General features: G+C 43.1%; 1 protein-coding gene across 3 annotated transcripts; it reads right to left on the bottom strand.

Moving 5' to 3' along the window:
• Nucleotides 1-11,589: 11,589 nt before the first annotated feature.
• On the bottom strand, nt 11,590-97,743 carry LOC147901849 (uncharacterized). Of its 3 annotated transcripts, none has more exons than XM_087374887.1 (4): nt 97,477-97,743; nt 40,683-41,171; nt 18,903-18,989; nt 11,590-12,066 (listed from the first exon to the last, which is right to left on the bottom strand). In XM_087374887.1, exons 1-3 carry the CDS (start codon nt 97,735-97,737, stop codon nt 18,903-18,905), a joined length of 837 nt encoding a protein of 278 aa, XP_087231013.1. In that variant the 5' UTR covers nt 97,738-97,743; the 3' UTR covers nt 11,590-12,066. The 3 variants fall into 3 exon arrangements, with proteins under 3 accessions (XP_087231013.1, XP_087231015.1, XP_087231014.1); XM_087374889.1 differs by lacking the exon at nt 97,477-97,743 and adding an exon at nt 41,193-41,440 and having other exon boundaries at nt 40,683-41,150; XM_087374888.1 differs by lacking the exon at nt 97,477-97,743 and having other exon boundaries at nt 40,683-41,440.
• Nucleotides 97,744-123,687: the final 25,944 nt, after the last annotated feature.

Raw genomic sequence — 123,687 nt, 5'->3', positions numbered from 1 at the left:
CTTTGAATTCAAGATAGAGCTGGGACTCCACCCTCGACCTCCTATTCTATAGGCCATTGGTCCCTCCAACTCACAAAGCACGCCCTCTAACACAATATGCATGTCCTTCGAATTCCCAATCGAGGATTTGTAAGGGGAGGAGGAAGTGTCTACGTGAGGTCCGACAACAACAGGCACGCCCCCCTCAAAAACATCAAGAATGTAAGAAAATAATACGTCTGTGCTCAACAGATAACAGGATCTTGTACGCAAGAGAGAAAAATAGATAGTATGGAGAATCAAAAATTTGATTACTGTAAAACTGATATAATAGATGGTGCTGCCTTCCAACCGTGAGCTCCTGTGTGAGAAGCTTCGATGGCGTGCTGGACACAATAGAGGATGGAGGCTGGATGCTAAGGAATCAGGGTTGCTATAGCCAGTGATGAAATGGGCTTCATGGGCTTGCTCTTATATAGCCACCAGTCGTAGTCGGTTAGACCCAATTGGGTGACCGACCCAGTCTGCCCAAAATGGCCGACTGGGGTCGGTCCCGAAATAGGCCACCGACCACACGATAGAACCGGTGCGCAAAATAGAGCAACTAACCTATGGGCTCCATTCGGCCCAGAGTCATCTGGGATCATCTGGGGCTCCAAACGGGCCCCGCAACCCAAGAGTGGGCTACCTCAAGAAATGCTCCGTCTACCCTCTATGCGGTTAGTCATGGGATGCCTTCCCGCACTTGCATGTAGCCTAGTTGGCAGTGTGCCAACTCCGTCTAGCCATCACGCCACACATGGCCCCCATCTGGTGTCCAAACCAGGACCTACTGGATAACCGAGCTACTCAAATGCCTTCTCCTCATATGGGGGGCTTACAAGTAGAGTTATCTGGTTCCCGTGTAGTTACACAGTAGTTACACACGAGAGTGGAGCATTGATATCTAACAAAGAAAACACACCCCGACTCCCATAGAAGGAGAGTACAAAGTCATGCGCTCACAAATGCACTCATCGCTTGAGGAGGCCTGGCTCCAAGAATTAGATGCACGTGCCATTCACTCTCGCTTCACCTATGAGGGTCATGATTACACCCTCCACTACCACACAGCAGTAGCTTATGCGGCACTAAGGGAGCCAAGAGTGCAAGAAGAACTATCAGTTGCAGCTCTAAGCGCAGTGGCAAATCACCTTCTGTGCCACTTGGACATGAGGCTCTTGGGAGAGTTCCTCCAAGCCTACAACTCCAATATGAATGTGGGTGTCCTTCAAGATGCAACGGGCACCCCCCACTACTACCACCTTAATCAGGATGTAGTACGAGCTGCCCTAGGCCTGTCAATCATCAGGAGACGACAAGTATGCAATGAAGAAGAAGATGGAGGCCCTCAGCAAAGTCTGCCACTACGACTGCAAGAAAAGCAAAGGGTGTTGGAATACTGAAAGGAAAGAGTAGAGTGGACACAAAATCAGAATACTTGCTTATAGAATGAAGAAAAGAGAGGTCCTTAAGTAGGCACCTCATACAAGGTCACTGACATCACTGATGACCTCAAAGCTCCACAATCATCTCCTCAATCTGCTCCTAGATTCACTCAATCATCCTATGTGGCTTTTCCACCACCTAACTGTGCTTGTGGGCACCTAACTGTGCCTCTAGCACTCACACATAGAAACATAAGGTGTGCCTGAGGCATACACCTTGAGATATCCCAACAAACCCCCCTCGAGGAAATGCCTCAGGCTATGTCAAGGATACATCTAGTCTCATAGTTTCTCATGCCATCTCATGGTGGTCAAGGATAAATCTATGGCTAGGTTCTCATGCTAGCAAGGGTTCCCTTGGGTGTAAGGTAAACAGAAAGGGATACAAACAGACCTTCCAATGGTTATCTCCCCTACATGTACATGCACACAATGTCTGTAGAAGGTACCATGGAACAAAACATACACATGGCCTACATCATAAGGTGACCAGAGGTGTTTACAAAACACACAACACACAATAGTTTATTTTCATTCATTTTGGAGGACTATCCAGGCTGAGTACCTTGACATAAAAAGAGAGATCTGGAGCATACATAGAGATGATTTATAATGCATAATCTTCAAAGGATGCCTCATCTTGTGGAGGCTCAACTGTAAGTAGATTTGCATTTTCTTTCTTTGAAGTTGCTTCCTTTTTGGCAACCATTGTTTTGGCAATCTTCAACAAGGAAGTCAGATTGGCATTTTCATTCTTTGTAGCATAACAAGACATTGCTTTATGTTTTGGCTTTTCACATATTTTGCAGAAGCAAGCCATGAGAGGCTCTAACCCAGGTATTGGGTAGTGTCTTCTCTCTTACAGGGCTAAAAGAACTGAAATACTTCCAAAGTATAGGCACTTGATGTAGCAAATAGTAGTGACTAGTTTTCAAACAATGATGCTACTTTTTGCATGCTTCATAGGAGTGAATGAAATAACCACTTTCCAATCACAACCAGGTCTAGCAAGTCCAAACAAAACTGAAGCAACACTTGTAGTGAAGTTATTGAAAACTTCAAAAGACCAGAAATGCTAGAGTAGCATTTTATGTAGCATCATTTTCAAAAGTATGTCAAAACTGTCAAAACTAGAGAGCTGAACTTGGAGGGCTCATATCACACTCTTCAAAGCAAAAGAAAGGGGGCTTTCTGAGGCAAAAGAAAGCTGGTATACCACAGTAGATCCTCTGGGAAGAAGAGGCAAAAAAACGCGTCAGGTCGCCTTCACCTTCTTGAACAAAGTCGACTGGTTTTTCTCTGTTTTCTCCTTCAATATGCAGCCATTACTGCTCAGATTTCAGCACAAGGTAGCTCTAGGTATGGAGAAGCTTGCCCTGAAAGGAATTAGACAAAGACAGAGCAGGCGCAGAGAACTTGCAGGAAGAAGGATCGACGATTTTCGTGCAATGGCGACCAGCAGCGCGGGTTATTCTCCAATTGCTTGCAGCCCGAAATTCACCCTATCAAGAGGGATCTCTAGCTGGAAGGGCGTGGGAAATGGGTGAGAATTGGAGGAGAACAAGCTCAAGCAAATTTTTGGAAGAAGAGGGAGAGATGGTGAAGAAGAAGAAGATGATGTGGCAGAAATGGGCTCAAGGGGGATGAAATGGCTCTGATACCATGTTGGAATACTGAAAGGAAAGAGTAGAGTGGACACAAAATCAGAATACTTGCTTATAGAATGAAGAAAAGAGAGGTCCTTAAGTAGGCACCTCATACAAGGTCACTGACATCACTGATGACCTCAAAGCTCCACAATCATCTCCTCAATCTGCTCCTAGATTCACTCAATCATCCTATGTGGCTTTTCCACCACCTAACTGTGCTTGTGGGCACCTAACTGTGCCTCTAGCACTCACACATAGAAACATAAGGTGTGCCTGAGGCATACACCTTGAGATATCCCAACAAAGGGTGCATCCACTTCATAGAAATTATCAAGCCAAAGGTGGAAAGAGGCTCTGCAGTGGTTGACACAAGTAAGGCACACCGACCACCACCAGTCAATCGTGCCGAATATCTTGTTGCGGCTGGTAGACCCCCACGTCATAAATTGAGCAGATTATTTTTGCAATCAAATGAGGGATGACCTCAAAACACACGAGGAGGTCATCGGCAACCCAATTCTCTACATGCCAATTCTCTACCACATGCTGCAGCAGCAGCATCTGCCTATCGGCTACTACGGGTTGGTCGAAAAGTTTGCCAACGGGACCGGCACAGACCAAGTAGGAAGAAGCAAAGGTCAATCCCAAGCGAGCGAGAATAGAGCCCAGTGCCACTCCGGTCGGCCTTCTTGCGCAACTAGACCCAAGTCAATTGCTCGCACAATACGAGGATCGACAGATGCAGGAATTCCTAAGCAACTATGACTTAAGTGAGCGGATCCTTAAGACAAGGGAAAAAATGTTCAACAAGAGCCCATCTTCTCCTAGATGATAAATCGGTCACAATTGGCCTCCACCCAGGAGCCCAAGCCACACGAGCAACTCCCATTGCACCCTGGTCCCGGCCTCAGCAATGGCCGATCCTCAAGAGACCGCTTCCTTCATCACCGGCACCTCCTCCTATCTATGGGCAAGCCTCACATAGGCTCTACAATTTTGCAGCATGCCCCACTATATTGAGCACCAAGTGGCTACAGCCACATGTCATCCGAGTAGCTCTCTCGGGCCGACCAGATGGAGCAAAACTTATTCAAAGCAATGGCGCGGCTCCCACAAGTGGCACAAATAATTCTACAAAGGCGGCAAGAACAGGCCTCACAACTGTCAGCAACACTCCTCCAGGCACAACTCTCTGTGCACGACAGCCACACAATGATGGTTGCCACCCAAGCCATAGGGCTAATGACCATAAACAGAGTAAAGGAGTACCAAACAAAGGCTGAAGAGCCAGACGACCGATGATACAACACCAATAGGCACAGCGGAGGCGGAACCCATGCCCATTGAAGATGACGAATCTGCAAGCTCCTCCCTCCTCCCCACCCAAAAATGTCCAGTGGCGCCCCAACTTGCAGTCATTCCATAAACTTCCAGATAGTGCATTTATGCACCATTGGAAGCGCCAACTCGAGGGCTCCCACCTCCACCTCTACAAAATCTTAGAGGTGTGCCCCCTCACACAATTCATCACCCAGTCTTTCGATGACTAGCGATGCGTGCATCCAAAGCGCACAAGAGGATACCACCTCGCCCCCCTGATGCTCCAATCCCATGAACCGATGCCGATGTCGGTCTATAGCCTCACTGGCACATTTTGTTCCTCAAAAGGGAGTAGTTTTGGCAGTACTACCACAGTGCCCATGTCAATTGCCGAATCAACCCCCTGTACATGCCAATGGAACGATGATGGACTTGGGCGGAACTCCAAGAGCTCCAGCAAAAAAACCCTAATATGTTGTACAATTTTTCGAAGTACAACTTCCCCAAAGAAATGACTCAAGGTGGATTTTACTTCCGCCTCAGTTCATTCAACAACAAGTATGGCTCGGTACCCGATCTCGCCATCGTGGCAGCGGTCCACTTCAACCGCCTCCTCCTCTTACTCCTCCATGACCTCTCTGCCCATAGTCGTCCCATCGATGGACCACCTCCACAATCTGACAAATTAGATTGTCTGCAACCCTGACATCGGTCCTACGTGATTTCAAGACCTCTGCCTCTACCTCTGCGTTCGCAATCTCCATGGACACCACATCCGTATGTACAAGGATATGCATGCCACCCACTTTTCGAAGTATCACTCATATCTCACTCGGCTAACTCCACGCCAGCTAGACTACTATGTAGTCCTACAAACAGTCCTCACCACACACCTCCTCCAGCACGGCTGATTCGAGGGCGGCTCAGTAGAGCGAGAAGGGGCGCATGTTAACATCCACGGAGTACAGTCTCCGAATGCAGGGTAATCAGTGAGGATTAGAGGTGATTAGGATTCATGATTTACTTCAACGGTTGCAGCCATGGAAGCTGTATAGTACAAGTTCAAGGAGTTTCAGCCCCAAATACCCCAAGGTCAAAGATTGCAGGCAACGGGCACAGATTGCAGGTTCCAGCTCACAAGTTGTAGGTTCCAGCTGCAAGTTGTGGTTAAGTGGTGTCTCACGAGAGTCAAGCCTAGCCACTCTAGGTTTTGAGCCTCGTACAAATAGTTTAGGGCTTGGAGGCATGAGTCTAACACAAGCGCTATTTGGGAGCCGGTTATGAACACCTCCTAATTCCAAGCTTGTCCCAAGTGCTCTTATATGGTGAACATAAGTGCTATTTCTGCTATTAAGGAGAGATGGAAAGAACAGCAATATGCCTTGGCACCCTACGGATCCAAGAGCCTTTTAATGATGTAAAGAGAGGGCGAGTGCTAAAAGGAAAAGGGTTGGCCCTCCCTTCAAAAGGTGACATGTATAAAAGGCCAAATGGTTGACTTTGGTCTTCATTGTTGTTTGCACAAGTTGGAATACAAGCTCCCTCTTCTCTTCCAAGAGTGTTTTGGGTGTTCACTTGTTTCTCTTGTAGTGCCCTTATGTTTGCCACTCCATCCCCCTTCACTCTCCTCTTCCCTTCTCCTTCTCCCTCCCTTCTCCCCTCTCTTCTCCCCTCTCCCCCTTCCCTCTATCTCTTGTGGAAACACATTGCAACAATTCGGGAGCCTCTTGAGTGACACATGCAGACGGCTCATGCCTTGCATTGCTCTCACAATGAGTAGCTTGGAGTGGAGGCTCCATTGGCATTCCTTCAAGATCCCCATGACACGCGAGTCATCGTCGAGACTACACACGTTCCTTATGAGCTTTCACTTGGGTTCACTTTATCTTTAACCAGAGCCTTATTTGGCAAGGAGACAATTCTTTCTCCGTTGACAACATCCCAACTTGACTCAACCTATACCAACTATATCAGTGAACTACAAGAGACTACAAGCCACAAGGAAGCAAGCAGTGAGCAGACACTACCAACGAACGATGCAAGCTAGTAAAGTTCAAAATAGCAATGCTACAGAGAAAAACACAACTTGACCACAACAATTATAAAAAGAAGAACCAATGAAGCAACAATGAGCATCAACACTCATTCAACTGCAAGCAATGCATCACTAGACACCAAAGCACAAAACATCAATGATGCAAAAGCAACTTCAATGGCAAGGTTTCCAAGAAAGAGGGGCGCCAACTCACTTTAGTAAGAATACCTACCAAAATCTTGATTATGAGATGAATGTAACAATATGCCATGAGTAGAAATTAGTTAAATTAGCATGGTTGTGTTCTACACTAAAAGAGCTTCAAATATGTCTTTACACCTTGAAATTTAGGTAACACATGAAAATTTTCATTAATTTGAAAGGACATGGGTTTTCATATTTTAGTGTATTTTTTTTTTTACCCCCCCCTCATCCAAAAGACCCCCCCTTGGGCCTCACATACTATGAAAAATATGTACAAATCTTAAAATCTTATATATTTTTCAAGGTATATACCTTATATTTTGTGGGAGGGGGGACATGAGATTTTCATATTTTTCCCTTGCATATTTGATTTTTTTTAAAGGAAAATCATGCATATTCTATATGGACCTTTTGCCCCCATACCCTAGATTTTGGACCAAGGTAGTAACATAATACATATTGAGTTAGCGCCCCAGGGAGAAATCCTAGAAGAAAGCAAAATTCAGTTATTGTCATAAGCTTAGTCATTACATTAATGAGCGTAGAAAGAGGCTTGAGAAGGAGAAGAAGGTCTACCACCCATTTAAGCACTCATTTGGATGCTTCAATAGTTGTTATTGTGACAATTCCTCTATAATGGCCTCATGCCAAAAAAAAAAAAAAAAAACCTCAAGCATAAGCTAATTTGTGGGTAAAATAGCAGGTTGTGTATAAGGAAAAATAGGGTGATTTGTTGCTATTATGGGCCATAAATTATCACCTTGATGAACACAAAAAGTCTCCACACTAGTAGATGCATATTGTACAAATGAAGCATGCAATCAATATCACATCCTAGGGGCATAAAATATTCTTTTTTTCGATAAGATACCAAAGGATAAGCTGAGTTCCCATCAACAATAGCATCTCTACTAATCAAAATCTCCCTAGTGGCTGGATGGTAGAGCCTAACCCTTGGTTTTTGAGCTACATCCCATAGCTTAGTCCTTTGTTGCTCAAGCAAGAGCATATGAAAGGCATTCAGACACTTGGAAACAAGCTATTGAAGACCTCTTATGAGTCCAAAATTCATAAGGAGCAATCACTTGCAAACCTTTATTAGGGCATCTTGTTGAGCACATAGGTCATACACATAATTACATCCAACCAGAACTTGTTAAACATGCTTTGATCCTTCACCATGCTCTTGCCATCTCCATGATAGATCTATTTTCCTCTTAGCCACACCATTTTGCTAAGGTGCATAGGACACTATAAATTGATGAATGATGCCTCTATCTACCATGTATACATGAAACTCATTCGATATATACCCCCCCCCCCCATATGTACAAAGGACCCCCCCCCTTTCCCCCCCTGTATGTACAAAGGATACCAACTTTGTATCTTGACACATTTTCAATCATGGAAACAAAGTATCAAACATGCATAAAAGCCTCAAATTTCTCTCTCATTGCGTATACCTAAGTAAATCTAGAGTAATAGTCAATTAAGGTCATAAAAGAGAGGTATATCAATCGAGGCCACAAAATAGCAGTATCCCCCAATAGATGGTGTCCTCATAGGATGGCATAGATCACTATGTAATAGCTATAATTTTTTGATAGCCCTTGTTGATTCATCCTTTGGGAATGATGCCCATTGCATTTTCCCAAAATGCAACCCCTAGTGGGGGCCTCAAGCTGTGGCAAATTTAGATGCAACAAACTACCAAAATTCAAGTGATCGTGCAAGCATGCCATAGTTGCGCATCTATCATAACATATATGGTCATAACTGAGCATGTATCATGTGCTTGCCAATGTCTCATATCATGTAGCCTATAAAGGCTATGCTATATTGTGCATGAGGCAATCATGGCATCACCATAACTCTTCACGTGAACCATGCATTTGTTATCTACGAATTTCACAAGTTGGCATGTCCTAGCAATGGCTAGAATTAACAATAAGTTCTTATTGAATTCAGGCACAAATAGAACATCTAACACTGTAACTTTCGCACCATTTCCATCAATGAGACCAACCTTTCCAACTCCTTTTGTTAGACAAGAGGAGTTGTTTGCACATGTAACTATACCTCCTTGAGGGGCAGCAGACCCAAGAGAAGGAAACAAATCTCGCTATGAATTCATGTGCTTCCTAGCACTACTAATAAAATACCAAAAATGTGCATCTAACAATGAAATCATACATCATGAATAGAAGTGTTATAGCTATATTGTGCAATGAATGCCCAATCATCTTGTGTATCATTAGCTGACTCCTTTCCTCCACTAAATCTATTGCATTTGTCACTACTATGCTAGCCCTTTGGATCAAATTTGTACTTGGTTTGAATGTGTAAAAACCCTAAATTGGGGGATTTCATGCATTCAGGAAAAAGTAAGTTGTAAAAATCCTAACTAGGGTTTTGATTCGGCTTAGTATAACTTGTGTACTTTACGATTCCAGGATGTCCTATAAATTGATGAATTTTGCTTGCATTGAGCTCAGGGGAGATGATTTGATGGGACAATTATGTCCTCACTCTGACAATACATCAGGATTCTTTTGTTAGATGTCATAGTATTTCATTGATAGATGTCTCTTAATAGAAAATTAGAGATCATGAAGTTGAGCAGGTAGTTGACTATAGATTAATCTCGTGAAGTGAAGTCCTGTCTTGTATCTTTTGTCAAAGACCTCGCTAGACCCTCCATTCAATATTGGCTATTGTAGATCTTGGTGGTGTTTAAAACCCAATGTTTATTAAAAGGGACATTAGTGACCCTCAAATTCTTATGCTAGCAAAAGAAGCTAGAGGACCGACTCACAACAAGCATAGGCTAAAGCTGAGTGATGTGACATCACTTGGGATTCTCTTCTTATAAGTAAATTTGGCCTATTGATAAATAAAACATACTTTTCACATGTTTTGTACCCATATCTATTGCCTTCCTATGTTGAGATTAATTTGATGTGAGATGGATGCGTCGCAGCAAGTTTTTGGCAATCTCTGCCCTTATGGCTTGGGATCGAATGAGGACCTTGTCTTCCTTGAAGACCACAATACTTTCTCTTGCAACTTCGGCTATCTCCCACCATGTTGCCACTAGGACCCTATTCGGGGGCAATTAGAACCATTCCTAGGTCTTTGACATATGCTTTGATGCACCACTGCATGTGTATCAATCTTCACCCTCACGAGTGCCACGAGTACCGAACATATTTCGATCACCAAAGCAACAAACAAATCCCTGATGATGACATTTGTTGCTTCTATCTTTGATGGATTTGGCTTGGTTGCTTCAACAATCTTTGTCAATATGTCCTTGTTGAGCTCTCATCCGTCTTGCTTTGCCAATTTTCCTTTGCCATTCCCTTTTGTTACAAAGACATTGTCTCCAAAATCGCCATCTCTTTCTCTTAGGCTAGCAAAGGTACCAATTCTTTGAAAGCAGCTGATGCCGACCTTTGTTCTACAAAGTCACTCATTGACACTATCATCATTTGCAATGAGGGGGTGATGTAGGGAACTCAACTTTATAAAACACCATCGATTGGTACACAACCAATGTTGAAGCTAATGCTGTTGGGAATAACATAGTCATTAGTAAGGCCAGTGAAAATTGTTGCTTTGAAACAACATAAACCTAAGTGTTCCTGTGAACTGTTTGTGAAGGACGTTCAACTTCATGGCATAAGGTAGTCACAAGTTCACTGTCTAACAAAGAATGAAGCTTAGCATCATAACATAGTTGCAAGCTAAGGTCCATAACCAAGACAAAATTGTGGCATAACATAGCGACAAGCAAAGGTCCACAATTGAAGGTGCAAAGCTGGACTTGTGCATGCACAGTTGAGTCAATGCAACTCAAGGAGTCACAAAGTTGAGCAAGCATGCAATATCCTATTGCCTTTTGAGGATCTACGTCACTCCATTGGTGCAACCGAAGTGGTGTTGTAATGAAGATATTGATGGCTGTGTATCCATTACAGTGTTTCGCACACAGGAAGAAGCTTGAATATTATAAAAAAGAGATAGAAGAGGCTGATCAAAAGTAAAATGGAAAGTGGTTTAGACAATGCACTTCATAATGCAAATATTGATAAGAAGAAACCTTCCTTTTTTACAATTAACAACAATCAAAGTTGAGGCATCAATAAATGGGTTTTAACATTTCCCTATGATTCAATGTTTATGGGCAATCCATCATATTGTGAATCTGTGTGATCGCAAAAAATACACAATGTGAAAGCATTATGCACCTCATTGACATGCGGTCATCGCAAATGGCTGCTATTAAAGAAAGAATCTAGCCTCACCAGGTGTAGAAAGCTCTTAAGTAAGATAATTTTTCAAAAACATAGAACCCTAAAAATATTGAGCACCTTCTTTTTCAATTGTAAATCATACCAATGTTTTCTGCACCCATACTTGATTGTCCAAGTTTAACACAAATAATAAGAAGATTTGTAAGAAACATCACAGTGCACCTGTAGATTTTATTTACATGGGATAATTAGCAAGAGCTTCGTGAATTTGCAGATACCACTTCCAGCATTTCTTGGCAAGATATCCTCATGTTGCTCTCCTGACATTATCTAAAAGGGATGTTACCACTAACCTTCCTTTTTGAAGAAAGGATCAACCCAATGTTCAGTTTCACAGATTACAATGGGATCATTAACTAGAGAGGGCACCCATATGCAAATGAATCCTGACTTTTAAAGGCATACGAAGCTTCTTTTTTATTATGATTTTTTCCATTGAATCATGTTTTATCATTGTAGAACGATGCAAATATATATTGCATGAGCATAGTCACAAAGAGCACAGCTTTCATTTTTCCCTTGTTTTACGCTACCAGCTATCTCAAACTTCTCTCATGCAACAGATGGGTCTGCAGCACCTGGGATACCTGTGCCTATGTTAAGATAGTACAAAAATTTTATTTTCATTTGTTGTATGAAGAGAAAGCTACATGAATTGTTATACCATGATATATCCATAAAACATAGTTTCAAATCATTCCCTAGACTAGATGGAGGAAGAGTGAATGACAGGATCTTCTTACAAATCCACATGGTAATTGAAATCAGACCGCAAAGAGAAACTACCACTCTCCAATAGGTTATATTGGGGTACCTACATACATGCTTTTTGAAATTGGAATTTCTAAATTAGGCATAAATAGGACCTGGAAAAGGCCCTCCAGAAGCAACAAACCTCATTAACTTAACAAGCTTGACCAAAATTTCACACAACCCTATGTGCAGATGAACAAACCCCACCAATGCCTTCCACCACTTAAACTTGTACAGGTAATCCACAGCATGGTACTATTTAGATCTTTTGAGATGCTCAGGTGGGCTCCCCATGCACACGACATTAGAACCAAGAGAATGACCTGCATGCAGATAAGATTACGAGAAATGACTGAGAATACTATACCAGTTGCTTGGTCTCTGAAAAGCAAAAGAATAGACAGCTGCATAATTACACGATCCCACAAACCACGAAGGATTCTTAAAGGCCTTTCAAGCAGGACAGGCAAAGAGAGCAGCGAACTTTGAGTGTCTGATCTTTTCTTTGAAAGTAAAACGAAGTCGAAAACTCCAGGCGTCTTAAGTTTCTTTAAAGAAAAAAAGAAAACAGGCCTTCACCCCATGAACTAATTTCATCAAAACACCAAGATATTGTCTTAGCTTTTCCACATGGTGAAGGCCAAGGGGAGCAGAACATAAGTTCCGCTAAAGAGGGTACAAAGCTTTCGTTTACCTAAATATTTGCAGTTTGACAGTTGCATGCACTCACCACAATTACAAATGACAGAGTGCGCTCAAAACAAATATATTCAGCGGTATTTCAATTCCTCGTTTCTGAATCCTCAGTCGCAAGATAACCAATATCTTCACATCCAAGAGTTTTGATACCCATCTTTCCATCCCGGAGTAGCAAGAAACATCTTATACTCGTGCTAGTTGAACAGACCACAATACAATTGCTTATAATTTATACAGAATATGTTCATATTTGTGTCTTCTTATACTATAATATCTAAAGAGGACTAGAATATGAATCTGATAAATTGAGAATTTCTGAAGAATAAAGGTCGAATGATAAGATACATAGACAAGAGGAAACATCTGTGTCTTAAAGGTGGACAATCTCCCCCAATCCTATGAGTACCCCAATATAGTTCAAGCATTACAACATAAAATATCTTTAAACATCCTGTAGATTAAAAGCAAGGTCTTCAAACAGCTTAAATCATATGATACACAATAACAGAAAACACGTCAACATCTAAAAGGGGCAAGCCCATGAAATATGTATTTCGGATTGACAGATTAAACGAAGCTAAGGGTTAGCTATAACAAGAGACTATAATAGAGCTGCTTGGTTCAAGAGAGAGTTCTACAGTCTCTGCCTTTGAAACCTAACATCGCACACAATTGTCAATGCCACAGCTAGTGCTACCCCGGAACACTGCCTCTATCAAGGAAATGATGATGATAGGGAGCATAGTTACCTGGCAGTTGCAAAACTTTCACAACACCTCAGTTGTGAACACCTGTAAAATATGCCATCATGACACACAGTACACAAGGAAATAATGTGATGTTTCCGATTCACTAACAATTGAAACAGATTCTCTTTGGTTAACTGATCTTCTGGACATGACACATTTGACATCTTTGGATGAGACAGGTTAAGAAAGTTCAGTACCGAAATAGGGGTGGACATCAATCTTTCGGGTTAATAGGACAGCTGATGTATTAGAAGGTTCTGAAATAAAGGCCTTACTTATGGATGAACATTTGAATCAGATATCCGAACCATTGCGATCCACGTTGGACTGCCATACCCATGCCTAGCTTTATAGAGTCTGGGAAAGACGCACGTTTTTAGTTGAAAGCACAGTTTGACTTGGGCTTCAACTTGGTGCTTTGGCAATGAGAAACCTCTCTCTCTCTCTCTCAAGTAGCACTCCTAACCCACAGGTGGGAAATTAGCCAAACTGTTGAACAAACGTTTCTGGATTACCACATCATACCTATTCACAAGGCAGGTGATCCAATGGATGCAAGTAACTACCTGCAGCCATATGGACAGCAGCAAGGCTGTCATGTGGGCAGCACATCTAGAGGAAAAACAGGCTAGAACAGAGGTGCTGACCTGGTGATGATGTCAGCAAGCGTACAGACTGCAGGCAGGGACTGTAGAGTCTTGTATGGATCTTTGGCACAGGCTATGGGCCTGGAAGAGGCGCTGCAGGACAAGGAAAAAGGCAGGGGTAGTGGCCATGGCAAGCCAGCCACACTGGCCTTAGATCTACCCAAGGGAAGGGGCCCATATGGGCTGCCCTTTCGGGCCTGGCATTGGCCCTTACATAGGATAGGAGGAGGCCTGCACAAAGTCGTCCCATTAGGGGCCAGTAAAAGTCAGCTAACGGGGGGGGGCAGAAATTCAACCACTTTCCCCCTTGCAGTCGGTTGGTTTTGGGGGGGCTCAGCCCCTATAAAAGGAGAGGCCTTGGGCCTCATATTGCATCACCTGGAGCAGCCTTCCAAGGAGCAGCAAGGAACAGCAGACCAGCATCTTCTGGGCCTCATCAAGGAAAAGAGAAGAGCCCTTGAGAGCTGCAGACTAAGCTTGAAGGAGGTGCCCACCTAGGCTGAGGCTCCAGACAGCGAGGTGGAGGGATCCTTTGGACAAAGAGTCTACATATGCTCAGTGGGGCACGTGGGCTCAGAGATCTAGAGGTGCTACCCATTTAGGAGGAGAACCTTTTAGTAGTGTATCTTGTCCAATTTGTAGACCGACGGAAATATAAAGTGTTGCTTCTATATTTGTCTCTGAGCACAGTCTATTTGCTAGTCTGCACATACACATGAATGTTGTGAAGTACACACACTTGATGAAGCATTAATTCCATAGTGAAGCACTTCCGCGTGTAATTCCTGGGCTAACTATCAGTCTTCCGCTCTGGGATACCCTCTCTGTGAGAGATCAATTTTCTAACATGGTATCAGAGCCCTGACGTAAGTTTTCAGGAATTGGACTTGAAGGCAGTGTTTCTAGAAACGTGTTTCTAGAAATGTTTCTAGAATTTAACAGGGGTTTCGTCTAGAAACGCCTATAAATATGTATTTTATATAAAGTATATTATTATATATACATATATTACATAATAAGCATAGTGCACACATACCTCAGATACACACATACACAGTGGGCACTCTGAAAATTCAAGAGATAACAGGTTCGCAGCCAGGTGACAAGTCGAGCATACAGCCTACAGGTGACAAGTCCGTGGTCACAAGCCTACAGCCTTCACAAGTAGTGGTCACAAGTAGGAGCTGCGAGCATACAGCCTACAGGTGACAAGTCAGTGGTCACAAGCCTACACCCTACATAAGTAGTAACTTGTAAGTACAGCCTTCAAATTTTATCATCATTCATTCAACTTAAAAGTTCAAGTTTAAAGTAGAGGCAAGTAGACACACATTACACAAGGAAATAATGTGATGTTTCCGATTCACTAACAATTGAAACAGATTCTCTTTGGTTGACTGATCTTCTGGACATGACACATTTGACATCTTTGGATGAGACAGGTTAAGAAAGTTCAGTACCGAAATAGGGGTGGACATCAATCTTTCGGGTTAATAGGACAGCTGATGTATTAGAAGGTTCTGAAATAAAGGCCTTACTTATGGATGAACATTTGAATCAGATATCCGAACCATTGCGATCCACGTTGGACTGCCATACCCATGCCTAGCTTTATAGGCAGGATTCTGAGAAAGACGCACATTTTTAGTTGAAAGCACAGTTTGACTTGGGCTTCAACTTGGTGCTTTGGCAATGAAAAACCTCTCTCTCTCTCTCTCAAGTGGCACTCCTAACCCACAGGTGGGAAATTAGCCAAACTGTTGAACAAAGGTTTCTGGATTACCACATCATACCTATTCACAAGGCAGGTGATCCAATGGATGCAAGTAACTACCTGCAGCCATATGGACAGCAGCAAGGCTGTCATGTGGGCAGCACATCTAGAGGGAAAACAGGCTAGAACAGAGGCGCTGACCTGGTGATGATGTCAGCAAGCGTACAGACTGCAGGCAGGGACTGTACAGTCTTGTATGGATCTTTGGCACAGGCTATGGGCCTGGAAGAGGCGCTGCAGGACAAGGAAAAAGGCAGGGGTGGTGGCCATGGCAAGCCAGCCACACTGGCCTTAGATCTACCCAAGGGAAGGGGCCCATATGGGCTGCCCTTTGGGGCCTGGCATTGGCCCTTACATAGCATAGGAGGAGGCCTGCACAAAGTCGTCTCATTAGGGGCCAGTAAAAGTCAGCTAAGGGGGGGGGGCAGAAAGTCAACCACTTTCCCCCTTGCAGTCGGTTGGTTTTGGGGGGGCTCAGCCCCTATAAAAGGAGAGGCCTTGGGCCTCATATTGCATCACCTGGAGCAGCCTTCCAAGGAGCAGCAAGGAACAGCAGACCAGCATCTTCTGGGCCTCATCAAGGAAAAGAGAAGAGCCCTTGAGAGCTGCAGACTAAGCTTGAAGGAGATGCCCACCTAGGCTGAGGCTCCAGACAGCGAGGTGGAGGGATCCTTTGGACAAAGAGTCTACATATGCTCAGTGGGGCACGTGGGCTCAGAGATCCAGAGGTACTAACCATTTAGGAGGAGAACCTTTTAGTAGTGTATCTTGTCCAATTTGTAGACCGACGGAAATATAAAGTGTTGCTTCTATATTTGTCTCTGAGCACAGTCTATTTGCTAGTCTGCACATACACATGAATGTTGTGAAGTACACACACTTGATGAAGCATTAATTCCATAGTGAAGCACTTCCGCGTGTAATTCCTGGGCTAACTATCAGTCTTCCGCTCTGGGATACCCTCTCTGTGAGAAATCAATTTTCTAACATGGTATCAGAGCCCTGACGGAAGTTTTCAGGAATTGGACTTGAAGGCAGTGTTTCTAGAAATGTTTCTAAAATTTAACAGGCGTTTCGTCTAGAAATGCCTATAGATATGTATTTTATATAAAGTATATTATTATATATACATATATTACATAATAAGCATAGTGCACATATACCTCAGATACACACATACACAGTGGGCACTCTGAAAATTCAAGAGATAACAGGTTCGCAGCCAGGTGACAAGTCGAGCATACAGCCTATAGGTGACAAGTCACAAGCCTATAGGTGACAAGTCAGTGGTCACAAGCCTACAGCCTACACAAGTAGTGGTCACAAGTAGGAGCTGCGAGCATACAGCCTACAGGTGACAAGTCAGTGGTCACAAGCCTACACCCTACATAAGTAGTAACTTGTAAGTACAGCCTTCAAATTTTATCATCATTCATTCAACTTAAAAGTTCAAGTTTAAAGTAGAGGCAAGTAGACACACATTACACAAGGAAATAATGTGATGTTTCCGATTCACTAACAATTGAAACAGATTCTCTTTGGTTGACTGATCTTCTGGACATGACACATTTGACATCTTTCGATGAGACAGGTTAAGAAAGTTCAGAACCGAAATAGGGGTGGACATCAATCTTTCGGGTTAATAGGATAGCTGATGTATTAGAAGATTCTGAAATAAAGGCCTTACTTATGGATGAACATTTGAATCAGATATCCGAACCATTGCGATCCACGTTGGACTGCCATACCCATGCCTAGCTTTATAGGCAGGAGTCTGGGAAAGACACACGTTTTTAGTTGAAAGCACAGTTTGACTTGGGCTTCAACTTGGTGCTTTGGCAATGAGAAACCTCTCTCTCTCTCTCTCAAGTAGCACTCCTAACCCACAGGTGGGAAATTAGCCAAACTGTTGAACAAAGGTTTCTGCATTACCACATCATACCTATTCACAAGGCAGGTGATCCAATGGATGCAAGTAACTACCTGCAGCCATAAGGACAGCAGCAAGGCTGTCATGTGGACAGCACATCTAGAGGGAAAACAGGCTAGAACGGAGGCGCTGTCCTGGTGATGATGTCAGCAAGCGTACAGACTGCAGGCAGGGACTGTACAGTCTTGTATGGATCTTTGGCACAGGCTATGGGCCTGGAAGAGGCGCTGCAGGACAAGGAAAAAGGCAGGGGTGGTGGCCATGGCACACACTGGCCTTAGATCTACCCAAGGGAAGGGGCCCATATGGGCTGCCCTTTGGGGCCTGGCATTGGCCCTTATATAGGATAGGAGGCGGCCTGCACAAAGTCGTCCCATTAGGGGCCAGTAAAAGTCAGCTAAGGGGGGGGGGGGGGGGCAGAAAGTCAACCACTTTCCCCCTTGCAGTCGGTTGGTTTTGGGGGGGCTCAGCCCCTATAAAAGGAGAGGCCTTGGGCCTCATATTGCATCACCTAGAGCAGCCTTCCAAGGAGCAGCAAGGAACAGCAGACCAGCATCTTCTGGGCCTCACCAAGGAAAAGAGAAGAGCCCTTGATAGCTGCAGACTATGCTTGAAGGAGGTGCCCACCTAGGCTGAGGCTCCAGACAGCAAGGTGGAGGGATCCTTTGGACAAAGAGTCTACATATGCTCAGTGGGGCACTGTTGGTAAACTGAAAGGAAAGGAAAGAGTGGACACAAACTCAGAATACTTGCATTACTTGCTTGTAGAATGAAGAAGAGTGAGGTCCTTAAGTAGGCACCTCATACATGCTCACTGACATCACTGATGACTTCAGAGCTCCTCAATCTGCTCCTACATTCTCTCAATCATCCTATGTGGCTCTTCCACCACCTAACTGTGCTTGTGGGCACCTAACTGTGCCTCTAGCACTCACACATAGAAACCAAAGTGTGCCTGAGGCATACACCTTGAGATATCCCAACAAACCCCCCCTCAAGGAAATGCCTCAGGCTATGTCAAGGATACATCTAGTCTCATAGTTTCTCATGCCATCTCATGGTGGTCAAGGATTAATCTATGGCTAGGTTCTCATGCTAGCAAGGGTTCCCTTGGGTGTAAGGTAAACAAAAAGGGATGCAAAAAGACCTTCCAATGGTTATCTCCCCTGCATGTACATGCACACAATGTCTGCAGGAGGTACCATGGAGCAAAACATACACAGATATGCCTACATATAGATACACGTGTGTACACACAAAAATATAGGCACTTACACATGCTCTCATGTGCGCATACACCCTACACACAGACATACATGCATGCATGTAGGAGAGGAAGCACAATGGGGCTGACTAATACCTAGGCAGCACTTGATCCTGTGGCTGAAGATGCCTCTGACTCACTTGATCCTGTGGCTGAAGGTGCCTCTGACTTTGAAGAGAACTCCTGCAACCAAAACCAATATTGCAAAACCAAAAGTCAATCTCTCTCTCTCTCTCTCTCTCTCTCTCTCACACACACACACACACACACAGAATAAACCTCATGCAACCAAAACCAATGTTGCAAAACTAAAAGTCAATCTCTCTCTCTCTCTCTCTCTCTCTCTCTCTCACACACACACACTTTTTTTTTTTTTTTGGGTAATTCAAGTAGCTTATACTACAATGTCAGGTAATACAAAGAGTCTCTCCAAAAGCAGAGAGTCTCCATCAAAAGCAAGAGTAAACAATCGCCAAGCAAGTCCTATCTAGGTCACCATCCTTACAGGCATCATAAATAGATTTCCTTAAGGAGGCTTTGAAGAACTCATAGGGCTAAGTGAACTGTTGTTGCAAATATGCCAAATTATGTGCAGTACAAAAAGTCCAAAGAGCCCAGTATCGAACCCAATGAAGGAGAAGGGAGTAAGATCGTACTGGAGTGGGACATCTGCCAAAAATCCAAAAAAGTCTCCCAAAAATGGTATTTGGGAAATGAAGGCATAACATATGAGAAATCCTCAGATCAAAAGCCTAGAGCATGGGCAGAACCATAGAAGATGTGGTACTGTCTCTGCTAGCGCTGAACATCGAAGACAAGAGGCCGTGGCTGAAGCAATCTTTCGTTTGACAAGAGTAACACCTACAGGCAGAGTACCTGTAATGCATCTCCAAAGGAAAATCCTCTTCGTCAGAGGAAGCTTAATTTTCCATAAGGCATGCATAGTCATGGTCCACCAAGCAAGTGGTTTTTGCATATGCCACGGATTATTAGCATAGTTGTGTATCCAAGGCCTTGCCTGTAGTAGCCTATAAGTAATAATCAATGTGAATTTACATAAGGCACAGGATGAATGTTCAGCCCAGCAGGAGACAATGACCAATCAGCCAACCTATCACCCTGTGAAAGAGGAGGAACAGGGAGAAAAGGTTGTAACATCTCCCTTATCTTTCGCCAAATAGGCTTGTGATGCATGCCTAATCCATATGCTGCCATAGCTTGGGGAAAAGTAAGGATGTGCCTGATCATCCACCACATCATGTATCTGCCTGATATCCATTTTGCTCAAATTGTAGGCCTTAATAGGCTCCTCACATGCAAGTGGAGTGTCAAAAACAGCACTCCAATATAAACTTTCCTGATGAAGAGAGTTGGCCCTTGGATTGGGGGGGGCCCATTTAATGCTGGAAAGAACCTGCTTTCAATCAAGGATCAGAGCAATAGCAAAAAGACACCCTGGAATCTTCCCCATTAACTTGCCAAGGAGTACGTCCCATATGTCCACATCCCATTTACCATAAGCAGGTGTCATCATAGTCCTAGACATGTAAGCAAGCATCTGGGTCCATGGCTGTTCCTGCTGTGAGAAGGTCAACAACAGTGACATTTTACGAGACAAGGCATGTAGGTGCAAGTTGAGCACATTCAATCCATCACTCTTTCGAGGAGAACATACATATTCCATCTTTAGTAATCGGAGAGCCTTCCTGGAGGACTTGGTTTTCCAAAGCAACTCCATTGCCTGTGACATGTATGCTAATATCTCCTGAGAAGTCCAATGCATCAAAGGCAAAAAGAATTAAACATAGGCCATGACAATAGATTGCACTATTATGAGACGAACATGAAGTGGCCAAGTGGCTATTTTCCAATAGTGCAACTTATCATGAAGTTTGTCAAACACCCATTGAAGTTGTTGCTTCCTGGTAACCATCCATCCGATAGGATATCCCAGATGTCTGACCACTGCATGAGAATCCAATATCTCACTTGGCCAAAGAGTTGCATGCCAATCAGTTTGTTTAAGGGATGACATGTAGACCTGCTGCCATTCCATACAGAGAAAAAGAATCCATGAGAAGTTGCAGCTCTTGTTGAGTATTGTGCAGCATGAAAAAAGAGTCATCTGCATATGCCTGTGCTGCAAAACTTTGTCCTGGTAGCTGCAGTCCTTGCAATCTCCCCCGAGTAGTAAGATGATCCAAATAGAGGAGCAGAGGATGGGTGGCAATGGCATAAAGTAAAGCACTAAGGGGACATCCCTGTCTGACCGATTTGCCCAAATTCCATGGCTGAGATAAATGATTACTCAAAATGCATTGAGCAGACGAATCAATGTATAGCCAATAAATTGCATATACTACCTTGGGCCCAAAACCCATCCGTGTCATTGTCTGTGCAATAAAATCTCAATGAATAGTATCAAAAGCTTTTGCTATATCCACCTGTAGAATGAGGACATCTTGCTCTATGCACTTGGTATACTCTATAGCTGTCATAGCATTTGCAATGTTATCACATATCTGCCTTCTGGGCACAAATCCATACTGATGTGGATGGACACCATCATGTAATATATTATGCAGTCTATGAACCAACATTTTGGAGATTAATTTATAAATGACAGGCATAAGAGTAATTGGCCTCCAATCTGTCAGATGTTCACAAAAAAGCCTCTTAGGGATGAGCTTGACAATTCCATGCTTCCAGGAAGCAGGCATACGCTGGCTGTCCCAAGCTGCATTAATCATGGCAAGGAGCACATGTTTGAGATCATCCCAGAAAGCCAAATAAAATTCCACTGTGAGCCCATCCCATCCAAGAGATCCAAGAGATTTCCCTTTGCCAAGATGAAGCAATGCATCATGAAGTTCTTGAGCACAAAATTGCTGCTCCAAAGGAAGTGCATGGTCCATTGTCGGGATTGGCTGTACCTAAGTCAGTAGGACTTCCCTGGCATCAATGATTGACTGAGTGGGCAGCAGGGGGATCAAACATCCTTTGAAAATGGTCAAAGCACTCTTGATCAACTTCAGAGAGAGATTGTGTCCAAGTTCCATCTAATCTTCTCACTCTGATACAGGAACTCTTCCACCTGTGTGCATGAAAACTTTGAAAAAAGGATTTAGAAGAACATCCTTTGTCTAATAGAGGCTTCATGCTTGCATGCACTTGCCACTTATTGAGCTTTCTTTAATCATTCTCGTGGAGCAGGAACTGAGAATGCAGCATAGAATCTTTTTGGGTGTCAGTCAGATGCTGAACATGAGAAAGCTCTGTAAGGTGTTGCAACTGTTGTTTGGCATAGTGCACCTACCTTCTCCAATCAGCCATGAAATTTTTGCCATAATTGTGAATAACATGCTGAACACAGTACACAAAGCCTTCCCATGCATAAGACATATCATGAGAAGCATGCGCTTGGAGAGGAGCAATGGCATGGTGGATCATATTCTTAAATTGAGCATGCTGAAAAATTAACATTGGGATACCCAAATAATCATGAAGGAGCGGCCATGCTGGTGACTAGGGGTAATTAAATCACATGCATGTCGGTGCACTATATGGGTGGGCAAGATTTCCCACATTGGTGGAGCCGCCCAAATAATCATGGAGATGCCAGGCTAGTGACTGGTAATTAAGTGGTAATTAAATTGCATGCAAGCCCCGTCAAAATTTGAGTAGCCAATTATTCACTTGCCGCATGTCCAAATAATCATCTGGGAGCCACCATAGTGGTCATGGTTTAGCCACCTCAAACAACCACCATCACATCAGCAATACCACTGTGGTGGCCTTCACTCTACTTAAGCCTCCACTATTCCATTTCATTCACCATTTTTGACTTTTCATTGTTTTGTATAATTACTCCTTTGCCATATTTGACTCCCTTCATCGTTACCTCTCAACCTTTCTCGATTGCACTGTTCGTGCACCTTCTACCCCCTCTCACAATGGATAACCTCCCAAACGTGTATTCTTGCTCCTCCATCTCTGCATAGTCTGAGAGTGTCTCACACAATCTTTCCTCCCCCAGTCTTGAAATCATGACATGCAAGATCTCTCACACAATTTTTCCTCGCCTAATCTTGAAATTGTGACATACGAGAGCTCCTCACATAGTCATAGAAATCCCAATTTGTATTTTGTCTCCAACTTCACCAAGTTCATAGATTAAGTGAACATGAATGATGGATACATTGTCTATCAAAGTCAGAAGATTAACATGAGTGAAATCATGATTGAAAAGGCATTAGGAGGCAATTTGTAAGCATAATTCTTGGAGAAGTCCTGGAAGAGATCATATATTTTAGATTTATATCCAAATGTTTAAAAAAGTACAGATGATGGAGCCAAGATTTTGAGCTTGCCAACTGATGTTTAGGATCTCTTGAAACAAACAAGGTAGTGATTATGTGATATCAGAGGAACACTTGAAGAATTGCAAGGATGGCAAATCTTAATTGTCATCTCAATCAACCAGAGTTGTTTTGCACTTGATGGGAACTTCCCTCAAAGCAATTTTTGAGCAATATGATAGGAAGATAAAATTTCTACATATGAACTCCACCGATGCAACAAAGGCAGCGCAACATGAGAGAATGCTTAGGGAGGGCACAGAATCCAAGGTAGAGGAGGCAAAGGCAAAGGCCTTGCAAGAAGAGCAAGCTAACGCCCTGCTGGAAAAATGGCTAAGATGGAAAGTCATAGAAGAGAAGAAGCAAAGAAGTTCTTCAAGTTGCTGCATCAGTAGCTTGATGATGTTAGAATGGATGGGGAAAAAGTGGAGAAAGAGCTAGTAGGGGTGAAAAAAGTTCTTGAAGATCAGAGAGTTGACAAGTAGGTTCTTTATCAATGGCTCTACAAAATCTAGAATGCATTGAACATCAATAAAGACAAATGATAGAACAACAAAAAAGGGAGAATGTAGAAACTAGAGCATTGATGTAGGAGCTATGACGACGAGAGAGATTCAAGTTAAAGAAGGATGCAGATTGGGTAGAGAGTAGCCACATTGGAGGAAACAATGAGAATGTGCAATTTTGGAAGGATATGGACAAGTTCATGAAATTGGATTACACTAGGGCTTTGCAAGATCTTTCCATAGCTCTTGAAAGTTTTAATATGCAGTCTTCTACCTTGTCTTAAAGCCAACAAAGAGTGGATCTCTTGGACCATGCCTATAGAGAAGCTTCTACACAATTTCACCAGGTTCAAGAGGAGCTATAGAATCAGATAGAGCTATTGGCAGAGAGTTAGCATCAAGTGGAGGTGCTACTGGAGAATATACACACCCTCAAGATGAGAGATTAAAGACTCAAGAAATAGCTTGCTAATGCATAGTGTCAACCTGTGGTATTGATGACAAATGCAATAGTGACTATCCCCTTGAGATGGGGCAGGGTAAAAAGTGCACGGTTTGTAATCTGCACATCTTAGATGAGTGCATGATTTGATGGCCCTAGTGCCAGGGCCATATTCTACATGTGTTTTTCTTTGGGGTGTTTGTGGATACAAACTCGTGTTGCAGAGAACATGGTTGTGGTTACCCATTGCCAACGACATGGAAATATCAACATCCACAGTGAGAGACGAGATGCTACAATAGAAATCTCTAGGTGGGACTACAAAGAAAAACAAAAGGGCCTTGACCAGCCCCCTGAAAAAAAGGATCTTGCAGCAAAGAATTCCAAGCTTGAGCCTCGAGACTAAGGGCCAATTCCCCCCTGGATACTGAGGAAGAAGAAGATGATAAAGAAGGCAATGAAGATGGGAGTAAGGAAGAGGATGCCTCCAATCAGTCGTATGTAGCTAATCCTAGAGTTATTGAATGTTTGTAGTCATTCGAATATAAGTTTATTTTATACAAAAAGATGTTATATGATATTTTTTAATACAAACAAGCTATTTTAGGATTGCAACCAGCATGGTGGCAGTACATCATAAGTGATCTCACAATTCAGGATTCTAACCAACAAGGTGGTAGTATACGATAAGTGGTCACCAATGTGGTGGTTGGTTGCATACTATTATATGGGCCCTTGAGGGGTCCCCTTTGTTGAGATATCGAGCTCCACTCGTGATATGCCAAGGTGACCGTTGTGCATTTATGTCACCGACTTGTTAGCTGCAGATGCGGTTGGTCCATCGCTCATGAATAATAGCTCGATGACAGCTATCCTTATGTATATACCTAGATGAATCCAGGAACATTCCCAAACTCATCCTCTAAAAACACAACATAGTGCAGTTTCAATCTCATGATAGTCACTCACAAGGTTGAAAACCATAAACTCCATCATGCATAGCAGGGACTAGCTACTATGACATCCCCACTGACGTCATCAGCGCCCAACAGTGGGTGTAGACCATAGTATAAAAATATGCTCTCACACATACAAATCCACACACCCACACATACTTGAGCATCCATTTATACAAAGTCTTCGTACTGAGTTTCTGTCGGCACTCCGGAGGTGAAGGGCAGACTCAGCCATGATGAAGGCTAGCACTAAAGGAGAAGGCTAATCAAAAGATAGTCCAAAATCTCTTCATTCAAGCTACAACTGCTTGTGAAGTCTAAACATTTTCATTTTAGTCTCTCCCCAACGAGCATCTAAATCTAAATCTAGCTGATAGCTATCCTTATGTACTCTAGTTCGTGGCTCAGTTAGTATGCCACCTTAGTTAGCTGAGTTTGGTTTGAGACCCACATATAGGGTTCTTCTATTTCTTTGTACTAGACTTAGGCTTTCACAACTAAGAAGACAAAAACTGTTTTCAGCCTCCATCTTTGTGTGTATTCCCCCATTGTGTATGTTAGAAAGCCGCAAGTGAGACTCTTTCCTTCTCTCCCACTATCTTCACATGGTATCAGAGCATGGTTCGTGGTAAGGAGCTCAAGAAAGCAAACCAAGTTCGCAGTGTCCTGGTAAGAGAACCAGTGTTGCTTTCCTTTTTCGAGTTTGGGAGCAAATCTCTGCAGGTAGCACAGCTGGAAAGTGCAAGAGTGCATTGTCTCAGATTAAGACGCCCTTCACGGTGTGACGAGAGGGCAATAGACACCCTTCCCGGTGTGACTTTATTTTTCTGATTCGAGGCCATTTCGCGGCCCGTTTTGGAGGCGGAAGTTCTCCACAAGCACTGACAAAAAGATCATGTTTTTGCTGTGCGACCACTGCTCTACAGGTCGGTGAAAAGTTGTTGTAGAAATTGCATCGTATGCCTGTGCGCAGAGATACTGGGAGTTACAGAATCATCCTTATTGCCTGTTGATGCAAAATTATCACTAGGAAGTGACTGTGTGGTCAAATACCACTTTCATCAATTTTGCAGATTTGCCCGTGTGAGGCAGATGCTGTGTTTTTTGCAGTGACAGAATATTTTGCAGTGTTCTATAATGGCGTCTGATTCTCTTTCACAGATTGTCACTAAAAATCTTGACAAGAACAACTTCCAAGCATGGAAGTTTAGAATGACGAATTTCCTTATGGGAAAAGTGTTGGAAAGGTCACCTCCCCATCTGTAAGCCCCCAAATGAGGAGAGCATGGGGGGGGTGAACCTAGGGTTTGAGTGTATGTCACATGGGCATCTGATTGGATGCCATGTGGGCAAGAATCATAGAGATGGTGGGTACTTGGAGCTAGGATGGATCTGCAGTAGCAAAAGGCGAAGCAGTAGCCAGCACAAGGAACCCGTACGGCGCAGGACACGTGGCCGGGAAGAGGGCCTGGCAGAGGCACAGACATTGCAGGGAGTGCAGGCCCAGATCTGCAGCAGAAAAAGTGGCTGTCAGTGGGCAGGAAACAGGCCTTTTATAGGCTGGAGATATGCCTTGAAAGGAGGGCCAAAGGGCCCTGGAAGTTTGGGCCAGAAAGCCCTGGGTTGTGTGCCTTATAGGGCTGGACCAGCCACAGACTGGTCGGCCAGTCTGGTCGGCCAGTCTGTACCAGGCTGGTCGGTTTTTATCAGCCCCCCCTGGGGCCTATATAAAGAGGCCATTCAAGCCTCATTTCAACATCACTTGCAGCAGCAGATCCAGAGCAGAAAGGAGCAGCAGGTAGCCACCCTCTGGACCTACATTCAGGAGGATAGAGAGGTGCTAGCAGGGCTGCACACTTAGCCAGGAAGCTGCCCACCTAGGCTGGTTCCCAGACAGTAAGGTGGAGAGGATCATCCTAGACGGAAAGTTTACTTACGCTCGAGGTTGAGCACGCGGACTCTAGTCTAGAGATAGCCAGCAGATAGGAGAAGGACTTTGTGGTAAGATCAGAGGACCACACCATTGGTGGGACTCTGGATCTATCTCTCTTGTATTGTGTCCATAGTTGTGGACGGAAATATATATTTTGGTGGTTTCTCTATCTGATTGGTTCATTGTCTATTGATGAGTCTCCACACCTATTGTATGCACATAAGTAAAGAAGTTTGTGATTCCACACCCACACCGCACACTGTGTGAGCTCCTGGGCATTATTTCCGCTGAGTGTACCCTCTGTTGGGTCATTTCTAACATGGTATCAAAGCTCAAGTAGGAGGCTCACAGGTGTGGGAGCCTGAAGGCAGGGACCTTGCTGAAGGACGACCCTGATTCAGAAGCTCTAGGAAATCGACTTCCACGACTGGAGGATTGTGCCCTTGCGAGAAGGAGGGTGACTCAAGTTTAGTCAGGTGCGTTCAGAGTTCTGGTTTACTGAAATTGAGTTTGGTTGACTTTGCTGAGTGGTATATACAGCAGAGATGTATATCGCCATCTACAGCCTCTTCAGCCCCTGCTTTCCCTTCCTCCTCCTCCAGTTTTCTCTCTTTCACTATCCCTAACTTTGAAGAGTCTGGGAACCTGGACGGGACTAATTACCCGATCTGGAAAGTGAAGATCCGGAGTCATTTAGTGGCTCGAAAGTTGTGGAAGCTGACCACAGGAGAGGAGTCGAAGCCGGAAGACTTGGTGGACAGTAAAGGGAAGGTACTCATGGCAGTAGACAGAGAGGAGCTTGAAGCTTGGGAAGAAAGAGATGCCCATGCCCTGGCAATAATCATAGGGACTACGGCGGACTCTGTTCTTCCGCATATCCAGCTGGCCGAGACGTCAGTAGAGGCGTGGGCCACCCTGAAGGATCTGTACGAGACAGATAATACCTCCCGGATCGTGCTTCTTCAGCATCAACTCTACAATCTTGATATGGAAGAAGGCGATACGGTACATAGCCATTTGACGAAGGTCAAGGTGGTGCGGGATCAGCTGTCAGCGATTGGTCAGAAGACAGAGTCATGCCATCTGGCCTTGATGGTACTGAGGAGACTGCCTCGGAGTTTCAAGAGCTTTGTTACGGCTGTGACCAAACCTCTGACATTTGAGGAGTTGTGTCCATTACTGCTACAGGAGGAAGCTCGGGAGAAGCTCTACAACAAGGACAAAGATGACAAGGCGATGCTGGTGAAGGATTCCGCAGGTAAGGGAAAGGGCAAGCCTAACGGTGGCAAGTCCAATAAAGATGACTCTGACGATGAGGGGACTTCGAAGAGGAAGCACAAGAAGAAGTGTTTCTATTGTGATACGCCCGGACATTTTGCAAAGGACTGCAGAAAGAAAAAGGCGGATCTGAAAAACAAACAGGAGTCTGACTCAGATTCAGAGGGAAAGGCCAAAGCTAATGTGGTAATCGAAGAATTGTTCCTGGTGACATCACCGAGTGTTACCGAGGTCAGGTATGTTGATCCAGAAGTCAGAGTAAGGATGTCTGACATAGAGATGTGGGTCGACGAGGAGTCAGATGCCTTTGTGAAGATGAAGGACAGTATGGAACGCTTGGTACCTTCCTGGTGTGTAGCTGTTGATACTGACACGAGGGTGGATTCCATGGAAAGCCCTAGGGTCTCATGGTCAGATGGATGCTGGACTTCAGAAGGGGACAGTACAGGATTACACAGGATCTTGGCGGGTGCCTCATTGAGGTACAGGGTTTGCTTTCAGAGCGAACATTCAGGTAGTACAACAGTCTGGTATGTATTTGATATTCTGCATTTGAGTCTTTATAGCATGCTGTGGGGAGATTCGGCTCTTCATTTGTCTCAAGTGATAAGAGATTGGAAGGAATTGGCCTTCTTCGAAGGCAGAAGGGGAAGTATTGGTGCTTCTTCAAATCTCGGACGCAGATTGCTAGAAGGTGGTGGTCAAAGAGTACTGAAGCCAGAAGAGTACCTGCTTGAGAACTCAGCGAGAGTTCATGGTCCAGGTTATCTGAAAATATTCATTGCTTGCAGACCTTGCCAAAGGAAGGACGGGTTGAAACAGACCCTCAGAGCATGGTGCCTGAAAGACTCCAGGTTGTTCACTCATTATGAGGGGGACGACTGGAAGATCGTGACGGCTGGATTGCTCAAGTTCAAAGGCGGGAATGTGACTGAAGGAGGTGGTACCAGGAGGTGCTACCAGAGATGGACCTGTGTACCAGGATGGTGTGCGGAAGCGGAACCGGACCTGGTGGAGCAGGAGCCACTGCATGAAAAGCTAGGAAAAGATTACGACACCGAAAGGTTCCAGAGGACTACGACCAGGGAGTTACTGGAGAATTTTCATCGACGTGTTGGCATTGGGCCGAGATGTGTCGGTGAGAGGGGGTGTTGGAAAGGTCACCTCCCCATCTGTAAGCCCCCAAATGAGGAGAGCATGGGGGGGGTGAACCTAGGGTTTGAGTGTATGTCACATGGGCATCTGATTGGATGCCATGTGGACAAGAATCATAGAGATGGTGGGTACTTGGAGCTAGGATGGATCTGCAGTAGCAAAAGGCGAAGCAGTAGCCAGCACAAGGAACGCGTACGGCGCAGGACACGTGGCCGGGAAGAGGGCCTGGCAGAGGCACAGACATTGCAGGGAGTGCAGGCCCAGATCTGCAGCAGAAAAAGTGGCTGTCAGTGGGCAGGAAACAGGCCTTTTATAGGCTGGAGATATGCCTTGAAAAGAGGGCCAAAGGGCCCTGGAAGTTTGGGCCAGAAAGCCCTGGGTTGTGTGCCTTATAGGGCTGGACCAGCCACAGACTGGTCAGCCAGTCTGGTCGGCCAGTCTGTACCAGGCTGGTCGGGTTTTATCAGCCCCTGCTGGGGCCTATATAAAGAGGCCATTCAAGCCTCATTTCAACATCACTTGCAGCAGCAGATCCAGAGCAGAAAGGAGCAGCAGGTAGCCACCCTTTGGACCTACATTCAGGAGGATAGAGAGGTGCTAGCAGGGCTGCAGACTTAGCCAGGAAGCTGCCCACCTAGGCTGGTTCCCAGACAGTAAGGTGGAGAGGATCATCCTAGACGGAAAGTTTACTTACGCTCGAGGTGGAGCACGCAGACTCTAGTGTAGAGATAGCCAGCAGATAGGAGAAGGACTTTGTGGTAAGATCAGAGGACCACACCATTGGTGGGACTCTGGATCTGTCTCTCTTGTATTGTGTCCATAGTTGTGGACGGAAATATATATTTCTATCTGATTGGTTCATTGTCTATTGATGAGTCTGCATACCTATTGTATGCACATAAGTAAAGAAGTTTGTGATTCCACACCCACACCGCACACTGTGTGAGCTCCTGGGCATTATTTCCGCTGCGTGTACCCTCTGTTGGGTCATTTCTAACAAAAAGGCTATTGGGAGTTCATTACAAGAAATGAAGAAGAACCAATTCTTCCTAATGTTCCCAATCAACAGGAAATGCAGGCATTTAAACAATGGCATGAGAGAGCCAGAAAAGTTAAGTACTGGCTGTCTATCAGTATTTCAGATTCTATGCTTGTGCATATTCAGGATGCAAGTACGCCAAAGGAGGCATGGGATACTTTGGCAAAAATGTACAGCACAAATACGCAAGCCAGGAAAATGCAGCTCGAGCAGGAGTTTCACAATGTGCAGAGAGAAAATATGAGCATCAATTACTACCGCATGAAGGTGAAGAAAATTGCAGATGCACTTGCTTCTGTGACCTTGAATGGTCTAGGAAAGGATTATGCACAGTTCCGGAAATCCATTGCCGTCTGTGAAAAATTTCCTGATTTTAAGGAGTTGTTTGCTCTTCTAATTTCTGAAGAGCAGAGAAATGGTGGTGCATCTTCTTCAGGAGGAACTTCAAAAGAAACTGTCTTCTACTCAAATGCTAGAAGAGGTAGAGGCCGATTTGGAGGAGGCCGATTTGGAGGTAGTGGTAGAAATCAGAATATGCAGCAAACTCAAGAAAACCAGTCCTTTGGAGGAGGACGTGGTAACTCTAGAGGCAGGGGGAGCCAAAAAGGTTGGGGTGGATGGCAGAGAGGCCAAAATGCAAACAACAATGTTGAATGCTACTATTGTGGTAAAATGGGTCATATGGCTAAAGACTGCTACAAAAAGCACAATGACATTATGAATGGAAAATTGCAACAAGGCAATTATGCATCCTCTAGTAGACAGGGTGATGACAGAAATGAGCATTTGTTTATGGTGCAGCACATGACCAATTCTATGACAAGTGTAGAAGAAAGTAATGATGTGTGGTATGTTGACTCAGGTGCGTCAAACCACATGACAGGTCATGCAGAATGGATGCAGGATGCAAGGAAAATGAAAAGACCAGAATTTGTGGAGACTGGTGATGATACTGCACATCCTATTGTGCAGATTGGTAAAATTCTTTTGTCTATGTAGGATGGGGAAAAGAAATACCTGTCTAATGTATTTCATGTCCCAAATATCACCAAGAACTTGATTTATGTTTGTCAAATGGTTGAGCAAGGCATGCAGGTCAGATTTAATCCTCATGGATGCTTTATTGAGGATATGAAAAATAACGGTCGCTTGATAGCAAAAGGAAAGAAAAAGGGCCAGATGTGTATGTTGGATGCGAAGAAGAAGGGCCAGATGTGTATGTTGGATGCGGACATGCCTGAATTGAGTGCAACAATGTTTGCACATGGGACCGGTGTAGTTACAGATATTGATATCTGGCATAAACGCATTGGTCATGTTAATGTACAGCGACTTAAATCAATGCAGGCCCAAAATATTGTTGCAGGATTGCCGAAATTCAAGGTTGCAGAAATGCATAAGGTATGTCAAGCCTGTCAATTTGGAAATAGGCAAGGAAACCATTTCCTAGACATGTTCAAGAGAGTAAGAAGCCATTGGAATTAATCCACTCTGATATGTGGACTACTAAAGCTGTATCTATTGGAGGCTGTCATTATTTTGTCACTTTTATTGATGACTACAGCAGAAAAGTTTAGATGTATTTTATGAAAAAAGAAAGTGAAGTATTTGGACATTTCAAAGCTTTTAAAGCTATGGTTGAAAAAGAAACAGGCCTGCAAATAAAATGCCTAAGGTCAGATGGAGGGGGAGAGTACCTCTCAAATGAGTTTGCAAGGTTCCTACAAGAGCATGGCATAAAGCAGCAATATTCATGCAGTCATACCCCACAGCAAAATGGACTTGCAGAAAGGAAAAACATGCATATTGGAGAGGTATCTCGGGCCATGCTAAATGAAAAAGACCTACCAGATTATTATTGGGCTGAAACAGTTGTTACAGCAGTTTACATAATAAACAGGACTCCCACTGCAGCAATACATGACATGACGCCAGAGAAGATGTATATTGGTAGGAAACCAGATATTTCGCATTTGAAAATTTTTTGTTGCATTGCCTATTTTCATGTTCTAGATGAGTTGAGGTCCAAGTTGGATCCAAAAGCTGAGAAGTGCATCTTTATTGGTTATTCTCTACAGCAAAAAGGGTATAGATGCTATAACCCTTCTACTCGTAAGTTTACAGTGAGCAGAGATGTTTTTGATGAGATGAGCAGCTGGTATAAACCAGTAAATGTGATTGATGATATAGATGCACAAGATGGTAATGCTGCACAAAATTCACAGCAGCAATCACAAAATATTAGTAGACCTGCAGTATCCTCTAGCAGTGGTTTACATATTTCGCCATGGACAGGTAGATTGAGATTAGGAGAATCTCCTCAAAGCAATGCAGATAGTGGTATGCAAGTATCACGAAAAGGAAAAGAGAAGGTAGATCAGCCCATGTTTGATGTGAATGCAGGTCACTCTTATGTGGATGGTGAATCCAGTGACTCAGAACAGAGCATTGATGATGAGTTGGGTATTCCTTCTATTGTTACACCTGGAGTAAGAAAGACCATGGATGTTTTGAGAGCACCTGGAAGTGATCCTACTTTGCGTAGGTCTACCAGAGCTAGGTATCCTGTGGATAGGCTGAAATATGATGGATTTACAACCACTCACTATGCTTATATGGTCAAAGTGATACAGGAACGAGAACCTACTTCTTTTGAGCAAGCCATGGGAAAAGAAAAATGAGAGAAAGCCATGGATGAAGAAATGGATGCCTTGGAAGCATATGCTACATGGGAATTGGTACCTTTGCCTAAAGACAAGAATGCAATTGGCTGTAAGTAGGTTTATAAGGTGAAGCACAATGCAGATGGTTCTCTGAACAGATACAAGGCGAGATTAGTTGTCAAGGGGTATGCATAGACATATGGCATTAATTATGAAGAAACATTCAGTCCGGTTGCAAGGATGGCGACCGTAAGAGTAGTCAGTGCTATGGCTGCATCAAAGGGATGGTCTTTACATCAGATGGATGTAAAGAATGCCTTCTTGCATGGTGATTTACAAGAAGAGGTCTTTATGGAGCAACCACCAGGTTATGTTCATGCTATTCATCCTGAGTTTGTTTGCAGGTTAAAGAAAGCCTTGTATGGTTTGAAGCAAGCACCTAGAGCATGGTATGACAAGATAGGACAGTATCTTGTCACTATTGGCTTTCATATTTCCAAGGCAAATTTCTCACTTTATGTGAGAAAAATAGAGAAAGGTATTATGCTGCTTGTCATTTATGTTGATGATTTGATCATCACAGGTGATAGTGATGAAGATATCCTTCATGTGAAAATGCTATTGAAGTAGAAGTTTGAGATGAAGGATTTGGGAGAGCTGCGTTATTTCTTGGGCATCGAGGTGATTAGATCACCAAGTGGGATACGGCTCTTGCAGAGGCAATATGGATTAGACATGCTGTCCAAATATGGGATCACACGGGGATCACACGCTGTAAGCCTATTTCAGTTCCTTTGGAGCAGAATGTGAAGCTGAGCGCAGATACAGGTGAGCTTCTGGAAGACCCTACTATGTACAGGCACATAGTAGGAAGTCTGATTTATATGTCTATTCTAGGCCAGATTTGAGCTATGCTGTTGGATTGATAAGTCAGTTTATGCAGGCTCCAAGGAAAGCATTTGGATGCGGCTAGACGCATACTGAGATATGTGAAGTCCACATTGCAGTATGGACTATTTTATGAGGCTGGGGTTCAGATACAGTTGCATGGATACACTGATGCTGATTGGGTTGCTAGTATTTCTGATAGACGATCTACCAGTGGATATGTGTTCTCTTTTGGGAGTGTTGCAGTCACTTGGAGCAACAAGAAACAGCCTACAGTTGCCTTGTCAAGCATAGAGGCTGAGTACAGGGGTGCAGCAATGGCTGCATTCGAGGTAGCTTGGTTGCATAAGCTGCTTTATGATATGCATCAGTCTACAGATGGCCAGTTGTCATTTATTGTGACAACATGAGCAATATACACTTGGCAAATAACCTAGTCTATCATGCTAGAACAAAGCACATTGAGGTACATTATCACTATGTGTGGGAGAAGGTTTTACTAGGTCTTATTGATCTAGTTTATGTCAGCACAGAGGATCAGGTAGCTGACATATTCACGAAGGTATTGAGCGTAGAGAAGCTGCACAAGTTCAGATACCTGCTTGGTGTGCAAGAATTGGGATTGAGCTCGAGGGGGAGTGTTGAGATATCGAGCTCCACTCGTGATATGCCAGGGTGACCATTGTGTATTTATATCACCGACTTGTTAGCTGCAGATGCAGTTGGTACACCACCCATGAATAATAGCTGGATGACAGCTATCCTTATGTATTCTAGTTCGTGGCTCAGTTAGTATGCCACCTTAGTTAGCTGAGTTTGGTTTGAGACCCACATATAGGGTTCTTCTATTTCTTTGTACTAGAGTTCTTTTGGCTTTCACAACTAAGAAGAGGAAAACTATTTTCAGCCTCCACCTTTGTGTGTATTCCCCCATTGTGTATGTGAGAAAGACGCAAGTGAGACTCCTTCCTTCTCTCTCACTATCTTCACACCCTTTAGGGAAAAGGTCCATTTCAACATACCACAGACATACATGGCATGTCGATATGGAGTCTTTCCCCTAAAGAAGACCCCTCAAGCATCATATAGAAGCTATTTTAGGATTGCGGTGGTTTCGTTCAAAGGTATTACAAGATGAGCATGGTAACTAGCCCAATGGGTTTACAAGATATGTGGCTACATTATATATATATATATATATATATATATATGTATGCATATAAATATATATATATATATATATGTATGCATATATATATATATATATATATATATATGTCTCTGTGTGTGTGTGTGTGTGTATATATATATATATGTATGTATGTATGTATGTATGTATGTATAGCTGTGTGTGTGTGTGTGTGTGTGTAGCTATATATATACATATATATATGTATACATACATATAATGTATATACACACACACACACACCCCTTTGTAAGACTAGAATACATTTGATCATTTCGGATTGCTAAAAAATGGAAGTGGCTTTGAGTTTTACTATTAAAAACAAACACAGTAGTTGTAGAACAAGCGCAATGGTGATTTACTATTTGGGGATTACATTTTAACAAGAATAGTGGTTGTAAGACATGCATGATGGGGTTTTACTATTAAGGATTTACATTAAACTATTGCAGTGGTTGTAAAACAAGCACAGTGGGTTTGGGATTTATCCATTTTTCTAGGATAAGTGGAATACATTTTTCTTAAAATGCATTTTCTTGTACAGTATTAGTCTTCCACTACTCCAAGACACCCCATAATGTGCTCATACTTGTCTAAATCCATTTTGAAGATTCTCTTGCCCTTCTTTCTTCTAGGCATAGCTTGCAATTGGAACATTAAATAGCTCCTACTAGATGAGACTACACAAATGTTTGTATACTCTTATGTAACAATTCATAATTGTGGCCTCTCTTGTATGTTTTTTTGTATACATATATCCAACTACTACATCCCACTTCTCATAGCCGGTTCCCCAATGATCCTTAAATGATTCCTCAACCTTGTTCTTGGGCTTGGTACATTACAACACAAAGTATGGGCATCTTCCTTGTTCTCCCAGAGTCAACGAGACAACTGCAAAGTTATCCCCTTTTCTAGACAACCAGTGAGTCATCAAAATACTCCCCAAACTATGGTGAGTCATCATTTGTTTCTCCATTGTCTATCACTCCATCTTGACTAGAGAGAAACTTTGAACTGTCTCCCATCTCTTCACAATTGTATTGTCCTCACAATTGTCATGATCCCCTGTGATGCGCACATTGCAGAAACAAGAGAGTTTTCTTGTTCTTTGCATGTGGTTGTTTGAAAAGCCCCATATGCTGTGAAAACTATGAGTTCCTTTAATGGCCTCACAATCATATCTATTTCTCCTTTTCACTTTATTCACTTCCACTTCATGGAACACTCTGTTCATGACACTATAACTAATACTTTGTTTATTGTATGTTGATAGAGCTCTTGTGGAGAGGTTGGATGTGAGCCATGTTATAGCATCATGGGCATCATTGACCTTTTCTTGAGGGCATGTTAGTTGGTTTTTGAACAAAGCTCGCTTAATAACAACATCACATCCATCATGTTCCCCCTTGCCATGGCTACACCCAAAGAAATTCCACATCATGTTTAGATCAGTCAGAGATTTAAACCTTGAGCCTTGAGACAAACTAGAATCCATGGGCTAATTTACATGAGAGGAAGCACCATTTGACCACACCAAATGTTGTTTTATATTTTCTTGTACATGGGGATCATCACTTTTTAGCCATTCCCAATGCAATAGAAAAGCATGCTGCTACACAAATAAGATGTCATGTTCCTTATCATCCAAGAACCAAATGTAGAAATGGTATGAGCATTGCACTAACTTGGACTCCGAGTCAACGAGTAAATTGACATCAATCATACAAGGAAGAAGCAAGAGGGAATCTTTCCTTGAAAGAAAATGATTACTGCAGTTTGAGCCAATTTTCTGAGAGGTTCGACCAGAAGCCTCATCTTGTATGTCACATGTGGCACAGGCTTACCCCAATCTTGACGTGATTGGTGGAAGTCATCTTTCAAAGTGTCAAAGATCAGAGTCTGTGCATCTTCTTTTTGCCTCTAGATTGCGGTCCTTTCTAGCATGTGTTGTAAGAGCAGCATCGGTTTGTATGGAAGCCATTTGAGAAGGAGAAGTTTATGGACAAAAGGAGGGGCAGAAAAAAGCGAGGTATAAAACAGGAAGAGTTGGATAGGGAAAATTAAAGCTAAGAAGGAAGGGAAAGGGGACGAGTGGTTGCAGACAGAGCAAAGGCTGATTCGAAGAAGAACAAGGGGCAGGCAGCAAAAACAGAGAATTGCGATCAGAAATTCAGCAACAAGTGAGGGAAATTTGACGAAGCAGAGCATGGGGAGGGAGGGGGCAGGTGCGACTGAATTACAGCAGGTCCTGGGGCATGAAATCAGGCCGTGTAGGCAGGGTTCTTCAGGGCGGGCTGCAGCAGCTCCTCACCTCAGCTCTCACACACACACACACACATTCTCTCTCTCTCTCTCTCTCTCTCTCTCTCTCTCACACACACACACACCCACACATTTTTTTGGTGAAAAACACACACACTTTTTTTGGGTGAAACACACACACACACACATTTTTGGGGTGAATAAACCTCCTGCAACCAAAACCAATGTTGCAAAACCAAAAGTCAATCTCTCTCTCTCTCTCTCTCTCTCTTGCTCTCTCTCTCTCTCTCTCTCTCTCTCTCTCACACACACACACACACACACAGCCATTCATACTTTCTACAAGGGAAACTCATTTATTATTTAATTTGCCTACTGACCTAAAAAGGATTGGGGTGGGTGTGTGCGTGTGCACAGGGCAGTTGAGTTCCATGACTGTCTTATCCCCCCGTCCAAATGCTGGTTACAAGAGTGTGTTCTATTGGGGGTTCATAATTAAACCTTAGTTCCACTAGCTAGGATTGGCAATCTCAGGAATAGAAGAGGTGAAGGAAATGAATAAGTACGGCAGAGACAGCCGCAAGAAGAGTGGTAGAAGAATTGAGAATATTCACACTTGCCTTATGACTGAGATTTCAAATAACATCACTTTAGAAAAATTCATGATTATAATTTAGCTCAGTTAGAATCTTAGCAAAATTCAACTTAAAAGGCCATGTGTGATGATGGAAACAACGTTGTCTTCACAAAAGATAAATGCATCATTCAAGACTCCTGCTAGAAGGCTTTGGGCACAAGCCCTAAACATGAAGAACATGCATGTGTTTGATAGCACAGTAGTGGAAAAACAGCATGCATGTACTCCTCTGAGTAGCTCTTTATTGACCTCCGGCACAAGAGGATGGCGTGAAAAGCCTTTGCACTTTGAAAAGTCTTATTCATCCTCATCTAGAACATGCAACATGAGTGCTGCATTTGCGCTCTCTATGGGCTGTTACATTGTGGCTGATTTCTTTCTCTAGTGTGGCAATTTCTTGGTCTGTTGTGGGACCTCCTTTTGTTGCTGCAAATCGTGCTGCTGCTCTTGCTGAGCTTGCTATTTCAAGCCTTCTGGTCCTGTTTCACCTTTTGTTCATCCTCATCTTGTGACCTCAATGTACCCCATGAAGATGCGATTCTTGCTCCTGTGACCTAACTTGACCTATCTTTATACCTATATCTTTGAAGGACATGCACAAAAGTGTCAGAAACTTTCAAGTGCATAAGAACCATGTCTTTTACTTGAATATCCCCTCGACTAGTTTTTTCATTGTCCTTTTCAGAAAGTACACAACCGAACCGAAAACTTTCGAGTGCATAATAACACGTTTTCTACTTGAATATCCCCTAGACTAGTTTTCTATTGTCCTTTTCAGAAAGTGCACCAAGTACCCACCATAGACATGCCTTCCTGTAGGGTGGAGTGTATAATAACCGAACCGAACCGAAAACTTTCGAGTGCATAATAACACGTTTTCTACTTGAATATCCCCTAGACTAGTTTTCCATTGTCCTTTTCAGAAAGTGCACCAAGTACCCACCATAGACATGCCTTCCTGTAGGGCGGAGTGTAGAGGGGCAGATCTGCTCCTCTCTCCTACTCCTGATTGATACAAACAGGTGCTCTGAGGTATCTTGACGAGGCTGATGACTTCTGAAAGTCTGAAGCTCTGAATGGAGAAAAGAGGGGCCATTTATAGGCTGCCCTCCCTCCCTCCCTGCGTGGCCAACTGGAACAGGGACGAACCAGTAATCTGAGCTGATCTGCTGGTAGGTCTTTTTGGTTGTTTACAGACCCAGGTCTGTTCTGTGATAGACCCAACCAGACACTGGCGTATATAGGGACCTACTTGCCCCTTCTCTTGGTTCTAGACACTCGCTGAAGCCTTCTCTTTGCTACTGTAGCCTCCCTCCTGCCGTATCCTGCTCCCTATGGTTGCACTGACCCAGGTCAGACCTAGCAGCATGTCCATACGCCCATGACAACAACAGATTTGCTCTAGATCTGGCTGCCACATGGGCAGTAAAGTAGACGGATCCATGTGGGCTGGAAGATTTGGCACCTAGAGGGGTTTATGAAGGGTAGGGAGCCCAGGAAACAGGCTGACCAGGGCCTGTCATCAGCTGCCTGGGTTGGGTCAATTTTGCACCAGGTCGGCCTTTCTATGGTCGGTCCTAATGCCTGGTCTGGTCAGCTATAGGCAAAGCAATGAGGTCGGGTATGTAGCAGGGTCAACCCTCTCTTGGAAAGTTGGGCCCCTAAAAAGGGCGGGTCAGCCAGCAGGGAGGGTGGGGAGAGACTAGTCGTCCTCCTCCAAAAGAGGCAAGCCTTGGGCCTCATTATACCCATCCATCACAAGAAAAAGAAGACCACTAAGGCAAGCGGCAAGCAGGAGGGATAAGGGAAGTTATGAAAGCATGACATCTGTCTAGTGGATCAGCCCGTTGGCTGTCGACATGGGGCTTGACAGAGACCTTTCGTATCAGCCCATGCCGACACGTTGTGGAGCATGGTAATATATATATTTTGCTGTGTACATTCTTGCGTACTTCTCCAGATTTGTATGTGTCCTTGATCTACTTGGGCACACACCTTCATGAGGGGGACCTGAGAGCAGTGTGATCCATTGGAACATTCTGCTCAGAAGGGAAGGGTTGGGGGATCTTGGGGCTAGTAGAGCAAGCATTCCTTTCCTTTTTTAAAGCACCATTTCAGAGCCCATTGGAATTTCTTTAGTGCTCACTCCAACAACTAACTTTTACGTGGACGAAGGACACTCAAGCTCAATAAGGTGTGCCTTCATCCGTCAGGTTTTCACTTCTTTTAGTTTATGCTTCTACGTTCTTCAGATCTGTCGCTTGATGAATGCCTATTCTCAATTGAGGGCAAGTCGAACCAATTAGCCAATCTACTACTTAACATGAGCTTTAGACGACTTTAGATGATTAGTTACTAGCGTAATGATAGCAGTGCAAACCAAGCCACTCATATGAAAAGTTGGGGTCACTGCTGCCTCAAGAAGCAGCCAGAGAGATGATGTATGAAGGAGCATAGGCAAGGCGAATTGAAAGAGTAAGCAGCACAAGGGCAAGCCCTAGAATTTTTCAAATGAAGGAGACTCTCTCTCTCTCTCTCTCTCTCTCTCTCTCTCTTTTAAGACTTACCTCGAATCCTTTCCTGTTGAGCACCTTTATTTCCAACTCCAGTTCCCTCCCAATGCAGACCAACATGAAGGGGTGGATTTTACTTTCAAACTGTTCTTCGATCAAAATAATGTCGCTGCCAAATACTGTCAGGTCATGATGGGTTCGATTCCCATACATCCAGAGATTAATGAGAGCTTCTGTTAGATCTTCATCGCTCTTATGCTTTCCCAGATGTTGTCGGAGACAGCTTGCAAATCCATGGTTGTGCTCAACTATCTCCTTGAACGGTTGTTTCCCTACCTCGGTAGTTATCTTTACATTGTTGGCTTTGAGCTGCCTCATCTTGTCTCGCACGAAGTCTTTAAGTATGCCCCTAACGGACATCATATTAGACAGCCTCAGGTTCTCGAGACGCAGCAGCATCTTTTCCAACTTCAGCTTCATAATAAGAGTTTCTGTTTCTAGCTTGAGGTTCGCAACTTCGACCTCCTTGTTCGCAACTTCGACCTCCTTGTCTTTTAGGAGTACATCTTTTTGCCCTAGGAGTACATCTTTTTTCCCGAGGAGCACGTCCTTCAACGCAAGGAGGTACTTGGCTTCCAACGGCAATCCATCTCCATCAGGGATTGCCGTGGAAAAACTGAAGGGAGTGGGGAAGCGGAAGGGCAATGGAGCCTGGACTTGCGTTCGAAGCAATCGGAGGAAAGCCATTCTCTCTCTCTCACTCACTCTCATAGGGTTTCGGGCCTGAGCGCACACATAAACACAACTCTTTGGGGTCTTAGTGACTGAAAGGGCATTGCATTGATTGGTCCATGTGGCGGGGCGCCACGTGTCAATTTACCTGATTTGGCTCCGTCAATTTCGCTTCCACCGTCCGGCTATGCTGGTCTCTGTCGCAGAAGAGCTGTTTGGTTTTGTTTATCTTGCTGTGGTGCTTGGCTGTGTTTGGTGGCTAGGATGGTGTTTATCCAAGATTTCGTGTTGCATGGCGTTGATCTCTTAGCTTCTGTCTAGGGAGGGTTGGCTTGGCGGTGTTTGGTGGCGTCGATCATGGTCGATGCAGTGCAGCTTGGGTGTCGATTTGGCATTGCATGCTGCTGATCTTGTAGCTTTCGCCTAGGGAGGGTTAGCGATGTATAAGATGGAGACCTTCGCAGTTGTGGTGTATGTGCAATTCACAACAATTAGCCAAAACTTACTTATGTCTTGCTTCGCTAATTTGTGGAATGATACTCAGACGGATCCGAAGGATCCCATGAGTCTCTTGCCAGAAAATATTCTCACGACTCGATGGAGACCGGCAGAGCAACAGTTTTGGTTGAGGTGTGGCGTTGAGTATTTGCTGATTTCGACCTTCCTTTTCAAACTTCATGACTATACTTCTCTTTCAGCCTTCCTTTGGTTTTCGTAGTTCATGATATCCTTTGAGGCTTCGTTTGTTTTTGGTAGTTCATAACATGTTCAAGTTTGCTTTTGGACAAAACTTGTCAAGCAATGTGGCAAGGTTGTGGAAACGATTCTAGAAGAACTGACCTCACCGATGGGTATGCATTGGCCATGGATCTTCGTTTATTCTCTTCTCTATCAAAATTTTGTACCTATTGCTACTGGTCATCTCGTCGTCTCGTTTTGGATTTGTGTTTGTTGATAGAGCTTTGCAAGACATGTGCAAAGGAGGTAGAGGAGTTATGCGACAAAGTCAACTTAGAGAAAGGTATGTTTCCTCTTTCTGAATTCATTACGTAGTCCTTGTGTGTATATAGGTGACAACCTGATTCGTAAGGCTCCGCAAACATTGTTTGGACAATGTCGATACACAAGATATAACTACAACACAAAAATGCTTGTGCTCAAATTGTTGGTCCAAGGTGCGTATCCAATAGAGGCACGTCTTATTTCAATTAGGATACTGTTTGCCCAAATTCGTGAACTAAACTATGAAGGTCAATATGGTATCCATGGCAGTGTTGTAAATGTATTTGTAGATGTCGATCGTGCTCAAAGTGTCTTGCCGAGGTTTTGACAGATGGATCCATAGTAATGGTTGCACTGAAGAGAAAGCCTGAATATGTGCACAATTTCATGAGTGGTTTGGGTGCGACCAACTTTGACAGTGTGAGCATTGCACAAACTCCTTTCCATGCCCTTATACAAAGAGAACAATGTTGGAGTCAATCCAATGTGGAAGGAACACATTGACACAAGGATGCCCACAATGAACTTATAAGAAGAATATGAGACAGACACACTTGTACATGGTATATACATGAGTCAGCAAGTCATAGACTTCAAAGACAAGGCAATACTTATTGCACCATCTGAGGGCTTCAAGCCTTTGAACATATTCAAAGACAAGCATTGCGAAGAACTTACTTTCCCAAATCTCTTCCATGGGTACCCTCGCATGTACAACATCCCTGAGCACATGCCCTACTAAGAAATAACAAGGTGAGAGCTTAAGTTCTCTCATCTACATGGGTACATATGTGAAAAGGACAACTTCAAGGACAAAAAATACAAGCAAAAGACGCATTACAAGACATAAATGTAGAAAAACTCTTGCAATCACATATTGGATATAGGGACTTTGCATGCCTTAGGACATCTTCCAACTATAAGCACAAACTGCAAAAAAACCTCTTTGCAATGGTCTGCCAACTAGGCCCCCCTACCTTTTTATAACATTCTCACTATTCTTGCAATGCTTGAAGGATCTACAAACAAGCTTAACTAGTGCAAACAACACTCCATCTCCAATGTACATCCATTAGTTGATACGTTATGATCCAATTACAATGCCGCAGTACTATGTACACACATTCCAATGCATAAAAAGACTATTAAAACATGACCATGGCATAGTAGGTAAGGTCTTGACCTACTTCTTTGTAATTGAATTTCAAAATAGAGGTAGCCAACATGATCATGGGCTGCTCTGGATAGAGCACACACCAACGTTCGGCACATCTTTAAATGAAGGAATTGAGGAATATGTTGATCGATATATTACTACAAATAGCACACTTTAGCAGTACCTAAACAAGGACATACAAAGTCACAAGCATAGAAAAACATGTAAGAAAAAGTGCACCACTTGCTGCTTTGGTTTCCTGAGGCCACTAATGCAAAAAACAAGAATATTACTTCCTCTGGATAAGGCACTAATCACCTTCGATGTCAAGAAAAACATGAAGTTGATTTCTTCAAAACTATTGGATGAATCTACATTACTCCTTAACTATGAAAGCTTCTTACAAGCCCTATCGCTAAATGAAGATGACTACATCAATGCTCTATGCATGACAACAACACAACCAACACTATTTCTTAAGAGGGAACCAAAAGACATATACACTAACAATTTTAATCCCATCTTATCAACTCTTTGGGGGGCCAATACCGACATTCAATACACTGTAAGCCCGCTCCATGGTCCACAAAACCAGCAATCCTAATGACGGCAGGCTAAAAGGCAACCTCTAGTGCTCTTGAGCAAATGAGCTTGGTCAAGAGCACCGCAATTGGCATTAAGAATGTATTCACACAAGGCTTGGAAACAAACTCACCAACCTGGAAACAAACGCACTAGCAAATGAGCATGTCCAAAAAATAGGAAATGCAATCTTGAAAATGCAACATGTTAGTTCGCAACAAGCATTGTACTTGTGCTTGTCATTACCATTAACAAGCGGCACCGGAGATTACTGCTACATTAACACAAGCCCACAAGAGCAGAGAACATTGCTTCTAAAGTGATGAGCACAGTTGGAGAAAATGGACCCCCAAAGTAATGATGTCTTCTTTGTAGACATCATAGCTAAGTATATGCAACGATCCACAAAATTGAATGAAGTTTGCTTGGCTACATTTGCAAGCGACTACACAACAACAACCGCACAAGTTAAGAGAAGAAAACATGCAAGAATAATACGATTTAATAACTACAGCAAGACAAAAGACCCAGAGAACCATTACAGAGAACTTTGTTTGCTATATTTGCATTCATTACACAAGAACACACACTGAGTGAAGACTTGCCTACATGGCATGACATGTACAGACACGACGAAGAAGTCACTGAAATGAATAGAGAATGTATTAATAAATTCTTTTTGTTGATACCCCAGCATACAAATGCGAACACATGCACATCGCCATCAACATCAACGACAAGAACATAACAATTAATGAATTTGACATAAACGAAGAAATGAACACAAAAACAAAAGACATCCAACCACATCATTGGAAAAACTTGACATACAAGTTACAAACGAATACACAATACTACTCTTCCCTCAAGAAACTGAACTCAGAACCACGTGCACTGCTAGAGGATGTGCTTCTCAAAAAAAGAATAAATCCAAGTCATTTCTTGCACTTCTTTCTAAGTAGAAATGTAGGCACAGGTAAGACGTTCACACTACTGTTGTTGGTATGAGCACTACAACGCTATTACTCTCACCAACAAACTTCCAACATCACGTTGCTTAGAGCTCCATTGATGGCATTACACTAGCAACGTAGCACGCATCATAAGAGGGACGACCATGCATTCCGCACTTCATTTGCCACTACTGACATCATCCTACAAAAGCTTGACTAGAGAAGCACTACAAGCACTTTCTAGTGCATACAAAGACTTGAAGCTTCTGGTCCTCGATGAAGTTTCCTTGTAGGAGAAAACACTTTCATTGTAGCTTACATGCACATGCGAGAGATAAATCACGATCACTTGGAACCATTCGATGGAGTAGACCTCATACTTTGTGGAGACCTCTACCAAGCTGGTCCAACAAAAGACAATTGGATTTTCTCAGAGAGATCCGCATCGCTCACAATCTTACCTTTAGTTTGGAGAGATCACATCATGTACTATGAGCTTCAATAGCCAATGCGCCAACATGATAACTTATTCTTGGAAATGCTAAATAGAATACGAATCGGACAACAAACAAGCGAAGACATAGACGAACTACATGAGCTATACTATCACTTGCCAATGATAAAGCATGTAGTGCCTCATCTTTACTGCACAAACAATGCAAAAGATAAGCACAATGATGAAATTTTCAACACGCTTGAAGGAGCACCATGCTTCTTGAAAGAAAGGGATGCCACACGCAAAACATGTAGCAAAACAATTCCGGTGCCAAACAATCCCAAGTCAACAACAGGTCTACATGCAGAGCTCAAATTGAAACCAGAAATGACATTTGAGATTTGCTCAAGCAACCTTGACATTGCCGATGGACTCGTGAATGGATCCGATGGTATTTTCAAGGGAGTAGACACAAACAAGAAGCTTGCCATTGCATGGGTTCAATTCTTTGATGCCGACACAGGTGCACAAATACAGACCAAAAACTCATTCCTCTACTTCGAAAATAATCCACGAACATGGACCCCTATCCTACAAATTGCACTTGAACTCCAAGTTGGAAAAAACAATCTAAACACCATATGTCAATACCAATTCCCAATTCAAGTAGTCGCAACAAGAACGATCCACCAATCATAAGGACTTTCCTTGCACTCACTCGCATTTGACCCTTCAAATATAAAGACGCATGTTCTAGTATGCACGGCATTGTCATGCATTAGAGACCCAAAAAACTTGTACATCCTAAGCAAGTTCGACAGTAAACACATCAAAGTCAATAAATTTGTGCTCCAAGTGATTGACCGCCTTAGGAGTACAAGACGATGGGAACTACAACAACTTGACTTCTCTACAAGAGAACAAGATTTGTACTCACTATAATCACTAAATACAAGAACATATAAATCACATGAAGAAGACATTTTGGCAAGCAATAGCATACCAGCATCAACAATACTCTGTCTCTAAGAATCACATAATAAAACATCAAACACTCCCAAAATCCAAGGATACAATGGTATACATTGACAAGAAGTGCTACGCATTGCAACATACTTCAAACATAGCCTACAACTCCAAAAACATAACAACTTGTGCCAAAATGGGGTGGAAAGCTTACAAGATTTGATCGCAAAAGTTAGGGACACTAGTGGTGATAAATATGTACAAATCCCCAAAGGCAAGCATAAACAACCTTGTTCAAACAATAGAAGCGCAACTAGCCCTAATCAAAGAACAAAAACTTACATCTTACAAGACTTCAACATTGACTCTAACCAAGAAGTAGAACCTTTGATAAATTTCAAAGAGTTCATGGCAAATCAAAATATGAAACAACTCATTTAGATGCCCACAAGTATTCATGGGTCTACTCTGGACCACATCTAGACAAATACAAAAGACAATGAAACAATCTCCGAAACAAACTTTGTCTATTGGTCAAACCATTCCTTGGTGTATACCACCCTAACACAACAAAAATTAGATGCAACAAAAACTGAAAAAATTCATAAGATATCCATGGACCTATCGTCGAATTAAATAACCTTGGAAAAATACAACATGCAAGCCCACTGAATGAAATTCACCTTGTTATAAGACCTAAGTTTTAAGTACCAAGAAATGTAGTGAACTTTTAATGATTTTCATTTTCTTCAAAAGTAAGTAATACATAACAATTACTCCACAAAGTACAATTGGTACAAAGGATTTCATGTGGACTTGGTTATAGGGTCCATAAAGACAATGATTCTGAAGTCTTTTGTCCTCCCTTATTTGTTGGATGCACAAGCACAATTGCTCCCTGTTCGATGTGTTGAAGAGCGACTTGTGCATTTGGCACTTAAGAGGCTATAGAAATTTGACAACACTCCTCGGAGACATTATCTATGTCTACTCTTTGACCAATGTATGATAGCAATGCATTCGATTGTTGATTTTTGTTTGCAAGCCGCTCATTCTCTTGTAGCACTCATCAATGCTCAAGAGCTACATCTTGAACCATAATGGGAGGGAAGGTGAGATCTCCTCTTAGGGGGATTTGTCCATGCTGTCCTTCTACATCTGCCTCCCCTTCAATGTTTATGAACAGATCCTCATAGCTCACTGAGGCTACACAATATTAAAAATCTCATAAAAACTCACCCTAAACACTAAAACAAATGTTGCACTTGAATTGTTTGGAAAAAATCAAAAGATTTGACTCAAAGATATTTGTTTGGTCACCTGAAGATGTGGACTTCTGATGTTTGTGGGTGGTGGTGCTACCACAGGAACTGCTCCTGAGGCCGTTGTCACTGATCGTTGCTTGCGTATGCGAGGACAAGAAGAAAAGTCGATAGGATGCCCCTGCATGAACTTTGCATATAACATCCTTTCAAAATATAATGGTATTATGCAATTTCTTAAGATACACGATCTCAAAACTTAACGCTACATTCTACTTCATAGGTCGGTTACATCAATGCTTAATGGGGCATCGTTCGTGATTGGCATAGCTCTGCTCCCAAATAACTTCAATCTCATTGTTAGAGACAATGATTTTGATACGATCCCACTTCCAACCATCTAGGTCATGGAAGGGACTAGCAATGGCAATTGCCTATGCCTCTTCTCTCCTGGTTGGTTGCAAGGTAGCATCAGCCATGCTCTTCAAATATTTTATGGCTTGTTTCATGTGAGTGCTTGGGTCTTGTGCCTCATACCCAGCTTGTGTGGATGGTCACGAGGATGATGCCATTGTCAAGAAAACATACTAAAAAATATAATAGTAAAGATGTCAAAGAATATCAGCCACATATCAAAGAACATGAGCCACACATACATTGAAAGAAATTCTCATCACACAAAAGTAAAGTATCGTCACCTGAAATTATCGTTACACATGAAATGACTAAAATATTCAAGAATGTGGTTGCATGTTAAAGGAAAAAAAACATTAAAAAATGTTTGACCCACATGGAAAATACTAGAAGATTCCGATAAAACTATTTAAAATGTGTCCAAGTTGAGTCATAGAGAGTTTATAAAATACACATCTTAAAGAGTTTACACGTCAAAACTACAGGCACACGATGTGATGTCAAAATGACCAATTTTACAAGCATGTCTTCATTTACTCTATAAGTCACATTGCAACGTCTTCATTAACATAGTGGGCATGCAATCATGTCAAGATAGCCTGCATTGTAAATTGTTCCTCATGATCTGCCTTTCATAGACTACTTTTACAATCCATGAGGAGCTTGAGCACACTCCCTTACGTGCATGTGTTTGCTTGTAAGGCATCTGCATAATCTATGAGGAAGTTGACCATTTTGCCAAACAACCGACCCACGACATCGCAATCTGACATTTCTAACCATGCGCCCTTTTGTTTTGGATGTGCACCCCTCTTTGCAAATAACTATGGTTCAAACCAAGGAAATCTATACCATATCCTCTTCCAGCCTTTCAGCTCCCGCTTCTGTCTCTTCTTCTCACCACCATGCTAGAAAGAAAGGAGCGGAAGGAGTGAATGAAGAAGCAGAGATGGGCGATGATGAGAGTTTCACCACCGCAGAAGATTTCGGACCTCACTGATGCTTTTGTCTCTTTTCTCACTTCCAACGGCCTGTATCTTTTTGCGACGTTGCCTTGGAAGGAGGTTTGGAAGCCTAGTCTCGCAGAGTCTATCCTTGATACCTATGACCTGACGGATCACAACATCATCGTGGTAGATATGCATGTGCAGCTGACCAAGACGTTCCTGGGTCAGGTGTTCGAGCTTGGCACACTAGAGCCGATTGGAGAATCGGTGGACGCTAAATGCTACAATGAATATTTCAAAGATGATGCATACCACCACTCCCAGGGCTATCTGATCAACAAGTACGTGGATGAAAATATGAGGGGGTACTACAGGTTTGTGTTGGACTAGATCGGGTTGAGGAAGAGTGCAGGTTACATTCCTCGCTAGTACGTTGCTCGCACCCTCAGTGCCTTCGACGATGAGGCAACTACCTGCGATTGCATGTTCCTGGCCCATCTTGATGCAGTACACTAGGGCCAAAACCATTGCAAGCTCAGGTCTCACTTATGCATGATCGCCTACAAGTTATTTGCAGGAGGAGTCATGTGGCCCGAGGCTCGCAAGTTGGAGGTTGCAGGCGAAGGCACCTCAGGCACCAAGGAGCGCATGAAGGAGAAGGATGTAGATGTAGAACCAATTAGAGGCAGCACGGGAGTGAAGTCCCAGAAGACCGAGTCAGAGTCCAGCTCGGATGAAGCAACCAAACGTGAGCAAGGTGACATCGAGTAGCCGGCTTCAGAACCCGAGCGAAGAGGCGGAACAGCCTCAGATTCAGCTTCAGCTGTCCCCCCTTCTCCAAAATTCATTCTTTTCGTCCCTGGTGATGTAGGTACCGTGCTCCTTGACCCTCTCCTCCTCAAGGACCGCCATTTGAACGCAAAAGACATCGAAGTGCAATGATACATCCTTTGGTGAAAATTTAAGTAACGCAAGCCGGGCACTTCTGTTCATGGCAAACAATTGGATCCGCCCATAGGTGTTGGCTCATAACATGTATCTTCAACGGCGGTACAGGGACCAACTGTTGATAGAGTTTTTCAATTCGCAAATGGACTCCCTTCGCACCGAGCGTGCAGCTCTGCAGGCAACAAATGGCAAAGTCTTGTGCAAGCAGAGGGAGGACTTGGAAGGCGAGCGTAGAAGCTTGAAGGAGGAGCGGGATAGTTTGGAAATCCAAGTGGATAGCCTACGGGTGGTGTATGATGAACACTTGACCGCTTTAGCGCAGCTAGGCATCACTTACAAAGAACTTCACATTGACCACTCCAATCTCAACTACGAAGTTGAGAGACTCCGAGTGACCGCGCTTAACAGGGAGGAGGCTTTTATAGCGGTGGAGGTAGACGTGGAGCAGTTGCAAGTAGCATTGGAAGCAACACAAAAGGCATCTACCGAGCAACTGGACCTCCAAATTGCGCGGGAACAAATAGATGCGCTTCGGGCAGAGAATGAGAAGCTCACCCAAGACTTGGTTGAAGTCACAGAGCTGCGAGCACAAAACAAGTAGTTGTGTGGCAATGACTTGATCATTTTAAGTAGCTCCAACAACTTCTCCAAGCTCTTGATGAACAACTGAGCAAGCTGCCTTGACGGCAAGAACCTGATGATGGGGACTTAGTAGCTGAAGTCCCCCATCGTGACTCAAAGCCCGTTCTCAAGACCCATCCAATTTCGGAGAAGGCCACCACATCTAGATCCCATGGCACAAGTGAACAAACAAAGGCAGACGAGTAGACAACCGTACAGGCCCTTTTACTACTCGATCCTATAGATGTTAAGGTTAGCCCATCCCCGAGTACCTAGGAGATAGCCATCAAGATATCTCTTGAGTGCATTTTTGAGGCAGAAGTATTGCCAGTAGGCAAGGAAGTTGTCCCTATTGTGCAGTTTCAGCAAAAGGATTATTGAGAGCCATCCCTGCTTGGCACAATTTCCCTATGTGGCGCACAGTTTTGATAGCACATGTGGACTCGGTTCCTTTTGTAGCTCCCCTTTCATCTATTCATGACATTGCAATGCTCGGGCCATTCACTCCCGGAATCTCTATCTATGACCAAGCCTTGCGTGATTTTGAGATACAGGTAAAGGACCGAGCGATTCGTCATTACCGAGCCACATTTAAGGAGGAACGGTGACTTATTGCCAGGTGCATCTGAGCAATTCCTTGACCCAACATGGCAACCCTACCTGTTTACTTTGCAATCTTGCTGAGGGAGTTCGAGCTACTACTCGCAAGTCACATTACTGAGAGTGTTGTCATGCGGAATAATGTTCAGGAACTTTGTGGAGATCCTTTGCTTTATCCCCTGCCTCTCACCTTCATCATCTCATCTTCATCCTTCTACCCTTGTTTTATGTTCTCCATTGCCTTTGCCTCACACAATATTTTCTTTGTATTTTGTCCTTTGATGTTGGTGCTTTGTTGGTTTCACTTGCACACCCTTTGGTTGGGACCCAACTATCTTTGGGCCTTTGGCTTCGATTATCGTCTTTGGACCCTTGTATTCCTTTTGTTTGATAGCAAAAGTGAGAGAGGGAGGGAGAGAGAGAGAGAGAGAGAGAGAGAGGACTTCACATGATATAGCTACATTTACACTAAGTGTATTGAACATGAACATAAAGATATAGGACCAAACGATATGCTACTCGGGCAGACAGAACCTGCGCCCCATCGAAGATCCTTCAAAGGACGCCTTTGCCAAGATGTGGGAACTTCATTGGTTAACTCATCTCAAGCAGCCACCCATTGGCATTAACCGCCCGTTACCCCTGGTCCTCTGCACATGGCCCTCTGCACGAACTCTTTTTCCCGACCCCTTCAGTGAGCTTCTTGACCACCGAGTTCGACATGATGTCCCTAAGTCTTCCACTGCTACTTGAGTGCAGCCACCTCCAGCTCGATGGCGAGAATAGACCAGGTGGTCTTGCAGGTTCAATCGTCGGACTTCCACCTTTGAACAATGGCTAGTTTCGGCCAGAGCCCAGAACTGTGAGGACATGGTGAAGTATAGTTGAGGAAAAATGTTGCCCTGAGTTTGTTGGGCCAACTTATTGAGTCCACGTGTTGGAGCCTAGTGGTAGCTCATAGGGTAACAACGCAGCTACCCTACAGAAGACCCAAGAAGCCAACCTAGCACAGGCTAGGCAGTGACCAAGGCCACCTCAATCTCCGAGGAGGCAAGTACCAGTGTACCAAACGGTTATCTTCAAGTAGCGAGGAGAGAGCGAGGAGTCATCTCCAAGGATAGACCAATGGCAAGCAACGGTCCAACATACCATCGAGTGATTAGTTTAGAAGGCAGTGTAGCGAATGCTACTTAGGAGTTGTGTAATGGAGTGAAAGAGAGAATTGCTCTAGAGTAAAAGAGCGAAAATCATAGAGTGCAGAGTGCAGACCACAGAGCAGTGTGCCGAGCTCTGTGTTACCATCTGGCTCAAGAGGCCAGATGCCCGAGGGATCTTTTAGTAAGGAACGCTTTGTACTACTGTTGTGTTGAGCGCTCCCCTGTGAGTGTGTTCAAGCTGAGTCGAGGTGGGCTTTCTTTGTAAACAGAGTTATTGAATACACGAGTGGGTTTTGTCTATCTGTTGTACTATTTTCATTAACTTGATAACTCGTAGTGACACCGCACGTAAGGGATTGCAAGAGAGGGCATCTTCATACGAGCACTCACTCTTCCTCCAATGGGCACATTTTCTAATTGGGTACCGACAACCAAGCACCGAGCCTTGTTGGGGTTAGTCGCATAGGGTGCAAACAAGACCGTCAACATGCGCAATGATCTAAGGCACACAACAATCATTATGTAAGTGTGTAGTCCTAGCGGAGACTCACGTGTTGTAGGGATATTGGGGGAATGCCGGAGGGAACTTCACTCCTCACTACTCCTTGTGGGAGCTATGCATGCACGAACTGTCCTCGTGTGTCACTCACGAAGTTTTCAGATTGTCGCAATGTGTTTCCACGAGAGAAACGGGGAAAGGGGAGATGGAAGAGGGGAGGGGGAAGGGGAGGGGAAGAGGGGAATGAAGGGGGATGGAGTGGCAAACACAAAGGCACTACAAAGGAAGCAAGAGAACACTCAAAACACTCTTGGAAGAGAAAGAGAGCTTGTATTCCAAACTTGTGTATACAACAATGAAGACCAAAAGATAAAGTTTGTGGCCTTTTAGACACTTCCACCTTTTGAAGGGAAGGCTAACCCTTTCTCTCTATCTCACTCTCTCTCCACATTTTTTACAAGGCTCTTGGGCCCATACAGCGCCAAGGTGTAATCCAATATCCACCTCACCTTCTCTCCGCTATCTTTCAAAATGGACCGTTAATCGTGGTGGTTAACATGCCCCCCATCCTGTTCATGATCCATCCGTGGATCATCCATAGCAGAGGATGCCAGAACTGAGGGCTGCTTGGATTATGGAGAAGTGGTTGAGTTGTTGAGGAGAGATGCGACAAAATTGAGGCCGAGGTCGCCAAAAGCGCGTGTTGTGCATGTCCTTGTATGTGTGGAGATGATGTCCATGAAGGTTGCACACTTAGAGGTACATGCAGATATCTTGGTACTGGTTGGGCCTCTCATTCATATCAAAGGCTATCTTATTTTGAAGGTTGAGCGCCCGTTCTTCGGCCGTCATCCCATGCACTAGCATGTCCCTAAGCAAAATGATAAGGAGGCGGAAAAAGTGGATAGTGGCCACAAAAGCGGGATCTGGAACCATGCCGTAAGTTTTGTTGAACTGCTCTATGTGGTACACGAGTCCTACAGTGGTGAGGACTTTAGGGAAGTTGAACTTCAGAAAATTATAGATCACATTGGGATCCTTTGCCTGTAGCTCTCAGAATGGTGTCTAGGTCCACCTACGTTACATCGGCATGCAGGTTGGGTGGATCCTGCGAGATTGGTTGGCATGGTAGTAGGTCCTCCAAAATGGGGGTTGTCTCAAAAAGGGGGCACACTAGGATGGTTGCATGCCTGCATCACTATCTTGGATGGGGGGTGTTGGGATTGAGTTCTGTGTAGCCTTCATGTTTCCATCGAGGATGTTCTTGCCGCCATGGCCGATATGATTTCTTGATGAAGCTTGTAAGAGGGAAAACCTTCATTACGTCCACTAGTCAAAGATGTGAGCCCTCTAGCTAGCCTCACTAATGTTATAGTGTTTTGAGGTCCAGTAGTGGTTGGAAAGGCTTCAAGATTTCTTGCAAATCCCTGTCAATACTGGGGCTAGTGAGGTTGTGTCATCTTCATTAATTGGAAATTGTTCCTCCTCTTTGATAGATGGGAAGTGTACAAGAGGAACTTCATTGTTGAATAGTGCAGGACGAAGGAGCTTTCCAATGAGGTTATTGTAGATGAGGAGCTCCGTTTTAGATGCGTCTGGCTCGAGCACATCTTCTTGTTGGGATATGGGAGGTGGGGATGGACATTGTGAGGTAGAAGTGGAGGTGGTAGTGGAAGCATGGGTGGAAGGGGTTGTTGGAGGGGGTGATGGAGGTGGGTGCTCGTACATGAGACAGGCATGTACTAATGCGAGGGGGGATGCCCATATATGTGGCGAGACTTGAGGTGGGTGGGCGGTAGATATTATCTTGCAGTGTCACCTCAAGAGTTGGGGGCACGGTAGAAGCATAAATGGTGAGTGTCGTATCACTGTCCTCAGCAGTTATTTCTTTAGGATAGGTGACATGGAGTGTTTTGAACTCACTCATGCATGTTTGCAGCATATCCTGCATTGCTCGCAGAACCTGGTTGTACAAAGTGATAATGCTGATGGGATTGTGTTGAGTGACAGAATTAAAGAGTAAATATTTATGGGCTCGCCTAGCCGCCTAGCGACCTTGGTTCTGCAACCACCCAAGACCTTCGGCCAAGGAATGTGGATTGCATGGCCATGGTGCCAAGTTGATTGGTTTCTCTAAGGCCAAAATATCCTCTTTGTTCGGCAAATAAGAGGATTCTTGTAGGATTCTGCTGCACTAGGCTTGAAAATTGTGCAGAATGGGGTGAAAGTTCAATTGGTAGATGTCTATATCAACTTCAAAAGATAGGTCGCCCTCTTGGAAAAAAGACATAGCCAGTATGGGCTGTGCAAAAAGTGCATGCTAGCAGATGAGTACTTGGAGGGAGTTAGGCGAAAGTGGTTGAGTGAGGTTAAAACTGTATGGTGTGGATTGTGCAAGGAGGGTGGTGAAGTGGAGGCAATAGGTTTCTTTGACTCTACGGTTTGTGAGGGAGTAGGTGGCGAGCTATGTGGAGGCTTTCTCGAGCTAGGCATGTTCCTCGTATTGTTGTGGGGGTAGAGGGGAGCGGCTGGAATGAGGCATCTGGCTACAAATTGCTCTTGAAGGAGGTGGAGTTGTCTTTGCAGTTCTTTTGCCTATTTTTGATATTGTGCTGCCTTTTGGAGAGCGAGAGCTCCCGTGCGGCCTATGCCGCAAACAATCACCTTCTTTTTCTCCTTGTTTAGCGCTTCCTAGAGGCGGTTGTTCTCTAAATTAGACATGACGAGACTGGCTACTGTGCAGCTCGAGCCTCTTGCCTTTTGTAGAACACGTTGAGCACCATCCCTTGATGCTAGATAAGCATTAGAATCATTCTTTCCTCCATGTGCTCAGACTAGTGAAACTCTCGGCTGGTCATTTTGATATAAGACTCCTTGGATTGGTAGGCTTCTTGGGCACAGTATGCGAGGGCCTCCTGTGCATCGACCTAATCGACAATGGTTTGTCATGATTGTGGTGCCAATGGTCCTACTAGTGATGGTTGAAAGGATGGGGGTACCGAGGGCTACTGATGTTGGGGTGGCAACTGGGGTAAGGACTTGCCATTATGGAAGAGGGAGGTAACCTGTTGTGGATCTAGGTTGACCTATTGATATTTATCTAGGACATTGTGATGGGAAATTTCGATGTATTGTTGGTCGTATGTCTGTGATGCCTGTGCCTACCGATGCTCTTCTTGTTGTCATGCTTCAACTTCCTCTTGCCTCTTCCTGGCTTCTTCCTAGGTGGCCTTCTCAATTCGGTGCTAGGCGATGATGGCATCAAAATTTTCCTTTTCCTTAGCTTGCTCATCTTCTCAAGCCCTGGCTATTGCATCTTCTTTAATGTCCTTCCCCTTGTCTTTGGCCTTTGTGGGGGTCTTGTTGGATCCTTGCTGGGAAGCTACCACTGCGAGATCCGCAGGTGGCTTGGTCGCAAGGCCGTACCTATCGCAGAGCAACTCCTTTTGCTTCATGTGATAGATCAAGGGTATTAGCAGCATGGGCTTCCCAATCTTTCCGTTATGGTGCGAGCAGAGGGTGCGCAACTCCTTGTAGAAATAGCGTGCCCAGTTGGGAGTTTGAGGTTGGTGGAGATGGGCCAGCAGATTGGGCGTGATCGTCTAGGGTGATCTGTCTCATAGAGACTTGGCACATGAACTCTAGAGCTCGAGCAGGCTTCTGAAGCTGGGGGATGAGGATGGCATCAATGGGTATGCCACCTCGGTGCTTCTTTGTATGGTAATCCATGACCCCCTTTAGTTTGATGTTGAGGTTACAGAAGTATTTGTATTCTGTATAATTGACGAGGAGGGAGAAGGCAGATCGTACGGTGTTGATGGTGAGGGAATATTGGTGGGAGCGGTTGTCATCATCGTAGACGATGGTGGTGTTGTTGGCTACATTGTAACCACCAAAGAACTCCATGTTCTGAGACATATCGATGAAACAGGGTAGGATCTCTGCTAATCCTTGGAATCCCAAGGTTTGGAGATAGGTTTGAACTTCAGGGTCATGGAGGGAGTGGTAGCATTAGATTGTGTGATAATATAGCTTGTACTCCATGTGTAGCCCACATCTGTATCGTGAATGAATTGCAGAGCCTCCCAGTTTCGAGAGACATTGGGGCCCAGCCCCTAGTGGCGAGTAGACAGTGTGATTGACAAAGTGTTCTATGCTTATCTCCGCCCCCTGGCCTTCAAGTCTCCGGCACTTCTCTGGGCGAGGCTCGGGTTGGTTGTTGACAGCGGTTTCGGTGCCTTGTAGTTCTTCCTCTTGGATTTGCGAAGGCATTCTAATGGAGGTAGATGGGGTGTTGGATGTTTTGGTGGATTGGGTGACTCCGATGAGGGGATTGGCTATGCCACTAGATATGTCCTATTCAAAATCAAACTGTTCGTTAGGATTCACTTAGAGGAGAAAGGGGAGTTTAGTGATGAGGGAGTCGGTGGAGCTGGAGGAATTAGAGGATATTTAGAAAGCTAGGGGAGTGATTTTCAAGTGGCAAGAGAGTTTTGGAGGCTGGATGAGGTCTAGAAGAAATTTGGCAGAGTCTAGCCCAAATCGTTAACGCAACGTCTGAGGGGGACAAGGCCTGCTTTTATAGATTTTGGTAATGCGACATGCAACGTTATTGATAATGCAATGCGTTGCGTCATTTCTCACAAAGCCTCACAGTGTGTTATTGCCTATCACCACACACACCATTATTTAGTGCCATGCTCTACGTTACTGGGTCATTGCTCCATGTGGCATTATGTACTACCACGTGCTACGTTACTGGATCATCACTCTACATGGCATTATGTATTGCCATGCGCTACATTACTTTCTAGCAATGCATTATTTATTTCCTCGCATAGCGATAACCTTAATGCTACATGTCCTTTCCTGATGAATTTTTCTAGGGACTTTTCCCCTTTTTTGGACATTTCTTGACATTTTGCCCCTCTATCCTAAGACTTTAAAAAGTGAAACTAGTGAAGTTTGAGGACGAAGTGCACATGGGCATTTGACATTGGAAGAAAAAAAGTACAAGGGATGCCTGGTGCCTATAAAACGTGAGTGGGATCCTGATAGGTGTGGTACTCCTGTTTGACTCAACCTATTCACCTAGTGAAGCAAAAATGGTGGTGCTTAAGTGGCAGGATCTCATTATGCATTTCCTACCCTAGACAATAACCTAAGCTAATATTGTCTTTGGGATGCATGTGGGCTCTAGATGACTTGAGATAACTTATTTGATTGGGGCAACATACCTGGTTTCCACCCATGCATTAAGGCTATTGATGGAACTGGTTGCTATCTTGGAAATGGATTGTGCCATGAAGACCTCCTTGAGTTCTTCTAGAGTGACCTTCGTCATGCCTTATTGGCTTGGAGGTAGCAGTGTTGCACCGATGCACTCGGCCTCTTTTGAGATGGTAGGTTCTTGTGTTTCCGCCACCTTGTAGCATGTTGTATTCAAAGATGATTGTTTCTTTTTAAAGACCCATTAGTTGTTGCTAGCCTTCGCTTCTTTTGTCATGGTAGGTTCTTGTGGCACTGTCCCAAAGGATGAGGCAGGTTCTTATGGAGCTACCTTTTTGACTTGTTCTGACTCGTGGTTGATTTTTGGCAAGGTGGTTGTCACAATCTTCTGTTTTGGAACCCATGGGGCTCATCCATTGGCTTGTTTTTCACATTGACCCATTGGGGGGGTCACTTGCTTATGTAGCACTATAACACGAGGGAGCATAGTCGATGGTTCATTGTCTTCTTTTGTCCAAGCAATAGGTTCTTATGTGGCAACTTCTTTTTTGGAAGTAGGTTCTTGTGGAACTATTGCTGGTATGCCTTTTTCATAGGGTGTTAGAAATGATGGACTTGGGCGAGAGCCTTGGGTACCTAGATCCTAGTGTTACCTTGATAGTACCCTTGTGATTCAAGTAGTCGCTTAGGCACCCACTGGCAGTGGCTTCTTTGTGGGTGCATGTTCTTTGTACTCGGGTTCTTCTGCCTGGGTTGCTTCCCTGGATCCTGGACCATGTTGTGTATGGCGAGGCAAGGGCCTAGAGGGAGTGGGAGTCAAACGTCTAGGTTTCAGCCGTGGACCCAAATGTACTTCTCTCCCTCATAATAGTGTTGGGCTTGGAGCAGTTCTTTATTGACCCACTGTTTTTGGCTAGGTTTTGTCCTAGGATTTGTTGAAGTCGAGGGATTGGCCATGGCATTAGGAGCCTGAGCTGCCCGTAGGCATGATGGCCGCTACTTCTTTAAGTCTAACGGCTTTAGCACCATTTTATTTCACAAGCTGGGGCTTGATCTTTTCTTTGCCTTTGTTCTTAGGTGCCAGGACCGGTGGTGAGAGTCTGAAGATGGATGTGGATGGTGAGGAACTCTTCCCATTTTGGAGAAGCTATTCCCACATGGGGACATTCCCTTTTTCAAGTAATCCGAGATGAGTGGAGTCATAAAGGTGTGAACCTTACTCGTCAGAGTGGTTGTTCTCTTGTGCCAATCAATTTGGCAGTTGACCACCCAGCACCATGGGCTGCCCAATATGACCTGTTCATCGAGAGTTCTTGTAGGCATAACATAAAAGCATGCTACTACCACATGATTAGTCACATGGACTTGCATTTCTATATAACCGAGTGCGGGAACACCTTGACCATTAAATGCTCTAACAATTGCAAGAGTGGGTTTTAGGGATACCATGTCCGGTTGATTATATACCTCCTACGAGATGAAGTTGTGACTTGCCCTGGGGTCCACAAGCGCTTTATCAATGTGCAGCATTTGATTGTAACTGTGGAACTGTACAGGCAACATAGTAGGTTCAATGGTTATCTCCTCAAGAGGGTTTGTGCCGCCACAGTTGCCTTATAGATGTGTAGGAGGCTTTTTGCTTAATCTTGGCCTGCTGAACTCTTGCCTCATCCCGTGCTTGCCTTTAAATGCACTAGACTTTGGCCTTTATCTCTTTCTCTTGATGGATGGCTTGGAGGGTTTGTGGGGTCAGTGGCCCATAGTAGCATTTTAATTTTCTACCATTGATGTACCCATCCATCTCTACCCCGTCTAAGGTAGCAATTATGCATGTACCTTGGGGTGTTATTTCCACAACTTTGTAGGGACCCATGCCCCTATATTTGAGTTTCCACTTTGTATTACGAAATTTATAAAGTAGAGCAAGATCGCCCTTGTTAAAGTCTTTATTCTTCAAACCACTTCTTGCATCATAGTTTCTCAATTTTCATGCCATAGGTGGCCCTAAGTCTAGCCTCATCTAACTTCTCAAGTTCAATAAGCCATTCTAGAATGGCCTCATCAAATAACTTGGTTTGAACTACCAATCGTAGGTTTGGTACTATAAATTCCATGGGCATTACTGCCTCTACCCCAAAGGCAAGACTAAAGGGTGTGCAATTTGTTGCCACCTTATAGTGCGGTAAGCCCATAGTGCAGCGGTGAGTTTATGTTCCCAGTCACCTCAACTGCCCTCTACCGTGCAAGTTACTATGAAACACAAGATCTTATTAAAGCTTTCAGCCAAGCCGTTGGCTTTGGAGTAATACAGTGTGCACTTCATGTGTATGATTAGGAACTCACTCGTAAGAATTTGGATGGTTTCATTGATAAAGTGAGTACCCTGATCACTTATAATTTCCAAGGGGAGGCTGAAGCGAGTTATGACATTCTCATATAGGAACTTCACTGCTGACCTAGCATCAACCTTCCTAGTGGCCTTAGCTTTTGCCCACTTGGTGGAGTGATCAGTGGTGGCCACGATAACGTATCAGGCCTGCGTCCCTTTTGCAGCATGATTGATTGGACCAATGAAGTCAATGCCCCATTTTTCAAATGGTTGGTCTGTAAGAATTCCTAGAAGGGGCATGTAGTCCTTCTTTTGAGGAATGGACGATCGTTGGCATGGGTCACAGCGTTTAGTAAACTTTGGTGCATCTGCAAAGAGAGTAGTCCACCAGCGTCTAGCTTGCAACACCTTTCGGGCCATCAACTCTCCTACGAAGTGTCCTCCTATGATGCCCAAGTGGGCTTCCTCCAACACTTCTATGAATTCATTCTCACAAATGTAGCGGTGCATAATGCCATCTTTACCCATACGGTACAGTTGATCGGCAATTAGTTGGTATGGGGCTGCATCTTTTATGAGTTTTCTAGCCCTATCTCTGTTAAGGGCTTTGTCCTGTCGAAACCCATTGGCCAAAAAGTGACCAACTTCTTGTGCCCATTCTAGTATTACATCTCTAAGTAATAGCGGGGCATCAGGTAGATCATTCTGAATGCCAATTGCTAGCTTGTCGTTGGGAATCTTAGATAGGTGGTACGCCATAAAGTGAGTCCTTCCTTTACAAACCACCACGGTGAAATTGAATTCTAATAGGATAAGCATCCACCGCGTGATGCGTCCTATCATACAAGGCTTGTTCACTGGATATACAAGTGCTTGATGGTCTACGAAGAGTACGAATTTGTTTGCCAACAAGTAATGGCAAAATTTCTTCACAGAGTAGGCCATGGCAAGCCCTTCCCTTTCTGTCATGATGTAATTCATTTCTGCCTCATTAAGTTGGTGGATTGCAAAGTATATCGGGTTATCTAAGTTATACTCGCCTAGTTGCACCAACACACATCCTATTGCAAACTTTGAGGCATCAATATGTACATGGAATATCTTATCCCAATCAAAAGCTCGCAAGATAGGTGCGGATGCCAATACAAGTTTTAGGGTGTCATAGGAGGCTTGGCATTCCTCCGTCTCCAGATAAATACAACTAGAAGCTTATACAAAGGGTGATTAATTTTGGCATAAGAATAAATAAACCATCTATAATAGCTGGTATGCCTTGTGAATCGCTACACCCCCTTCACGTTTGTGGGGGGTGGTAGCTCCAAAATGAGCTTAATCTTGTTGTAGTCCATGGAAATTCCATTTGTGGACACAATATGTCCGAGAGTCACCCCATGCTTTACCCAAAACTGGCACTTAAGGGGATTGAGGGATATTGTGTAGAGGCGACACCTCTTGAAGACTAGCTTAAGATACTTGAGATGGTCATCCCAAGATGAGTGTACGCATAGTTCATTGAGGAAAACCTCTAAGAAATCCCTTAAGTATTCCTTGAAGGCTGTGATCATGAGTCTTTGGAATGTGGCGGGAGCATTGTGAGTCCAAAGATCATTAACTTAGAAGCAAATACTCCCCATTCCATGGCAAACATTGTCTTATGCTAATTCGTGGGTGCGATGGGCACTTGGTTGTACCTAGAGAACCCATCCAGGAAGCTATAAGCTTCCTTTCCTATGACTCTCTCTAGAACATGCTCTATAAAAGGCAGCGGATAGTGGTTTTTGCATGTGGCGGCATTCACCTTCTTGAGCAAAGAAGAAGCCCAGAGAGCTCATGTCAGCCAGAGGGATTCCAAACAAAAGAGGTGAGTGTTAGACTCCTCTCTCTCTCTCTCTCTCTCTCTCTCTCTCTCTCTCTGTGTGTGTCTCTCTCTCCTTTTCTTCTTTTTTGACTTCTACCTTAGCATACAAATTTTTTAGTTTCATATGATTGAACTGTAACTTTATTTCATATGACTTTTGCTGCTACATATGATTGAACTATTACTCTATTTATAAACAGAAGCAAACATGTCTCCGAAAAAAACCTTAAAAAAGCTAGAGATTAGCAAATTAAAAAAAAACCCTCAAATCCTCTCTCTGATAAAGAAAATTGTAATGAAGGAAAAGAGGAAAGGCAAGGCCCTTCAAACCCTTTCAATTCCAACCAGGGTGAAGTCTAGCTAGAAGTTTTTCCATAAACTTAAGCCAGAATTGTACCATGACATGGATGAGTCCTTGCAAAGGAAAAGGGGAAGGGCAAGGCCATTCAAACCCTTTGAATTTCAACCGGGGTAAGCCTGGCTAGAAGGTTTTCTGTAAACTGTACTATGACATGGATGAGTGCTTGCAAGGCACCCACAATAAGGCACGTTGTCGAGGCTACCACATTGGTAGCCTCAAGAAAGATTTGTATGACAGCTTTATTTCCATATACAAAAGGATATAGCAATCATTTACAATGAGATAGGCATTGTAATGGCCCGAGCATATGCTCTAGCTACTCATAGAGTGGGACAATTTTGCCCACAACCAGGAAACCAATCTGAGGAGTGGTAGTCAAGACAGCACCGATGTCAAATAGGAGCATGCTATGGGAACCCCATTGGAAGGCATTAAAAAGGAACATCCTATGAAGACGGACCTAAGTAGTACATTGTGTAGACACTAACTGTGGAGCAACAAATTGTCATATCTGATCGAAAGAGAATGGTAGGGGAGGAGAAACTCAAATTGATGTTAGAATTAGAGGTGGCTGTTATAAGTGAGTCAAAAGCCACAAAAGTTAAAAAATATTCATTTTGTTAAACACACAGTCGACTGGGTGCGTAGCAAACTAGACAATAGTAGCACTAGTGGGATATAAGAAGAATAGCTATTACCAGATTTGGCAAAGCAGATCTGAAATCCTCCACAAAAAGTTTGGAATTGGCAAGAATGTATTGTGTTCGAAATGCAGAGTAGTTGGAGGCAGGAGCTAGGTTCAATAGCCATGTACAACACTTGATGGAGGAGCTAACAAAGCGTGGGTTGTAGGTTGTCATTCCTACACCAATACAGCATCCAACATGCTCTAGAAGTATTTTGGTGTATATTGAGAAGTAAGATAAACTTTTCATTAACATAATATGTGTTTTATCTTAGGCCTACAAACGTTGCAAGCAGTATGTTTTAACGCTTTTCATACATATAACACCCATTTCATTAATTTTGGACTATTTTTTAATTTTTGGACAAAGCCCAAAAATCCTTCCCAAATGAAAATTTTACTTTATGAAAATATCCTTCCCAAATCAAAAGTTTACTTTTTGGCACTATCATTTCCAAATGAAAAGTTTATTTATTCACACTATCATTTTGCACAATAATGCAAAAACTAGGAAACATAATTCATACCTTACTCTATATTGCAAAAATCTTAGTATAAATTTTTATTTTTAACAAATCTCCTTTAAGTTTTTAACTTTTTAAAAACTAATTAATAATTTAAATAAATAAAAATAACTTAAATCCATGAAAAGACTATATATATATATATATATATATATAAGTTATTTATTTATTTATATTGTTAAGGTCCATGCATAGTGATTAATTTACCATGAGAGTCCTCTAGAATCTCGAAGACTTAATAACGATGTTAATAAACACCTTTTAGAGTTTCAAATCTCTAAAGTCTCTAAGACTTAATAATGGTGCCAATAAACACCTTTTAGAGTTTCAAAAAGCAACAGTGGTGGTAAAATCTCAAAGGATTTTATAATGGTGCCAATAAACACCTTGCCATAGTTACAAAGTTTTTTTAAGACATAGCGGCAATGAGTGAAGCATCATTGGTTGATATGTCAACGCAGGAGTGGTACGTCAACACTAGATCATTGGTAGATATGGGAGCACGTGTGTGTTGCATGCATGTGCATGGTGCATGGGTGTGGTTCATTGATGAAAGGTGGTAGATATGGTAGTAGGGAGAGGCAGTAGAGGGGGGATTTGATCAATTATTCAAGATACTCAAAAAATGTGGTGGTGTACCAAAATGTGCCTTTTTAAAGCATTTAATAATTACAAAATATGAATATTAATTAGATAAACCATTAAAAAAAACCAATAATTCAAGTTAACTTCCACAATATATGAGGAGATTGCCTATCAAGTTGCACCATCATTTGATTCATAACAAGTGAGATATTAACAATTTAATATGGTACTGTCTATTTGTGAAAAGTGTAACCGCCCCTATGACCCTGCAATGCGCCACAATTAATTTTTTTTTGTGGATGTCTGATTTTTGATCGGATCATACCATTGTGTGCAAAAAAGCATGTGTGATGTTTTGTCTGAAGTCCTCAAGAACTAAATCTTTAGGGAAGTAGGGTAGATCTCCGAATTTGTGTGCAAAAAGGCATGTTCGCCCCCCCCCCCCCCAAAAGTTCGAGCAATGGCACAAAAGTGGACACCCTTAGCTTGCAACCACCCATGACGCATTTGCCAAAATCGAAAGAAGGAAGATGGACATGGAGGTAGGGTGCTCAAGTAGCAACTGAAGAAGCATCAGGATTGAGATCAACTATGGCAAAAACTGAGGGATTCCCTAAAAGTAGTATGAGAGTTCTGTTAATTTAAAAAATCGTGTGGGAAATCCTACAAATCAGTATCCATAAGCACTCCTCTATGAATAAAAAGCAATTAAAATAGGAATGACTCTAGTGTTGACAACATGTTTTCCTCTAGTGAAAAGTGGTAGGTTATTCATGCATTAAAGGTGTGCTTAATATCTACCTTTTTGCAACCTATAGTCATATGCTCCCAAGCTTAGAGTCTTTGATTGATAAGAAGTAATATTGAAAGTTGTTTGCTCAATTGTTCTTTCCTCTTGAAGTAGCAACAATGGTGCTTGCAATCTCTACTTTTAGCTTGAAGTGAAAGCAAGGGTGTTAATGTAGATTGCATAAAAGTTAGTTGCTCAATTCTGCTTTCCTCTTGAAGTAAAAGGAATGGTGCTTGCAATCTCTACTTTTAACTTGAAGCAAAAGCAAGGGTGTTAATGCAAACCACATGCAATGGCTCGCAGTTGGAATTGGGAAGCAAGGAATATGCAAAAAGCCTACAAAGTATGCGATATACCATCAGTCATGAAGATCTTCCAACCACTATATGTGATGTTCTCACATTTTCTCAATCACCCACTTCATACAATTTTTATTGCCATTCCACTCGTCGTTCATGCCTCCTCTGCCCATCGAAAATACAATGCTTAGGCCCACCAAGAAGATTGATTCAATCTCTTCCGATTGTAACACGAAAATATCGAAATCTGTAATCAGTAAACGAGAAATCACTGCCTGCATGAGATCGAAGGATCATGTGAAAATCAATATGTCATAATTAGGATTTGATTCAAAGATGGATGCCATTGGTCCATACACTAACAAAGAAGTGGAAGGTTGCAATAGGCCATCAATGGCTGAGCACTTAGCACATCTTTTTTGGATGAGGTTGCTACAACATCCCTCCTGCTGCAACAACAACAACAACAACAACACCCACCACCCACCTCCGAGGCTGCCCATTTTGTGTCCCAAAATTCAGCCAAGCTCATGACTCTGTCCCATTCTCCATTGCCAATGCTAATCCATCCCTCTTACTCCCCAAGCTATCTCAGGGGTCATATCATTCTTATACAGGATCAGGGAAAACGTTGAATTTATCTCCTTCCCATACTGAGCAGAATTTGGCCACTGAAGGAAGTTATTGATGATCAAGAACCTGCCTGTGCTAACACTGGGATTAAAGCTGTTGTGGTTGCCCCATCTAGACGGCTAGTGATGCAAATTATTCGAGAGGATGAAAGGATGTAAAGTTTGGATTATAGGAATGTCATCTAGAAGCTGCTATAAGAGGGACAATGAATGTTGCCATCACTTCTTCCTCCATCATTTACCCTCCTCCCACCCCCTCCTACATTGCCCCCCTCATCTACATCGCCCTCCAAATGTAGGACTCCCAAACCCCTCAGAATTCCTTCAATATCTCCTGGATCCTACCCCTCAATGCCGAATTCTATGTGCTCCACCTCCACTTCTGCAAAATCACCTTCTCCTCCGCTGGCAAAATGTTGACTCTGTGCCAACATAGACTTATGCAGACAGAGAATGTGTTACAACTTCTATATGTGAGTTCTACATGTAGAAAGAGAATGTGTTACAACTTCTAAATACGACTTCTACATGTAGAAAGAGAATGTGTTACAACTTCTACATACGACTTCTACATGTAGAAAGGGAATGTGTTACAACTTCTACATACGACTTCTACATGTAGAAAGGGAACGTGTTACAACTTCTAGATATGACTTCTACATGTAGAAAGGGAATGTGTTACAACTTCTACATGTAGAAAGGGAATGTGTTACAACTTCTACATACGACTTCTACATGTAGAAAGAGAAAGTGTTACAACTTCTACATGTAGAGAGAGAATGTGTTACAATTCCTACATGTAGAGAGAGAAGCTCTCCAACTTGTATAAATACCCCATAATGGAATGAAACCCACACTTTTTGGGGCATTGTGTTGAGTCTACTTTGGTATTCCAAGCAATTGTCTCAAGTGTCCATGCTTCCTTGCACTCCACGTCCAAAATCATGTCCTAACCTTGCAAGCCCTCCTCCCCTCCCCTCCAACCTTGCAACCCATCCTCTCCCTCTCCTCCTCCCTCCTCCTCCTCCCTTCTCCTTCTCCCTCTTCCTTCTCCTCCTCCCTCCTCCTCCTCCTCCCTTCTCCTCCTCCCTTCTCCTCCTCCCTCCTCCTCCTCCTCCTCCTCCTCCCTCCTCTCTCTTCTTTCCCCCATGCTCTTATACCTTCTTCCTCTCCCACTCCTATGCTCCCCCTAAACCCTTAGTTCCTCAAGCCTTAATCTCCATGATCTACGAGGGAGACGAGTTCTCCATCATGTACTCTACTCTAACCCTGGAACCTCCTTCTAAACCTTGGAACTCCTTCTAACCCTGGACCTCCTTCTAAACCTTGGAACCTCGTTCTAAACCTTGGAATCTCCTTCTAACCTTGAAACCTCTTCTAAACTCTAGAACCTCCTTCTAAACCTTAGAACCTCCTTTTAACTCTGGAACCTCCTTCTAAACCTTAAACTCCTCCTAAACCCTACAACCCCCAATGAAGGCGAAAGCCTTCATTACCTCAACCATGATGATACACGTCCCTTTTACACATGCATGCACTATGTTTGCTCACCACACTTAAGCCTACGTCTCTCATCGGAACATGACTCGAGGTCCTAAGTACAATTGACAACCCTAATATATCTGCAGGTGACAAAAAGCCTCAAAACCCTGCATATACTGAGAATACCCTGCTCTTTCTACAAAAGCCGTAGGAAAGAGCCAACATTTGGCATCGCTGCCGGGGGCAGGTATGTGTAAAATATAAACTACTTCAAACTTTTATGAATATAACACTGAAGGGAAGGAGATTAAAATTTTCTTCCATTTCTAGCCAAGCATATGTACCCCAAGCATCAACCTTTACTATCTTAAGAAATTTTCTTTATTTCTTAAATAGAAGCCACATGATAAACAATCAGGCTAGGTAGTGGACACAAATGCATAGAGCTTGCAATTTTGATCATTTCACCTTTTTGTAGAAAAGCAAACCGAGCTATCCATAAAGAGTTATGGCTCAGGAAGAGTTAAGGGTTAAACCCTAAACCTAAACTCATTTCCTATAAAAACCAACTCCACCCCCTCATTCTTCATCTTTCACATTTTGCCTCCATTCTCCTCTTCATTCCGAGCCCTACGGAAGACACTCCTCCCTCTCCATCAACCACCACCTTACTCCCATCCTCACATAGTAAGTGACTTTGAGCCCATCTCGTAGCGATAACCCAGCCATCCACCCACCGTCCATTGTTCCTCAACAATCCCGTTACATCGAGAAAGACTTGGAGAGCGTTCAGGTGACCACCTCTCCCTCCCTTTCGATTTCCATCCGTTAAGTTTTTTATTTCTTCTCTCTTTTTTCCCCCTCCCATTTCCACGACCCCCTCCATCTCCACCTCCCCTTCCCCCCCCTCCCCCCACCATCTCCACCACCCCCTTCCCCCCTCCCCCCCTCCATCTCCACCACCCCCTCCCCCCTCCCCCATCTCCACCACCCCCTTCCCCCCTTCCCCCCTCCATCTCCACCACCCCGTCCCCCCTCCCCCATCTCCACCACCACCTCCCTCTTTCCCTCCCCCCTCCCCTCTCCACCACCCCCTCCCCCTCCTCCATCTCCACCACCCCCTCCCTCTTCCCCCCCCCCTCCCCCCTCCCCCTCCTCCATCTCCATCTCCACCACCCCCTCCCCCCTCTTTCCCTCCCCCCTCCCCCCTTGCGCCTCCACCACCCCCTCCCCCTCCTCCATCTCCACTACCCCCTCCCTCTTTTACCCCCCCCTCCCCCCTCCCCCCTCCACCCCCCCCTCCCCCCTCCACCACCCCCTTCCCCGTCCCCCCTCCATCTCCACCACCCCCTCCCTCTTTCCCTCCCCCTTTCTCTCTCTCTCTCTCTCTTTTTCCCTCCCCCTCCCTCTTCTCTCTCTCTCACTCTCTTTCTTTTTCTCTCACTCTCTCACTCTCTCTTTTCTCTCTCTCTCTCTCACACACACACACACACACACACACTCTCTCTCTCTCTCTCTCTCTTTCTCTCTCTCTCACACTCTCTCTCTTACACACACACACACACACACACTCTCTCTCTCTTTTCTTTCTCTCACACACAGTCTCTCTCTCTCTCTCTCTCTCTTTTCTCTCTCTCACACACACTCTCTCTCTCTCTCTCTCAATCTCTCTCTCTTACTCTCTCTCTCTCTCTTTTCTCTCTCTCACACTCTCTCTCACTCTCTCTCTCTTACACACACTCTCTCTCTTACACACACACACACACACACACACACTCTCTCTCTCTCTCTCACTCTTTCCATCCCCCTCTCTCTTTCTTTTTCTCTCACTCTCTCTCTCTCTTACTCTCTCTCTCTCTCTCTCTCTCTTTTCTCTCTCTCACTCACTCTCTCTCTCTCTCTCTCACACACACACACACACACACACACACACACACACTCTCTCTCTCTCTCTCACACACACACACACACACACACACTCTCTCTCTCTCTCACACACACACACACACACACACTCTCTCTGTTACTCTCTCTCTCTCTCTCTCTCTCTCTCTCTCTCTCTCTCTCTCTTTCTCTCTCTCTACTCTCTCTCTCATTCTCTCCCCCTCCTCCACCCCTCTCTCTATTGCCCCCCCCCCCTCTCTCTCTCTCTCTCTCTCTCTCTCTCACTCACTACACCCCTCGCTAGTCACTCCCTACCACTAACCTAACAACTGACCTACCTAAGTAAGAGCCTTAAGGCCCTTGCTGCTCTGAGGGCCGGCGGTTGCAGCGCCAGCCCAGGGCGACACAGTGCCCGCCCTACAACCGCGGAGCTGCCTGTGGTGATGCCCGCCTGCCCCGTGTCCTCGAATGCCACGTCCCCGTCGCCCGCCAGCCGCTCGACGCCACCTCCTCGCGCAAGCCCCTCGACACCACCGCCCCGACCGCGCCCCTCCCGCACAACACCGCTCTCCACGCCCTTGACTCCCTCCGTCCACTTCACCACCCTCCACGCCCCCGACTCCCTCCGTTCCACCTCCCCTCCCCTAGACCCTTTCCCTCCACCCCCTTCCCCTCCCCTTGACCCTCACCACCACTCACCCCTCACCCTCCCTTGCACCCCCTGCTCGGAACCCGCCCCCCTCGTTGCGTCGTCGCCGGGGACGCCTCCCCACACAGTCCTTTAAAAAAAAAAACCTAACCACTAACCTAACCCTAGGTTAGATTAACCTATGTTAGGTTAGTCATAACTAGGCTCGGTTAGTATTAACTTAGGTTTGGTTAGTTTTACCCTAGGTTAGTATTAACCTACTTTAGGTTAGTTTTCACCTTAGTTAGCTTAGTTAAGTTAGTCTAACCTCCATTAGTTAATTTCAATTAGGTTATACTAACTCTTCAATTAGTAACTAACTGTAGTTAGTCAAACCTCCTAGTTATAGTAACTGGGAGGATATAGGTTAGTTAAGCTAACTAGATTAACTTGGTTCCAACCCCTCAGTTGGACCTAAAGTCCATTCACACCACCCTTAGGACCTCCCTCCCAAAAAGCAAAATTTACCCCTACTTTAACCCCTCGTAACTCATCCATTTGGGACCCAAACTGAACCCCGTTTGAACCTAGATTTCACACACAGAAACACACGCTACGGGGTATTTTTTCAGCCCATTGCACACCATTTTGGTATTCCTAGCACTCGCTCATTCGTGCCCCCGTGTGGGCCTCGTTTCACACAACTTCGCTCATATCTTCACGCTGTGACCTCTGATTAATGATCCACCTACACCAACACATTTCCCTACACACATAGGACAATCTTAGGCACATTCTTAACACGACAATTCTTACACAACCTAACACCACTCTAACCCTCCCAACAAAACTACATCCACACCCGCACTTGTGGCAAAGACACCCTTGGCAAATCTCGCCCAATCTGCATGCAACTATGTTTCGGCCAACGCCTTCGACTCCAACACTCGCCACATCCGCATATCACTCCGCTGCAACAACCGCCCCTACCAATCCTCTACCCCGAATTCCCCCCTGAGATTCAACCACTCCCTTTAACTCCTCCATGCCCCAACATGGCTGGCCGTCATCATGACAATGATGGGGATATCGACCTCGATGCAAAGGCTAACAATTTCTTCAATCGAAGAAATAACAACAATCAAGGCCGACGCCCCTTGGGAAAACTGGAACTTCCCAAATAAAATGGTAGGGGAGATCTAGCCCGCTTCTGCCAACATTTTGATGCTGCATGCTGCGCAAGTGGAGATCAATCCCATGAAACCAAGGTGGCTTGGTTTCCCATGGCCTTAACTGATGAAGCATCTGAATGGTACCCAGACCTTCTAGTGGAAGAGCGCACCACATGGGACCTACTTCAAATAGAATTCAAACGATGCTTTCAAACAGAGAGGCTACAAGATGATCCTACTCTCCAACTAAGGAACAAGGCCGGCAAGAAGATGTACGCACGTACCTGGGTAAGATGAAAAGACTAATAGCCAAATGTGACCCACGCCTAGATGCAAAGTACCTCACGACATGGTTCATAGCAAGTCTAATAAAGAAAATCTGAAAGGATATGAAAAAGATAAGTAGCTATGAAACGTTCAGCGCTGCTCGCTGCTCATGCAACAGCCATTGACATCGAGGATGGCATGACCGACTCAGACACTAGTAGTGATGACGGCAGATCTACTACATGCGATAAGTGCTAGAAAAACGGTAAATCAAAGGACACTACCAAAACATCAAATGAAGATTGCTTAGAGGCCATGACCATGAAGTTGAAAGCAGACATGATGCAGGCCTTGGAACAAAAATTTCACTTGTCTCAGCCGCCAACTCAGACATATCCACGGTGAGAAAATGTCTGGTGTCCACATTGTATGGCCAATCATACAACAAATGAGTGTCCAGTCCTAAGAGCTAGGATCATTGCACAAGCAAATCCACCACCAAGGTTATGGTGCCATATCTGCGTCGTTGGCGGCCACGATGAGAACTGTTGCATCTTCAACATGCACAGCAACCCGCCTCGCCCTCAACAATACCAAGTAGCACCCATGCCAGTATACAGGCAACCGGCACTTACACAAGCGCCCTAGCTCTGAGGCTAAATCCTGTTCCTGTTTGGACACAAGTCCCACAACTACTCAGGAATCCAAGTCCATGACCATATCCAAGAGCACCAAATCCAACTCCTCAGCAATTCCCATACATCAATTACAAGCCGAGGAAGTAGACTCGCCATTTGAGTATGAAGCAGAGTACCCAATGTACTATGTAGAAGGTGCAGAGGGTCTAATACCAGTTTATGCAAATCAAGTACGACCCAACACATATCGTGCACCAATCAAGTGCTACAGTTGTGGAGAAAATCACCGGATCGCAGAGTGCCCTCATCGTGGTAGCCCCACTACTCTCCAACCACTCTGTAGAGATTGTGGCATAGGACATGCCTGTATGGATTGTCCCATGAAAAATAAGGTCCCATAATAAATAGAGGTTAAGCCTGACATCCCAATCGGCATCATTGGGGTAGACCATCAAAGTCTGGCTCCGCCGACAAGTGTAATATCACAACCTGTAAATGTAATTACACATCAATAGAAAGAGGCCACCAAGGATCCTAATATTCCACTCCAACCAAGGCAACTTCTTAAAAAGAAAGCACAAGTGCTCCCACCTCTGCCAAGCAATGAGCAGCTGAGCTCATCCACATCAACTCCCGAGCCTCAAATAAAAGAAGCTCCATACCCAAATGCAAAGGTGGAGAAGGCTCGCTTTCAGGCACTTCAACAATGGGTACAAAAGGAACAAGCTCAATTTGAAGCTGAGAAACAAGCTCAAATTGAGGCTGAGAAACAAGCTCAAGACCCAATCCATGACTTGGCCCCACAAAGTAATGATACTATACTCGAGCCTCTGTTCCAACAATAGACTCCACAATATAATGTACCGCCACGTCAACTTGAAGGAGCCGCACTCTCTACTATCCTGAGTTGCCCTGTGTAAATTCCCATTGGAATACTCCTACGGAATTGTCCCAATCTCTGGGAGAGTTTCAAAGGATGGATTGAACTCACAAATCCCCCTCCACCTATGAATGACACTGAAGATATCCCTGTGCAGATGGGTGAGAAATATGACATACGCAACATTACTGTGCCTTTGATCCACAAGGCATATAATGAAGTCCAAGCCGTAGTGGATGGTGGAGTAGGTGTAAATGTCCTATCAAAGGAGTTCTATGAAGAATGGGGTCTCCCACCAATGCAAAAGGCTAATTTCAACATACGCCTTTCCGATGATTCCCAGGCTAAACCCTTGGGAATAGTAAATGGCATGTCCACAAAGATCGTAGGAGTCCCCTTTTTCCTTCAATTCACAATCTTAGATCTCCCCAAAAAATCCTATCAAATCTTACTGGGACGTCCTTGGCTACGAGAAGCATCAGTCCTCCATGACTGGGGAACTGATAAACTGACAATCTAGAATCGTGACACCGCAGTCAGGGTGAATGTGGGAATAGGAGCTATCAATTGTGCCTAGAGCATTGGATGACACATCTTCGACGACAATCTCAAGCAAGTCAACTCCCCTACAACAGCATGCCATAGCAGGTGACTCACAAAGCAATGTCAATAACTGGATACAAACATTGGCAACCATCGACAACTGCCATTCATTAGACCCCATCTTCTCATAGATAGATGCTAATGTGCTACAGGTAGATCCTCCACTCACACATGAATAACCAATCGATCTAGAGATGCCATTCTTTATGGCTAACCTCGAGTGGGATAATGAACCTGAAGAAGGTACCCATACCAATGATGACTAAGATTTTCCTTGGGACCTTGAAATAGAGGCTGTGAATGCTGAAATTGAAGATCAAATTTTTGATAATGACTTAGCCATTCTGCATGCCCTAATGGCAGTCGAGCTCCCAAAAGTTGAACCTCCGCAATTGAATAACAACAGAAGATCCCGCAAGAAATCTAAAGGAGGAAATCGCAAAAAAGCCAAGGCCGAGCACTTCAATGAATTCGAACGAGTCTAAACAAGGATCGCCGAATTGTACCTTGCAAAGTCAACTCCCTCAAAATCAGAACCACCGCCTCTTGAATGGTCCCCTAAGGGACTGGAAGGAGTATGCACAGCAAATGAACCCTTACTTGGAAGCACCTTACCAATGGAAAAGTTACCCCACAGTTCCCAACGTAAGAAGTTTTAAAAATACAAGCCACATGTACAGATGAAGCTCGATCAAGAGACTTCAGAGAAAGACACTCAAGATGTGCCTAACAAATTAGTAAATGCAACTATGCCACCCAGTGCACATGACTCATGTCAGGCTATCTTCGAGAAGTGCCAGAATACTTCAAGAATTACACAAGTGACAGTGCGCCAAAAGCAATGCCAAGACCACTAAGAGAATCTGAACTTCAAGAAACTGATAGCATTAGAGAAACTCCAATCTATGAGGGCCCGACAAAAACATGCACAATAAACCTCGCCCTTGAAGGGGAGGAAGAAAAACTGGTTTTCATTGGGAAACAGCTTCATCAAGAAGATGAAACCAAAATCAAAGCACTCCTAATGGAATAGTGTGACTACCTAGTATGGTCATACAAAGAGATGAAAGGAATTTCACCAAAAGTGGCGGTACACACGATACCTATAAGGGAAGGTGCTCACCCTAAGGTATGTGGACCTTATCGCACAAATCCTAAATATGGCACCATGGTTTATGACGAGTTGGAAAAACTCCTAGATGCCGAATTCATCTATGAGATAGAGCACATTGATTGGGTTTCACCCATCGTCATTGTGCCTAAACACAACAAGAAGCTCAGAATATGCATAAACTTAAAAAATGTGAATGTCGCCACAATTAGGGATCACTATCCCCTACCCTTAACAGAAACAATGTTGGAAAAGGTGGCAGGATCCGAAATATATAGCTTCTTGGATGGCTTTAGTGGCTATAATCAAGTGCAAATTGCTCCTCAAGACCAATCAAAAACAACATTTGCTATAAAATGGGATATCTTTGCATATAGAGTCATGCCATTCGGCCTTTGTAATGCCCCGGCCACATTCCAACGAATCATGTTCACAGCTTTCAAGTCATTTTTGAATAAGTTTTTACAGGTGTTCTTGGATGATTTATGCATCCATTCAAACAAACAAGACCACTTCATGTAGAATCCTGTGGGATAGAATAGATACATCTTGGAAGAAGAGTGAGAGCACAAGATGAAACCAAAATGTAGTTCATTGTTATAGATTGTGAGAGAGAGGTGACTCTCTCTTACAGAAAGGGGAGAAGGTGGTACCTTCCCTAAGTAAGTGGCAATCAGCCCCTACATTAGTGGAAATCAGTCCCTACATCAGTGGGACTGGCCTAAATCAAAGGAACCTCCCGTGTGGGGGCCTTTGGCTTACATCATCAATTAGGTCACACACTAAACACATCATAGCACTTGATGTGCCTTTACAACACACACAAACACACATGTGACTCCCCTAGATGCACACATGCACCATAGAGCAAGCCCTTGATCACACTTATCCGAACACTTCAAATGTCTTTAAGCAGTACTAATCAAATGCCGGGAATATGGCATCTCCCTGAATCCAACAAAATGCCAGTTCATCGTTACCCATGGAGTTGTTTTGGGACACTCGTCTCTCAACATGGGATTGCAACTGACATGGACAAAATCAAAATCATCATGGAATTGCCTCCTCCTACAAATTTCAAAGGTGTACAGGTCTTTATGGGACATGCCGGCTATTATAGAAGATTTACATTGCAGTATGCCATGATAGCTAGACCACTTTACAAATTCTTAGTGGAATTCTTATGGACCAAAGAGTGCGATCAAGCCTTTGAGATTTTAAAGTGGCGCCTAATCACAGCACCCATCCTTATATCTCCCAATTGGGATATTGCTTTTCATGTTCATACTGATGGATCCAAGTATGCAATTGGGAGTGTGCTTTGTCAAGCTGGTGAACATAAGAAAGACTACCCATTCTACTTCGCCAGTCGACAACTCAATGATGCAGAGATCAACTATACAACCACAGAAAGAGAAGCCCTGGCAATGGTGTATAGTGTAAAGAAATTTTGGCATTATCAACTGGCAAATGATTTTGTCTTCTTCACCGACCATCAAGCATTGCTTTATCTTGTGAACCGTCCGTGTACAACAGGAAGAATAACCAAATGGCTCCTCTTGCTTCAAGAATTTAACTTCAAAATAGTGGTCTGCAAAGGTGCCTAACACTACATTGCTCATCACACGTCTCGAGTCAAGTCAAGAGAAGAAGCCACTAGAGTAGAAGACGATTTACCAGATGCCACACTATTTCAAATCGATGCTGTTCCAGAGTGGTGTGGAGATATCATTGGGTACTTGATGGCAGGAAGAACACCCCCTGACATGAAAGCAGTAGATGGAAGAAAACTGATTCTAAAGGATGGACCCTATCAACTCATTGCAGGACAACTATACAAGATGGGAAAGGATGAGATATTAAGAAGATATGTAATGCCTCATGAGATCATGCCAATCATGAGTGAAGTCCATGAAGGCATTGCAGGAGGACACTTCCAAGGGGAAGCTACAGCAAGAAAGTTCTCCTTGCAGGCTACTGGTGGCTAACATTGTGGGTAGATGCCTATGAATATGTAAAAGGTTGTGATGTATGCCAATGGACTATAAAACCACAACACAAAGACTTCAATCCCCTAACAATAGTTGTTGCACAAAAACGATTTGAAAAATGGGGGATTGACTATGTTGGTCCCATACATCCAGCAGCAAAAGGAACACAGGCACGCTACATCATTGTGGTCACTGATTACTTTACAAAATGGGCTGAAGCTAAAGCAGTCGGAAAGGTAGATGCCAGAAGCACATCAAGATTTTTATACAAAAATGTGATCACCCAATTTGGATGCCCCATTGAAATTGTGTCGGATAGAGGCACACATTTTGTCAATGAGATAATCCAAGAACTCTTGTCTGGCTTCATGGTAATCCATAGAAAAAGCACACTCTACTACCCCCAAGGGAATGGACTGGCAAAATCCACCAACAAAATAATATGCACTATTCTCACCAAGGTAGTAGAACCACATCATTCTGATTGGGCAGAGAAACTGAATGCTACCTTATGGGCATACGCAACCACATTCAAGGTCAATATAGGGAACACACCTTTTCAATTGGTATACGGCCTTGAAGTTATGGTCCCAATTGAATTTGTAATACCAAGTCTACGCATCGTAGTATAGGAATGCATGGGAGACCATGAATCCTTGAAAAAAAGGCTCTATTAGTTTGGAGAAGCATACAGAGACAAGACTAGTTGCCTACCATGCAATGAAAATAGAAAAACATAGAAGAAAGGCATGGTTTGACAGAAATCTTAAAGCTAAAGACATTAAGGAAGGCGACCTATGTAGGATCCCGTAGGATAGAATAGATGCATCTTGCAAGAGGTGTGAGAGCACAATGAAAGCAATATGGTAGATCTCTATTATGATTGTGAGAGAGAGGACTCTCTCTTATAGAAAGGGGGAGAAGGTAATACCTTCCCTACATAGTGGCAATCAGCCCCTACATTAGTGGGAATCAATCCCTAGATCAGTGGGATTGCCTTTGTCTTACATCATCACTTAGGTCACACACTAGACACATGATAGCACTTGATGTGCCTTTACAACACACACAAACACACATGTGACTCCCCTAGATGCACACATGCACCATAGAGCAAGCCCTTGATCACACTTACCTGAACAAACCCCCCCTCAAGGGGTTGCCTCTTATAGTGTCAAGGATACATCTAGTCTCATAGTTTCTCATGCCATCTCATGGTGGTCAAGGATTAATCTATGGCTAGGATCTCATGCTAGCAAGGGTTCCCAAGGGTGTGAGGTTCACAGAAATGGGATAGTCAAAACACATATCACATGGCCTACATCATATGGAGACCAGAGGTGATTTACATAACATATTCTTTTTGGAGTACTACTCCAGGTAGAGAACCTCAAAATTTGACCAAGTGATGATAAACAAAAAGACAAAATGCCTAAAAAGCATAGTGTTCATCTTGTGGAGACTCATCAAATGAAAGTAGATTGGCAGTTTTTGACTTTGTAGTTTCTTCCTTTTTGGTGGCTTTACAATACTTTTCATGGTGATTGTTTTTGCCACAATGTTTGCATGGATTGATCTTGAAGCAATCTTTTGAGAGGTGATTAGTCTTCTCACAATGTTTGCAAGGTGAAAACTTGCCCTTGTGAATGTTTATGGCATAGGCTATGTCATTTCCTCTCCGGAGTTCCATGTGCCTTTCTTCTTCTTGAAGAGCAGTAATAAGACCTTCAAGAGTAGGATTAGGAAGATTTTTCAGAGTGGTAACAACATGATCATAGTCTTTAGGCATACTTTTGAGCAATACTGCCATTGCATCATCTGTAGTGATTGGAGAGTTGATAGAAGCAAGTTGAGTCATGAGACTCTGCATGTAATTGACATGGGCAACCAAGGGAGTGCCACTAGCCATCTTTAATTCAAAGAAAGCAATTTTAAGTGACAATTTTGAGATGTGAGAGCTAGCACCAAAAATAATATCAAGCTTCTGCCAAGCTTTAGAAGGAGACTCCAAATCAGAAATGTGATGAATATAGTCATCTCCTAAGGCAAGAGCAATGATGCCATAGGCTTTCTCCTCTCTAGCAGGATCTCATGCTGAGAGTGTCAGAGCTGAGGATTCTCCAGCATTAGAGACTATTGAAGAAGAAGTTGAAGTAGGTTTGACAAGCCCCCAGAGGTTTTCCCTCATCAACGCAAACTTAACCTTCATCTGCCATGTGTGAAAGCCTTTACCATTGAACTTATCCATATTCAAGAAGGTACCCATGAGAGGGTCTAACCCAAAATGGGCAGTGTCTTCTCTCTTACAAGGCTTCAAAGTACAAGCATTTAGTGTAGCAAAGACTTGTAACCAAATTTCATTCTACAAATCATAATGGAAATGATGCTTCATCTTGCATGCTTCATAGAGGTGGCTAAATGAAAGTATTCCAAGCAAATCCAGGTATAGCAACTTAAAGCAAAGTTGTAGCCACAGTTGTATTGATGCTATTAAACACTTTAAAACATCAAAAATGCTAAAGGAATGCTAAAGTAGCATCTAATGTAGCATCAAACTCACAACCTTGTCAAAACTATCCAAAACAGAGGCCTGAACTTGGAGGGTGCAATTTTCATAGCTCATAGCTCTATTCAAGGGGATTTTTATGCAAGAAGAAAGGCCTTATACCAGAGAAGGGCTACCAGCAAGGAGGGGTGCTATGTTGCACCAGGTCGCCATAGCCAGGCTTGAGAAGACAGACTGGTTTTTCATCGTTTTCTCCTCCATCTCTTGTCCAAATGAGCTCAGATTTCAGCAGTAGCTTGCCCTCATCGTCGTCCAGCACGAGCTTAGAGGAATGTGGAGATAGGTAAGTACAGAGGCGGCATTGAACAAAATTTTGTCAGAGAGTCTGAGTGTTGGCGTTGCGTGTACAGTCGAAATTTCTTTGAATGCTTGCTGCTGGAAGTTCACCCATATGCGAGGAGTTTGCAGCTCAAAGGGTTTGGGCAAAGGTCACTTGAAGGCAGAGAACAGAGCTCTCAAAGATTTTGGGAAGAAGGAGGAAAAATGGAAAAGATGAAGAAGCTTGTAGTTTATGCTAGAGATGGCATCTAATGCTAGGCTAGGCTAGATCTAGAACCTAATGCTATGATACCATTTGTAGGATCCCGTAGGATAGAATAGATGCATCTTGCAAGAGGTGTGAGAGCACAATGAAAGCAATATGGTAGATCTCTATTATGATTGTGAGAGAGAGGACTCTCTCTTATAGAAAGGGGGAGAAGGTAATACCTTCCCTACATAGTGGCAATCAGCCCCTACATTAGTGGGAATCAATCCCTAGATCAGTGGGATTGCCTTTGTCTTACATCATCACTTAGGTCACACACTAGACACATGATAGCACTTGATGTGCCTTTACAACACACACAAACACACATGTGACTCCCCTAGATGCACACATGCACCATAGAGCAAGCCCTTGATCATACTTACCCCAACAACCTAGTCCTGTTATACAATGCCAAAGTACACAAGGGAAAACTGAAGTATCTAGGTCAAGGACCCTACCGAGTACGAAGATAAATCCCATTGGAGATGTACTGCTAGAAACATTGGATGGAGTCCAATTCAACACAACAATAAATGGGAGCCGATTGAAGCGCTACTACATCAACATGCAAGCCATCCTCGACAAAAACAAAGATTTGGGAAACCAAGTCTTCCTTAGTTAGGATTAGATTGTATCACGAGCACTCACTAGCATATGCACGTTTTTGCACATATAGTTTGCACTAGATTGTTACACGCACACTCACTGGCATATGCACGTTTTTGCACATTTCGGAAGCCCTAATCAATTTTGTATTAGGGATGATTGATCTTAGTTTCACTATTAAATCCCACAAATAAGCATATAGTTAGACACATCACATGCACTCACATGATTTTGCATAGACACATAATACATTGCATCAAAAATAGTATCACACACTTTCATTCCATACTCTCAAAGCATGCAATGAATCCACAAGTAGGACAAGCTATGCCAAAACTCAAGATGTATTGGCAAAAGAGTCTGCAGCCTCAGCAACGAGACCCCTGCCAAACATCACAGCCATCTCCTATATGCAAAAAAATCAGACTTGCATACAAACTTATCTACAAGCTGAATGATACGGGTGTAATCGCATCCAACATGTATGCAAGATAACAAGAAATGCCAGCCTCAACAACGAGACCCCTACCAAACCTCTTCCTCAGAAGATTCGATGGCAGAGTCCGCAACCTCAACAATGAGATCCCCTATGAAATTCACAGCCGTCTACCCCTTAAGAGGAGATAAGCTTTCTGAATACAGACCACAAATTCTATGGTGCAAAAGCATTACAGATGGAATGACTCGCATGCCACAAGGTCAATAGCCACTAGGTTACACACATGGCATCCCAACTCTGAAATCAAAATAAGCCATAACCAGAGGATGGGTAATAAAATGGATCTGGGAGTATGTTGACTCTGTGCCAACATAGACTTATGTAGAAAGAGAATGTGTTACAACTTCTATATGTGAGTTCTACATGTAGAAAGAGAATGTGTTACAACTTCTACATATGACTTCTACATGTAGAAAGAGAATGTGCTACAACTTCTACATGTAGAAAGAGAATGTGTTACAACTTCTATATACGACTTCTACCTGTAGAAAGAGAATGTGTTACAACTTCTACATGTAGAAAGAGAATGTATTGCAACTTCTACATACAACTTCTACATGTAGAAAGAGAATGTGTTACAACTTCTATGAGAGTGCTCTCAACGGAAGCAAGAACGGAAGAGGGAGAGAGAGAAACAGAGAGCCACACAAGTTTTGCTTGGTGCAGAACACCCTAATCTTCTTTTTCATTCATTTATACATGTGTTTGAGTATTGTACATAACCGGGGTAAAGGCACAGTGACCTTTAACCCCCACAACCTCCCACTTAAAGGACAATGTGGCTTTAAGGGAGAACAACCAATGAGCATATTATCCAATGCCCATCAATACACGACAATACTCAAACTACTGACTAGGTAGACTCTTCGTCAGCATATCTGTAGGGTTATCATCTGTATGAACCTTGACAAGCTCTATGCGCTTGTCCTCAAGTACCTCCCTGATGAAATGGTACATGACCTCAATGTGTTCGGTCTTTGCATGAAAGACCGGATTCCGTGCTAGCTGAATAGCACTCATGGAATCACTATGCAATGTCGGTACACCTGTATGAATCCCCAAATCTCCCACTAGCCGATCAAGCCATATAGCCTCCTTGCAACCCTCTGTGGTTGCAACATACTCAGCCTCTGTGGTAGACAAAGCAACGCACTTCTATGTGCAAGACATCCACGACACTGCACCACCTACAAAGGTGAACACATAACTAGAGGTGGATCTCCTACTATCCACATGCCCTGCATAGTCTGAATCTATGTACCCAAGTATATGCATGTCTCCTCTACCAAAGCAGATGCACATCTCCTTGGTACCCTTCATGTACCTCATGATGCACTTAACTACCTCCCAATGCCTCTTTCCTGGATTAGCCATATACCGGCTAACAACTCCCACTGCGAATGCAATGTTTGGTCTAGTAGCTACCATAGCATACATAAGACTCCCAACCGTTGATGCATAAGGAACCTTGGCCATCATGGCTCTCTCCTCATCTGATTTGGGACTATCTGTATGACTTAGTTTCACATATGGAGGCAATGGAGTACTCATTGCCTTCCCCCCCTCCATATTGAAATGCTGCAATACTTTTGTAACATACTCCTTCTATGAAAGCCAAAGGAGTTTCCTACTCTGATCACGCGTGATGCGCATACCAAGAATATGACCTGCAAGTCGCAAATCCTTCATATTAAAGGCCTCAAGCAACTTGGCCTTTAATGCATCTAGCTCATAAGTATTTTTGCTAGCCAATAGCATATCATCCACATATAGTGCCAGGATTATCAGGTTATTATCCTTAGCCCTTTTAGTGTAGAGGCAGTGATCAATTTCACTCCTTCTAAAACCCTGGGACCGAATGAAAGCGTCAAACTTCTGATACTATTCTCTAGGCGCTTGCTTAAGATCATAGAGACTCTTCTTCAACTTGCGAACTAAATGATCTTTGCCCTTTTCTTCAAAGCCTTCTGGTTGCACCATGTAAATTTCCTCATGCAAATCCCCATGCAAGAAAGCTGTCTTGACATCCATCTGCATAAGCTCCATATCTTCTGCTACCACTAGTCAAAGCATGCATCTAAGTGTGGTCATCTTCACAACTAGAGAGAATATCTCATCAAAGTCCACACCCTTCTCTTGCTTAAACCCTTTAGCGACCAAACGGGCCTTGTACCTAGGCACATCATCACCTGTGACCTTCATCTTTTAGACCCATTTACATGGCAATGCTTTCTTTCCATGTGGCAAAGAAACCAAGTACCAAGTCTTATTCTTCATAAGTGAACTCATCTATGATTGCATAGCATACTCCCACTTGCGTTGATCCTCGCGCATCATAGCCTCTCTGTAGCAAGAAGGCTCCCCGCAATCAGTAAGCATTACATAGTCTACCCCTGGAACAAACCTATCAGGCGGTCTAGACACTCTAGATGATCTTCTCAAGGGCATTTCAGCTTGCTATCCCACCTGCATATGAGCCACATTTGGCTCATCATTTCCACCAATAGATGATCCATCATCTACCCTTAATTGTATACCTGTGGGAGTATTCGTTGGTACCATTTCTTGCACATTTGGTGCATGGACAGCTTGCTGTCTATCAACATATGTAGGTGGATTCACATCCTAGAAAGTGATTCTCCTCATTTCCACATCCCTCATGGGTGCCTTATGCATCTTCTTCTCATTGAAGACTACATCATGGCTGCGTATGATCTTCTTTGCTTCTGGATCCCAGATACGATAGTCCATCTCTCCACTTTCACCATAACTCAGAAAGATGCATTTCCTAGACTTAGGATCTAGCTTCTTTCGAAGCTCTTTCAGCACATGTGCATATGCCTCACACCCAAATATATGCAAATGAGAGTAAGAGGGCTTCTTGCCACTCCATGCCTATTCAGGAATACCACCATCCAAACTCTTACTAGGTGATCTATTGATCACATGCACTACAGTCTTCATTGCCTCAGCCTAAAAACCACCAGAAAGACTTGCATTGGAAAGCATGCATTGCAACCTTTCTTGAATGGTACGGTTGATCTTTTCTGCAACTGGATTTTGCTCTAGAGTATGAGGGGATTTGAGCTCCCTCTTAATCCCACGTGTATCACAGAAATGCTGAAAGTCATGAGAGAGATACTCTCCACCATTGTCAGTTCGTAGGCATTTAAGCGTTCTACCTGATTGATTCTCAACCAAGGCCAGCCATTTTTGAAATACCTGGAATACATCACTCTTCCAAGCTATAGCATAAGCCCACACTTTCCTAGTTGCATCATCAATGAATGTCACATAGTATTCAGCCCCGCCTAATGACCGTGTAGGCATGGGACCACATACATCTGAATGCACCAAATCAAGCTTTTCAAACTCTTTCTTTCCCCTTATTTTATGGGCTGATTTAGTCTGCTTCCCATAGAGACAGTGCTCACAAAATTCAAAATCAGAGAAACTCAAATGTGGTACATAACCGAAACGGCATAAGAGTTTCATTCCATTCTGGCTCATGTGCCCCAACCTGTAATGCCACAAAGAAGTGCTTGGCTGCTCAATTATTGCAACAACATGATCAAATACCCCTGATACATGTAAGGGATACAAAGTCCCACACTTGGCACCCCTGGCCAAAAGCATAGAGCCCTTCTAAATTTTCCAACTCTGAAAGCCAAAAGTGGTGTGAAAACCAGCATCATCTAGATGACCCACTGAAATAAGACTCTTGGTCAACTTAGGCACATGTCTCACATGTTTCAAAATAAATGCAGACCCATTTGCAAAAGAAAACTTTATGTCACCTACTCCCACTATGTCACATGCATAGTCATTTCCAAGATGCACACAACCTGTCTTTCCACTGTCATAAGTGGAGAACCATTCCCTATGGGGAGTAACATGGAATGAAGCACCAGAATCCAAAATCCAATCCTAGGAATATGCATCATTTGAAGCGGTAAGCAACTCTGCAGATAAATTAGACATGAAAAGAACGTCATTGTCACTATCATGTGTGATTGCATTGATCTCCTCCATCTTCACTTTTCCTTTCTCCTCCCTTGGACTCTCTTCCTTTTGATTTGCACCCCAATTTTCATTCCTTTTTTTATCCTTTTGCTCTATTTTCAGCTTGTAGCAATCCTTTTTCATATGGCCCTTCTTGCCACAGTGGTAACACTCAATGTTCCGTGCCCTGGATTTGCTACGAGACTTCCCTCTTTCTTGGGACTTCCCCCTGAACTGTGATCTGCCCCTTTGCACATTTAAGGCTGCATCCTGCTTGTTGCCGTCCATAGACTTCTGTCTAATCTCCTCGGCCAACAAGCTACCCACAACATCATCAAATTTTAGTACTCCACCAGGTGCAGAGTTACTGACTGCTGTATGGAAGGTATCCCATGAGGATGGCAATGAACATAATAGAAATATTGCCTTAGTCTCCGCATCAAAATTCATCTTCTGAGCTTGAAGCTGGCTGAAAATAATATTGAATTCATTCAAGTGAGAAGCAATGGAGACCCCTTCCTTCATCTGCAGCTCAAACCACCTCTTCATGAGGTAAACTTTATTAGAGGCAGTTTCCTTTTCATAAGTGGCACACAGTTTCTTCAAATCTTCCGTAGTCTGCTCATTTACTACTGTGAAATAAACTGACTCTGCAAGATGAAGTGTAATAGTAGACTTTGCTAATGCATCCAACTCATTGCAATCATCCTCAAACATATTTGCAGGCTTAGCTTCAATCCCTGCCAAGGTTTCAATCTGCTTCTTTTGAATAAGCACATCCCTTATCTGTTCTTTCCACAAAGAAAAGTTTGTTCCATCAAACTTTTTAATGTTGAAAAACTCCTTTTCAGACATGGAAGAGGATGCCATAATGCAAATAAAGCAAAATCCCAAATGCTAGTGCCTGTAAGAGAGAATCACACCAAATACTAGGTGCACTCAAATGTATATGCCACAATAGATTGAAATATCACCAAAACTCAAAGCTCAAAGCATCAAAAGATGCAGCTGACTCATGTGCATGTACTATGCATTTATATGAGAAAATCTGGCCCAAAAGAAAATGCCAACTGCAATGGCAATCCAAAATGCCAATAGGTGCCAAAAATGGCTCAAGCATAAACACCGTCCATGGGCATATGCATCAATAATATCTCATCTAAGCGAGCATAACACTATCAGTGCATCACCTGCAATGTGTCAAAGCTGTCCCTCAGCATAATATAGCATCCATGTGCAAAGTGTTCATAAAATAGCATCCCACAAGGCAATCTGGGCCTATCAGTGCATCCAATAAGGATCGCAATGCATCCAAATGGCCTATAAATCATCCACTACAACCCAATGCACACCACGAATGAGCGCACATGGCTCAAACTGCAACTAGAGTGATCTGCATAAGGTATGCTCAAGAAATCATGGTCCTACGGAAAAGATCGCTACTGAAAATAGAACATGAGATGCCTCAAAACATGGGCGCCATTGCATAATCAGACTCAGCAAGAAAATTTGCAAATATCTCTCTTTTGCCGGAACTCCAAAATCCCAACCGATGAGTGAGAAATGGGAGTCAACACTTATCCACTGCCACGTGGCATAAACCTAAGGTTTCAAAACCTTAGAATGAAAAATGCATAACAGAGAGATGAAATCGAATGCACAGAGATCTATAACTCTGAAAATCCTCCACTGAATTGCAGAGAAGGCCGATTTGGAGGCAGTGAAAAATTTCCTGATTTTGAGGAGTTGTTTGCTCTTCTAATTTCTGAAGAGCAAAGAAATAGTGGTGCATCTTCTTCAGGAGGAACTTCAAAAGAAACTGTCTTCTACTCAAATGCTAGAAGAGGCAGAGGCAGAGGCAGAGAAGGCCGATTTGGAGGCAGTGGTAGAAATCAAAATATGCAGCAAACTCAAGAAAACCAGTCCTTTGAAGGAGGACGTGGTAACTCTAGAGGCAGGGGGAGCCAAAAAGGTTGTGGTGGATGGCAGAGAGGCCAAAATGCAAACAACAATGTTGAATGCTACTATTGTGGTAAAATGGGTCATATGACTAAAGACTGCTACAAAAAGCAAAATGACATTATGAATGGAAAATTGCAGCAAGGCAATTATGCATCCTCTAGTAGACAAGATGATGACAGAAATGAGCATTTGTTTATGGTGCAGGACATGACCAATTCTGTGACAAGTGTAGAAGAAAGTAATGATGTGTGGTATGTTGACTCAGGTGCGTCAAACCACATAACAGGTCATGCAGAATGAATGCAGGATGCAAGGAAAATGAAAAGACCAAAATTTGTGGAGACTGGTGATGATACTGCACATCCTATTGTGCAGATTGGTAAAATTCCTTTGTCTATGTAGAATGGGAAAAAGAAATACATGTCCGATGTATTTCATGTCCCAAATATCACCAAGAACTTGGTTTCTGTTGGTCAAATGGTTGAGCAGGGCTTGCAGGTCAGATTTAATCCTCATGGATGCTTTGTTGAGAATATGAAAAATAACGGTCGCTTGATAGCAAAAGGAAAGAAGAAGGGCAATGTTTACACATGGGACCGGTGTGGTTGCAGATATTGATATCTGGCATAAACGCATTGGTCATGTTAATGTACAGCAACTTAAATCAATGCAGGCCCAAAATATTGTTGTAGGATTACCTAAATTCAAGGTTGCAGAAATGCATAAGGTATGTAAAGCCTGTCAATTTGGAAATAGGCAAGGAAACCATTTCCTAGACATGTTCAAGAGAGTAAGAAGCCATTGGAATTAATCCACTCTGATGTGTGGACTACTAAAGCTGCATCTATTGGAGGCTGTCATTATTTTGTCACTTTTATTGATGACTACAGCAGAAAAGTTTAGGTGTATTTTATGAAAAAGAAAAGTGAAGTGTTTGGGCATTTCAAAGCTTTTAAAGCTATGGTTGAAAAAGAAACAGGCCTGCAAATAAAATGCCTAAGGTCAGATGGAGAGAGAGAGTACCTCTCAAATGAGTCTGCAAGATTCCTGCAAGAGCATGGCATAAAGCAGTAATATTCATGCAGTCATACCCCACACCAAAATGGACTTGCAGAAAGGAAAAACATGCATATTGGAGAGGTATCTCGGGCCATGCTAAATGAAAAAGACCTATCAGATTATTATTGGGCTGAAGCAGTTGCTATAGCAGTTTACATAATGAACAGGACTCCCACTGCAGCAATACATGGCATGACGCCAGAGGAGATGTATATTGGTAGGAAACCAGATATTTCTCCTTTGAAAATTTTTTGTTGCATTGCCTATTTTCATGTTCTAGATGAGTTGAGGTCCAAGTTGGATCCAAAAGCTGAGAAGTGCATCTTTATTGGTTATTCTCTACAGCAAAAAGGGTATAGATGCTATAACCCTTCTACTCGTAAGTTTACAGTGAGCAGAGATGTTTTTGATGAGATGAGCAGCTGGTATAAACCAGTAAATGTGATTGATGATATAGATGCACAAAATGGTAATGCTGCACAGAATTCACAGCAGCAATCACAAAATATTAGTGGACCTGCAGTGTCCTCTAGCAGTGGTTTACATATTTCGCCATGGACAGATAGATTGAGATCAGGAGAATCTCCTCAAAGCAATGCAGACAGTGGTATGCAAGTATCACGAAAAGGAAAAGAGAAGGTAGATCAGCCCATGTTTGATGTGAATGCAGGTCACTCTTATGTGGATGGTGAATCCAGTGACTCAGAACAGAGCATTGATGATGAGTTGGGTATTCCTTCTATTGTTACACCTGGAGTAAGGAAGACCATGGATGTTTTGAGAGCACCTGGAAGTGATCCTACTTTGCGTAGGTCTACCAGAGCTAGGTATCCTGTGGATAGGCTGAAATATGATGGATTTACAGCCACTCACTATGCTTATATGGTCAAAGTGATACAGGAACGAGAACCTACTTCTTTTGAGCAAGCCATGGGAAAAGAAAAATGAGAGAAAGCCATGGATGAAGAAATGGATGCCTTGGAAGCATATGCTACATGGGAATTGGTACCTTTGCCTAAAGACAAGAATGCAATTGGCTGTAAGTGGGTTTATAAGGTGAAGCACAATGCAGATGGTTCTCTGAACAGATACAAGGCGAGATTAGTTGTCAAGGGGTATGCATAGACATATGGCATTGATTATGAAGAAACATTCAGTCCGGTTGCAAGGATGGCAACCTCAAGAGTAGTCATTGTATGGCTGCATCAAAGGGATGGTCTTTACATCAGATGGATGTAAAGAATACCTTCTTGCATGGTGATTTGCAAGAAGAGGTCTTTATGGAGCAACCACCAGGTTATGTTCATGCTATTCATCCTGAGTTTGTTTGCAGGTTGAAGAAAGCCTTGTATGGTTTGAAGCAAGCACCTAGAGAATGGTATGACAAGATAGGACAGTATCTTGTCACTATTGGCTTTCAGATTTCCAAGGCAGATTTCTCACTTTATGTGAGAAAAACATAGAAAAGTATTATGCTGCTTGTCATTTATGTTGATGATTTGATCATCACAGGTGATAGTGATGAAGATATCCTTCATGTGAAAATGCTATTGAAGCAGAAGTTTGAGATGAAGGATTTGAGAGAGCTGCGTTATTTCTTGGGCATTGAGGTGATTAGATCACCAAGTGGGATGCGGCTCTTGCAGAGGCAGTATGGATTGGACATGCTGTCCAAATATGGGATGACAGGCTGTAAGCCTATTTCAGTTCCTTTGGAGCAGAATGTGAAGCTGAGTGCAGATACAGGTGAGCTTCTGGAAGACCCTACTATGTACAGGCGCATAGTAGGAAGTCTAATTTATATGACTATTATCAGGCCAGATTTGAGCTATGCTGTTGGATTGATAAGTCAGTTTATGCAAGCTCCAAGGAAACCGCATTTGGATGCGGCTAGACGCATACTGAGGTATGTGAAGTCCACATTGTAGTATGGACTATTTTATGAGGCTGGGGTTCAGATACAGTTACATGGATACACTGATGCTGATTGGGTTGCTAGTATTTCTGATAGACGATCTACCAGTGGATATGTGTTCTCTTTTGGGAGTGTTGCAGTCACTTGGAGCAGCAAGAAACAGCCTACAGTTGCCTTGTCAAGCATAGAGGCTAAGTACAGGGGTGCAACAATGGCTGCATTCGAGGTCGCTTGGTTACATAAGCTACTTTATGATATGCATCAGTCTACAAATGGGCCAGTTGTCATTTATTGTGACAACATGAGCAGTATACACTTGGCAAATAACCTAGTCTATCATGCTAGAACAAAGCACATTGAGGTACATTATCACTATGTGTGGGAGAAGGTTTTACTAGGTCTTATTGATCTAGTCTATGTCAGCACAGAGGATCAGGTAGCTGACATATTCACGAAGGCATTGGGCGTAGAGAAGCTGCGCAAGTTCAGAGACCTGCTTGGTGTGCAAGAATTGGGATTGAGCTCGAGGGGGAGTGTTGAGATATCGAGCTCCACTCGTGATATGCCAGGGTGACCATTGTGCATTTATGTCACCGACTTGTTAGCTGCAGATGCGGTTGGTACACCACCCATGAATAATAGCTAGATGACAGCTATCCTTATATACTCTAGTTCGTGGCTCAGTTAGTATGCCACCTTAGTTAGCTGAGTTTGGTTTGAGACCCACATATAGGATTCTTCTATTTCTTTGTACTAGAGTTCTTTTGGCTTTCATAACTAAAAAGAGGAAAACTATTTTCAGCCTCCACCTTTGTGTGTATTCCCCCATTGTGTGTGTGAGAAAGGCGCAAGTGAGACTCCTTCCTTCTCTCCCACTATCTTCACACCCTTTAGGAGAAAGGTCCATTTCAACATACCACAGACATACATGGCATGTCGATATGGAGTCTTTCCCCTAAAGAAGACCCCTCAAGCATCATATAGAAGCTATTTTAGAATTGCGGTGGTTTCATTCAAAGGTATTACAATATGAGCATGGTAACTAGCCCAATGGGTTTACAAGATATAGATATATATATGTATGTATGTATGTATGCATATATATATATATATGTCTGTGTATGTGTGTGTGTGTCTGTATATATATATGTATGTATGTATGTATGTATGTATAGCTATGTGTGTGTGTGTGTGTGTGTGTAGCTATATATATACATATATATATGTATACATACATATAATGTATACACACACACACACACCTCTTTGTAAGACTAGAATACATTTGATCATTTGGGATTGCTAAAAAATGGAAGTGACTTTGAGTTTTACTATTAAAAACAAACACAGTAGTTGTAGAACAAGCGCAGTGGTGATTTACTATTTGGGGATTACATTTTAACAAGAATAGTGGTTGTAAGACATGCATGATGGGGTTTTACTATTAAGGATTTACATTAAACTATTGCAATGGTTGTAAAACAAGCATAGTGGGTTTGGGATTTATCCATTTTTCTAGGATAAGTGGAATACATTTTTCTTAAAATGCATTTTCTTGTACAGTATTAGTCTTCCACTACTCCAAGACACCCCATAATGTGCTCATGCTTGTCTAAATCCATTTTGAAGATACTCTTGCCCTTCTTTCTTCTAGGCATAGCTTGCAATTGGAACATTAAATAGCTCCTACTAGATGAGACTACACAAATGTTTGTATACTCTTATGTAACAATTCATAATTGTGGCCTCTCTTGTATATATCTAGATGAATCCAGGAACATTCCCAAACTCATCCTCTAAAAACACAACATAGTGCAGTTTCAATCTCATGATAGTCACTCACAAGGTTGAAAACCATAAACTCCATCATGCATAGCAGGGACTAGCTACTATGACATCCCCACTGACGTCATCAGCGCCCAACAGTGGGTGTAGACCATAGTATAAAAATATGCTCTCACACATACAAATCCACACACCCACACATACTTAAGCATCCATTTATACAAAGTCTTCGTACTGAGTTTCTGTCGGCACTCCGGAGGTGAACGGCAGACTCAGCCATGATGAAGGCTAGCACTAAAGGAGAAGGCTGATCAAAAGGTAGTCCAAAATCTCTTCATTCAAGCTACAACTGCTTGTGAAGTCTAAACATTTTCATTTTAGTCTCTCCCCAACAAGCATCTAAATCTAAATCTAGCTGATAGGGCAACGCACCATGTAAGATAGAAAGAATTATCACAATACCAACATCTAAATCTAAATCTAGCTGATAGGGCCTCTCTTGTATGTTTTTTTGTATACATATATCCAACTACTACATCCCACTTCTCATAGCCGGTTCCCCAATAATCCTTAAATGATTCCTCAACCTTGTTCTTGGGCTTGGTACATTACAACACAAAGTATGGGCATCTTCCTTGTTCTCCCAGAGTCAACGAGACAACTGCAAAGTTATCCCCTTTTCTAGACAACCAGTGAGTCATCAAAATACTCCCCAAACTATGGTGAGTCATCATTTGTTTCTCCATTGTCTATCACTCCATCTTGACTAGAGGGAAACTTTGAACTGTCTCCCATCTCTTCACAATTGTATTGTCCTCACAATTGTCATGATCCCCTGTGATGCGCATATTGTAGAAACAAGAGAGTTTTCTTGTTCTTTACATGTGGTTGTTTGAAAAGCCCCATATGCTGTGAAAACTATGAGTTCCTTTAATGGCCTCACAATCATATCTATTTCTCCTTTTCACTTTATTCACTTCCACTTCATGGAACACTCTGTTCATGACACTATTCCTAATACTTTGTTTATTGTATGTTGATAGAGCTCTTGTGGAGAGGTTGGATGTGAGCCATGTTATAGCATCATGGGCATCATTGACCTTTTCTTGAGGGCATGTTAGTTGGTTTTTGAACAAAGCTCGCTTAAGAACAACATCACATCCATCATGTTCCCCCTTGCCATGGCTACACCCAAAGAAATTCCACATCATGTTTAGATCAGTCAGAGATTTAAACCTTGAGCCTTGAGACAAACTAGAATCCATGGGCTAATTTACATGAGAGGAAGCACCATCTGACCACACCAAATGTTATTTTATATTTTCTTGTACATGGGAATCATCACTTTTTAGCCATTCCCAATGCAATAGAAAAGCATGCTGCTACACAAATAAGATGTCATGTTCCTTATCATCCAAGAACCAAATGTAGAAATGGTATGAGCATTGCACTAACTTGGACTCCGAGTCAACGAGTAAATTGACATCAATCATACAAGGAAGAAGCAAGAGGGAATCTTTCCTGGAAAGAAAATGATTACTGCAGTTAGAGCCACTTTTCTGAGAGGTTCGACCAGAAGCCTCATCTTGTATGTCACCTGTGGCATAGGCTTACCCCAATCTTGACGTGATTGGTGGAAGTCATCTTTCAAAGTGTCAAAGATCAGAGTCTGTGCATCTTCTTTTTGCCTCTAGATTGCGGTCCTTTCTAGCATGTGTTGTAAGAGCAGCATCAGTTTGTATGGAAGCCATTTGAGAAGGAGAAGTTTATGGACAAAAGGAGGGGCAGAAAAAAGCGAGGTATAAAACAGGAAGAGTTGGATAGGGAAAATTAAAGCTAAGAAGGAAGGGAAAGGGGACGAGTGGTTGCAGACAGAGCAAAGGCTGATTCGAAGAAGAACAAGGGGCAGGCAGCAAAAACAGAGAATTGCGATCAGAAATTCAGCAACAAGTGAGGGAAATTTGACGAAGCAGAGCATGGGGAGGAAGGGGGCAGGTGCGACTGAATTACAGCAGGTCCTGGGGCATGAAATCAGGCTGTGTAGGCCGGGTTCTTCAGGGCGGGCTGCAGCAGCTCCTCACCTCAGCTCTCTCTCACACACACACACACACACACATTCTCTCTCTCTCTCTCTCTCTCTCACACACCCCCACACATTTTTTTGGTGAAAAACACACACACTTTTTTTGGGTGAAACACACACACACACATTTTTGGGGTGAATAAACCTCCTGCAACCAAAACCAATGTTGCAAAACCAAAAGTCAATCTCTCTCTCTCTCTCTCTTGCTCTCACACACACACACACACACTCTCTCTCTCTGTCTCTCTCTCTCTCTCTCTCTCACACACACACACACACACAGCCATTCATACTTTCTACAAAGGAAACTCATTTATTATTTAATTTGCCTACTGACCTAAAAAGGATTGGGGTGGGTGTGTGCGTGTGCACAGGGCAGTTGAGTTCCATGACTGTCTTATCCCCCCGTCCAAATGCTGGTTACAAGAGTGTGTTCTATTGGGGGTTCATAATTAAACCTTAGTTCCACTAGCTAGGATTGGCAATCTCAGGAATAGAAGAGGTGAAGGAAATGAATAAGTACGGCAGAGACAGCCGTAAGAAGAGTGGTAGAAGAATTGAGAATATTCACACTTGCCTTATGACTGAGATTTCAAAAAACATCACTTTAGAAAAATTCATGATTATAATTCAGCTCAGTTAGAATCTTAGCAAAATTCAACTTAAAAGGCCATGTGTGATGATGGAAACAACGTTGTCTTCACAAAAGATAAATGCATCACTCAAGACTCCTGCTAGAAGGCTTTGGGCACAAGCACTAAACATGAAGAACATGCATGCGTTTGATAGCACAGTAGTGGAAAAACAGCATGCATGCACTCCTCTGAGTAGCTCTTTATTGACCTCCGGCACAAGAGGATGGCGTGAAAAGCCTTTGCACTTTGAAAAGTCTTATTCATCCTCATCTAGAACATGCAACATGAGTGCTGCATTTGCGCTCTCTATGGGCTGTTACATTGTGGCTGATTTCTTTCTCTAGTGTGGCGATTTCTTGGTCTGTTGTGGGACCTCCTTTTGTTGCTGCAAATCGTGCTGCTGCTCTTGCTGAGCTTGCTATTTCAAGCCTTCTGGTCCTGTTTCACCTTTTGTTCATCCTCATCTTGTGACCTCAATGTACCCTATGAAGATGCGATTCTTGCTCCTGTGACCTAACTTGACCTATCTTTATACCTATATCTTTGAAGGACATGCACAAAAGTGTCAGAAACTTTCAAGTGCATAAGAACCATGTCTTTTACTTGAATATCCCCTCGACTAGTTTTTTCATTGTCCTTTTCAGAAAGTACACAACCGAACCGAAAACTTTCGAGTGCATAATAACACGTTTTCTACTTGAATATCCCCTAGACTAGTTTTCCATTGTCCTTTTCAGAAAGTGCACCAAGTACCCACCATAGACATGCCTTCCTGTAGGGTGGAGTGTATAATAACCGAACCGAACCGAAAACTTTCGAGTGCATAATAACACGTTTTCTACTTGAATATCCCCTAGACTAGTTTTCCATTGTCCTTTTCAGAAAGTGCACCAAGTACCCACCATAGACATGCCTTCCTGTAGGGTGGAGTGTAGAGGGGCAGATCTGCTCCTCTCTCCTACTCCTGATTGATATAAACAGGTGCTCTGAGGTATCTTGACGAGGCTGATGACTTCTGAAAGTCTGAAGCTCTGAATGGAGAAAAGAGGGGCCATTTATAGGCTGCCCTCCCTCCCTCCCTGCGTGGCCAACTGGAACAGGGAGGAACCAGTAATCTGAGCTGATCTGCTGGTAGGTCTTTTTGGTTGTTTACAGACCCAGGTCTGTTCTGTGATAGACCCAACCAGACACTGGTGTATATAGGGACCTACTTGCCCCTTCTCTCGCTGAAGCCTTCTCTTTGCTACTGTAGCCTCCCTCCTGCCGTACCCTGCTCCCTATGGTTGCACTGACCCAGGTCAGACCTAGCAGCATGTCCATACGCCCATGACAACAACAGATTTGCTCTAGATCTGGCTGCCACATGGGCAGTAAAGTAGACGGATCCATGTGGGCTGGAAGATTTGGCACGTAGAGGGGTTTATGAAGGGTAGGGAGCCTAGGAAACAGGCTGACCAGGGCCTGTCATCAGCTGCCTGGGTTGGGTCAATTTTGCACCAGGTCGGCCTTTCTATGTTCGGTCCTAATGCCTGGTCTGGTCAGCTATAGGCAAAGCAATGAGGTCGGGTATGTAGCAGGGTCAACCCTCTCTTGGAAAGTTGGGCCCCTAAAAAGGGCAGGTCAGCCAGCAGGGAGGGTGGGGAGAGACTAGTCGTCCTCCTCAAAAAGAGGCAAGCCTTGGGCCTCATTATACCCATCCATCACAAGAAAAAGAAGACCACTAAGGCAAGCGGCAAGCAGGAGGGATAAGGGAAGTTATGAAAGCATGACATCTGTCTAGTGGATCAGCCCGTTGGCTGTCGACATGGGGCTTGACAGAGACCTTTCGTATCAGCCCATGCCGACACGTTGTGGAGCATGGTAATATATATATTTTGCTGTGTACATTCTTGCGTACTTCTCCAGATTTGTATGTGTCCTTGATCTACTTGGGCACACACCTTCATGAGGGGGACCTGAGAGCAGTGTGATCCATTGGAACATTCTGCTCAGAAGGGAAGGGTTGGGGGATCTTGGGGCTAGTAGAGCAAGCATTCCTTTCCTTTTTTAAAGCACCATTTCAGAGCCCATTGGAATTTCTTTAGTGCTCACTCCAACAACTAACTTTTACGTGGACGAAGGACACTCAAGCTCAATAAGGTGTGCCTTCGTCCGTCAGGTTTTCACTTCTTTTAGTTTATGCTTCTACGTTCTTCAGATCTGTCGCTTGATGAATGCCTATTCTCAATTGAGGGCAAGTCGAACCAATTAGCCAATCTACTACTTAACATGAGCTTTAGACGACTTTAGATGATTAGTTACTAGCGTAATGATAGCAGTGCAAACCAAGCCACTCATATGAAAAGTTGGGGTCACTGCTGCCTCAAGAAGCAACCAGAGAGATGATGTATGAAGGAGCATAGGCAAGGTGAATTGAAAGCGTAAGCAGCACAAGGGCAAGCCCTAGAATTTTTCAAATGAAGGAGACTCTCTCTCTCTCTCTCTCTCTCTCTCTCTCTCTCTCTTTTAAGACTTACCTCGAATCCTTTCCTGTTGAGCACCTTTATTTCCAACTCCAGTTCCCTCCCAATGCAGACCAACATGAAGGGGTGGATTTTAGTTTCAAACTGTTCTTCGATCAAAATAATGTCGCTGCCAAATACTGTCAGGTCATGATGGGTTCGATTCCCGTACATCCAGAGATTAATGAGAGCTTCTGTGAGATCTTCATCACTCTTATGCTTTCCCAGATGTTGTCGGAGGCAACTTGCAAATCCATGGTTGTGCTCAACTATCTCCTTCAACGGTTGTTTCCCTACCTCGGTAGTTATCTTTACATTGTTGGCTTTGAGCTGCCTCATCTTGTCTCGCACGAAGTCTTTAAGTATGCCCCTAACGGACATCATATTAGACAGCCTCAGGTTCTCGAGACGCAGCAGCATCTTTTCCAACTTCAGCTTCATAATAAGAGTTTCTGTTTCTAGCTTGAGGTTCGCAACTTCGACCTCCTTCTCTTTTATGAGGTTCGCAACTTCGACCTCCTTGTCTTTTAGGAGTACATCTTTTTGCCCTAGGAGTACATCTTTTTTCCCGAGGAGCACGTCCTTCAACGCAAGGAGGTACTTGGCTTCCAACGGCAATCCATCTCCATCAGGGATTGCCGTGGAAAAACTGAAGGGAGTGGGGAAGCGGAAGGGCAATGGAGCCTGGACTTGCGTTCGAAGCAATCGGAGGAAAGCCATTCTCTCTCTCTCACTCACTCTCATAGGGTTTCGGGCTTGAGCGCACACATAAACACAACTCTTTGGGGTCTTAGTGACTGAAAGGGCATTGCATTAATTGGTCCATGTGGCGGGGCGCCACGTGTCAATTTACCTGATTTGGCTCCGTCAATTTCGCTTCCACCGTCCGGCTATGCTGGTCTCTGTCGCAGAAGAGCTGTTTGGTTTTGTTTATCTTGTTGTGGTGCTTGGCTGTGTTTGGTGGCTAGGATGGTGTTTATCCAAGATTTCGTGTTGCATGGCGTTGATCTCTTAGCTTCTGTCTAGGGACGGTTGGCTTGGCGGTGTTTGGTGGCGTCGATCATGGTCGATGCAGTGCAGCTTGGGCGTCGATTTGGCATTGCATGCTGCTGATCTTGTAGCTTTCGCCTAGGTAGGGTTAGCCATGTATAAGATGGAGACCTTCACAGTTGTGGTGCATGTGCAATTCACAACAATTAGCCAAAACTTACTTATGTCTTGCTTCGCTAATTTGTGGAATGATACTCGGACGCGGATCCGAAGGATCCCATGAGTCTCTTGCCAGAAAATATTCTCACGGCTCGATGGAGACCGGCAGAGCAACAGTTTTGGTTGAGGTGTGGCGTTGAGTATTTGCTGATTTCGACCTTCCTTTTCAAACTTCATGACTATACTTCCCTTTCAACCTTCCTTTGGTTTTCATAGTTCATGATATCCTTTGAGGCTTCGTTTGTTTTTGGTAGTTCATAACATGTTCAAGTTTGCTTTTGGACAAAACTTGTCAAGCAATGTGGCAAGGTTGTGGAAATGATTCTAGAAGAACTGACCTCACCGATGGGTATGCATTGGCCATGGATCTTCGTTTATTCTCTTCTCTATCAAAATTTTGTACCTATTGCTAGTGGTCATCTCGTCGTCTCGTTTTGGATTTGTGTTTGTTGATAGAGCTTTGCAAGACATGTGCAAAGGAGGTAGAGGAGTTATGTGACAAAGTCAACTTAGAGAAAGGTATGTTTCCTCTTTCTGAATTCATTACGTAGTCTTTGTGTGTATATAGGTGACAACCTGATTCGTAAGGCTCCGCAAACATTGTTTGGACAATGCCGATACACAAGATATAACTACAACACAAAAATGCTTGTGCTCAAATTGTTGGTCCAAGGTGCGTATCCAATAGAGGCACGTCTTATTTCAATTAGGATACTGTTTGCCCAAATTCGTGAACTAAACTATGAAGGTCAATATGGTATCCATGGCAGTGTTGTAAATGTATTTGTAGATGTCGATCGTGCTCAAAGTGTCTTGCCGAGGTTTTGACAGATGGATCCATAGTAATGGTTGCACTGAAGAGAAAGCCTGAATATGTGCACAATTTCATGAGTGGTTTGGGTGCGACCAACTTTGACAGTGTGAGCATTGCACAAACTCCTTTCCATGCCCTTATACAAAGAGAACAATGTTGGACTCAATCCAATGTGGAAGAAACACATTGACACAAGGATGCCCACAATGAACTTATAAGAAGAATATGAGACAGACACACTTGTACATGGTATATACACGAGTCAGCAAGTCATAGACTTCAAAGACAAGGCAATACTTATTGCACCATCTGAGGGCTTCAAGCCTTTGAACATATGCAAAGACAAGCATTGCGAAGAACTTACTTTCCCAAACCTCTTCCATGGGTACCCTCGCATGTACAACATCCCTGAGCACATGCCCTACTAAGAAATAACAAGGTGAGAGCTTAAGTTCTCTCATCTACGTGGGTACATATGTGAAAAGGACAACTTCAAGGACAAAAAATACAAGCAAAAGACGCATTACAAGACATAAATGTAGAAAAACTCTTGCAATCACATATTGGATATAGGGACTTTGCATGCCTTAGGACATCTTCCAACTATAAGCACAAACTGCAAAAAAACCTCTTTGCAATGGTCTGCCAACTAGGCCCCCCTACCTTTTTATAACATTCTCTGTGATAGAAAAACTATGGCCACTATTCTTGCAATGCTTGAAGGATCTACAAACAAGCTTAACTAGTGCAAACAACACTCCATCTCCAATGTACATCCATTAGTTGATACGTTATGATCCAATTACAATGCCGCAGTACTATGTACACACATTCCAATGCATAAAAAGACTATTAAAACATGACCATGGCATGGTAGGTAAGGTCTTGACCTACTTCTTTGTAATTGAATTTCAAAATAAAGGTAGCCAACATGATCATGGGCTGCTCTGGATAGAGCACACACCAACGTTCGGCACATCTTTAAATGAAGGAATTAGGAATATGTTGATCGATATATTACTACAAATAGCACACTTTAGCAGTACCTAAACAAGGACATACAAAGTCACAAGCATAGAAAAACATGTAAGAAAAAGTGCACCACTTGCTGCTTTGGTTTCCTGAGGCCACTAATGCAAAAAACAAGAATATTACTTCCTCTGGATAAGGCACTAATCACCTTCGATGTCAAGAAAAACATGAAGTTGATTTCTTCAAAACTATTGGATGAATCTACATTACTCCTTAACTATGAAAGCTTCTTACAAGCCCTATCGCTAAATGAAGATGACTACATCAATGCTCTATGCATGACAACAACACAACCAACACTATTTCTTAAGAGGGAACCAAAAGACATATACACTAACAATTTTAATCCCATCTTATCAACTCTTTGGGGGGCCAATACCGACATTCAATACACTGCAAGCCCGCTCCATGGTCCACAAAACCAGCAATCCTGATGACGGCAGGCTAAAAGGCAACCTCTAGTGCTCTTGAGCAAATGAGCTTGGTCAAGAGCACTGCAATTGGCATTAAGAATGTATTCACACAAGGCTTGGAAACAAACTCACCGCTTGGAAACAAACTCACCAACCTGGAAACAAATGCACTAGCAAATGAGCATGTCCAAAAAATAGGAAATGCAATCTTGAAAACGCAACACGTTAGTTCGCAACAAGCATTGTACTTGTGCTTGTCATTACCATTAACAAGCGGCACCGGAGATTACTGCTACATTAACACAAGCCCACAGAGAGCCCACAAGAGCAGAGAACATTGCTTCTAAAGTGATGAGCACAGTTGGAGAAAATGGACCCCCAAAGTAATGATGTCTTCTTTGCAGACATCATAGCTAAGTATATGCAACGATCCACAGAATTGAATGAAGTTTGCTTGGCTACATTTGCAAGCAACTACACAACAACAACCGCACAAGTTAAGAGAAGAAAACATGCAAGAATAATACGATTTAATAACTACAGCAAGACAAAAGACCCAGAGAACCATTACAGAGAACTTTGTTTGCTATATTTGTATTCATTACACAAGAACACACACTGAGTGAAGACTTGCCTACATGGCATGACATGTACATACACGATGAAGAAGTCACTGAAATGAATAGAGAATGTATTAATAAATTCTTTTTGTTGATACCCCAGCATACAAATGCGAATGACGTAGAGCAGGGAGAGAGTAGGAGTTTGGGAGAGAGGAGACACACCCACAGTAGACACCAATAGGTGGGGATAAACAATGAGTGGTACCTCCCCAAGTACACATAGTAGTATATATATATCTTTGGATAAGGCTAGGACCACTAGGCACTAAGTACAATGCATACTTAGTGTACTTAGCAGTACTAGACTAAAAACTGTTACATAGGGTGGCCAGTGCCTTTACCCCAACAACCTCCCACTTAAAGGCAATGTGCCCTCAAGAGAAAGAAAAGAAAAAACAGCATATACATCATAATGTACAAGACCAGTAGACTGGCCTTAACCTATACCCATTAGCCGTCTGCAATGTGCAAACCGCTCAGCAGCCAATCCTTTGGTCAATAGATCTGCTAGATTTTCATCAGTGTGAACTTTCACAAGCTGAAGTTGCTTGTTCTCAAGCACCTCCCTGATAAAATGATACTTCATGTCGATGTGCTTCGTCTTTGCATGAAAAACAGGATTTCGTGCCAACTGTATGGCACTCTAACTGTCACAATGCAACAATGGAGTATCACTAGAGTAGCCCAAATCTGCCACTAGCCGAGATAGCCATATAGCTTCCTTGCATGCCTCAGTGGCTGCAATATATTCAGCTTCTGTAGTAGACAGAGCAATGCACTGCTGCATTCTAGATACCCACGACACTGCACCTCCAGTGAAAGTGAAAACATATCCGGTAGTAGACTTCCGGGTATCAGGGTGACCAGCATAATCAGAGTCTGCTGTATAACCCTGCACTTTTACATCTTGACTGCCGAAACATATACACAGGTCCTGTGTACCCTTCAGGTATCTCATGACACCTTTTACTGCATCCCAATGCTTTCTGCCAGGTTTAGCCATGTATCTACTAACCACTCCCACTGCAAACGCAATATTGGGCCTGGTTGCAACCATAGCATACATGAGACTGCCACACGTTGATGCATACGGAATCTTTGACATCTCAGCCCTCTCGGCATCTATCTGAGGGCTGTCCAAAGCACTGATTTTCACATAAGGAGGCAATGGAGTACCAATACTCTTCCCCCCCTCCATGTGAAATCTCTGCAAGACCTTGCCAATGTATTCCTTCTGAGACAAGTATAGCAACCGCTTTTCCATATCCCGAAGTATCCGCATGCCCAGTATATGGTTGGCATCACCAAGATCCTTCATATCAAAGGTTTGGTGCAATCTTTTCTTCAAGGCATCGATCTCCTTATGAGATTTTCCAGCAATCAACATATCATGAGGATCAGTAAACTGCCATCGGAAGCTTTCTTGGTATACAAGTAGTGATCAATGTCACTTCTCCTATAACCTTGGTTTCGCATGAATGTATCAAACTTATGATACCATTCTCTGGGTGCCTGCTTAAGACCATAAAGACTTTTCTTCAGTCTGCACACAAGCTTCTCCTTTCCCTTCACTGTAAAACCTTCTGGCTGCTGCATAAAAATCTGTTCATGTAAATCACCATGAAGAAATGCTGTCTTGACATCCATTTGGACCAAGTCCATATATGCATGTGCAACCAATGCTAATACAGTTCTGAGAGTTGTCATCTTAACGACAGGAGAGAATATCTCATCAAAGTCAACACCATATTCCTGCTTGAACCCCTTGGCAACCAGTCTGGCTTTATGCCTTGGCTTTTCACCAGGTGTGACTTTAAGTCGATAAACCCATTTGCATGGCAGTACTTTCTTACCAGTAGGCAAGGGTACCAATTCCCAAGTGCCATTTTTGTGAAGACTGTCCATTTCAGACTTCATGGCAAGATCCCATTGAACCTTGTCTGCCCTCTGCCTAGCCTCTCTGTAGCATGAAGGCTCTCCACAATCAGTGAGCATTAGATAATCAAAGCCAGGTATAAATCTGTCTGGCTGCCGTGTCGGTCTGGTTGACCTTCTAACTTGATGACCATCATCATGAGGTGGCTGTCCAACCTGTTCATTACCCAGTTCTGGCTGCATTTGCATGTCAGGAAGATCATCTAACTATGGTACATCCATTAGGATATCATCTGCCATATCTGGCTGTCCATTTGGACCTGCTGCAGCATCATTTAATGGCTGATTATGCTGCTATTGTGGCTGATTTACAGCCGGTCTGTGTTGCCCATGATGCCTTTCATCATCAATAGTTACTTTTAAAGGTCCCTGTTGTACAACAGGTTCCTTGAACATGATGGTTTCATCAAACACGACATCATTGCTGCGTATAAGTTTTCTGTTTGTGGGATCCCATAGTCTGTAGCCCATCTCACCTTTGTCACCATACCCTAGGAAAATGCATTTCAGAGACTTTGGATCCAATTTAGTCCTGTCCTCCCTGCGTACATGCACATACGCGACACAACCAAAGACCCGTAGGTGTTTGTAAGACGGAGGCTTACCCGTCCATGCCTCTTCAGGCACACCACCACATAATCTCTTATTCGGTGACCTATTTATAAGGTGCACAGCTGTCTTTACAGCTTCAGCCCAAAAAATGTGGGGCAATGCAGCATGTGACAACATAGATCTGACCTTTTCTTGAATGGTCCTGAACATTTTCTCAGCGGTACCATTCTGTGGAGGATCATACGGTGCAGATAACACCCTTTGAATGCCCTTTGCCTCACAGAATTCCTGGAACTCTTTGGACAAATACTCTCCACCATTGTCAGACCTCAAAGCTTTCAGTTTCTTGCCTGTCTCATTTTCGACCAGTGCAACAAACTTAGTGAAAGCAGTAAAGGTATCACTCTTTCTTTTAAGAGTGTAAACCCACACTTTGCAGGTGGCATCATCTATAAATGACAAAATGTACTTTGCTCCTCCTAAAGATACAGTAGGCATCTCACATACATCGGTATGGACAAGCTCCAAGAGCTGTAATTTCTGATTTGATGCCCTCTTATGAGGAATCTGTACTTGACGACCGTAGAGACAAAATTCACATTTCTTTAAATCTGAAAATTTTAGACTCGGCAAGTAACCAAAATGAGCCAGTTGCTCCATTCCCTTAACACTCATATGGCCAAGCCGGCTATGCCACAATGAAATCTTTGGCAGCTCGGCGGCATTTACATCGGAATGCGGACAATGTCCTGCATGAAGTGAATACAAAGTATCAAGTTTAGGACCTCTGGCTATAGCCATTGCCCCTTTGCTGATTTTCCACTTCTGATTACCAAAGGTGGTATGATAACCATCGTCATCCAACAACCCTGTGGAAATCAAGTTCTTCTTTACCTCAGGAACATGCCTGACCCCTTTGAGCATTAACTGCTGGCCATTCTCAAGAACAAGCCTGACATCACCTATGCCAATGATGGAACATGCATGGTTATCACCAAGAAAAACAACTCCCTTTTGCCCACCTGCATATCTGACAAACAGATCTCTGTAGGGTGTCACATGAAAGGAAGCACCTGAATCTATAATCCAGGAAAGCATATCTGATCCATCTCCAGCATGAAGTGTATGAGTCTTCAGTGATGAAGTGAAGCATACCTCACGTCCACTGTCACTGTCACTAACATAAGTAACATGCAGCTCCTCTTTTTCTTTGCCCTTTGACTTGCCTTGAGTCTTGCCTTCTTTGGCTCTTTCGTCGTTCTTTTTCTGAAAACATTTTTTCTCTACATGTCCCTTCTTGCCACAATAATTGCAGACAAGATCTTTCTTCGAGCGGGAGTTGCTCCTTTCTCTTTCTTTGTCTTTTCCACGTGTTTTGGACCTGCTGCGTGCATTCAAAGCATTTGACTTCCCAACAGCGTTGTTCTTTCTGTTCATCTCTTCCTGTAGAAGAGCGCTCTCCACATCAACAAATAACAGAATGGCATTCGAGTTGCTAGTAGAAGTCCTGAATGTATCCCATGACTCAGGTAGAGAACATAGGATGAGTGTAGCTTTCAGTTCATCATCGAGCTTCAACCCTTGGTTGATCACATGGCTGAATATGCTGTTGAACTCAATAATATGAGTGGACATAGGTGTCCCCTCCTTCATCTGAAGCCCAACAAGCTTCTTCAACCAGTAAGCTTTGCCCGTGGCACTTTTCTTGGCATATGTATCCTCAAGACGCTGCCACATTCTCCACGCAGTAGGTTCATCTCTGATGCCTACAACCAGTGAATCAACAACTGTAAGCATTATGGTTGACATGGCCAAGTTGTCCATCTTCTCCCACTGCTCATCAGTAATGTTGGAGGGCTTAACACCCTTCTCCTTTATAGGTTTGTACTGGTCCTTCTGCATCAACACATTGTAGCACTGTGTCCTCCATATGTCGTAGTTTTTAGCTCCTTCGAGCTTCTTTATCTGGAACAAGGACGACACGTCGCTGCTAGAACTCATGGTAAAGAAAGAAGAGTTTGTTCCTCAATGGAACTGCCTGACTCCCTGTATAGGCGTGCAATTAAAGCACAAGTCACTCCAAATGAACCTCCCGCAGCGGAAGTAGAATCGAAAGTGATCTTTTACTATTTCAGTGGCACAAAACCACCTATATGTCTTACTCCCACTTGCTGCAAAAACAGTACAGCAAGTTGTTCTCGTACTTTTCGCTGGCGAAAGTGCGGTACAGCTGCATAAAAATGCTCCAGAAAAATCCCAAAATAGTTTTGATAAAAAACAGCAGTACTTTTTTAACTTTCAGATGGTTAAACTTGGTCAAATCTACTGTTTGACAGTCCCAGACTGTCAAAAAACAATAAAACCCTGATTTTTACAAAAATCCCTGATTTTTGACCTCCATATGCTCCAAAAACTTCCCCCCCAACTGAATATATAGTCTAGAGGTAAAGTGGCTCAGTAGCCCTGTGAATGCATGAAGATAATCAGAGATTTGACCACAAATCCTGATAAAATTGACTTTTGACCAAAAGCCCCAAATTGATTTTGCACTTTCAAAGCATCAATGTGATCCATGAGTGAAGATAATGCATCCTGAGTACTCCCACTGGACAAATTGTTAGTCAGGCTACAAAAGCCCCAATTGGACAAAAGTCAAAGTTGGTCAAAATTGACCAAATCTGCCCGCTACGTGAAGGTACTCATAGCATAAAAAATACAGCAATACTCAAAATCATAGTAGCATCAAAACTGACGGCACATTCTGTGCATAAACACTGCAAATGTCCTCCACTACTACTCACAAGGCATGTAGCTGCAAGGCCATTGTATTGCATCCACCTCAAAGCATATGCTGCAAGTGTCAAACTACAGATCTGCCAATGCATACACTCAATGAGAACACTGACGTACAATCACTGGCTAGGTGATAGACCTGTCTTCGACACTGTTTGCGGCATAAACTAAGCCTCAGTGCGAGTAAAAGCCCTGCCAAGAGTAGAACACCTGCACCTGGCTCAAATGCCAATACAAGAATCTTGCACTCAATGTGAGAGACAAGATCTCATAAAATATGACAAAAGTATGTTGTCCCGTAGACAACAAAAAATGAAGAACACCCCTCCTCGGAGTATGAGCCCAGATGGGACTTAGAATAAAAAAGGTCTCCTCACGTGGGATGACGGAACTGTCACCATCAGGAAAGCAGGAATCCAATCCGGAATTATGTGCCTCCCTCGAGGTGCGAGAAGCAAGCCAATGCCTTGAATGCGTGCCCCTAGGAACTCACTGCCGCTTTGGACCATCGGCACACACTGTTACAACTCTACGTTGCTTCTTCTTCTTCCCTCGATGTTGCTCCTTCTTGCTGCACTGCCTTTGCCCTCATGCGCCACTACTGCACTCTTGTGCCGCCAGGTGAGTGCTGGCTACTATCGACCGGCTGGAAGGTGTCGGCCTATCGTTTGTCGGTAGCTATGGCCGACTCTGGTCGACCACTTGCTGATCCATTCGCACCGCCGCGCGCTGCTATCGTCGCTACCTCTTGAGGATGCTAAGTTGCGAGCTACTGCTCACCTCCCTCGCAATGAAGACGCCGTCGCTCGTTTGCTGGCTGAGAACAAGCGTGACCCGTGAGGATGGAGAGGATGAAGGGGATCGGGAGAGGAGTAGTAGAGCAGTGGCTCTGATACAAGTTGACGTAGAGCAGGGAGAGAGTAGGAGTTTGGGAGAGAGGAGACACACCCACAGTAGACACCAATAGGTGGGGATAAACAATGAGTGGTACTTTGACAAATACACAAGCCAGGAAAATGCAACTCAAGCAGGAGTTGCATAATGTGTAGAGAGAAAATATGAGCATCAATGACTACCACATGAAGGTGAAGAAGATTGCAGATGCACTTGCTTCTATTGGATCACCAGTGGAAGATGATGATTTAATTTCTGTGACCTTGAATGGTCTAGAAAAGGATTATGCACAATTTCATACATCCATTGTCGTCCGTGAGAATTTTCCTGATTTTGAGGAGTTGATTGCTCTTTTAATTTCTGAAGAGCAAAGAAATGGTGGTGCATCTTCTTCAGGAGGAACTTCAAAAGAAGCTGTCTTCTACTCAAATGCTGGAAGAGGTAGAGGTAGAGGTAGAGCAGGCCAATTTGGAGGCCATGGCAAAAATCAAAATATGCAACAAATTCAAGAAAACCAGTCCTATGGAGGAGGACGTGGTAACTGTAGAGGCAGGGGGAGCCAAAGAGATCGTGGTGGATGGCAGAGAGGCCAAAATGCAAACAACAATGTTGAATGCTACTACTGTGGTAAAATGGGTCATATGGTTAAATACTGCTATAAAAAGCAGAATGACATCATGACTGGAAAATTGCAGCAAGGCAATTATGCATCCTCTAGTAGACAGTGTGATGACAGAAATGAGCATCTGTTTATGGTGCAGCACATGACCAATTCTGTGACAAGTTCAGAAGAAAGCAATGATGTGTGGTATGTTGACTCAGGTGCATCAAACCACATGACAAGTCATGCAGAATGGATGCAGGATGCAAGGAAAATGGAAAGACCAAGATTTGTGGAGACTAGTGATGATACTGCACATCCTATTGTGCAAATTGGTAAAATTCCTTTGTCTATGTAGGATGGAAAAAAAAAATCTTGTCTGATGTATTTCATGTCCCGAATATCACCAAGAACCTGGTTTCTGTTGGTGAAATGGTTGAGCAGGGCTTGCAGGACAGATTTAATCCTCATGGATGCTTTGTTGAGGATATGAAAAATAAAGGTCGCTTGATAGCAAAAGGGAAGAAGGGCAGGATGTTTACGTTGGATGTGGACATGCCTGAATTGAGTGCATCAATGTTTGCACATGGGACCGGTGTAGTTGCAGATATTGATATCTGGCATAAACGCATTGGTCATGTTAATATACAACGACTTAAATTAATGCAGGCCCAAAATATTATTGCAGGATTGCCTAAGTTCAAGGTTGCAGAAATGCATAAGGTATGTGAAGCCTGCCAATTTGGAAAATAGGCAAGGAAACAATTTCCTAGACATGTTCAAGAGAGTAAGAGGCCATTGGACTTAATCCACTCTGATGTGTGGACTACTAAAGCTGCATCTATTGGAGGCTATCATTATTTTGTCACTTTTATTGATGACTACAGGAGAAAAGTTTGGGTGTATTTTATGAAAAAGAAAGGTGAAGTGTTTGGGCATTTCAAAGCTTTTAAAGCTATGATTGAAAAAGAAACAAGCCTACAAATAAAATGCCTAAGGTCAGATGGAGGGGGAGAGTACCTCTCAAATGAGTTTGCAAGTTTCCTGTAGGAGCATGGCATAAAGCAGCAATATTCATGCAGTCATACCCCACAACAAAATGGACTTGCAGAAAGGAAAGGCATATTGGAGAGGTATCTTGACAGTCTACATAATGAACATGACTCCCACTACAACAATACATGGCATGACGCCATAGGAGAGGTATACTAGTAGGAAACCATACATTTCTTATTTGAAAGTTTTTGGTTGCATTGCCTATGTTCATGTGCCAGATGAGTTGAGATCCAAGTTGGATCTAAAAGCTGAGAAGTGCATCTTTATTGGTTATTCTCTGTAGCAGAAAGGGTATAGATGCTATAACCCTTCTACTCGTAAGTTTACAGTGAGCAAAGATGTTTTTGATGAGATGAGCAGCTGGTATAAACTAGTAAATGTGATTGATGATGTAGATGCACAAAATGGTAATGCTGCACATAATTCACAGCAGCAATCACAAAATATTAATGGACCTGTAGTGTCCTCTAGTAGTGGTTCACATACTTCACCATGGACAAGCAGATTGAGATCAAGAGGATCTCCTCAAAGTAATGCAGATAGTGGTATGCAAGTATCACAAAAAAGAAAAGATAAAGTAGATCAGCTCATGGTTGATGTGAATGCAGGTCACTCTTATGTGGATGGTGAATCCAGTGGCTCAGAACAGAGCCTTGATGATGAGTTGGGTATTCCTTCTATTGTTACACCTAGAGTAAGGAAGACAAGGAATGTTTTGAGAGCACCTGGTAGTGAGCCTATTTTGGGCAGGTCTACCAGAGCTAGGTATCCTATGGATAGGCTAAAATATGATGGATTTACAGCCATTCACTATGCCTATATGGTCAAAGTGATACATGAATCAGAACCCACTTCTTTTGAGCAAGCCATGGGAAAAGAAAAATGGGAGAAAGCCATGGATGAAGAAATGGATGCCTTGGAAGCAAATGCTACATGGAAATTGGTGCCTTTGCCTAAAGACAAGAATGCAATTGGCTACAAGTGGGTTTATAAGGTGAAGCACAATGCAGATGGTTCTGTGAACAGATACAAGGTAAGATTAGTTGTCAAGGGGTATGCACAGTCATATGGCATTGATTATGAAGAAACATTCAGTCCAGCTGCAAGGATGGCAACCGTAAGAGCAGTCATTGCTATGGCTGCATCAAAGGGATGGTATTTACATCAGATGGATGTAAAGAATGCTTTCTTGTATGGTGATTTGCAAGAAGAGGTCTATATGGAGCAGCCACCAGGTTATGTTCATGCTATTCATCCTAAGTTTGTTTGTAGGTTGAATAAAGCCTTGTATGGCTTGAAGCAAGCACCCAGAGCATGGTCTGACAAGATAGGACAGTATCTTGTCACTATTGGCTTTCAAATTTCCAAGGCAGATTTCTCACTTTATGTGAGAAAAACAGAGAAAGGTATTATGCTACTTGTCATTTATGTTGATGATTTGATCATCACAGGTGATAGTGATGAAGATATCCTTCATGTGAAAATGCTATTGAAGTAGAAGTTTGAGATGAAGGATCTGGGAGAGTTGCGTTACTTCTTGGGCATTGAGGTGATTAGATCCACAAGTGGGATATGGCTCTTGTAGAGGCAGTATGGATTGGACATGTTGTCCAAATATGGGATGACAACAGGCTGTAAGCCTATTTCAGTTCCTTTGGAATAGAATGTGAAGCTAAGCACAGATGCAGGTGAGCTTGTGGAAGACCCTACTATGTACAGACGCATTGTACATACGCATGGTAGGAAGTTTGATTTATATGACTATTACCAGGCCAGATTTGAGCTATGTTGTTGGTTTGGTAAGTCAGTTTATGCAGGCTCCAAGGTAACCGCATTTGGATGCGGCTAGATGCATACTGAGGTATGTGAAGTCCACATTGTAGTATGGACTATTTTATGAGACTGGGGTTCAGATACAGTTGCATGGATACACTGATGCTGATTGGGGCTGGTAGTATTTTTGATAGACGATCTACCAGTGGATATGTGTTCTCTTTTGGGAGTGCTACAGTTACTTGGAGCAACAAGAAACAACCTACAGTTGCCTTGTCAAGCACAGAGGCTAAGTACAGGGGTGCAACAATGGCTTCATGTGAGGTAACTTGGTTGCATAAGCTACTTTATGATATGCATCAGACTACAGATGGGCCAACTGTTATTTATTGTGATGACATGAGTAGTATACACTTGGCAAATAACCTAGTCTATCATGCTAGAACAAAGCACATTGAGGTTCATTATCACTATGTGCGGGAGAAGGTTCTAGTAGGTCTTATTGATCTAGTTTATGTCAGCACAGAGGATCAGGTAGCTGACACATTCACGAAGGCATTGGGTGTAGAGAAGCTACATAAGTTCAGAGACCTGCTTGGTGTGCAAGAATTGGGATTGAGCTCGAGGGGGAGTGTTGAGATATCGAGCTCCCCTCGTGATATGCCAGGGTGACCGTTGTGCATTTATGTCACCGACTTGTTAGCTGCAGATGCGGTTGGTACACCACCCATGAATAATAGCTAGATGACAGCTATCTTTATGTACTCTAGTTAGTGGCTCAGTTAGTATGCCACCTTAGTTAGCTAAGTTTGGTTTGAGATACACATATAGGGTTCACCTATTCTTTTGTACTAAGAGAGTTCTTTTGGCTTTCACAACTAAGAAGAGGAAAATTGTTTTCAGCCTCCACCTTTGTGTATATTCCCCCATTGTGCATGTAAGAAAGTTGCAAGTGAGACTCCTTCCTTCTCTCCCACTCTCTTCACAATTTCACGATTTTCAATGAAGAAATATAGATTTTGAAGGGGTATATGAAGGAATTTGACAACTTTGCCCTTGCAAAGGATTGATGCATTTGATGATTTTCTATGAAGAAATATAGATTTTGAAGTGGTAGATGAAGGAATTTGACAACGTTGGCCATTTCAATGTCCATTTTTGGCAAATGTAGGACGAATTTCGCAGCGCAGAAGGCAAAGTTGGTCAGGACATCATGGGGTGTCCAAAAATGCCAAAACCCGCCACGGTGCAAATTTGGCCATTTGTTGGACACCCCATGATGTCCTGACCAACTTTGCCTTCTGCGCTGTGGTCAAATTCCTCCTACATTTGCGAAAAATGGTCACCAAAATGACCAAACTTGGTCGAGAGTAATTTTTTGACTTGGAATATTCATAATATTTTCCTAAATTAGTTTTACAAAAAAAATATACAAGTAATAGAACTTAATTGCATGGAATATGAAGAGAATAGTAAAATAGGTATAACTTTTACGCTATAACTCCGATTACAAATATTTTTACTTCAAAATTAAATCGAGAGCATGTAGCTCTATGATATTTGACTGGAAAAATAGGTCATAAATTTGTAATTACTTTGGATACAAATGAAGGAAAAGGGACAAGTGTGCATATAAAAGGTTCACCTCACTACACAACAAACTTGGAGGTGGTGTATGCAATACTCTACAATTCAAAGCAACATTACCTTATATTGCATTAACAACACATTCAAAATTTAACCATGACTGAATCAAAATTATTGCTTATGACATGGTATCTTGCAAGGAAGAGAATGTGACAAAATATGCATACTTGTATTATAATATCTCCATTCAAATACAAAGACTCTTCATAGCCTATATCTCCTCTTTGCTACCTCTAATACGTAGAAAAAAGAGGCTTTTGAAATCCCCAAGTAAGATCCTAATACAAATACCATTAAGGCTCTCCTCTCAAGGTAGCCAAGCACAAATTTTTTTACACCATTGCCAATTGGATACAATGCAACATGAGAAGCCATGTGATGTGGATCACAATGATCAAGCTGTTAATACTTTGATGCACTTCAGGATTTAAGTAGGCCATTCTAAAAATTGGATGTGGAAGACCACAACGTATCCTCTTGCGCGACTAATATAGTGCACCAATGAGTGATTTCAACCAAATGTGCTATGAAAGTTGGCCTGTCGAGGAGATAACTCCTTAATCTCAAATGCCTCCTGCATCAATTTAGCAACCATTACATTAGCAGACCTAACAAAGAACATTACATTAAAAGACAATAAAATATAAATCAATACATAGGATGCTTACCAACATAGCATTGCCTCCTTTAATCGTGATTATTCTCTAAAACTTTTCCTCTCTTCGAATGTTCATTGACCTTTGCATGATGCAAGCAAGGCAAATAGGTATAAATTGTAAGCTTTAGACATGAAAGCTTTAGGCATGAAAACTTTAGACATATTACTTAAAAACTTTGGACACGAAATCACACAATAAAACCATCACAATAAAATGCATCAATGTTTTTAATGTCCTCCAAGTCATGGTGGAGAAAACCAATACACATGCCAAAATGCCCAACCTACAATTTATGGATAGCTTGTACTAGTCAGACACATTGTTTGATGTTGCATGAGGGATAAAATGGACATTTTTCATGCATTTCTCTAGATTCTTGCCTACCATTTCACCATTTCAAGTAAAGTTGAAGGACTATACATTTCGTTATCCATGACTAATAGGTATTCCTGCACATAACTTAGAGTCAGTCCATTGTCAGTTATATCAAATATTCCACTACTTCCCACTCCTATGTTAAAATAGGCTCTTGACACCCACACTTGTAAAGAAGATAGGCAAGGAAGGTACATAGAAATACATCCTTACTCTTGGGAAGCTTATGTGGACCCTTGGCAAAACCTCCCATGACTATCTAGCTAGTCAAACTATAAGTTCAAGTTATCCAATGCATTTTTTATGTTCTAGAACACACTACACGTCACAATATTGTCAACTTCTATCACTTCCATGCCTCTACAACACACTGGAGCTCACAATATTGCTAGCTTGTGTCACTTTCTTCTTGACCATGCCTCCAAAACATAGTAGCGCTCACAACATTGCAATCTTGTGTCACTGGTTCCAGACCATGCTTGTTGGGAAAACAATAGTTGTAGGAGGGGAAAGAGCAGTTGTATCCTATATGAGAAGGAAAAGCAAGAGGAAAAAGTTCTTGTAGGAGGGCAAAGAGTTGTTATAGTAGAAGGAAAAGTGCCTATAAGAGGGCAAAGAGCACCTGTACCAGAAGGAAAAGCGCCTACAGAAGGGAAAGAGCACCTGTAGGAGAGGGCTGAGCAAGAGGCCATAGAGAAAGAGAGGCCAGATCAAGAGAGGAAAGAGAAGGTGGAGGTAGAGCATGATGGGATAGAGCAAGAGAAGGCATAGACATAGTGAGAAGAGCAGGAGAGAGAAGACCAGATGTAGGAGGTGATGCAACCCAAATTTTGAAAAATGGAGGGAGAGAGAAGTTGGACTAGAGAGAAGAGGATAAGAGAGAGAGGGGGCAGGCCTACGGTAGGCTAGAGGACAAAAGAAATTCGTCCAAAAGGTCCCACAATGGAGGGAGAGGGTAGTTGGACCAGAGCAAAGGAGCAGAGAAAGGGGGTAGGCCTAAAGTAGGCTAGAGGACAAAAGAAATTCGTCCAAAAGGTCCCACAATGGAGGGAGAGTGCAGTTGGACCAGAGCAGACGAGTAGAGAAAGAGGGGGTAGACCTGCAATACGCCCATCAAAGAGCAAGTACAAGGCATGCAAGTATTGTGGAAAGACCAATCATCTTGAAAAAGATTGCTACAAGATCCATCCTTGCACTTATTGTGGCAAGAACAATCATTTGGAGAAGTTTTGCAATGAGAAGAAGAAAAACATGACAAATCTGGTTGAAGAGAGAACTCCATCAACAAATGAAGAATCAAACTTTGTGATAGAAGATAAAGACTATGGTTTTTAAGCACTTTAATGTCTTTTGAACTTTATTTATCATCACTTGGTCAATTTTTGAGGTTCTCTATGTACGTGGATCATCAACCAATGCACCAGCTTTGCAACTCCACCTTCAAGAAGGTAAATGGAGGTCTTTGCAGCTCCACCTAAGCTCCACCTTCAATAAATTGTAACCCTATCACTTCAACTCCACCTTCAAGAACTTGGGGGGTCAGTCAATCAATTGTAATCCTATCACTTTAGTTCAATAGAAGGCTATCTTTAATTCCTAAATTTTACAAAGATTATTTTAGATAAGGGAGTATTTAAAATAATTTTGGGAAATTTTTATAGATTTGTATAAGAAAAGTGTACATTTTATTAAGAAAAGATTTACAGACAAGGGATTTTACAAATAGGCCTCGAATGCACGTGATATAGAGGGTTTATACATAGTGACCTCCTTGAGTTCAATAAGGTAATGGGGGACTTTCAGAAATAGCCCCAAAAGAAGAAGGATTGTGCAATTGAGGGAGGCATATCGTGATGCCGTTGGAGCAGGAGTTCGAGTCTTACTAGGATGTCGATAAAGATGGTTGTGTTGCTCAAATTCAAAAAAGACCAAATACATAGGGCAATAAAAAATAAGAAAGGAAGCCTGTGGGCCTACTGTGATGATAAGAAAAGGAGATAAAGGAGGAGCTCAAAAAGTTTGATCAACAAAAGGGGGCCGTGGTTGCTAGGAAGGCTAAAGTGGGCCAATACTACTTAGGCTCAAGAGGCAGGGCTCTCTTTTTTCATTTCTTTGTAAGTTTACTAGATAATGTGTCTCTTGTTTAATTAGTATGTTTCAAATGTAGCATATCATTTACGATAGCATGCCATTCTTGTAAATGTTCATTCATGAAAATGGGTAGGGTGTGTATGGAGGACGAAGATGGATACATCTACAAGAATGGTACAAAGGAGCTCTTTGAGATACACGAAGTGAGAATTTACTAATGTAAGCTATTCAAATGACACATATTTATTTTCAAACACTCAAATTGAGCAAGTAGAAGAATTTGTATTAATCTCTAACATGTGTGCTTGTTGAATAGACCCAAAATGGAGATGAACCCTTAGTAGAGGCTTGGTACGATGCCCTAATCATAGCAAGTGGAGGGAGAGATGAGGATGACAACAAAGGGGAATATGATGATTACAATGATGACAAGGATGGGAGCCATAAGTCAGATGAGTAGGCCATTGTGTATGGCATGTAAATATGTAGTAATAATGAGTAGGAATTGATCGCTAGGCTTACAAACCTATAATTTTGTATTCTAATAATGTAAATACACAAATGAAATGGCCAAAAGAAATATAGAATTTTATATAAAAGGACAGATTAGGAAGCCCTAATCTTCCATAAAAATTCTCATCCTAAAAAAGTGCTGATATTTTTGTCAACACAGCTTTTGGAAAATTTACCAAAGTTGATAGTTTTGTCACTATAAGCATTGAACTTTTGTCAATATAACTTCTAGAAAATTATCAAAGATGATATTAGAGTGAATATAAAAGTCAAATTAGAGTGTTAATGATTAATATCGATATAATTACTAACAAATTTTATGGAAATTAGCATCAATATTTTTATAAAAGCTTGTTTATCGACAAAAATATGGACACAATTATTGACTAAAATCTTGACGCTTTTGTTCAATGCAAATATCGATGGTTTCCAAACTTAGTTTTTTTTTGAAAAAAATAATTTTGATTGAGAAAGAATCAAAAGAGAGTCAAATTCATGTAGTGGTGGATAAATGTCAATCCACCCTATCCTCTATGTGTATGAGGGCAATGGAGGGTGTGCGTCGCTTGCTTTATGGTGGTTAGAGGGATTTGGAAATGGGTTAATAATGCCATAAAAAGGACATGCTTAATGCTATCCTTTGTCTATCATAATAAATGGAGAGATATATTCATGGGAGATGCTCTTGGATTCACATTGGTGATGGCGGCAATCTAGATGTCTACCCAAGGTTAATGGAGTTCCTGCCATCATGACCATGTTGAAAAGTTATCTTTTGGAAATGCCATGTGATAGTTAGTCAGATGGACTCCTTAAGGAGTTGGTGTTTATATGATATTGCATTGGCCATTTTTTAAATGTTCTCTTACTGCTTGTAGCATAGGCCATGGGTAGAGTTGGTCCCTTATAGTTGGCCATGGGCAAAGTGCGGCCCCTTGTAGTTGGCCAAGTTTTGTATAATGGCATTATTTTGGTAAGGTGCGAACACACCAATCTAAAATTTGACATTTTCTCGAAAAAAATAATAATCCAAATTGCTCCAACATGGATTCAATGTATTAGAAATTTCCAAATTGCTCCAATGTGGCTTCCAAACTTCCTCTATGTTTAGTCCATAAGTGTCTAAAAATTATACATGAGTAGGCTCTATGTGGCATGGTTATGCCATGAAACTTTGCAAGGGGCTTATTTTGAGTAGAGCCCATGTATTTGCAAATATGCATAGCAATTAGATGTCATCTATTCTATTCTTTACAGGGCTATTACTAGACCTGTAAAGATGGAGGTTTGCGGGAGGTTCGACAAGAAGAGGAGGTTTGGGCACGAATTCTAGAGGTTCGGAGGAGAGAGGCTAGAGTGACACATGGCATGATGTGGAGTGGAGACTAAAAGAGGAGAAGAGGATAGAGCGCAGATGGCCACATGAGAGATGCATGGCTAGAGACTTGCAACGATGCACCATGTGGCACCATGAGTAGAAAAGTGCAAACACCAATACTGCCCACTGGTCACCGCCATTATTGCTTGCCTGCCACCATTACTATCTGCTCGTCCTCAGCCCACTTGGTTGTGGCTATCAAAACTACCACATGGTAGTTGAGCATACATGGTGTAGGTGTCAGCGAGGGTGGCAAAGAGGCCATGTGGCAAAGACAACACACAGTAGAGGGATAGAGACAGAGCCACATGGAGCGCAAAAGGCACGTGTGCAGACAGATGAGCACCACATGGCACTTAAACAATCGGCATGAGAAGGGGACCAGACAATGCAGTGCGTGACTCCATGTGGCAATCGATGCATGAGGCCATGTAGTGATCAGCGCATGCGATAGGATGCCCATAGATAGGGACAGTAGAGAGAGAGAGAGAGAGAGAGAGAGAGAGAGAGAGAGAGAGAGAGAGAGAGAGAGAGAAATAATACAATACAATAGAATATATTATCTATAATATATATTGTCTATTTTATATATATATATATATATATGCATGTGTGTCCCTGTGTGTGTATATATATGTATGTGTATATGCATGCATACGTATATGTGTATGTATATGCATATGTATATGTATATGTATATGTATATGCATATGCATATGTATATGTATGTATGTATGTACACACACAAACACACACACACACACACATGCACATACGCATGCACACACATGCATGCACGTGCACACACACACACATGCACACACACACACACACACACACACACACACACACACACACACACACACACACACACACACACACACACACACACACACACACACACACACACACACACACACACACACACACACACACACACACACACACACACACACACACACATGAGGCTAACATGTGGAAAGAGGAGGAAAGGGGGAGAAGAGCAAGGAGGCATGTCAAAATGGAGTTCCTCACATATGGGTTTTCTTTAAAGTTTTAGAAAGTTAGGTTTTCTCCATCTCATGTATAATGATGAGTTTGCATGGATTTGGCTTTTCTTCTTTACAAGCTTTGCCAACTACTAATCCCCTTGCCCATGTGTTTTATTTCATCCTTTTGGCCTTCATGCCTGCTTTGATTTTTTCCTAAGTTCATAGCTCCATGCCATACTCAAGTAGTCCCCACCTCAGCCCTCTCAAAGTTTAAATGGAGGCCTCCTACACATCAAACTATAACTTGAGACCAAGCCCAAACACCAAGAGGGTGAAGGGAAAGAAATATGATGCTTCATCATCCCTTGACCATCCATGAGAGATACCATTTTTCTTGCCTATACGGCCATCGTGGTGCTACCTTAATGAAATGGAGGACAACGAGGGAGAAGGGTTTGAGAGAGTCACCTTGCTAGGGTTTCTAGGTGTGAAAGGATGAGGCAAAGAGAAAATCATGTTTTGGTAGACCTAATGAAATGGTGGTAAAGACCTTTGTAGGAGAGGTAGGAAAGGATTACAAAATTGAACGACAACCCATGTCAAGGATTAAAAAACCCAAATGGGAACTACATGGGGAGGGAAGGGGGCACTAGCAAAGCTAGAGCGGATGTTTAATTTGTTGGTGGAAAGTAACCCACCACTATTTTTATTGTTTAAGAAGGAAGACGTTATACGATGACATGGAGGCCGCGGAGGTCATTGGTGAAATGGGTGCAATAGAATTAGGTCTATGTTCATGGAGGTTGTAGTGGAGGGCATGGTAATGGGTTGCAAGCAAGGAGGAGATATTGTCAACATCCATGGTTGCCGAAGCACTAGATCTGGAAGGTGGGACTCAAGGAAGGTCTCTAGCAATGTGAGGTATGGGAGTGTGCCATGGTGCTAGTGGTGGTGGTGTGATGAAGGCGGGAAAATGTCAATTAGGGAATGAACAATGAGTTCAAGACCAATACCTTTGAGGCATGTTTTGATTTGTGGAGCATTGCTTTTGCTTTACATTTTGTGCTATTATATTACACTATTTGTCTATGAGCTTGCTTGACTATGAAGTCCATAAAATGTCCACGATAAGAAGCTTGAATACAACATGCTTTAGCGGTCTTTAGTTTCTGAGTATGAATTTTAATTTTAGCGGACAATCTTGATGAATTTCATGAGAGAATAAAAGCTTTCTTGCTATAGTTGACTATGGTCACAATGGGATTGGATATAGCAATAGTGAGTAACATGATCTCATACGTAGAAGCACTCAATCAAAAAGAAACTTCAGCCACAAGCATAGCCAAATCATCATGAGGGATAAAGAATTTGAATCTCAATGTACGTATGTAGAGAGGATGCAATGTGAAGGGTGAACACTAGGTTGCCAGGTTTGGTGAATTTGGCAAGCAACCATGTGAGGAGCTCTTGATTGGTCAACAAGGGGGCACAAATTAACAAGTGATAGGGATTCATAGATGGTATGTAATGGGCTGGAAAATTTCCCCATAGTGTGGTCTTTCTATGCATGAAACCATGTTTAAACAGGGTTCAATTTGGGTACTAAATGAGCGAGTAATGGAGGGTTAATTTTGTCCCAAATTTAGACCTTTCAGGGTCTTGGGCCTTAAGTGTGGTGTAATGGCCCTTAGTTTTAAGGAAACTGTAGTAGGGTTTGTTAGTCTAACTACTACTTAGTCTAACTATCTAGTTACTCTAACTCTCAGTTAATCTAACTATCCAGTTACTCTAATTGTCAGTTAATCTAACTAGAAAACCTAACTAAGCTAATTACACTAACTATGCAATTAGCCTAACCTAACTTAGTCTAACCTAACCCAATTAGCGTAACCTAACTAACCTACCCTAACCTAACTTGGGTTAGTCCTCAGGTTAGGATTAGGGTTATGGTTTTTTGTTTGAAAGACTGAGAGAGGGGGGGGGGGGGGTAGAGGAGGGGGGAATGGGGGGGAGGAGGGGGGTGTGGGGGTGGAGGGTAGGGAGAGTGAGGGGAGACGGGTGGTGAAGGAGGAGGAGGGTGGGGCTGAGGTGGGTGGGGTGTGGGCAGAGGTGGAGAAGGCAGTAGGGCGGGAGTAGCTTGGAGGCATTGGTGGGTAGGCACCGTCATCAGTTTGGTAGCAGGCGAGGTGGCTTATTGCCGCTGTCACCATTGGGCAGGCGGCCTTGTTTAGCCACCACCATCGCGTGGCCGAGCCTTTGGCCCAAGCCTTGAGACGGGGCTGTGAGGGGGGGTGGGTGGATTGGGGGGGCGACAGGCAAGGGGGGGGGGAGGGAGGGGTGAGGGGGAGGGGAGGGAGGGGAGGGGGTGGAGGAGGTGGAAGAAGGGGGGGGAGGAGGTGGAAGAAGGGGGGAGAAGAGGGGAGGGGGGGTGGGGGGTGGGGTGGAGGGGGGATGGACAATGGGGGGGGGGGGTGGTCATGGTGGAGCTGGAGGGGGTAAGATCAGCGAGGTGGAGGAGGGGGTGGGTGGGGGGTGGTGGAGGAGGGGGGGGGGTTGCCGAGGGGTAGAAACTTGACAGATGAAAAACTTGATGGAAATTCAAAGGGATGAGGAGATAATCACCTACAATGCTCTCTGAGTTCTTTCTTGATGTAACGGGATCGTTGAGAATGAATGGGCAGTGGGGGGATGGCTAGGGAAGGGCTCGAAGCAACTCAACGATGAAGATGGGAGTAGGGTGGTGGTCAATGGAGAGGGAGGAGGGTCTTGCGTAGGATTTGGAATGGGAAAGAGGATGGAGGCTAGATGTGGAAGAAGAAGAATGAGAGGGTGGAGCTGGCTTTTATAAAAATGGGTGTAGGGTTGGGTTAACCCTAGAACCTTCCCGTGCCATAACTTTTCATGGTCGCTCTTTTGTGAAAAGGTGAAATGTTCAAAATTGCAAGCTCTACACATTGGTGTCCATTAGATAGCCTAATTTAATCTTTAAGTGGATTTTTTAAAATATTTTTTTTGTTAAGGTATTAACCCAAGGTTGATGCTTGGGGTTGATATTTTTGGCTAGTGTTGGAAAAAAAAATTTACTCTCCTTGCCCTTGAGTGCTATAATCGTGATCGTTTGTGGTGCTTTGTTCTTCACACATACTTGCCTATGTCTACTTGTTAGTTGAGATGCTATTTTCTTCGGCAACACCACCAAGTGTTGGCTCTTTCCCACATCTTCCATAGGAAGAGCAGGGTGTTCTAAATATGCAGGGTACCGAGGCTTTTTGTCACCTATAGATATATTGGTGTTGTTGTTTGTAGTATAAGTGTAGCTTAAGACCTCGAGTCATATTCTGGTGAGAGACATAGGCTTAAGTGTGAGAGGTAAATATTGTGCATGCTTGTGTGAAAGGAACGTGCATCCTCATGGTCGGGATAATGGAGGCTTTCACCTCATTGAGGGTTGGAGGTTTTAGAAAGGGTTTAAGGGTTAGAGGGAGGTTCAGGGTTCAGAAGGGGTTTCAAGTTTCAAAAAGGGCTCCCAAGTTTAGAAGAGCTTGCAAGGTTCATAAGGACTTCTAGGGTTCAAAAGGAGTTTGAGGGTTAGGAGGATCACAAGGTTTACAGTAGAGTACATGGTGGAGAACTCGTCTCCCTCGTAGATCATGGTGGTCAAGGTTTGAGGGACTAATATAAGAGAGAAGGGTTTAGGGGGAGCATAGGAGTGGAAGAGGAAGAAGGTGTAAGAGCATGGGGGAAGAGGAGATGGAGGAGAAGGGGAGAAGGGAGGAGGAGAAGGGAGGAGAAGGGAGGAGGAGAAGGGAGAAGGGGGGAGGAGATGGAAGAGAGGGGAGGAGGAGAGGGAGAGAAGGAGTTGCAAGGTTGGATGAGAGGGGAGTAGGAGGCAGGGTTAGGACATGCATTTGGACGTGGAGTGTAAGGGAGCATGGACACTTGGAGACGATTGCATGGAACACCAAATTAGAACTCAACACAATGTCCCAAAGATTGTGGGCTTCATTCCATTTTGAGGTATTTATACAAGTTGGAGAGCTTGTCTCTTTGCATGTAGGGATTGTAAGACATTCTCTCTCTACATGTAGAACCTACATCTAGGATGCACATATAGAAGTTGCATGTAGGAACTGCATGTAGAACATGCATGTAGGAGTTGCATGTAGGACTTGCATGTAGAACATGCATATAGGACTACATGTAGAAGGTGCATGTAGGAATCATATGTAGAACTTGCATTTAGAACATGCATGTAGGAGTTGCATGTAGAACATGCATGTTGAGGATTCCTAGGAGAGATTATTCCTAGCCTTATGCAAGTACAAGCAGAGCTTTGCCACTACTCTACTTGCATGTAGAACATGTATGTTGAGGATTCCTAAGAGAGATTATTCCTAGCCTTATGCAAGTACAAGTGCAGCTTTGCCACTACTCTCTACACACACATTCTGTGCTACTTAAGTCCATGTTGACACAAGGTCAATACCAATATCAAATAAGCACCAACTCGCTAAGGATTCCATCTGCCTAATACCACACTCATAACCATAAGATAACTTTCCAACATGGTCGTGATGGTAGGAAATCCATTAACTTTAGGTAGAACTCCCTCAAACTTTATCTTGTTTCAAACTCCGCAAATGGCTAGGATACATATGCCCCTTTATGTATGGCTAGATTATAGTCATCACTAATGTGAATCCAGAAACATCTCCCATGAATCTAGCTCTCCACTTAGTATGACACACATGCCATGAAGTCTTTCCTTTTAATGGAATTATGAACTCATTTCCAAATCCCTCTGACCACCATAGAGCAATTGACTCGCATGCCCTCATAATTAGAGGGTAGGGTGAATAGACATTTATCCACCACTATATGAAGTCAATTATCTTTTGATGCTTTTTCAATATAAATTACTTGTAAAATATATATATAAGAGTCCAAAGCATCGATATTTCCATTGAAAAAAGAAGAATCAAAATATTGTTCGATAATTGTGTCCATATTTTTTTTAATAAACAAGATTTATGACAAAATTATTGAGGTAATATCCACACAAATTCATCAATAATTCTATCAATATTAACCATTTCTTTCACATGCTAATTTTGAATATAATATATCAACTTTGGTAAATTTCTAGAAGTTAACACTCATATCCATGAAAATATTGACTCTAATAAATTTTCTAGAAACTGTTTCGATTGAAATATTGATGCTTCTTTTAGGATGAAACTATTTTTGGGAAATATTAGTGCTTTGGCCAAGCTTTAATTTGTCCTTTTCTATGAAAGTATGTATTACACTATTTCAGCCATTCATTTGTGTATTTACATTGTTT

Source organism: Dipteris shenzhenensis, chromosome 5, assembly GCF_047967505.1.
Source record: "Dipteris shenzhenensis isolate YYH24624 ecotype China chromosome 5, Dip_SZ_1.0, whole genome shotgun sequence".
Lineage (NCBI taxonomy): Eukaryota > Viridiplantae > Streptophyta > Polypodiopsida > Gleicheniales > Dipteridaceae > Dipteris > Dipteris shenzhenensis.
This window is presented reverse-complemented; position numbering and strand designations above follow the sequence as displayed.

Excerpts from the sequence above, each read along its gene's own strand:
- LOC147901849 (XM_087374887.1), bottom strand. The coding sequence starts at position 97,737 with ATGAGAGTGAGTGAGAGAGAGAGAATGGCTTTCCTCCGATTGCTTCGA. Across the intron at positions 41,172-97,476 it reads ACCTCATAAAAGAGAAGGAG|GTCGAAGTTGCGAACAAGGA; the intron begins GTCGAAGTTGCG and ends AAAGACAAGGAG. Across the intron at positions 18,990-40,682 it reads TCAACAGGAAAGGATTCGAG|GAGTTCTCTTCAAAGTCAGA; the intron begins GTAAGTCTTAAA and ends TTTTGGTTGCAG.